At 38.3% G+C, this 124,386-nt stretch overlaps 4 protein-coding genes and 1 long non-coding RNA gene across 5 annotated transcripts; 2 read left to right on the top strand and 3 right to left on the bottom strand.

The window, feature by feature from the left end:
* Positions 1 to 11,294: 11,294 nt before the first annotated feature.
* On the bottom strand, positions 11,295 to 22,969 carry LOC134750695 (uncharacterized). Its single transcript, XR_010128577.1, has 2 exons — positions 22,935 to 22,969; positions 11,295 to 11,363 (listed from the first exon to the last, which is right to left on the bottom strand). It is a non-coding gene; the product is annotated as an uncharacterized LOC134750695 (long non-coding RNA).
* A 7,171-nt stretch (positions 22,970 to 30,140) lies between these two features.
* LOC134750791 (MICOS complex subunit Mic60-like) lies at positions 30,141 to 49,708 on the bottom strand. The gene is made up of 18 exons (XM_063686035.1): positions 49,618 to 49,708; positions 47,436 to 47,525; positions 46,513 to 46,634; positions 44,318 to 44,508; positions 43,362 to 43,424; positions 42,013 to 42,197; positions 41,287 to 41,413; positions 40,227 to 40,390; positions 39,793 to 39,918; positions 38,888 to 38,960; positions 37,720 to 37,820; positions 36,900 to 37,010; positions 35,621 to 35,738; positions 34,466 to 34,603; positions 33,142 to 33,245; positions 32,676 to 32,777; positions 31,176 to 31,270; positions 30,141 to 30,318 (listed from the first exon to the last, which is right to left on the bottom strand). The coding sequence occupies exons 1-18, from the start codon at positions 49,648 to 49,650 to the stop codon at positions 30,141 to 30,143; spliced, it is 2,121 nt and encodes a 706-aa protein (XP_063542105.1). The 5' UTR covers positions 49,651 to 49,708.
* A 369-nt stretch (positions 49,709 to 50,077) lies between these two features.
* Positions 50,078 to 86,048, bottom strand: LOC134750692 (MICOS complex subunit Mic60). Its single transcript, XM_063685928.1, has 19 exons — positions 85,923 to 86,048; positions 83,082 to 83,260; positions 82,825 to 82,981; positions 82,236 to 82,326; positions 81,042 to 81,113; positions 79,335 to 79,504; positions 77,851 to 77,977; positions 76,440 to 76,603; positions 75,569 to 75,694; positions 70,134 to 70,206; positions 69,436 to 69,524; positions 68,300 to 68,410; positions 67,976 to 68,093; positions 62,675 to 62,809; positions 59,600 to 59,703; positions 59,229 to 59,330; positions 56,806 to 56,891; positions 54,289 to 54,485; positions 50,078 to 52,044 (listed from the first exon to the last, which is right to left on the bottom strand). The coding sequence occupies exons 1-18, from the start codon at positions 85,965 to 85,967 to the stop codon at positions 54,308 to 54,310; spliced, it is 2,127 nt and encodes a 708-aa protein (XP_063541998.1). The 5' UTR covers positions 85,968 to 86,048; the 3' UTR covers positions 50,078 to 52,044; positions 54,289 to 54,307.
* Positions 86,049 to 86,272: 224 nt separating this feature from the next.
* On the top strand, positions 86,273 to 87,062 carry LOC134750688 (large ribosomal subunit protein bL35m). Its single transcript, XM_063685925.1, has 2 exons — positions 86,273 to 86,383; positions 86,520 to 87,062. Exons 1-2 carry the CDS (start codon positions 86,362 to 86,364, stop codon positions 87,014 to 87,016), a joined length of 519 nt encoding a protein of 172 aa, XP_063541995.1. The 5' UTR covers positions 86,273 to 86,361; the 3' UTR covers positions 87,017 to 87,062.
* Positions 87,063 to 87,775: 713 nt separating this feature from the next.
* LOC134750452 (fumarylacetoacetate hydrolase domain-containing protein 2-like) lies at positions 87,776 to 100,858 on the top strand. Its single transcript, XM_063685608.1, has 6 exons — positions 87,776 to 88,285; positions 89,847 to 89,935; positions 92,026 to 92,153; positions 96,198 to 96,362; positions 100,129 to 100,295; positions 100,585 to 100,858. Exons 1-6 carry the CDS (start codon positions 87,978 to 87,980, stop codon positions 100,739 to 100,741), a joined length of 1,014 nt encoding a protein of 337 aa, XP_063541678.1. The 5' UTR covers positions 87,776 to 87,977; the 3' UTR covers positions 100,742 to 100,858.
* Positions 100,859 to 124,386: the final 23,528 nt, after the last annotated feature.

Here is a 124,386-nt window from a genome sequence, read left to right as displayed (position 1 = left end):
TTTTTTGTCAAAATACTGATAATTAATACCATTGGCGTACGGATAATTGATTAAATTAACTTATTTTAATATCAGCAACGAGATCAGAATGCTATTATGTGAGTTTTAATCACATTTTGTTCTTCATACAGTTGGAAATTCTCTTGCGTTACGTCATCTAGATTTAATCATAACATAGGAATAAAAATCTGAAAGCCCATTGAAATCGATATAGATATTTTCCACAGTTAAGAAGCTCATTATATGAGAGGTTTTTTAAAGAAAAACCACATTATTACGGTAATAACTGGACTTTGCAAATCCCCTGCGTTATTATAGTATTTTAAGAAGTCGTATTTTTCGAATATTACTTCTTTCGTTAGGACTTGGCTTAAAAATTGTATATCTATAGCAGGGGAAAGTTAATAAGATTATAACTCACCGAATCATATTCATCAAAAACGATCCTGGTAATCAAAAAAATAAAAATATTGTGGAATTATTTGGGGACATCCAGTAACGCAAGAGAAAAATAATGAGTAACGCAAGAGAATAGGCCATACATTCTCTGGTGTTACTGACCCTTTTTGATACACTTATTAAATGAAACAAACTTCTTATTAATCAGTAAATATTTGTCGTCTGTTTTTATGCGTCGGTATACACGTTAGATTGCTATTCGCCTCGTCATTCATTCATAAATTAACATAACAATACACCACCTAATTAACATGAGATCAACTAAGTTGAATAATCTACGCTTGAGATCAGTGTTAAACTAAATACAAGATCAGTAATTCTCAGGAACATCACAAACACTTAAATATTAACTTTAAAGTTTGAATCAACTTCAGTTATATAAAGAAAAAACAGTTAACATAAAAAATCAACAAATTAAGATTAACCTACTAAGGCTTCAAAAAATGAGTAAAGTCATTTCTCTAAAACGTTAATCGAAGTCTCGAAGTCAACTAAAGTTCTTCTCGAATGTTTCTGAAAGCTTTCATAATTTTTCCATCCTTCTGAAATTTCTCTTCTTTTCTAGTCCATTCAGTCCATTTTATCATTCCATTTATTTTATCGAGGTTGTATATACTCTTTTTATTCTTACACTCGTTGCAGAGGCCATACATGCAGTCTTTCGAATCGAAATCACATACTGTTGCTTCTATTAGTAAACTGAGGTCGTCAGTTCCTGTAATACCTTTTTTCTCAAAGCTTTAGCTTTGTATTCAAAATTTGCATGAAGCTTGCACAAGCGAATTTCCCTTGCATCAATCGAAGGAGTCACAACAAAGAACGGCTTATTCCGTGTAAAATAATAATAAGAGCATTTAATCTCAGGGTTCTCTTTTAGAAAAACCTTGTGAACACTTTTCATTGTATCTAGCATATATCTTTTAGGAACTTTAATACCTTTCTTGGTTAGTACTTCCTTTTTTCCAGCTGAAGCTCGGGTAATGTCGTCTCTTAGAAAAAAATCTTTTATCTTTTTCTTTAGGAGCGTTTCTCGGTCAAAGCGAGACTTGTTCATTTCAATTTTGTTTGTGCCAAAAGTGTCCATCAAAAAAATTATCTTCATACGTGAATTTTGAATTGCTTGTGCCGCAAAAATAGTTTTTATTGTATTTCTTTCTTTTTTCGATTTTGTTTTTTTAAATGTTTCCTTTATGGCATTCGCCAACATTTGGTACTTTAAGTCATCTTTGGTCTGTTTAGATTTAGGTTTATTTTTTTCTCTTAAATTTTCATTTTTGTTAGCTAATATCCTATTCTCTCTGCAAACTTTAGCTCTCTCTTCTTGTTCTTTTTCGCCCTCGTTGTTTTGGCGATACGATTGGCTGGTTAATCTCCAAATCTACAAAGACTGATGACAAAGGCTGGATGTGCTTCGCTACTGGTTTTGTAAAAGCAACAGGATTAGCTGGTCGGGAAGATATAATCGGCGGCGAAGATGTCGCTGGCGGACGTGAAATTGATGAAAGTATTGCCGGAATTGGTGTGACTGGCGGAGGTGTCGCCGATGAAAGTGTCAGTGAAGAAGGCGTTGCCGACAAAGTTCTCTGAGGTGGAAGAGTGAGTGGAGATGTAGTTGGTGAAGGCGTCGCTGATTGAAGTGGAGCAGCCCGCAGAGACGTCACTTGAGGAAGCATTGCAATTTGGGGTTGGGGTGATGGTGGTAAATATGCTACTGGTTGCAGTGTACGTAGTGGGCTTAATCTTAAAGGAGACGTCGCTAGTGGAAGTGCGCATAACGAAGCCGTCACTGGCGGAGGTGTTGTTGGCGGAGGAGTAGGCGATTGAGGCTCATTATGTATCTATATTCAGATTGAGGTGAGCTTGGTGGTGTATTTCGTAACACTCTTTCTACGATCCGTTTTTTTCTCGCCTGTTCAAGAGAAGAAAGAAGAGAAAAAGATTCCGTAAACGCCAAATCGTGTTAGCGTTGTACTTTTCTTTTGGGGTTAAGTCTTTCACTAATCTTTTAGTTTTATTGTACCGTTCTCTTTGTTTCTTTGTAGCTTCTTCATAGCATTCTGGTTTGTTTTTCAATCGTTCTCGATACCGTTTTTGTTTTTTTGCGGCGCTTAGAGGCATTGTTTTTTTAGGTGTGCACAATTAAATGCTGAAATAAATAAAACAATGTCGCTAAGTTGCAACGTAAATAATAACTTTATACTAATAATCTAGCCATAAAATCATTTAATTTGTGACGAATTTTTATGAGACATTTATAAGCAATATTACTCTTATTACTCCACGTTAAATGTATTTACTAATAATAAATATTTAAAAGATAGGTCAAATAAGTTCGATGGCGAGTTAAATAGGATAAGTCGTACTTTCTCTTACGTTACCAGTAACGTAAGAGAAGTTTCTCCAGCGTTACCGGTAACGAAGGGGAAAATTTTAACTACAAAGTAAATTATCACGTTAGTTATTAATACAATTACATTTGCATATATATCGCGTTAATATTAGACACCAAACACACAACATTTCAATAGTTTTCAAACATAAGGATAAAAACTTACCGAAACACGTAACGTAACTTAGGGGAGCAGCAATTAAGTCACGCACACCCGACGGCTGCTCGTCGCTGACTGGCGTCTCCCCGCCAGGGATTTCACCTCGACAACGCGGGTTCTCAAGAAACGTAGGCATATTTCGCCGGCGCATGAGCCACGACCAACGCCATCTCTTTAAAAATTTTTGCAACCTTCTATAGTAACTCGGGAGAATTGAAATTGGACGCTAGCTTAGGGACAACAATTTGAAAAATTCTCGAAAATTTTATAAAACTTAAATCATGTTGGCATGGGATGGATTAAATGTACTATTTTATTCTGATTCTTTTATGATATTATAAAAATAGGTCACCTTATGTTTAAACTTAGAAATTACTATTGTGTGACTATAGCTATCGTTGGGGACACACAATTTTTGTATGGGAGTAAATTTTCTTCTGCTGCGTTACCATATAAATTTGCTAAAATTCTGATCAAATTGCTAATCTTTAATATTTTGATTAAATATTTATAGTTCTAAAAGTGTCATTACCCTAAAAAGGCGCAATAAAAATATTAGGTTTTTGAAAAAAGGTTTTTTTTTTATCGGGGACAAGGAAATTGGCCTCGTAAAAGTTGATTCGCCCATAGATGGCGTTGACGGTTTCGTTTGTTATTTAACAATTTTAACGCATATCAGTGAAAGAACATGGGTCAAAATCATCAAAATAATTAATGCAAATAAAAAAAATCATTTATCTATATTTAAATACATTTTATCGTATTTTTACAAATCTTAAATTTTAGTTTTAAAGTGTGTCGACAGATGGCAGTGAATTTACTGGGGTTACAAAATTTACTATGACAGTACCGCTCTAGTATAAGTTACTCTATGGTTTCCAGCAAATTAAAACGTCACGTATAACATGCAAGTTCACATTTTCGTGTATAAATTTTCTATGATATCGCTTTGTTACTACTACTTACTGATTTTAGGTAACCATTTCGTTATGATTGCAGATAAAAATGATAATAATTATCTGAAATAAAAGAGGGGTTGTATTTTTCCTATTCACTTATTTCTGCGTAATTTTTTGTAGGGTTTCTGTAAATATCTGTATATATTTAAAAGTTCAGGTTATTATTATTATTTTTATTTTAAACTGATCGGCGATTGGTCCTAGTCACACCTGATGGAAAGTGAAGACAGGGACTAAGAAGGAGCTCACCGGTTCAGTAACAGCCTATTCACTCTTGTTTTAAAGAGACCGAGGTCATATTGATCAGGGAATAACGATGGCGGGAGCGCATTCCATTCCTTAGCCGTCCGTACCAAAAAGGAGGAGGCAAAACGTTTCGTCCGAACGAATGGTATGTGGACCACGAACGGGTATTAAACGTAATGTTTTGCCTAAACGTATCTTTACTGGGCTATTATTCATTTGATTAGTTTATTACTTATGTAGGTCCTTAATCCTATAGCCACGGTTTGTGATAGGAATTATCCTTAAGGTGGTTCGACTAGGTTACCCAAAGCTTAAACCCCGCTAGATGGCGTCACTTTCGCAAATTTTCAGGTTTAATTTTTTTGTGGAATAGTGTCGGTATCTGTATACTTAAAAGTATGTTTAGCGCACTCTTTACATAAATATTGAACTATTATAATAAACATTGAATACTCCATTAGTGCAAAAAACACTTTTAAAGTCGACAGAGTGTTTCTGTCATGCTATTTCCTACTATTACTCACACATGCAAACAGTGTTTCCGTGATGCTTGTAGTAGACAATTTCATGCAGTGTAATTATGCTGCAATGGCGTTGCGGTATGTTCGTGGAAATACGTGCAAGAGGATTCGGGTTCGAGACTGGTACGTCAGGGGTACTTTTTTTGTCCTTTTTGTGTTATCTTATGTTTCTTATACCTTTTATTCTTCGAATTCTTGTCCGATTCCGATATAACCGAAATATATTTCAGTGATATCGTAAACGGCTCTAACGATTTCGATAAAATTTGCTGTAAGGGGTTCGATCTAGCTAGGTCTTATCTCTGGGAAAACGAGCGTTTTTGAGTTTTTACTTATGTTTCCTTTTTCTCCCAGATATTCAGTATTATTAATAAATTAGTTTATAACGTTTTATAAAAATATGTGACGTTTTGAACTAAAAGGTACCATTGTCGGTTGTCGATTAGGTTGATTTCATTTTGAAGCTTTATGGAAATATGACACCAATAAGTAGGTACCCGTTTGGTTGAAAACGCCACATATATTGAAAACCTGACTTTCACAAATCTCACCTTTTTGGGTTCTTCCAACTCAGAAAGGATGGAGAATACTGACGATTCTTAGTAGCACTAGCCCAAGGAAGTCCAGGTTTGTAAGTGTCAGGTATCAGTTTTTTTTTAAAGCGCTAAATATAGTTCTACAAGTAAAGCAATCCCTTACTGCCCAGCCTCTATAGTATTTTTCAAACTGGAAGGGTACGATGATAGATTTCGTCTCCATACAATTTATAACCTAATAATGCCAAATGTTGCAAAATTATATTGAATTGAGATCTATCATCGTATCCTTGCAGTTTGAAATATTTATTTACGATACAAGTGCGGAAAAGAGAAAATTCGAAACGAGTGGCGACAGATTAAAACACGACCGCAGAGTGTTTTAAATCGACACGAGTTGCGAATTACCTATTCGCACGTGTATCGTACAACGTTTTACAGTACATATGGCCCTTTAAACTTTCGACATATGCATGAAAAGTGCTCTTTACGCACTAGGGCGAGAAAGTTGCACCATATGTACTGTAAAATACTTTTAAGTACATATGGTGCTACATATACGTTACCGCCCTAGTGCGGTAATTAGTACAATACGTGCATATGTCGAAAATGTAAAGGGCCATAATTATGTACTGTAAAACGTTGTACAATACACGTGCGAAAAGGTAATTCGCAACTCGTGTCGATTAAAACACTTCCTTCGGTCGTGTTTCAATTTATCGCCACTCGTTGCCAATTTCCTTCTTTTCGCACTTGTATCGTAATGTACTAATAATAAAGTAGTAATTGTAAAATAAAATTAAAACTTTTTTTATACATTTTTTTTTGGATCCAAGTAGGTACAGTGAGTAACAACATTGCATGGCCTTCTAATTATAACTATTATAGAAAACGGGATATTTATCATGTTTATTTATATTATTTATTTCTCGATATTTTGGCCGGTCTTGCAAGACCAGTCGTGGAGATCCCCGGGGAGGCCTATGTCCAGCAGTGGATGTCTTGTTGGTGTAGATGGATTCACACAACAAATGAAATAACATTTTTTCATATTTGTTATCCGTAGTTGTCCCTGTACCTGAAGGAATAGTTATTTGTGCAACAAGAGAGGAAAGTTGGTTTTTCTTGCGAGTGTTTATTTTGAGTCCCGAGAAAGCGAAAGACTCTATAATTGAATCACGAGCGAAGCGAGTGATTCTAAGGTAGAATCTTGAGCGTAGCGAGGGACTCAAAAACACGAGATGTAAAATAACTTTGCTCTCGTGTTGCACACATAATTTTTCACCTCAGTAGTGAGAACATATTAAAGGTTAAAATGTATTTCGAATTACACAGAATAAACAGAAAATAAAAGTATTATAATATGTACGATACTATAAGATACGATACGATACGAGACCGGACCGGACCGGACCGGACCGGACCGGACCGGACCGTACCGGACCGTACCGTACCGGACCGTACCGTACCGGACCGTACCGTACCGTACCGTACCGGACCGTACCGTACCGTACCGTACCATAAAAAAATGTAATAAAAGTATGAAGTTCATGGCCTTCACTAAATTAAAAAGCTACATTGTTTCACTCCCTGGAGTGAGGAAAGTCGCACTTTCCTCACTCCAGGGAGTGACGAAAGTAGGCTTGTTCGAGCTGCTGAGGTGAAAAAATAATATCATGATAGCACAAAATTTTTAATGTTATAGGAAGAAAGATGATGCAACAATATGGATTCTAATAAAGTTATCATTTACTTACCTAGTAATAATTGTGTTTTTCATTCATAGACAAAATTCCATAATTTTCATCCCCAGGAAATGTTTTATTTTCCTTTATTGCAGTGAGGATGTACTGATTTTTTCTGGCTAATGAAGGAAAACATTTTATTTCCAAGAATGCCTCTTCATTTTGCACAATACCTAAAAAAACCTAGAGTTAGTGACACATTGACTATTCGGCAACCAAAACAGTAATAATTACATTATATAGGTATTGTTCACTGCTTATATCTACCATTACGGAAGAAGTGAGAATTATTTTCTAAAAAGATCGGCACGAGAAAATTACAATGTACAATGAAGGAATGAAACTGTACCTACCTTACGAAACTTCACCATCATGAATTCCGCTTCAATTGAGTGAATTTTTCTGGATTTTCGCGGACCAGAACACCGATGATTTTTGTAACTTGATTTAGACGTTGCTATCATTTTCAATTTATACAAACAAATTGATAAGCATAGATGTAGGTATCCATGTTGATAAGTCACAATAAACATGACCCTATGTGTCAGTGTCGACACTGTCAAATAAAAATGCACTAAACATGACGGCACTGCAAATCCTGCCAGGTCGGCCAGGCAACGTCGCCAACGTCATAGAGCGGCAACGCCGCACGCAACGTATTTGTACACGACATTTGTGACACACACATACGTAAAATTGATGAAAAAATTACGTTGATTTATGTATGATTTCTGTATAAAACAAAGTTTTTCTATTAATTTAGCGCAAACGAATATTCGAAAGTAGATAAATGAGCAAATATTTGTGTAGTAATAGTGTGTAGTGCCTTAATTAAAGCAGATTGAATTTTGTATGAAAATCGAACCACCTTAAAACGAATTGCCCTAATTCCGTACAATCCGCAATAATAGGCTATATAATTACTTAATGTAAAATGTAACGACCCAAGGGCTATAATTTGCCCATCAATATTAGATTATCTTAATTGCTTCCACTATCCTAAAAGTCAAAACCATTTCATTATTAATAGAAGAGATATGAAAACTGAGAAAAATTCCTCGATTCTCGCAGCTGAATATGACGCTATAATATTATTTTACCCTCACTAGCTCGGAAAGCCGTGTTTTATCCTTTAAAACAAGCGGGGAAAAACGCATTTTATCCACTAGTGGGGAAAGTAATGGAGCGTGTTTAAGTAGCTTGACAGATAACAAAACGTAAAACGCTCATGATAATGGTTCGTTGGATATTAATTATCATTAAATAAATGGTTTGAGAATCTAATAAAAAATACCAAATTTAGCTTTATTTAATAATTTTAAGTCATAAACCTTAAAATTCCATAAGAAACGTTAGATTTTTTATAGTGATGTTAAATATAATTCTGAACGCACAAGTTGAGTCGATGCAATTTCAAAACGCATCGTTGACATTTCATACTTCAGAACAGAAATGTCAACATTGTCAACAAATTTTTTACTTAAAAACACTTCTCACCGACTCACTGGCTCCCAGTCTGTCTATAGATAATATAAAGAAAGCATACTATGGATATTTTCATTCCATTCTAACCTACGGTATCGATTTGTGGTGTACCGCAGCCGATCGCGACAAGATCTTTAAAATTCAAAAACGTGCCATCCGGGTTATTGCTAGAAAACCTGCTGATTACCCGGCACAAGAATTATTTAAAAAACTCAAAATCTTAACTTTGCATAGCATTTACATCCTTGAGGCTTGCAAGTACGTCAGACTGAATCTAAGCTCATACATGAGCAGCGCGCAGCGTCTTGGCTGCGCCGCGCGCCGCCGCCCGCACCTGCTGCTCGCGCCGCGCGCGCGCCTGACCAAGACGCGCAAGTCGCTCGCCGTATTTGGCGTTAAAATCTATAATGCTCTTCCGGCAGATATAAAAAATTCACCAAGTGATGCAATCTTTCTTAGAAAACTTAAACAATATCTCCTAAGCATGGCCTTTTATAGCACTGATGATTTTTTCAAATCGTAAAGTAGATATCATCACTAATCCAAACGAATTACAAGTAATTAATTATAGATATAAATATATAATAATTAAATGAATGTAAATATATAATAATGAAATTAATGTAAATTTATAATATTAATATAAATATGTAACAATAATTAGTTAGTACCTACCCAAAATGTGTTATGTAAATTATTGACTTGTAAAATGACTGCCTTTTACCAATAAAACATCTGAATCTGAATCTGAATCTGACTCACGTAGAAACCAGAATTTCCAGTGTTTTCTGTTATAATATCGTACAAAAATTAGTGATTCCAGTGATGAAATTGATCTAACGCCTGTGGATGTTGCACTTTCCTCGCTATAGTGAGGGGAAAAGTTTTGTGTTACACACGGGTGCAAATGTATTTTACTTCTCGTGTGTTGAAACACTCGCGGGTAAAATACAACTTTGCACCCTTGTATAACAAATAACTATTGTTTACCTCAATACTAACACTTTATTATTATAGGAACCATCACTAGGCATATTTTTTTCATAATAATACAATTTTCCATTTTTCGTTTCATATTGCTTCCATGGTTTTCTATTTTCTTTATCAATACTATCATCTTTACTTAGTTGCCTTTCTTTTCCAGGCTGGATTATGCTTGCTTATTTACTTATGTTTTCTTTTATTTTAAAAATATTGTCTGTAGTTGCAGTTACTTCCTGATCTTTGTGATAAAAGTTATTAATATTGTTATTCGGTGATATAATTGATTTGACCACGTTGCTTTCATAAAGGATGTTGTTTGAGTAAGTTTTAAATATATTCGATTGCTGCAATGGTTTCATTTTGTACAAATTTATCAATACATTGAATCTGTCCTGGACTGCTCTTTTAATTCTTACTTCATTGTTTTTTACCTGAAATAGAATAATGTATTTTAATATAAATATTAAGGGAAAACAGTAGACAGTAGATACATTTTTTGATGAACATTTGATATACAATTCCAATAGGTACCAGTTTTACTTACAAAAAGTTATGTCTATATTTTTTATTTTCACTCCTCTACTCAAAGGCTAGCCGGAATTGATCTCTTACAGGGATAAGTAATTTTGTATCTCAGTTTCTATAAATTATACTTTAACTTATAGTGTCTACAATAAAGTGATTACTACTACTACCCAAAAACACCTACCTACCTACCTACGTCCTAAAAACGGGGTCCCTTTGTTTGACATAATTATTGAGTCATAATGTAATGATTTTCATATTATCATTAGTCATAATTCTGTAACCGTTAACTTTTCAGGATTTTACTCGGGTTATCCTATAGATAGGTTAGGTTACGTTAGGTTTGTTTTATGGCAATTCTGAAAAGTTACGCGTTTCTGAGAAAAACCAAATTATGACTAATAATAATATGACAATGATACATTATGACTTTCAATAATTATGTCAAACAATAGATACCCCCTAAAAATATTGTTTTGCGTTTAACTACCTTTATACTATCTGATCCTGAGTTCGAATCCCATTCAAGACATTACTAAACACAACTCTTACCCAAATTTGGCCAGCTGAATGTTTAGGTCATAGGGTTGGTCACATAATAAAAGTTGATTTATTATGTGACCAACCCCTAAATCACCAAAAAAAATTTGGCTCTGCCATAAAAGCAGCATTTTGTGTGATTTCGGGGTTGATGCTATAGTAAAAAATGCCCAGTGTGACCTATATTAATCTCCCAAAATATGGCTAAGGGTTGAAAAAAAAACCTTATCTCTGTCTGCATCTTCTCAAATTATTTTTACGTTTAAGACTAATCTGTTAAACAAAAGCCATTGATTCTTTTGTGCGAGCGGTGGCCACTGTGTGCCATTGTTAGACACAATGGCACGCGCCGTGGCACGCGCTCGGAGACAATGGCTGGCTGAGATACGCGTCATACTCGTGAACGGGTGCTGTTTGTGGAGACCGGGCTTCATTTTACCTATGTAACTTTACTTTTGAGTGGCATTAACGTGAGGCACTTCATTCGGTTCTTGTCTGTTTGTCTGATTTAATATCTTGTCTTTTTATTAATTATATAACAATTCAAGTCTTGGAGACCCTTTACATCTCTGGATAATTTGATGATCTTTTTTATTATTATATACATTTTATCTCTGACACCTAGAGACTTTTACATCTCTAAACAATTTTAGTACTTCTTTTGTTTGTATATTTTTTATTAGTTTTTTTGTGTAATTTGACATTTATATTTATGTAATTGTTTTTTTTGTAATTTTGGGTTAATTTTATTGTTTGTAAAAATGGACATGTAAAAGTGCCCCTGTGGCCTATTTGCTGATTAAATGTTTGATGTCTGATGTAATGGCACACAATGGCCGACCGGTCGCTTAAAAGAAGCAATGGCTTTTGTTTAACAGATAAGGGTCTTAGACGTAAAAATCATTGAGAAGATTTATACTATACACACAATGACTTTTACAGCGAAGGAAACGAGAAACGAGAGCCTGTTATTGACAGTTAAAATGTACTTGCTGAACAGAACTTTTAGCAATGTCTTGAATTATGCATTTTCGTTCAGAAACTCTCAAACTGCAGCAGCTGCTTCTTAGAACTCGGATCGTTTCAAGTTTTCTGCGAAACGTACGTAATTGTTGTTTTAAGAAACTGTTTTGGAAAATGGTTTCAAAACAAGCCATAGAAACCATAGACATAGTATATACAAGTAGTTATAGACGCGCTACCGAGCGAACAAGGGTTAAAAGAAAAAGTATTCATAAAAAATTTGGGCAGCATAGAAATTTTTCTCTTTCACTCTTATAAATTTCGGTATTTCGTCATCGCCTCCTACCTATGATGCCACCCGGTCGGTGATAAGGACAAAGCATGGCACTATTTTCTCTTTCCTCTTATAGGAATCGCAATACGACTATCTTTCTCTATCAAAAAGTGTCAGGCCCTTGATAGAAACTGATTTGGCAAGCAACAGAGTGAAGAAGTATCAAATTTTCACGGACATATGCCGTTTTAGTGGCATTTTTAAACTTTGTCTCTGGAAAGTTGGCAGAATGATAACTTAGACGGGCTCTAAGCCTAGATTAAGGATCTAGTTTTATTTTTTGAAATGCCTAAAAGTTTAAAACCACAAATTTAAGCAAAAGTTGTTACTCCTGTAGACAATAGTTATCAGCTTGTATACATATATGTAAGTACCTAATGATTTTTTGACACAGGTTAAGGCCGTTCCATCGGCTTGCCGCTGTCACTGTCACATTTCGCAAGAAAGAGCGGGAAAGATAATGCACGCCAAGTGTCAATTTTGATCGAATTTTGTCGATTTTTATTTATTTTAAAAACGTTACCTTACAATATCGAAATTCGAAAGCTATGAAATTACTATTTAAGTCAAGATTGTTTTTTCTTCTTTTTTTGTTTATAGTATCACATAATAAATAACCGAGTAAAGTAGGATTAAAAGTCCAAGTTAGAGGTTACTTTGGGAATAAATGATATCGAGCGAAGTGTCATAATTCGTGTATCGAAAGCTATGTTATTAAAGATAATATAGTCAAGAACTACATATATTTTTTCCACGTCTACTAATATCAACGCCTCTTAGAAAAACATGATCATATAAGGAGATTTTTCGCCTTCTGGCTCAGGGAACCGCCTTAATAGAAAAGTAAAATACGTTTATACAGATGAACATTCAATCAGAAAATTAGGCTCTATAGTCCTTAACATTTGATATTCCAACATGAGAAAAATCTGACCTAGATGCCTTGTGACCCACTGACCTAAGTATATATTTTTTTCTTTATAGGACCCATTTATGAAGAAAAAGAGAAGACTGTTACATAAATAAATTAAGGGTCTCTGGCAAGCTCGGTTCCCATACAAACGTAGTTCCGCTCTCATTTTAAAACGACTAGCTAGATTGCTCTGAAACTTTGTACTTACAAGGAAAAGGTATATCTATGTCTGTAATTAGTTTATGTAGCTTCAGATACCATAGTTAAAAAAATACAGCGAATTTAAATTTTTCATACGAAACTTGTTCTTGGTCTATTTCGTTTGTTTTATGAACTGGTACTATATAAACTAATTTCAGACCTAGATATACCTCATGTTATTGTATGTGCAAAGTTTCAGGGCTCGGAACCGGTATTTTTAAAAAACCCCGAAATAGCCCAATATTTTGAATTTTTTTATGCTCATTACGTTGGACTGAATCATGTATTTAGAAAACAATTATGCATTTTTAAAACGTCCCATTAAAAATGAAATTATAAACAAAAGAACGAAAAAGAACGTAATAATACCGGTATTTTTGTATGGAGCAAATACCGGTTTCCGACCCCTGCAAAGTTTCATTACAATCCAACACGTAGTTTTAAAATGAGAGCGGAACTACGTTTGTATGGGACGGTGTAAGAAAATTACGAACTAATTCTGGATTTCAATAGTTCTACTGGTGCTGGTAGAACCAAGAATTTTATGTTGCTAGTTCTTCAAGCAGAACTTTGTCTTTTGAGAATAAATTAACTAGTAAAACAGACACTAAAACATGCAGAATTCCGCTTCCAGCTCTAGATAATAAAATAAATGGCTTCGCAGTAAACACAACATTTACTCTCAGCATGTTTACGAGTAGTACAGTCAACAATATAAAATTAAAATTTTACGATTTGACTCCCGTATTTTAATTTATTTTTGTCATTTTATTGACTATACAATGTAGAAAAAAATTATGGGCCCTGGAGGGAAAGTGCTTTAAAACCTTAACCTCATTTTACTTAAAGGCATAGACATACTCGTAGTATAGTAGTTATAGACATGAAACCGAGCGACCAGGGGTAAGAGAAAGACATATTCATGTATTGACAGGTTAATGTATGGCAGCATAACCCTTTTTCTCTTTCACTCTTATAAATTTCGATATTTCGCCATCGCCTCCTACCTATGCTGCCATAACCCGACCATGAAAAAAAACCCAGTCGGTGATAAGGACAAAGCATGGCACTATTTTCTCTTTCCTCTTATAGGAATCGCAATTAAACTATCTTTCTCTATCAAAGAGTGTCAGGCCCTTGCTTAAAGGAAACATTGTTTTATTTTTAAAAAGAAACAAAACTGCATTCAAAGTTTTTTTTAATTCGCTTCTTGTCCGGGAATCGAACCGACTAAAAAATCCAAAAAACTAACACTCGCTCTGTTATTCTACTAGTCGATTAGAAACATAAGTCTTACACTCGTCTGTCGTACAAAATATCCATAAAATCGAATATGTACTCGAGAATATTTCAGACAATTTTGATGTATTTTCGCTAAACATGTCGCGCGAGTGAGGTTAAATATTATACGAGAGTCTATTATATTCATCACACTTGCGAAGAAAAAAATAGAGTTTCAGCGAAATCAAATCATCATACGGTGACATTTCAAACATTAAGATCTTTTCGAGCAAATGTGATAAAAAATATTTTTTAATACAGTTGCTCAAAAAGTGCTACTTTTCATGGCTGTTTAGCGTGCGGAAAGTTGGTTTTCGCGAACTAGTGCTTTTTACTTTTCCAATTTTTTTAAATTTTTACTTGTTCCAATTCACGACTACTTATTGATGAGTGTTAATATTAGTTTCCTTTAAACGTCGTAATCAACATAAAAACCTACTGTTAATGTAAGAATACGAAAAATATGCATATTTCATATTTTATTACTTACCTCTTCATCATTATAAGTATTATAACAAGTTTATTTTTTAATGTTGAAAAACCGTTCTTAATAAGTTGTCTGAATGGAACGCCTATCAAAGAAGAGGCGTATTTTCTTACTGCAAGAATATTTTAAGTTTCCAAAGGCAACATTCGATATTGTTTTTATAAATATACGATACACAAATAATCATAAATAACGATTTTTGGGTAATAATAGTACAATGTTTTAATATTTACAATTGTTTCTGTCTTATAGAACATGCATTTGAAAAAAAAACTTTCATTGAAGTGGGTTCAATAATAATAACAAAATCTATTCTAGTGGAATAAAAGCTAGAAAAACACTTCTTCATAATGTCAATGTCAATGATGTCATACATAATTAATAATATAAAAGTTTCGAATTCCGTTCCTTACTTGTTGCTTTTCTTATTTTTTCGCAACTGTATTAAAAAACGTCGTTCGATACACGTGCGGAAATGTCATTTCCGCACTAGCATCGAAATGTACTATTCTAACTTCAAATGTCTTTCTCATTACGACATTTTATCATTGTATTTTTTGTCGGTGCAAAGTTAGTGGTCAGACTTTAGATTCTTTTGACTAAACTTTTGTCTGTTAATGCTGACTGTATGAGTACACTCACCTGGCTGATTCCAGCGAGTAATAGCAAAACCCAGCTCTGCTGAAGCATGGTGGCAAAGAGAGCAAAAAGCGGTGTAATCTATGTTTACTGGTTCGTTTGCGAGAAAATAACAAACCACTTTTTAGGGTTCCATTTTACGTTTGTTGGTTAAAAAGTGTTTTTTTTTTGTTTTTCACTAGCGTCGATTTGATTAGAAATGTTTGTATTGTGTAAATATTATGCAGGATGATTCAGGAGACGTGATCAGGATTCATTCTACGCAATTTGTAAATGATAAGCTACTTTTTAGGGCTCCGTACCCAAAGGGTAAAAACGGGACCCTATTACTAAGACTCCGCTGTCCGTCTGTCCGTCTGTCTGTCACCAGATTGTATCTTATGAACCGTGATAGCTAGACAGTTGAAATTTTCACAGATGAAGTATTTCTGTTGCCACCATAACAACAAATGCTAAAAAGTACGGAACCCTCGGTGGGCGAGTTCGACTCTCACTTGGCCGGCTTTTTCGTAACATCATTAACTCGTTCATTTTTTTTGTGGAAAAGAATAAGTTTCAACAATTTACCACAAGCATGGCCACCCTACAAATATAATACTTCTGTCAAATTTTATACATATTCTTTGCTTTATCCATACTATATGGTCCATACTATCCATACTAATATTATAAATGCGAAAGTCTGTCTGTCTGTCTGTATGTTCCCTCTTCACACTTATACCGCTGAATCGATTTAGATGAAATTTGGCATAGAGATAGGTTGAGTCCCTGAGAAGGACATAGGATAGTAGTTATCCCGAAAATCATCCCTTAAGAAAGTAAAAATCGGGGTGGAATTGAGAAATTGAGATAATTAATGAAGTGTCTGCTAATTTGTGTGCATAATATGCTTAAATTAAATAATTGCTATAAGATTTTCTCCAGGCGCTATTCTTACTCTAGCTGGGGTTACTAAGTCCACGCAAACGAAGTCGCGGGCAAAAGCTAGTCTTTTATATATACAGTGTGGAAAGAATGAATGGGCCCTGGAGGGAAAGTACCTCAAAACCTTAAGTTAGCTCATTTTGCTTAAAGGAAACATTCTTTGATTATTGAAAAAAAACATAACTGCATTCAAAGATTTTTCTTTTTTTTTTCAATGTTGCTTGTCTAAAAATATTCTTGAATACTAAATATTCGATTTTATGGATATTTTGTACGACAGACGAGTGAAAGACCTAATGTTTCTTGGAGAAATGTTATCAGCTTTAATTATATTATCTGTTATTATTATCAACCTCATCAATTTTAATTTATTGGGTAAGTATCTATATTTTTGACATGTATAAAATTAATTACTTATATATATTCAAATTGGTTTGATACTGTGTATCCACTACTGCATGGATTCGTCCTTATTAGCAATAAAGATATTGAGTATTGAGTATAATTATAGATTTTAATTTATTAAAATTTAATAATTATCAAATAATAATTTGATTTATTTTTATTATAATACATTAACTGTATCGAATAGTAGAATAAAATAGCGAGTGTTTATTTTATTTTTATTTTTATTCGGTTCGATTCCCGGGTGAAACAAGCGAATTTCAAAGAATCTTTGAATGCAGTTTTGTTTCTTTTTAAAAATAAAAGAATGTTTCCTTTAAGCAAAATGAGCTAACTTAAGGTTTTAAGGCACTTTCCCCCCAGGGCCCATTCATTTTTTCCACACTGTATAAGATCGCCTTTGTACAGTCGCCATCAGATATATCGGAGCGGCCGAGGTGCTCAAAAATATCTGAACACGCACTTAACGCCTTGACAATAGAGGCGTGTTCAGATATTTGTGAGCGCCTCGGCCGCTCCGATACGATATATCTGATGGCGACTATACCTAAAATGTAAATTTCATGCGAATGTATTTTTGTACAAGCTGAACAGTTAGTTAGTTATCCGAGTCATGAAAACACACATGAACGATTTCAATTCAATTTCATTTTATTTAATTCGCTTGAACATACACAGTTGTTATGGCTACATGTCATTGGGATGTTATAGGTACATAGTGTAGCTATTAAGTGTTACATGCATGTATGGTCTACCACAATATGGCATGCAAAATCTTAGACTAACTTAAAATAATAATGTAAATAATCTAATTACAATGTTTTAGGTTAGTTTAATTTTTATACTCTATGTTTAGTTTAAGAACAGCACAGCAGACATTAAACTCCAATCTTCCGGACCAACGTTTCGGGTACAGCGAGGTGTCAAGCAAGGGGACCCGCTATCTCCAAAACTTTTTACGAGCACGCTCGAAGAAGTTTTCAGAAGCCTGGCGGTTTCTTGGGAGGAAAATGGAATAGTCGTCGGTAACAGGAGGTTGTCAAACCTTCGTTTTGCCGACGACATAGTTCTTTTTGCCTCCTCTGCCACAGAACTTCAGCAAATGCTCCAAGATCTGAGCAACGCAAGCCTTCAAGTTGGACTTCAAATGAATCGTGCAAAGACTCAGGTGATGACTAATAGCACGAAACGTACGGTCGAAGTTGACGGGCAGATTATACAATATGTCAACGAGTATATATATTTGGGCCAGTTAGTCTCTTTCAGCGACAGGCAAGACAAGGAAATTGAGCGCCGTGTTCAAAACGCCTGGAAGAGCTACTGGTCTATGAAGGAGCTAATGAAGGGGGACCTTCCAATGTCACTAAAGCGTTAACTCGTTGACATGTGTATTCTGCCTGTCCTAACCTACGGTGCCCAAACATGGTCGCTCACCGAGAGTCAGAAGTCCAAATTGAAGGTTTGCCAGAGAGCAATGGAGCGTAGCATTCTAGGTGTCACAAGGATGGATCGCATCCGAAACACTACACTGCGCTCCAGAACAGGCATAGCTGACGTAGGGGAGAAGACCGCTAGGCTGAAGTGGGACTGGGCAGGTCACGTCTGCCGCATGCATCCGGATAGGTGGGCTAGTATAGCCACCAAGTGGATGCCGCAAAAGAAGCGCGGACGTGGCAGGCCCAGGCGGAGATGGCGGGACGACTTAGACACCTTCACTAATAACTGGCCGGAAACAGCTCAACAACGGGAGTCATGGAAATCTAAGGGAGAGGCCTTTGCCCAGCAGTGGGATACTACAGGTTATTAAAAAAAAAATGTTTAGGTAGTTATATATTTAATTTTAAATTGTATTTCAATAAAAACTTTAAAACTTTAAATATTACAATTAAAATGTCAAGTTATCAAAATATTCATTCAGATTATAAAATGGTCTTATTAGTAGAAATGATTTTAATTTCATGGAAAAGTCAATAATATTATCACATTGCCTAATGTCCTCATTTAAAAAATTATAAATTTTAATTCCCATGTATTCCAGACTACTTTTGAAATGTGAATAATTTTTAGATTCTGGTAATTGTATGTCAAATTTCTTTTTTTTTTCTTTTTTTTAATAATCTAGGGTGTCTATTTTTGATTTTACATGCAAGATTGCAAACTGCTATTGTTACGTATGCAATTGCATACTTCGTAAACAAACAGAAATTCATTGGCGTAGCTGTTTATTCCTCTAATATTTGTAGTTTCGTTGTTTATTGAAATTTTGCCTGCATGGATAAAACTAGAGCGGAATTCGTAATCAAAAATTCTGCTGCCGTTATTGATATGGTCAAAGAGGATATAATAAGATATAGCGGTACTGTCATAGTAAATTTTGTAACCACTGTAAATTCACTGCCATCTATCAACATACTTTAAAACTAAAAATGAAGATTTATAAAAATACGTTAAAATGTATTTAAATATGGATAAATGATTTTTTTATTTGCATTTTATATTTTTATATGACTTTGACCCATGTTCCTTCACTGATATGCGTTAAAATTATAAATAACAAACGAAACCTTCAACGCCCTCTATACGAGAGTAAGCCAAAGCTAGTGGCGCCTACTGATCGAGAATCAAATTTTCGTGATTTTCGAGGCACGTTTTTTCCTTAGACTGTTTCCATCTATTACGGAGTTATATCTAGCTTTGGTAGCGCTATAAGATTCAGGTGCAACCTAACTCAATTAGTCGAGTGTGCTCAAGCGATAAAAATGGCGTTCTCTGAATATGGTTAATATATGGTTAATGGGGTTAGCCGGTCGAAGTGTAGCAGATGGCGCCAGCTTGCCCTGTCAATCCGTAGAATTGTCAAATTTCTGTTTTTTTAATGGAATTTTATGCCCTGGATGCCAGCCCTTTGAGCCGAATCTTATAGAAAAGGGGCAAGCTATGATGGCGCCATCTATGCAAATCTTTGACAGTTGCTAACCCCATTCATTAATTATTATTTTCAGTGCATCTTGGAAGTGGGATTCCGACAGAGCTGTCCAAGCTAAAAAAGCTCTAACCAACCTACTTAGTATCCTGTACCCCGAATGTTTTTGCGTAGTACATTATCATTCCTAGAAATGATCGCAACTGAAATATTCTGTAGACTACACATTTAATTGATGACTTATACTTTACTTGAGCATGCTGATACTCTTGAAATAATAAACCCTAAATAGGTGACCGACTTTGCGAAAAAACACTTCTCTTTCTTTATTTTCAGACTTTAGTAATCAGTCAAAAACCTGACAAAGTATTTTTAAATGTTCATCATCAATTTTCGCCGTGATCACATCATCTAAAGCCTGACCAGAATTATATGATCACGCGCCATGTTGCGGAATTTCACTATAACTATTTTTTTCATGCTATACTGAACTGTCACCCTATACACGAGAATAACAGCGCCCTCTTGACAATGATCATAATATTACTGGTCAGGCTTTACTTAGACAGACTCCGACCGTGAAAAGTCAGGACTTGACGCGAGCCGTTGACGAGGCAATTATACTGAAATAGCCCTTTACATAATATTAATTGTGGTAAATTTCTTGGTATATACATTCTCTTTTATGGAGAAAACATTAAAGTTAAATGGCGTCGGTTAATCCGTCTGAAATCTCTGCGCATTGTCTTTGCAAAGCAAATAACAGACATTTCAACTTTATGGCTAAGCTAAACACAGTAAAACTACAATGATCAGTGCTTTGACTTTAATATTATTATTATTACAAGCCTATTGTGGCAAAGGCCTCCCCCCTCTTTTTTTTGAGCTACATCTGACCAGTCACTCAAAAAGAGTCCAAGTTATCCCGCCATCGCCGACGAAGTCTGCCGGATCCCCGGTTTGACTCATGGGGCACCCACTCTGATCTTATTTTACAGATTTGGTGTAAAAAAATACCACTGATATGTGAGCACTTCTTTGACCGTACTTAAGTCAAAATACTAAAAATCTTTTACTGTTACTAAAACGTTTTCTGCGACAATTTCCATGTCCACAGATTACTTTACCAAACTCGTATGTCCCTTCACACGTTCTTTAAAAGTCGACCTTATTTTTTGTAGTTTAGGTGTAAATTCCATTAAAATATCCAAACGACATGAGTTTATTAGAATTATACCTTAATAACTTTTTATTCGCGAATTTAATCCAGTACCCACCAGTCACTGAAGGTTGCTTTAAAATGAAGTGATGAAATTGCTTGACGGAAGATTTGTCTAACGAACCGCAGTTGCTATACTGCCACCTAGGATATAACCAAACAAGGGGAACAATCGCCTGGGAATAAAAACCTTGCCTATCGCTACTCAAGTACTCATTTCTAAGACGCATTCACTGCCAGTGCGAGTTACGTGCTACGCGTCTTCTTCTTCTTCTTTGTCCTCGCCTTATCCCGTTACGCGGGGTCGGCTTTCCTAATCTTGAGGCGCCACTTTGTTCGCTGATATGCGTCGTCACTGGACAGGCCCAACTCCTTCATGTCTCTCCGGACATTCGTCAGCCAGGTAGTTACTGGCCTGCCCCTTCCTCCCTTTGCTGCAGCCATGGAAAGGCACTTTTTCACAACGTGGTTTTCGGGTCGACGCATCAGATGTCCGAACCACCTTAGTCTGGATTCCTTTATCTTCTCGGTAACTGGTGCCACCTTGAAGGTGCCCCGGATATATTCATTTCGGACTCTATCTTTAAGGGTAACTCCTCCTGCCCAACGAAGCATACGCATTTCAGTAGTGTGTAGTTTTTGCTCATGTATTTGCTTCGTAGCCCACGTTTCACTACCGTATAGTAGAACTGGCCTAACGGCGGTTTTATATATCTTGCCTTTTGTTATTATTATTACGTGCTACACGTCTAGCGAACATAAAGCCCGCCTAGCGAAAATAACCCTCGTCCATACATCAAAAACCTCGCTTATTGCACTTACTGCCCGCCACCGCTCGCAGTATTATTATAAGATAAGTTTTAATACACTTCCTGTCCCTTAATCCCATAGTTCATTGGTTACACGCGCCATAACGTGGAAAACGGAACTGATAAAAAATGTCCCCCGGACGTGAACACTGCGGGGACGAAACATTCCACTTGAAACCATTAAACTTATTACTAACGTATAGAACCGGTACACAGAACCAGTATTTTGCGCCATGAGTTAATGTCGTTTTAACAACAAACCTTAAGCGAGGTAGCGCTGACTACTAAGGTAAACTGCATTCAAAATGTTTATCAGATACCGCAATGTAATGAAAATTGCATGCAAGTTCTTGCTAGTCTAAACCTCGCCTTAGAAGCGAAGCGCGAGTTTCGCGACCTAAACGCGTAAGCGCCATGAATTTTACGGCGCTTACGTTTTGGTCGCGTGGTACAGGTTGCGATTGCGACAATTTCATTGTTTGGTATGGCTTCTCTATAGTAATAATATTTCAATGCATCAAATTGTAAAAATGATTTACTAATGTATTGCCAAAAATCGTTTCCCAAAGTATTACTGCCCAAACTATTTTCCGCAAATTATCATTTGGCAAAAAAACATTTCCCAAATTTTCATAATCCAACCTAACCTAACCCAACCTAGTACGTCATTTTCATTTCGCAAGTATGGGGTTGGGAAATGAAATGGTTGCGAAATAAAAACTTGGTAAAATTTAATTTGGGAAATGAAACTGATGCCATAAGTTTGTTGGGAAGTGAAATTTGGCGAAAAATATTTTGGCTAAACGGCGGTATCCCTGTAAAAATACCTACCTCTGCCAACTAATGCCAATGTACGTATCACGACTTTGACTCTGACATATTCGCTAGCTACTGGCAGGGGTGCGAAACTGCTCGCTGCGGGCAAACTCGGCTCCGTTCGGCTCAGCATGGCTCCGAGCAATTATTAGTGTTGGCACAACTTGACGTCTATGGATGGTATAGAAAGGATGCCAATCTCTTAAGGCAGAATTGTTGCAAAAGTGATCGCTTTTAGCTTTAAATAATAGTTCCTAATCTCTCCGGTGGCGCTAGTTAGGCTCTGGGACATAAGGCAATAAATGACCCGACCAAATTACGTAGGTTGTTTTTGGTAGTATTTCGGTGTATGGTGGCGCCGCCTAACTACTGTTTTTTGATGGACACTTTTCATACATAGAGATTTGGCTCCTTTATATAGTCTCCATGTTGACGTCCCTTTGCGTGCACGACCACAGATAAGATAATGACTTGAATTTTGACAACCCTAAATAGCCGAAGGGGATTGTGCCGTATATTAGAAAGGGATAGCATGATTTGACCCTGAACCGCTGTCAAACTTCGGTTTTGTAGGAAGTTTCTAGGAAGATGATATTTAATAAAAACAGTCAAAAAAATACTTATTAGCATACCTACCAACGACCTTTCCAATATCATTTCATTTGTTTGAACTGACAATACTTTGATATTTATATTTGACGGAATCCATTCATATCCGCAAAACACATCAAAGCTTGATCCGAAAAACAATCAGCCAAGTCAAACCACAAAGAGTAATAATACATTTATTAAACCTGTTTTGTTTTTCATAATAATAGTAACAATAAATTAAACAAATTCTTGACAAATAAAATTAAAACATCACAAATTACTCTTAGATTAAACTATACCACAGCCACCATAGATACTAAAATTACTACAAAGTGATATCAAATGTATATGTTACGGGTAATGTTAGAAGGTTAATTAAACTCAAGTTTACCCTGGTATAACTAGTATTATCCGACCCTTTTAGGTAAAGTCCGAAAATTAAATTTAAACAACATTAATCTGTATTCGGCGTTTACCCGTAGACATCTGGGTCTACACAACACTGGCTGCGAATGTTAGGTGTTGCATCATCACTCTGACATTACCCTCCCAATGTTGGTTAGACCTAGTAGGTACGGGTAAACGCCGAATACAAATTAAAGTGGATTTAATTTTCGGGCTATACCCAAAACGCCTGGGTAATACTAGGTTTACTTAAATCAAAGAGGATATAATATTATAGAGCAGTACTGTCATAGTAATTTTTGTAACCACAGTAAATTCACTGCCATCTATCGACACACTTTAAAACTAAAAATGAAGATTTATAAAAATACGATAAAATGTATTTAAATATGGATAAATGTTTTTTTTTATTTGCATTAATTATTTTTATTATTTTGACCCATGTTCTTTCACTGATATGCGTTAAAATTGTTAAGTAACAAACGAAACCGTCAACGCCCTCTATACGAGAGTAGGCCAAAGGTAGTAGCGACATCTGATCGAGAATCAAATTTTCGTGATTTTCGAGGGACGTTTTTTCCTTAGACTGTATCCATCTATTACGGAGTTATATCTATCTTTGCTTAAGGTGGTTCGATTTTCATACAAAATTCAATCTGCTTTAATTAAGGCACTACACACTATTACTACACAAATATTTGCTCATTTATCTACTTTCGAATATTCGTTTGCGCTAAATTATTAGAAAAACTTTGTTTCATACAGAAATCATACATAAATCAACGTAATTTTTTCATCAATTTTACGTATGTGTGTGTCACAAATGTCGTGTACAAATACGTTGCGTGCGGCGTTGCCACTCTATGACGTTGGCGACGTTGCCTGGCCGACCTGGCAGGATTTGCAGTGCCGTCATGTTTAATGCATTTTTATTTGACAGTGTTGACACTGACACATAGGGTCATGTTTATTGTGACATCAATTTGTTTCTATAAATTGAAAATGATAGCAACGCAAAGAGTATAATAATATATGTAGCAACGTCTAAATCAAGTTACAAAAATCATCGGTGTTCTGGTCCGCGAAAATCCAGAAAAATTCAGACTCAATTGAAGCGGAATTCATGATGGTGAAGTTTCGTAAGGTAGGTACAATTTCATTCCTTCATTGTACATTGTAATTTTCTCGTGCCGATCTTTTTAGAAAATAATTCTCACTTCTTCCGTAATGGTAGATATAAGCAGTGAACAATACCTATATAATGTAATTATTACTGTGTTGGTTGCCGAATAGTCAATGTGTCACTAACTCTAGGTTTTTTTAGGTATTGTGCAAAATGAAGAGGCATTCTTGGAAATAAAATGTTTTCCTTCATTAGCCAGAAAAAATCAGGACATCCTCACTGCAATAAAGTAAAATAAAACATTTCCTGGGGATGAAAATTATGGAATTTTGTCTATGAATGAAAAACACAATTATTACTAGGTAAGTAAATGATAACTTTATTAGAATCCAATATTGTTGCTTCATCTTTCTTCCTATAACATTAGAGATTTTGTGCTATCATGATATTATTTTTCTTTCAGGTACAGGGACAACTACGGATAACAAATATGAAAAAATGTTATTTCATTTGTTGTGTGAATCCATCTACACCAACAAGACATCCACTGCTGGACATAGGCCTCCCCAGGGATCTCCACAACGACTGGTCTTGCAAGACCGGCCAAAATATCGAGAAATAAATAATATAAATAAACATGATAAATATCCCGTTTTCTATAATAGTTATAATTAGAAGGCCATGCAATGTTGTTACTCACTGTACCTACTTGAATCAAAAAAAAAATATATAAAAAAAGTTTTAATTTTATTTTACAATTACTACTTTATTATTAGTACATTACGATACAAGTGCGAAAAGTAGGAAATTGGCAACGAGTGGCGATAAATCGAAACACGACCGAAGGAAGTGTTTTATTCGACACGAGTTGCGAATTACCTTTTCGCACGTGTATTGTACAACGTTTTACAGTACATAATTATGGCCCTTTACATTTTCGACATATGCACGTATTGTACTAATTACCGCACTAGGGCGGTAACGTATATGTAGCACCATATGTACTAAAAAGTATTTTACAGTACATATGGTGCTACATATACGTTACCGCCCTAGTGCGGTAATTAGTACAATACGTGCATATGTCGAAAGTTTAAAGGGCCATATGTACTGTAAAACGTTGTACGATACACGTGCGAATAGGTAATTCGCAACTCGTGTCGATTTAAAACACTCTCTGCGGTCGTGTTTTAATCTGTCGCCACTCGTTTCGAATTTTCTCTTTTCCGCATTTGTATCGTAAATAACTATTTCAAACTGCAAGGGTATGATGATAGATCTCAATTCAATATAATTTTGCAACATTTGGCATTATTAGGTTATAAATTGTATGGAGATGAAATCTATCATCGTACCCTTCCAGTTTGAAAAATACTATAGAGGCTGGGCAGTAAGGGATTGCTTTACTTGTAGAACTATATTTAGCGCTTTAAAAAAAAACTGATACCTGACACTTACAAACCTGGACTTCCTTGGGCTAGTGCTACTAAGAATCGTCAGTATTCTCCATCCTTTCTGAGTTGGAAGAACCCAAAAAGGTGAGATTTGTGAAAGTCAGGTTTTCAATATATGTGGCGTTTTCAACCAAACGGGTACCTACTTATTGTTGTCATATTTCCATAAAGCTTCAAAATGAAATCGACAACCGACGATTGTCGGCGAAAGTCAATGTTGCGTCAGTTATAATCGCAAACGTAATGTCAAGGACACTAGGATTTTCAACTTTAGCTATTAATACTTAAAGCTGCAAACTTCTTGACTCCTTCGGAGGAGATAAGAGGTTTGTGAATTTATCAGACGCGTTGTGTAGCTTAATGTATCTTATGTTTGAGGGATAAAGTTCAAAGTGGTATAGCCTCTTAAAGACGTTTTTTAGCAGGTAGTCATTTACGGAATCGAGATAGGGATTAGGCTGTTTTTACGTGTTTTACGTTTTACTGCGTATGGTTTACGTGCTCTCGAAATGTGGGGTCCATTAGCATGAAGATAAGATGTTTGTAAGAACTTCCTTTTAGCAATATTCTGATGCTTTCTTTTATGGGCATTTCTATTTAGTTGTACCCTTAAAACATGCATTTTAGATTTTGGAATTTCCACTCAGAATCACGGATAATTTCGATCCTAATTGTATAATTCAAAATTGATACAAAAGTAGGATGTAGGATGAATTAGGTAGTAAATAGGCAAATAAAGCTGTATTTTTATTGTACTGTAGAGTTAGACTAAGAAGTCTGCAACGTTTTCGATAGCACACGCAGTGCAAGTGTTATTTTAAACGTCAATTAGAGATTCACTAGATATGAAATAGTAAAGATATGTGACATTTCACGGCAAAAGGTACCCTATGGCGGCTGGCGCTTACGTCGCATAGCGTCGCAAATTATTGCAGCGCTATTCGACGTAAGCGCCATCCAATATTAATTGGAGCGGCGTTAATAATAGCGTAAACTCCAACCGCCATAAGGTACCTTTACCCGTCGGACGTCACATATATATATCTTGACTATTTAATATCTAGTGAATCTCTAATTCATTTCCCGAATCGCGCCGTTGGTCTAACTGTATATCTCAAGTAATTTGAGGTGTATCTAGCCTGCAAATGAGAAGCCTGACAAAGCACGTCCTAACTACCTAACCAACCACCGATAACGACACCATTTACAACGGGCCTGTATAATGGCCGGTTTACAACTGTGGCAGTTTTAATGGCACGATACGGCACCCTCGTAACTAACCCTTTCAACGCCGCGCCTCTCGTACGCGAGTCATATCGTCGCTATACTTACTCAACGTCATATCTGCAACAATCATTTGATGGAAATGTCGCTTTTCTTTCATTCGGAATACGGGTGTTTTTGTCATCAAACGAGGTTGAGTAATTATAGCGGTGATATAGGAATCGAAGACCACGTTAGAATGCACGAAGGTATATAGGCTAGATGATAATAGGTTCATTTTAGGATCAAATGTCTATATGAGACCCATTGCATTAAAGCAATTCAATCGTCAGAAATGATAGCCAAAGTCCGACAGCTGAACGCTCGTACTTCACTCGCGAAACGCTCCTAAAACGATAAGTGAACGTGACGTCAAGGTCACTGAGAGCCCATTTTGAATGTATGGACAAAACAAGAAAATTGCGTTTTTGTCGGTGAATGTACAAATCGTTTATGTACAAACTTTTTTTTGGATAAAGTTGATTTTTGGAAAATTTGGATAAAACTTTAAATAAAACCAACATTTTGTAAGAATTCTATATTTTTTTTATATTTCAAAATTATTACAAAAAATAAAAAAATTATCAAACGATTAACTACCAATGTGTATGTAATAACCCTAAGATTATTTATTTAGTTGTGATAATATATATATATATATGTATATATATATGTATTTATGGGTATATATTTGTGTTTATATGGATATGTATTGTATATATATGTTTATTTTATATTCTAGATTACAGGTTTTAATTATTTACGTTTGTAATAATTGAACCATAATTTACTTTCTGTTCATAGTGTTCGTTTGTCTATCTTGATCTGTTTATTGTTTCATTCTCAATTGCTCAAAGGTTGACTGGAAGAGATCCCTTATAGGGATAAGTCCGCCTTTGTACATTGTATATATTTATGTTCTTTTATTGTGTTTGTAATCTGTCTTATGTACAATAAAGTGTTTACATACATACATACATAACCACGTCTTCTTTAAATTTTCGTTACATTAGGATTTAAAACTTCACAAAGACTAACAATTTTCTTATATCCTTTAGTCAAACTGCCAAACCACGCGTTGATAACTCGATACTGAAAGAATAAAACTTGTTATATTTGAAAAAAAAAAAACATGTGAAGTTATTATCAAAAATGTAAGTTAAAGTACCGACAGAACAGTCCATTCGGATATTCGGGCACAATGGAGCCTAAAAGATTACTGGTTACGAAATGTTATTACTCCTTAGATGAATATTTGGAAGACACTGATGTATTAAGTGAAGATGTATTAAGTGAAAATTAGATGTATTTTATTATTGTATTGTAATCATATAAGTAAGTGCCTCTCTCCTTATTTTTTGCTGCGCCCAATCGTCTTGGTGATTGGCACAAATCTCACGCACGACCTTTACTTCATTTCGAATGCACTTATCAGCGTGAGCGATCATCAAGCTCGTATCAAAACAAGTTTTCAGCTTCAATGTAGGTCGGGAAGTGGGTCAAATTTAACTTGCAAGATTTGACCCGTACAAACATACATATAGACAGCATGTTATTAAAAGCTTGTAAAAACAAGAATAAGTTCTCCTAATTATATAACGTTTCAATCTCTTCTTCGTCGAATCTCAACCTTGTCGAAACAATATGGCATTAAGTTAAAAATCAGACTTAAGTACCTCAAAATCCTTCAATATACTGCAGTGCTAAGAGCCTTAGCCTAATGCATGAGCTATCAATCAATCAATTAATCAATCAATATATTTATTTCAGACCATGTCCATAGTGTTAGTGTAAATTCCCTTAAGCCTATGTTAGTTAAACCTATACTAACTTATAATAACTTATAAACTAAGCCTCTGGATCCCATATGTACATTGTCCCCATGTTTCCAGAAGGCTATGATGGCCTCAGCAGCTTTTCTGATTTCGAGATGGCTTTTAGCGTCCTTGTACCAAGGAGCGGCGGCATCGCGAAAGGCGCCCTCTAGCGACTCGACGAAGAGTAAAGAGACTCTTGGAATACATCAGTAAAGAGGTTAATAATGACAATAACTAACCTCAAATATACTGCAAGGCCAAAGCGGTGGCGTGTGCTATGACGGCCTCAGCGGCTTGCTTGATTTCGAGATGGCTTTTAGCGTCCTTGTACCAAGGAGCGGCGGCATCGCGAAAGGCGCCCTCTAGCGATTCGACGTAGAGTAAAGAGACTCTTGGAATACATCAGTAAAGAGGTTAATAATGACAATAACTAACCTCAAATATACTGCAAGGCCAAAGCGGTGGCATGTGCTATGACGGCCGCAGCGGCTTGCTTGATTTCGAGATGGCTTTTAGCGTCCTTGTACCAAGGAGCGGCGGCATCGAGAAAGGCGCCCTCTAGCGATTCGACGTAGAGTAAAGAGACTCTTGGAATACATCAGTAAAGAGGTTAATAATGACAATAACTAACCTCAAATATACTGCAAGGCCAAAGCGGTGGCATGTGCTATGACGGCCTCAGCGGCTTGCTTGATTTCGAGATGGCTTTTAGCGTCCTTGTACCAAGGAGCGGCGGCATCGCGAAAGGCGCCCTCTAGCGATTCGACGTAGAGTAAAGAGACTCTTGGAATACATCAGTAAAGAGATTAATAATTACAATAACTAACCTCAAATATACTGCAAGGCCAAAGCCGTGGCGTGTGCTATGACGGCCTCAGCGGCTTGCTTGATCTCGAGATGGCTTTTAGCGTCCTTGTACCAAGGAGCGGCGGCATCGCGAAAGGCGCCCTCTAGCGATTCGATGTAGAGTAAAGAGACTCTTGGAATACATCAGTAAAGAGGTTAATAATGACAATAACTAACCTCAAATATACTGCAAGGCCAAAGCGGTGGCGTGCGCTATGACGGCCTCAGCGGCTTGCTTGATCTCGAGATGGCTTTTAGCGTCCTTGTACCAAGGATCGGCGGCGACGCGAGAGGCGCCCTCTAGCGACTCGACGTAGCGGAGCGCGGGGGCTAGGTTTCCTTGCTCTATCCAATACCTGTGTAAGAAGAAAAGTTTAATTTCACGTTTCATGATGCACTGCAAGTTTTTAGATCTTTCACCAGGTGCCTTAAAGTGCGAGCGAGATGTCTAATGGCACGGCTTTATTGGCATCGCGTACTCCAATCAAAGCAAGCAATCGCAGAATAATAGCAACGTGAGATGAGAATTGTAAAGGTTTAAACGCATTCCAAGCGGTCATGCAAATACCTAATAATAAAAACACGGGTTGAAGTTCTCAAAATGTACGTATTAACTATGTAGGGTAGGGTAGGAGACAGTGGCTCAGTTCGAACAGTGGCTCAGTCGCCCCAATATCGCCTCTATCATGTTGGAATTAGGTTGAGTGAGCCACTGTACCCGGCTGTTTTTTCCGAGCCACTGTTTCCTACCCTATCCTAAGCGCCACAAGCCTTCAAAGCAGCAATGATCGTATGGTTATATATAACCTAATATTGGACCCGGGTATGTCCTTAAACTACGTCCGGACCCGGGGGTAGGTCCTTAAACTACGTCCAAAAGAGAGGTATGGGCACTGTGAATGACATCTCGCTTTGTGTGGGAGGGCACAGGACAGCGGATGTCATTCCAGATCTAGAGCAGAGCCCAACTGGGGAGGTACCTCCACCTTACAGAAAACCGCAGCCAAATAACACTAGACCCTACTCATAGTGTTGTGTTCCTGCCGGTGATTAAGGTTGCCAGAGCTCGAGGGAGAGGAGTGTTAGGGTCGGCAACGCGCATGTAACTCCTCTGGAGTTACAGGCGTACATAGGCTACGGAGACTGCTTAACATCAGGCGGGCCGTATGCTTGTTTGCCACCGACGTAGTATAAAAAAAAAAAAACCTAATACCTGGCATAATTTAATCGGTCGAATGTGTCCAAATCCTCTAGTTCTTTCTTGCATTTAATCGGATTGTCAATGTCCTTTTGTGGAATGCCAGATAGCTGGAAAAAATACATCATAAGTAAGTACAATACATCAGATTTCAACTAATATGTCAAATATCTATTATACAAGGTCGGCAACGCGCATGTAACACCTCTAGAGTTGCAGGCGTCAATCCATAGGCTACGGTGACTGCTTACCATCAGGCACACCGTATGCTTGTTTGCCACCGATGTGATATGAAATAATTTGCGTTTGAAAAGATACAAAGCGAAGAAGGACAGAGCTCCAAATTGCAAGTTTTTTCAAACTTTCTTCCGGTTACATCAGTGCCACATACACTTATGACACTTGTGTGGCCAAAATGGTCGTCTTCTCCTCTTCCGAGGAAACCGAATAATTTTAACAACATATTCCTAATCATATTTAAACACTAAAATTTAATGTCCTATAAACTTTTCTGTAATTCTCCTAGTTTCAGAGTTAATACCAATTTAAAAAAAAAAACAAGGTTTTATTGTTACATAGTCCAAAACGCATTTTTGATGGCGATGTTGCCACTAAGGGACGTAGTCAAAGTATCCTTATTGATAGATGTCAAAAAGTGACAAGTCGTAACACTGTAAAAACTAGGTTTTACGAAAAAAAAAAGTCCATTTTAAGTGAAAAGTTTACCAATAACATTTACTTGTACAAATACATTTAAAAAATCTAAAAAAAAACCAAAAAAAAAAACATTTTTTCACAAACATTTGACCTAAACTCTTATTACATTTTTTCCTTCTTTTGGCCTCAGAAAGGCGTGGTTTAAATATTTCGGTTTCCTCGTGAACACCTGTATATATGTGTCGTTTTCAAGCAAAAGGTACCACATTGTCGCTTGCCATTAAGACGCTCTGACAGGTTATTCGTATAAAAGTACAAGCACATTTCGTCCTTATGGTAAGCGACAAAGTGGTACCTTTTGCTTTAAAAATGGCACATATTATGATGAAGTTACCAACATAAATGAACACAAAAAGTTTTCATCGAACACAGAAAATTCCCTCCACTAGACTAGAGAGTGTGGAAAGAGAACAGTTATAGAATGCATTGGTTGAACCCAGGCGGCGCGGAAGCATGGATTGAACCCAGGCGGCGATGTAGTCCGGCACCGGTCTTTTGTTCTTAGCTTGTACGTATGTAAACACTTTATTGTACATAAGACAGGTTAAGATATACAATTAAACAGAAAGTATACAATGTACAAAAGCGAACTTATCCCTGTATAGGGATCTCTTCCAGTCAACCTTTGAGCAACTGAGAGTAGACAATTTAAAATGACAGACAAACGAACACTATGTACAGAAAAGTGAAATTATGGTTCAATTCCCAATTATGGTTGGTTGGTTGGTTTGGTTGGTTGGTTATTGTGATTGGCTTGTCATCTTTGCTTGCTTTGAGTGTTAATGATATAGCGGTTACCCTCATAAAGAGAAGCATGGATTGAACCCAGGAGGCGATGTAGACCGGCATCGGGCTGCCTTCTAACTCCACCAGGGCCACATGTTTGGCCGTTTTCTCCATCTGGACAAACGTAAAACTTGGCTGGCGTTAGCTAGCCTTAAACCTGCCCGCTTATAACGAGGAGTTGCGTGTAAACCATCAGGGACAGAACAAGAAAATATGTTGACTTAAATAAGTAGCGAAAACACGCTTTACAATTGTGGACCATAATAGCGATACCACTAAAATGTACATAGTTTTCTGTGTTTGTTTCGTGGTATTTCTTAGTTTTCTACCAAAACATGAGAACATGACATGACTAACCACTTTGCAAGGTTATTACGGACTAAGGTTTGCATGTATCAATTCTCCTCGCTCTATCTTTGTATGCGCGTTTTCTTGTCACTCTTGTTTTCAATCTTGATGAAAACAAACAGATCCTTACCAGATGGTATCGCTCGCGCAGTACGCTCTCCGGCACCAGTCCTTCCTTGCGCACTTGTTCTGGTATAGATTTTAGAACAGTCATCACGAGTTTATCACCATCACCTGCAGGTATTATCATCATCATATCAGCCAGAGGACGTCCATTGCTGGACATAGGCCTCCCCCAAAGAGTGCCAGAAAGACCGGTCTTGCGCCATCCGCATCCAGCGGACTCCCGCGACCATTACCAGGTCATCAATGCACCTTGTGGGGGGCCTACCCACGCTGCGCCTACCACACAGGTATTATAACATACAGATAAATAAGCTTTTAAGTCAAAGCCGAAGATAAGGCTGAAATAAATACGAGCTGTAGGGTAACGTACAAAATCTCGTTGATATTTGACTAGCCCAAATCGGGTAGGAAATTGATGGGGAAAAGTAGCGTTACCACGCAGGTTTTTGACCATGACCTCCAGAGTAAAAATAAAAAAAATCTCAATGAACATCACAATTTTCTATCAGATTTCCGAACGAACGTCCACGCCTCGCACTGCGCGCGTTGTCAACTTCATTTAGTTTAGAGTAACTTAGCCAAGACATAACACTTTCATTGCCAGTGGCCCGCTAGGCGGGGTCTCAATTCTTAGGCGCTTGTAAATGGCACCTCTATTAGGGTTGAAAGTTCAGCGGATTAACTCTAATTGCTCTGGCCACACAGGCACATACATAGCCATGCATGTCTAGTTTCTTAATCACTAATCACTCTATGTACCTAAAACGAATAGGCAATGCGTATATTACACCTCGTAACGGCCTATAACATGTCACACCGATACAATATTGATCTGTCATTGTCAAAAGTGATACTTCTTGAACCACAAAGGTTACTTTTGACACTGAAAGATCGATCGAATTATTGTTTGAATTGGGCCGTAAGTCGCAAACCACACAAAAGGAATGATGACAGATGTTGAATTTTATAACAAAACCTAGTAAAATAGATAGCAAATGAGCAACTTATCACAATAATGTGGATATTAAAATAATATATGTAAATAATACAAAATACAGGACCTGAGTTTCAGTTTTTTTTTTTTTTTACTTCTAAGAAGGAAAAGTGCACCATTCGATTCCTTACATTTTATCCAAAAAAAGATAGTACAGCAACTATATACATAAACGCAATATTTAATGCAATGGGTCCCATAGTCTCCTTCCTTACAGGCAGCGAGTAAGGAAGCGCCGACCGACCGAAGCTGTTGAGAGCGCTTCGCTTCTCGCTTGGCTTTCAAACTCAATGAGGATTTAATAAATAATGACGGTTATAGGCTGTTTACATACCAACAGCAGCCTCAATAGCTCTAATTTCTCTTGCCACGCACACATGCGGGTCTCCTTTCTTAGTGGCAGCGAGTAAGGAAGCTCCGGCAGACCACAGCTGTTGAGAGCGCTTCGCTTCTCGCTCGGCCTTCAAACGCACTGTAGAATTAATAAAGATCGTTAGGTTATTGACTCTAAGATACAAAACTGCGTCATGCTGAAAATCTACCTAATATTTGACGCTAAGAGATACCCTCCTTTGACGTTTATTCTTATGTAAGGCCTGACTCTGGCCTCATTGAGCGCTCCTCTTCGAGCGTTCACTCAGGCCGCCTGAGTGAACGCTCGAGAGGAGCGTTCGGCGGGGCGTGCAGCGTGGCGTCGGGCTCACAAGTGATTTGAGCAGCGTGCACTAAGGCCGCTCCTATACGTGTGCATTTGTTTATAGTATCATCATCATCATCATCATCATGTCAGCCGATAGACGTCCACTGCTGGATATAGGCCTCCCCCAAGGCTCGCCACTCCGACTGATCCTGTGCCGCTCGCATCCACCGAATTCCCGCGACCTTCACCAGGTCGTCGCTCCATCTCGTTGGAGGCCTACCGGCGGTTCGTCTTCCGGTACGCGGCCGCCACTCCAGAACCTTCCGGCCCCACCGGCCATCAGTTCCGCGAGCAATGTGTCCCGCCCACTGCCACTTAAGGTTTGCAATTCTGCGAGATATGTCGGTGACCCTAGTTCTACTGCGGATATCATCATTTCTGACTCTATCACGCAGAGAAACCCCGAGCATAGCTCTCTCCATTGCCCTTTGCGTGACCTATAGTATCACAGTAGTAGTATTATATAGTATCACATAATAAATAATCGAGTAAAGTTGGATTAAAAGTCCGAGTTAGAGGTTACTTTGGGAATTAATTGTATCGAGCGAAGTGTCATAATTCGTGTATCGGTAGCTATGTTGTTAAAGATAATATAGTCAAGAACTACTTATATTTTTTCCACGTCTACGAATATCAACGCCTCTTAGAAAAACATGATCATATAAGGAGATTTTTCGCCTTCTGGCTCAGGGAACCGCCTTAATATGCACGCCGCACGTCCCGCCCCGGTGCACGCTGAACTCGAGCGTCCACTCGGGCCTTATAAAGAACACTTCAATCGTTTCGTACCTTCTAGTTTAGCCTCTACAGCCTTGACTTTCAGCGACACGTCGGTAAGCTCTCGAGCGAATTTAGTCTTCTGAGCGTCCACCGCGTCTTTCACCATTTTGTTTAACTTTTTAGTAGCCTGGAATACAATGGTACTTTATTGTATTCCACTGTCAATTAACAATTGTTTTTTTTTTATTCGCTTGTCTCGCCTAGGAATCGAACCGACTAAAAATTCCAAACCTATTTTATTCTACTGTAGTCGATAGTGTCGATACAGTTAATGATAACATTTCTCCTAGAAACATTAGGTCTTACACTCGTCGTTACTCAATACTCATGAATATTTTTAGACAAGCAAAATTGAAAAAAAAAATGAAAAATCTTTGAATGCAGTTTTGTTTCTTTTTAAAAATATAAGAATGTTTCCTTTAAGTAAAATGGGCTAACTGGAGATTTTCAGGCATTTTTCCTCCAAGACCCATTATTTTTTTCCATCCATAGCGGTACTGATAAATCCACTACACGAAATAACTTCCATGACACGAAATAACTCGCGTTTTGGTAAGAAAACTGATGTATGGAATTAACACTATTTCCTTATGAACAGCCAGACAAAGAATGAAGGACTTTGGAACAGGCTATCTGGAACCAAAGGAATTCAAAACGCTACCCATAAGGTCCATCATCCGGCATATGGAGATGGTGGGGAAAGCTCTTGAGTAGCGGACGGATCTTTCCTAGGGGGTAACTGCACAAGGGCCCCCGAAATTATAAGATAAGATAAGATCTCTGAAAACTTGTCAAAAACCTGTTACAGGTGTAGTATACATGTATAAGTTACTCTATGGTTTACTAAAAAGGCTAGTTTTGCACTCTGGTGGCAGAACATTGCAGTAATATAATATCCCCTATTTCCAATTTATATTGGAATTTCAGATGAAAACGTCCTTATAGCACTTGAAGCATAATGAGGACCCTTCTTTTATGGAAAGCCAATTCGAGGCTACTAGGTGGCAAAATACGACTCAATACGAGTAGGTTAAATACACTAGGGTAATAAAATAAGGATATATTTATGAAATAAAACTATGAAAACGGATTATATCGCGTATATTGAATTTATAATACATGGCAGTCACCAGTTGACCACGAACGCTGTAAAGGGTTCGAAACGTCGGGATGTATTATAAATTCAATATACGCGATATAATCCGTTTTCATAGTTTTATTTCATGAGTAACTATCGCGGTAACCGAAGACACTATTTCCTTACTTATTTCTCTATGATTATAAATACCTCCTCTTCCTTTTGTTTAAGATAAATAACCATTTGGCGCTCGTGGCGTTCTTTTAGTTCAGCCTGCGCCTCTTTCAAAGCTCTGTCCACTTCACCTTTCTGCCAGTCCAGCTACAATTTTTAAAAGATTAACGCTATTGTATTTATCTTTTTACACATATTCAATCGCAAATATTTCTTCTACTTTACCGTTAAATAATAAATAAATAAAATTATTTATTAAAGACTTCAAGCGGTCCATAAAGTTGTTAAGCGCGCTCCACACTGACATCCATTTTTTTCTGATCAAATCAGTAAATTTAATCATCCCGTCTGGATTCCACTTATTATTAGAGTACAGTCAAGGGCATAAATATATATACATTCCCAAAGTTTCAAAAATATGTGTAAGTACGCTCTTACACCTTAGACAATAAAGTCGTGTTCACATATTTTCGAACCATTTGTCTGGATTGATATTTTTGCCTTCGACTGTAGAGTAGAGTGTCTAAGTACCTACTTTTCATTTGTTTTCAATTATATATCGTTACCCTGCACACGATAGAAGTATAATTTTAGTATGTAATAGCTAATTACGTAGACGAGGGATTTGACCGGCAAAATTTTAAATACAAGTACTAATACTTTCAGAGATACGAATATTGAGAAAAAACGTTAAAATCCACGCGATCGCAAAATCATCTGTCGCGTCGCGATTTTCGAATTTTATTACGTAATGATGTTTGAATGCCACGTTTGATGCTTGAGTGACGCTATAGTGAAGTATCGTTATAGCGTCACTCACTTTCGAGGTAACTGTTTTCTATTGTATTATAAATACCTTCTTCTTATACCATTGATCCAATTCTGACTGTTTCTTCCTATATGCATTTAGTATGAGCGTGTCGCGAGCTTTTACAGCATTAGCATCTTGAGACAATGCTGAAAATTGTAAACTTTATTTAAATCACGGTCCCGTCTTTCCCTATCCATATTGCTTATCCCTTTTCCAGGCATAGTACCTACGATTTATCGTCTACATACGCGCCAATAGAATTTCAAATTTAATTTGATTGGACTTTCGGGAAATATGACGTTTTGCTGATTCAAAGCTGGATTAACTGGAATATATGTAGATTTTTTGGGAAAACCTTATAGATTGGTGCGGCCTGGAAAATGCCCATGGACCCGGGTATGTCCTTAAACTACGTCCAAAAGAGAGGTATGGGCACTGTGAATGACATCACGCTTTGTGTGGTAGGGCACAGGACAGCGGATGTCATTCCAGATCTAGAGCAGAGCCCAACTGGGGAGGTACCTCCACCTTACAGAAAACCGCAGCCAAATAACACTAGACCCTACTCATAGTGTTGTGTTCCTGCCGGTGAGTAAGGTTGCCAGAGCTCGAGGGAGAGGAGTGTTAGGGTCGGCAACGCGCATGTAACTCCTCTGGAGTTGCAGGCGTACATAGGCTATGGAGACTGCTTAACATCAGGCGGGCCGTATGCTTATTTGCCACCGACGTAGTATAAAAAAAATGCTTAAATGTAACTACGCTGTAAGTTACCCAACTATTAAAACAGTAGGGCAGTATAATCACTATCTGATTTAGCTTTTCACGCTTAAACCGCTAATACGTTTAGTTGATTTTAGTACGGACAAATTGACTAATTTCTATCAAGCAAATATGAGTGATCGATACTACAAATTTTCATATTAAAGGAACCGCTTAACCTTTTCGACGCCGTGTCAAACACGAAAGCTGTTACTCAGACGCCACGTCACCGAAGTGTCAAAACTGAAGTTGAACTGTATGCATATTGCACGTAGGTTTATGTTGCTCTATGGTCTGTGACCTGTGACGGATAATTCCTTCGCTGGCGTTGAACATGCGGTGCGGATATTACCGTCGTTGGCGTGGAAAAGGTTAAGATGTGTTTTTAATTACGAAAATCATCATGCTACGCAGACGAGGTTGCGGGTAAACACTAGTCAAATATTTAACTCACTTGCTACGCCACGCTCCGCTCTTTCGGAGGCAGCTTGGCTATCAGCTTTCAACACAGTTTCTAGCATATTTTTCTGAAATGCACTCCAATGAGGTTAAAATTAAGTACGATGTACAAAAAACAAATAAAAATTCAACCATATTACCAAGCAAGACTAGATATAGCGGTCCTAATGAGAACATGTACCTCAACCCTAGATTGGTTCATTGATTTACCCACGAACTGTGTTACCAAATTAAACAAACTGTGGGGGACACCAAAGAAGTTTTTTTGTATATTCATCGAGGAAGTGTCAATTTCAAATGTAAGTTTTTGATTTACACCACAAGATAAGACTCGAACGCGCAAGGAAGCGTGCTTGGGGCAAAGAAGTTCCGTGCTTAACAACGTGAAGACTAGTGTCAATGTCAAAAAGTTTCCGATTCAGACTACACGGTGGCAGGCGTTCCTATTGTCATATATTAGCATGTGGAGGGTTGTTGAAGAAAATAATAAACCAGTCTTAAAGCAGTGTTCATCTTTGACTCTCGTTCTCTGTGCACTTACATACTAAACATGGCGCAGTCGGTAGGATTTCATGGGGTTCCCGCCTGTCTCTCAGACATTAAGTTTCACCAAAGAAGAAGATGCGCTTTGGTCTCACCAAAGCCTTGGCCACCTGGAAAGGATGGGTGAAGACCGGGCAGCCAAAAGGGCCTACTTGGGTCGACCAACTGGACGCCGTCCTGTTGGTCGTCCTAGATATCGTTGGGCGGATGGAGTGGAGGCGGATCTCCGTGAGCTCGGCGTTGGCGAAAGCTGGCGTGATATCGTTCTGGAGCGGGCCACTTTGCTCTTGTTTTGGAGGCCACTCATTTTGGGTCATCGCGCCAGCCAAGTAAGTAGTAAAACAGAAGATAACATACATATTTGAGTGTATGCATCAGCAAGAGGTCAGTGCCGCCAATTATGTTGGGTTTTTCGCTGTCGTAGACTGTCCCTGGAAACATTACTTCGTTCTCTTTGATGTATTGATCCAACAGTTTTTCGATCTGTAACAGGTAAAACGTTTTAAAAATTTTACCTCACTACAGATTTATTTGTGTAGGTACCATCCTTCCTGTAGGAAATCAGTTAAAAATGTAGTCTATTTTATTAGATGAATAGAATCAACGATCGCCTTATCAAGAACTGAGACGCACCGGAGTCAAGTCAAGTTACAAGTTACAATCTTCTAACGGTGACAGATGGTTTGGTGAAACTTACCCCTAAGTAAGGGACATTTTAACAACTTATTTGCGGACCAACTTAAACCTTATTGCGACAAAATAAGGTCCACCAAAGGTTAGCTAGTACATACATATTGCCACTTGCTGTCGGCAGCGAGCGCGCGGTCCTGCTCCCACACGTACTCAGACTGCATCACCTTGACCTTCGCCATGAACTGTCTCAGCATGGCGTTGGTGTTATCTATGGCGTCCTTCGGCGCGCTGACGCCACACTCCATTATGCGGCCCAGTTCCTCTGAAAAATTGTTAAGTAAATGAGAAATGTGCTTTCAAATTCGCATGTAGAGGACGTGCCATGTATGCGACTATTTGGTAGAAGCGAAGCCATTTTTCGTTCGAAACATTTGAATTTTACAGGAAGCAAAATCAATTGTCATCTACCTAAAAAGACATGCATGTGAATAGGGACGTTCGTAGCTAATATCGCTGCGAACTGTGGCAGTGGCTTCCACGCCTTAAGGCTTAACGGAGATGAGAGAAGACATGCAGGAGTCAACCAATAGCACTGGTTGTAATCCAGCCGAGCAGAGAAGATGCTAGAGATTAATGCTATTGGTTGATTCCCGCACGAGTCCATCGTCAGTTAACAGCATAAACGGTGGTTCATGCATTAATTCATCAAGCTGGACTTTACCTGCGATAGCGTTAACCAAGGGTGGAAAGTGAACCATATCACCCGAGATATTTTGGCGCACGAACGAAGTGAGCTTACTTTTACCCGAGAGGTTACTTTTACCCGAGTTAAATACTCTACTTTTCATTTCGACTATGAGATAAGTCAAACACAAGAAAATATTTGGACCGTTAAGAGAATCGGGGCCTGGAATAGGCGATATTTACATTTTGATGGGAAAATAAAATGAATCGTTCCACCATGGCCGAAGAGCATCAGCATGTTCGTCAAGTGGTCTTCTACGCTTCTACCAACTAGAGATTAAGTCTAACTTGTTGAATAATATAGTTCTAATCTAAAGTATTAAGATGTCTCGCAGCAGCACACGCGTGCTCATTCAGCAACCTGAATCGTTAGACCATCGCCGGCCGGAGGCCCTTAAACCTGTCTAACGTGAAGTTCGCCAGGTGGTATTATATCACCTACAAGTCTAACCTAAAGATTAATGTAATTCTAACCTAAAGTATTAAGATTCCTCCCAGCAGCACAAGCATGTTCATTCAGCAATCTGAAGCGTTCCAACATCGCCGGTCGGAGGACCTTCAGTCGGTCCAACGTGAAATTCGTCAGGTGGTCTTCTACCAACTAGAAAACAGGCAAAAAGCCAAAAGGCATTTTTAAGGTAACATGTCATTTACGCTTCAAAACGATAACGAAATATCGATAACCTCACAATAAATATAAATAACGCGTGAGTACCTAAGCGTATGTACTCAGACGAATAAAGTTTGTCAGAACTTGCGTACGAATATCATTGGATATTTAATATAGACTTGCCATTCGGTTAAGGCTAGTCTAATGCCGGCTGTACAGTGTACACCCTCGTCGGGAGAACCCCGAGACAGGCGCCAGGCTGAGAACGAGTGTGTACCTACATACTGCTTGTTCCCTTTTCGTCTCGCTCTTACGTAAGAAAGTCCAATGCAATGGAAAGGTGCACACGTCTCCAATCTGGGGTGTTTGGTAGAAAACCCTCTTGTACAACGAGGTGTAAAGACATTATCTATATAAAAAATTAAAGGCACGCGGCGCGACGAGCGGCAAATCAAGGCCATTCATATATTGCGCTCGGCCAAATGTATGAATGAACAGCTTGGCTGTGCCGCGTGCCGCTTGCGTCCTCCGCGGCCGAACAGTGTTAAAGTTTAAAAAGTCTTCAACTGAGGCTAATCAAGTAAACTGACTTCATTATACACTCTGCAAGCCTCTTTGGCCGTCCAGTAGTTATTGAGGCACTCCTCTCCAGTACTGAGAAGGCACTTCTCAATGTCGCATATGGTCTTTAGAGAGGCAGGCTTCGTTGCTTCGGGACATTTTTTTGAATCCAGTGGCCCTGGAAATTGATATTTTACATAGAGAACCGTAAGTTAAAATGGACAGCCTTAACAGTTAGAGGTAGGATTCTGTAACCTTTAAATCTATAACAATAGGGTATTCCACAAATTCGTGACGTCAGCATGTAACGTCGTTACGTCGCTATTGCTTAGAAGCCGTGGAAAACAAGGAAATTGCGAATTTGTCGGTGAAATTTTGCATTTATGTATATTGTTGCCGTACAATATATTTTTAATAAAATGTAAGGAAACGAATGGTACCATTATTGTTTTCCTATTTAGTATTGTTTTTTACTGAATGTTTGTATTTATTTATTATTCCCATATAAATAAATAAATATAAAATTCAACATGTAGAAACAACCCTATTATTTTTTAAATCGTCAAGTGACAAATATTATAACTCACTGATTACTACAAGTACTACTAGTTCAGAGCCATAATATTCCGTATGCTAGTAATAAAACCAGGTTGATTTTCGTTTAGTATATTTTTTGCAAAATTTACATAGGTAAGTAGTTATTGTTGTGACCTGACGAAATTTTTGTTTTAATTAACCCCTGAGGTAACACAAAAGGGTTTAAAAATTAACGACTTACTTATATACCCAAAATGAATATTTGTGTTTAAATTATTTTATTAAAATTTGAATATTTTAAACTTTCGCGTGTTGAGTCTATCGCGAAATATATTTCCCTGGCTTCAATGCAGGTTACACTGAAATATAGTTTGTCAAAGGACTGCCTTATTTGAAACATAGACAGACAGAATCATACTATCTTTGTCTTACACCTAGTACTAGCACCCAAAAGAAAAGGATGAGGAAAATTTTTTTTTGTTCTTATTTACTGACAATTTGGTTTGACCAACTATAGAAACGCATAGTACGTCGTCGTCGTGTCATCATCGTAGCACAGTGGTCGGTAATAAAAGTAAAAAAACCGGACAAGTGCGAGTCGGACTCGCCCACCTTGGGTTCCGTACTTTTTAGTATTTGTTGTTATAGCGGCAACAGAAATTCTGTAAAAATTTCAACTGTCTAGCTATCACGGTTCATGAGATACAAGCTTGGTGACTGACAGATGGACAGACGGACAGCGGAGTCTTAGTAATAGGGTCCCGTTTTTACTCTTTGGGTACGGACGGGACCCTAAAAAGAATATTTGCGATAGACCCGTTACAATGTCATATTAATTTACCTTCATCCTCTAACTTTCTAGGGCACACTATCTCTATGGCTTCTTTCTTCTTTTCTTTTGGCGCTGTAATAAAAATCAATTTAAATAATGTTATAAGATGCCATTATCAAAAGTATCTGTTATTTCAAAATATAGTCCTTGAGATCGAATTAATTTAAAAAAAAATCTTATTGTTTTGAACTGGTTTTGATACGCCGTTGACGATCGTGGTTGGCGTGCATCTCACGCATGACTTTCACTTTATTTCGCACGTACCAATAGCGTGAACGATTTTCAAGGTCGTATCAAAATAATATCAAAACCGCAACAAATTAATTTAAGATAAATTGGACATCTGTTATAAAAAATAAGAGGCAAGTGGACTGTCGCTTCTCCATACAAACGTACTCCCCATTTTCCTCTCTGGATATTGACATTATGGAAAATATTTTTAAATTATTTGAAGTATGTATATTAACCATAGCTATGTCCCTACGTTTGACTTTTTTAGATTTTTTGATGATTGTAAAAATTAGGAGCGAAAAACAGATTTCATACAAAGTTGTAGATGCCTTAAAAACTCTTATAGGTAATATAATAATTAAAAATTCGAAAAAATTCAAACCCCCTACGTTATAGCTGTGGTTAATATACCTACATCAAATTGTGTCAAAAAAAATCAATAATTTTAATATCCAGAGAAGAAAATGAGGACTACACGTTTGTATGAAAAGGCGATTTCGGCATTCCCTTCGAATCACATAGCTGAGGAGGTTCTGACTTATTTTTTGGCATGGTCCTCGTATATACCTAGCCCCTAATAAAGCCTTGTATTCTAAGTTCTCGCGTCACTTTGTTTGATAGGTTTCCCCGCCGAATCACATAGTTGATGTTCATGCATGTTCCGGGTATGTCTTCTCCTGGTACGCTATGACTATCCTTACCCTCTAAAAAGCTATGTGTTCTAAGTTACTCACGTTGTTTGATAGGTCTCCCCGCCGAATCGCAGAGTCGAGGAGGTTCCGGCCTATTCATATACTCCTGGATAGCCTTCACGAAGTCTTTGGCATGTTCTCCGTAAGTCTTGTTCTCCTGGTATGCGATGGCGATGAGGTCGTCGAACCAGGCCGCGTTTATGGTGAGCCAGTCGCGAACTTCTGGCGTGTGTCTATGAAAAAGAAAAACCGGACAAGTGCGAGTCGGACTCGCCCACCGAGGGTTTTGCACTTTTTGGTATTTGTTGTTATAGCGGCAACAGAAATACCTTATCTGTGAAAATTTCAACAGTCTAGCTATCACGGTTCATGAGACGCCTGGTGATAGTGGTGACACACAGACGGACGACGGAGGCGGGTGACGGATAGTGGAGTCTTAGTAATAGGGTCCCGTTTTTACCCTTTGGGTAGGGAACCCTAAAAAGAAGAAGAAATATTTCTATAACAAAATACACAAACCATTTGTATGTCGGAAGTACCAGATTCTTAATAGTATACCTAAGGCAGTAAAGTAAGAAACGATTCACATAGTCTCGGCTTCGCCTCGGCCGACAATTCCATGTGGTCTGAAGCTTTCTAGTTTCTTATTTGCTGGCCGAGGAGTGTAGGTATACTATTTTTCTGTTCGACGAAGCCGGAAAGCGGCAACTTCGTATAGCGCAGTGTGCCGAAAGTTGACGCTTGCCGCACGGAGAACAGAAAAATATTTGTCTGCCCGCACGGAATCTACCTTTTAGAAAATGCTTTTGATCTACGATAGAATAGAAATTGACTTTAATATTTACTTGTAATTTTTCGTAAAAAAACAATTAGGTACCTACTTCCAGCGACAATATTTTGCACTAGTTACGCGTCTATACCTTTGTAATTCTAGATTAGACGAACTTGTAAAAATTAGTCTCACATGACCTACAAAGACATGACACATGACCTTCTGTAAACACATGATTATAAATGCAATAAATGAATTATGAATTATGAAAAGCCTAAAATGTTTGGTCTAAAAACTTAGTAGGAGGCCTTTTTTATGAGTACCTACTCAGAAGAGGCAACGACGGAGAGATGTACAATACGAATATATTGTCAATTTCGTTTTATATCCTAGCATTGTTGGAAAAAAACACTATGAACATAACATGTATTTCGGAGGAAATAGAACTTGCTTTTTCCCCGTACAAAAAAACCTTACAAGCTTTGAAATAGAGTCGAAAATTGACAAACCCTTCGTAATAACAGCTAGTGCTAATAAAGACTGATAGCACACTCAAGTAGAACTCATAATAATAACCATAGGTCGGAGTTTTCGGAGTAAGTATATGTCGTGACAAGGCCACGTTATTTTTACTCCCATATTGTGACCGAGTGTACCTACGGCCTTTTGAGATATACTTCGCCGTAAATAAGCGGACAATTTATTAACATGAAGACATTTGTAGCCTTCAATTTTTTGAAAAGAGCTGTAACAATCGATACCTACTTAGTGACTTCTGATATTTTGTAATTTTTCCTCAGTCACCCGTTACAGGGGCTACAGTATGGGGTTCTTCAAAAAAGGAGTGTACAGGTTTTTAAAGGGTCGGCAACGCGCATGTAATATCTCTGGTGTTGCAGGCGTCCATAGGCTACGGTGACTGCTTACCATCAGGCGGGCCGTATGCTTGTTTGCCACCGTCGTGGTATAAAAAAAAAGTCACCCGTTAACCACGAACGCTGTAAAGAGTTCAAAACGTCGGGATGTGTTATAAATTCAATATACGCGATATAATGCGTTTTCATAGTTTTATTGACTGTTTTCATGACTTCTGATATTTTTCAGAAAGGGCACAAATACTAGGTACTATTTAAACTGGGCCTTTTCGAGCTGAGAGAGCGCGGGGGTGTACAGGGTCGGTCTGGGTCAGAACTGCCCAAATGAATGGCTTAGTGGCTCCCCACAAGCCCGGGCCCGAAACTGGATAATAGTAGACCAAAGCCCCGCAAGCAAGGCCCGTGGGGGCCGTGGGGCGTCCGCGCAGGCTGGGACCTGGCTGGCTAACGCCACCTGGAACTATGTCGGGCGTAGTTACACCGCACCGTAAACTGAACTCAGGGCGGTTAGAGGCATGCGCATGCGGAGCTATCCCACTATTCCACGGAACTCGTATGCAAAGTTATGCTATATGCATTCAAAAACTTACTTGGCATAGACACCGAAGCAACCCATGGTAAATAGGATGGCCATAGCGCCCCAGAACGCCCGGTCGTCCTTTGGCGGTGGCGGGCAGGGGTCAGGTTGCTTGCAGGGGTCCCTTTCTTGCACCTACGTGTTAGAATAATGGGTTACAAATGTATCAACTACGTATGACAGCAACACCGAGGTCGACTTAGGGCCACCCCAAACTAGCGTTTTGGCGAAAATGAATGAATAGAAAATGGCGCCGCTGCGCAGTTGCACCAACGTTGCGTCGAGCAGAGGCCTATTTCTCGTACGGTATTAGTCTAATATTATTAATGTGTTTCCATGGTAACCCATACGACTTGACAGTTCGTGGACTAATAATATTAGTCTAATGCGATACCGTTCGAGAAATGGGCCCCACAGGGCCGGATCTAGGGTAGAGCGAGTGGAGCGGCCGCTCTAGGCGCCGGATGGTAAGGGGGGCGCCAAAATGGCAAATGAGAAAAAAAAGGGTAAAAAGCTTTAACGAAGGGCGCCAAAACCCCATTTCGCTCTACCCTGATCAAGGACTTGGGCCGGCACTGAGGCCCCAGCAGCAGCTATAGAGTTTACTAGATGTCGACACTCGCAAGATCTAACAAAAGTTGACAAAAAGGGACTTCCACTTGTATTATATTACAAGCTACAAGCTTTTGATAAACGGGCCCATAGGGCCCATCTCTCGAACGGTATTGTATTACTCTAAGTGGTCTAACTCTACCTGTCATTTAGTAAAGACGGTTTAAGTTAGCAGGAATATTAAAGTATACGGTGATGTACTAAAATGCTAGTTGGATTGGCCAGTTTAGACAGTAAATAGGCACGAACTGTCATTCTATTATCTAGGATAATATATACGAGGATAAACAGAGCTTAGGGATGGATCTTCGAAAAAGGCCTCACCTGCGAATAAGTAGTTTTCTGTGGCCGAGTGTTGTTCTGGTGAAAGTAGGCCACGCGGTTGACGCGCGGGTCTACATGCTTACACATATGCTGGAAGATATTTAGACTTTAATAGACTTTTTCATTTCTCATTCTCATGCCCTGAAAGATGGTTTTTCCTAAATTGTTAATTGAAAGTAACCTCAGGAAATACTATAATAATGTATATTAGTCATGTCAGTGGGGCGACACTGATCCTTTCGGGCATTCTCGGCTCCGTTCGGCTCAGCATTGATTTAGATTTAGATTTATTTATTTCAGGATAAAAATTACACTATAAATTTGCATCAATGTCAAAATTATGCTTATCTTCTTATCATGATCGTCAAACATTACATAATAAAAAATACAAAATAAATTAAAATAATTTTCTCTCCCAATAAGGATCGTCATATATATAAGTATGTATAATCAAAAACAAAAACTTGCTACGAGCAATTATTAGGGTTGGCACAATTGACGTCCCTTTGCGTGTACAACCACAGATAAGATAATTCATGTTGACAACCCTAAATACCTAGCCTATAGGGATAATGCCATACATTAGAAAGGGATAAAATAATTCGTCCCTGAATCGCTTTCAAACTTCGGTTTTATAGGAAGTGTCATTTCTGTGCGGTAGTAGTATGGATGGTATAGAAAGGATCGCAATCTCTTATGGCAGAATTGTTGTAAAAGTGACCGCGTTAAGCTTTAAATAATAGTTCCTAATCTCTCCGGTGGCGCTAGTTAGGCTCTGGGACATGAGTATAACATGAACCATATAAGGCAACAAATAACCCGACCAAATTACGTAGGTTGTTTTTGGTAGTATTTCGGTGTATGGTGGCGCCGCCTAATTACTGTTTTTTGATGGACACTTTTCATACATAGAGATTTGGCTCCTTTATACAGTCTCCATGGGTAGTAGTCATAGATGGTAAGATCCTATAGATGTGCTATACGCGTGCACCCATGAGGGACAGAACTTACACAATGCGACAAAATGTGGTATTTTCTATAAAAAGGGACCTTATTGTTGATGGCGCTTACGCCATTATAAACGATGCTCCGATATTAATACAATGCCGCGCGACGCTGTGCGGCGTAAGCTACATCGACAATAAGGTCTCTTTTTATAGAAAATGCCCCAAATGATTAGTCGAGTTTATTTGTTGCCCACCATAAACAATACTAAATTTACGGTGGGAATTAAAAAAAAAGTGAGATTGTGACAAGAACAAACAATAATACACTCCTACTGAAAGATACATAAAACTATCCCGTTCGGTCATTTCCCCCCCACCCCTCATGCCTGATCCAGTTATACTAGATTCATGGTACTACTATAGTTTGTCAAAGGACTGTCTCATTTCAAACATAGACAGAGATAAACATACTATCTTTGTCTCACACTAGTATATACTAACACCCAAAAAAAAGGATGAGTATAGTGTTTTTGGTTCTTATTTACTGCCAATTTGGTTTGACCAACTATATTATTTATTCTGTGGTCATGTTTAAAAACAACATGCATTTTACTTTCCTCGTAGTCTGTTCGGAAAGATAAGGGCCCCATACATTCCACGACTCTTCTTTCCGCGCAGATATCTATTCGAAATGAAGAGTAGTGTTTAACTCGGGTGAAAGGCATCGTTTCAGCGTCGGACTATTAGCGCAAAACTTCAGAAATGAGTGCCTTTTATCCCCTGGTTAACAATCTACTATATTATAAGTAAACCTTACATTATAATTTAAAGTTAAAAGGGTCCCTACACATTTCAGCGTGGGAATCAAGGCGCGAAGCCACTAACATGGCTTCCTCATACAAGTGTAGGTATTTAATATGTGATTTATGCACTGAGTTTGAAACGGGTTTCAACGGGTTCAAGCTTTAATTATCTTAATGCAACTATTACCTTGGATTGGATACGATCGGTCTCAAAACTTATAGCCTCCCCTAATATCAAAAGAAAATAGTGCAAATAGACCCACTCGATATTAACTATAACTCGTAAACCAGTGCCTACTAATTTTCGAGATAGTAGCAGATGTGAAGAAGGCGTACATAGCTCCTCTTCAGAGCTGTTTGGCAGGATGTAGGTACGTCCTGGTAAGACCTTATTTTACGCTAAATCAGAATAAACTTATTCAATCTACTTACCAATTTAACTATATACGGTATGGCCTTAAACATGTCGGTCTGAAATGTTGTTATAATTATTTTTGTATTACAGAAACATTAATATAAAGACGTGACACATATTTGAAATATTCTTTGACACAAGTGACGTACTGTCAAACGGCCAGCCGTAAAAGTAACATGCCAGATACCTACATAACTGAAACAGAGGAACTTTGGAGGAACTCCAACTCCAAACATGAAACTTGGAGGATATAACATAACATATACTAATCTATGGATATAACCAAACCATTAGGGAATATTACGCATAACTCTGCATAGAGGGCGTCACTAGCACAATCACAGGGTCTACCGCGAAACACGAATATCTGAAGTTCGGTTTCTGCCTCTATCACTTGCATATTCGATCGATAGAGAGGATTTTACATGTCAGGAACTATGGAAGTATGAAACATTAGCTAATAAATAAAACAACTGCTTGAAATAAAAATCATTGTTTAATTTAAATTTAACAATATCTTCATATTTACATAAATTACTAAATTTAACTCCGTTCTACGTGCGGTGCGATATTTATTAAGTGCCATTTGACTAAAGAGTCCATTGCTCCAGACATAAGCATCTGTCTCTTTCTAACACACAACGTTTGAACGGCAGATGCTTGGCAGTCGCTATAAATGCAAATTATACTATTGAAAAAAAATGTCAGTTTACCATAAATTCTCAAAATGTAATGTCAACCAAGAAAAATAGCTTTAAAGTGAAATTCTTTAAAACTATCTGTATGAACCTTATTTTCTAAACAATAGTCGGTTTCAGATTATTATGAGAAATTTTTGCTGCCGACTGTATCACCTTTATTTGTGACGTTTTCAATCAAAAGGTACCACATTGTCGCTTACCATGAGGACGAAAATTGCTTGTATCTGTATACGAAAAACCTGTCAGCGTCCTTACGGCAAGCGACAATGTGGTACCTTTTGCTTGAAAACGACACATTTTGTTTGCAGAGTTATGAAATGAAATGTATTAAACATACAATTTTCTCGTTGTTTGCCCAACATTTAGTAGTCATAATTTAATCTTACTACAGAACATTTTTGGACTCTGGAACTAATTTATTCGTTTTATTACAATATTAAATAAATAAATTCATACTGTTCGATCTTTATTTGAACCAAGATTAAACTTAATTTCTTAGATTTTTATTGTTCACTTGTAGGTACATTTGCCATATTTACCAAATATATGACTAAAGATTGCATATTTAGATATTTTTGAGCACCCTCATTGTAAAGATATTTTTGACGGCGACAGTACATAAAAAATAACAGACCCAACAGACTGTGACCTACAATATTGTTCACAAAGCTTGGTTATGATGACAGCTGTCATTTCTTTATATATTGCCGATTTTGCGTTTTAAGGTTATAAATAAGGTTATGAGCTGTGACTGTACCCAAGCTGAGTGAAAAATATTATTATAATGAATAATGATATTTATTTTTTGTCCATGGCATCATTTAATATTTACCAGTCTCTTTTCGGTGAAGGAAAATATCGTGAGGAAACCGGACTAATCCCAACAAGGGTTAGTTTCGCCTCTGGGTTGGAAGGTCAGATGGCACTTGGCAGTCGCTTTCGTAAAAACTTGTGCCTACGCCAATTGTTGAGATTAGTTGCCAAGCGGACCCAGGCGCCCATGAGCCGTGGTAAAATGCCGGGACAACGCGAGGAAGATGATGATGATTTTTTGTCCATCGCTTAGAAGTAATTTTTAAGACTTTTTAATACATTTTGTGTCAAAAACCATCACATTCATGAAATGACAGGTTTCAATTTACTTCTAAGCGAAAAGCAGCAAAATGATCAAAAAACAATACATAGGTACAGTCGCCATCAGATATATCTGAGCGATCAAGGCTCTCACAAATATCTGAACACTCCTCTATTGTCAAGGCGTTAGAGTGTGTGTTCAGATATTGTGAACACCTCGGGCGCTCTGATATATCTGATGGCGACTGTACACGTTTAACAAATAGAAACATCATGAAAGTACAATGTTTTATAAGTAAAAAACCATTTGAATTTACAGAACATAAACATATTACTGTTTTTTTTTGTACTACTCTCGTCATCGCCTGTATTGATTTTTAGATGCATTTTATAGAAATAAAGTTTACAACAATAAAATAATTCATACATCGGTCTTAGACAATATATCCTAAGTGCGCATGTAGTATTTATTCATTTCATATATAATTCGATCATAATTGGTAACAATGCAAATTGATATTTATTACTATTACATTAGAGTCGATAACGGTATGCGTATTAAAAAAGAAATTTACTATGGTTTGATGTTACCAAGTTGGCCATTTTTCTCTTTTTATGGGACGTCCGTTTTATGTCAATCCTGCTAGATTGGGCTCCAAGTCATTTAGTCTGTAATAAACAAACATTTGCTATTAACTTGATTATATCAAACATGTGACTTATTTAGGTTAAAGGACCATGTGTAACTTTGTATGAAGCCTAGTCCAAAAACCAACAGAAATGAGAGTTGGATTATTAGATAGGTATTTATATGTACTTCATTTCGTTCTATGGGCGTGAAGCGGAATTCCATTGCAGAACTGAGATATTGGTATTTAAGTCAAAATGTCGCCACCCTTATTACCAAGGCAATAGAGTCCAAGTAGGGAATGCAAAACCGATTTTAATTGTATGGAAAAATCGGTTAATAACCGAATATTAACCGAATTTTCATACAAATAAAAACCGGTTTTGCATTCCCTAAGTCCAAGTAAGTGAAATAATTGCTGCAGTGCGAATGGTTTGCCGCGCTCGCCCGGCGTGGACTCTATTGCCTAGGCGATAAGGGTGACGACATTTTGAATAAAATACCAACATATCAGTTCTGCAATGGAATTCCGCTTGGTGCCCATAGAACCATATAAAGTTCATAGAAATAGCTAACTGATGACGTAATTCTCAAATCTGTTGGTTTTTGGACCATTAAGACGCAAAGTTCTTTAAATCTATAGATATACAGTGTGGAAAAGATGTGACGTTTTCAATCAAAAGGTACCACATTGTCGCTTACCATAAGGACGAAAATTGTTTGTATCTTTATACTAAAAATCTGTCAGAGCGTTCTTATGGCAAGCGACAATGTGGTACCTTTTGCTTGAAAATGGCACAAATTATGGGCCCTGGAGAGAAAGTGCCTTAAAACCTAAGGTAGCTCATTTTATACTTAAAGAAAACATTATTTTATTTTTAAAAAGAAAAAAACTGCATTCAAAGATTTTTATAAATTCGCTTGTCTCGCCCGGCAATCGTACCGACAAAAAATTCCAAATAATAAACACTCGCTATTTTATACAGTTAATGTTAATGATAACATTTCTCCAAGAAACATTAGGTCTTACACTAGTCTGTCGTATAAAATATCCATAAAATCGAATATTTGGTACAAGAATATTTTTAGACAAGGGAAATTGAAAAAAATATATTTAAAAATCTTTGAATGCAATTTTGTTTCTTTAAAAGAAATATAAGTAAAGATAAAGATTCTTTATTTGCAAGAATACTTAATTCTAAAATACAGGTGTTGTTTTGTTAAAATATGGTGTACAGTATTCAGTCGCATAACGACATGCAAATTTTCAAAAAAAAAATAATGTAAAAATGAAGGTAAAATGAGATAACTTTAGGTTTTAAGGCACTTTCCCTACAGGGCGCATTTTTTTTTTCAACCTGTATAATGTTAACCAAATCTTACTGAATTTTATACTGGCTGTTTATTTCATTAAGTAGTAGTAGTAGTAGCAATGAGGATATAATAAGATAGAGCGGTACTGTCATAGTAAATTTTGTAACCACTGTAAATTCACTGCCATCTATCGACATACTTTAAAACTAAAAATGAAGATTTAAAAAAATACGTTAAAATGTATTTAAATATGGATAAATTATTTTTTTATTTGCATTAATTATTTTTATATGATTTTGAACCATGTTCTTTCACTGGTATGCGTTAAAATTATAAATAATAAACGAAACAGTCAACGCCCTCTATACGAGTGTAGGCCAAAACTAGTGGCGCCATCTGATCGAGAGTCAAATTTTCGTGATTTTCGAGGCACGTTTTTTTCCTTAGACTGTATCCATCTATTACGGAGTTATATCTATCTTTGGTAGTAGTAAAACTCTTTATTGTACAAAAAGAAACATAAAACAAGAGAAAAACGCATCATTTGTACAAAGGCGAACTTATCCCTTTCAGGGATCTCTAAGATAAGATAAGAAAAAAATTTATTTCATAAAATAAATTAAAAATTATTTTAAAATTTATTTTTATTATTTTACTTAGTTTCCGATTTTTTATACGATGTTGAAAATGTAATGTATAAATATTAAAAAAAATATTATAGGACATTTTCTTACACAGATTGACTAAGTCCCACGGTAAGCCCAAGGAGGCTTGTGTTATGGGTACTCAGACAACGATATACATAATATATAAATACTTAAATAGATAGAAAACAGCCATGACTCAGGAACAAATATCTGTGCTCATCACACAAATAAATGCCCTTACCGGGATTCGAACCCAGGACCATCGGCTTCACAGGCAGGGTCACTACCCACTAGGCCAGACCGGTCGTCAAAATATGTATATACCTATTCAAGCTGTAATAGTCTACAAGTACAGCAGGCCGGAGACGGAAGCGTGCGCCATGACGGCCTCAGCGGCCTGCTTGATCTCGAGGTGCGCGCGCGCAGACTCCAGCCACGGGACAGCCGCGGCGCGGGGGCCGCCTTGCAGCAGGTTGATGTAACGCAGGGCGGCCGGCAGGTTGCCGTGATCCATGTAGTATCTGAGAACATGTCAATGAGTATAAACTATTAACTATCAATTTAAAAGTGGAAAAATTACTGCCTTGGGTGAGACTTGAACTCACGGCCTCTGGATCGATACTCCAGCGCTCTGCCAACTGAGCCACCAAGACCTCATCCATAGTCAGCAAATCTTCCCACTATATGGGTCTAAGGGACCCTAGCGTCATCTAAAATTAATTTAGAATGGGTAGCACATCGTAACTGGTGAATTTCCAATATGACTTGGAACTCCGGTGGCCGTTTAAGAAGTGTAACACTCTTACGGTAGATGTCGCTAGGGTCCCCTAGACCCATATAGTGGGAAGATTTGCTGACTATGGATGAGGTCTTGGTGGCTCAGTTGGCAGAGCGCTGGAGTATCGATCCAGAGGCCGTGAGTTCAAGTCTCACCCAAGGCAGTAATTTTTCCACTTTTAAATTTATTCTAAGCTTAATAGCATCGATCGCAGACGTTTCTGCTTGTTAAAAATTATTAACTATCAACTTGTTTGGAAAAAATGGGTATATAATGAATAAGTTCGTCGAGCACAGTTTGATATAATGTTTCTCTACAAAATCATTAACAGCTTTATTGACTCCCCCTCACTTCTTTGTACGTTGTTATTTAAGATACCTCAACGCACTGCACGCCATAAGAAATTATTTTCTATTCCTTTCTCTCGTACAAGATTGCTCAAATTCTTATTTCAACCGTTGTCTCAATTATTATAATATAAATGTATCCCACATTGATCTTTTTTCGTATAAAACCTGTGAAAGTTTTAAAAAACAAATTATTACTCACTTCAAATCGAAATTGTAAACAATAACAAACTGTTTATTTAAGTAGGTATAATTAAACTTTTGTAACAACTTCTATAATTTAACATTGTAATAGGTAACTTATGCACAAATAATTTATAACTTTCTTTGGTGGATGGTGGAAAGGTGGATGGACTGTGTGAAAGATGATATGAAACTAACGCAAGTGAATGATGAGATGACGGGTGACAGAGATGTATGGAAGAAAAAGACATGCTGTGCCGACCCCAAGTGAATGGGACAAGGGCAAGCGAATGATGAATTTATAACTTTCTTTGTATACCCCGTGTGGATGTATGTACGAGTAAGCAACCTGCCCGTGCATACATATACATGGATTAATGAATATAGATACACTTCAAGTTACTGATAAGTTTGTTAATTAATGATAACTTTGTTTTCCGCTTACTGCTCCTACACTAGCTACTTTAGATTAGAAATTATTTAATTAAGTTAGGGCACTCAAGGTCTATTAACACATTGCTTATTATTACATCATTTTTGTATATGACTGTTTGTTGCCTAAATAAAAATAAAAAAAGTTTTTGGCAAAAATTTAATTTTTGGTACAAGCTTTTATCGCTGACTGTACTTTTTTTTTTTTATTACAAAAAGGCAAGCACTTGACCACAATCTCACCTGATGGTAAGTGCCGATGCAGCTTACCTAAAAGATGTCTATTCACTCTTGATTTAAAAAGATCCAAGTTATAGTTATAGTTATAGTGGACTTTTCTTTCCACAGGCAACGAATACTCGTCTAGACAATCCTAAAAACCCCAAACACAATCAATTTGCGTTGTTTCATCACAGAGTTCCTATGGCCACCTCCTGTCTCCATCGTCAGATCAGCTCGATGGTACCATAATATTGCATTGTCATCCGACTTACATATGTATAAAAATTTTCAGCTTCATCGGAAACCGGGAGGTGGGTCAAATTTAACTTGCAAGATGCCCTTACAAACATGTTACATACATAGGTACATTGCAAGTTAAATAAAAGCTTGTAATAAAAATTTACATCATTTTAGAAAAGAACTGATACTGTTCAAACTGCTGGATTTTTATCAAACATAGCTTAGAACCACCGCAAAGAAACAAGCTTTCACGTAAAAAAAATCTAAATCGGTACATCCGTTAGCGAGCTACAATACAATGCCTCAGACAGATATTGGCGTCAAACATATAACACCCGCTCTTTTTATGTAGGGAGTTTAAAAACCGGGCAAGTGCGAGTCGGACTCGCGCACGAAGGGTTCCGTAGCATTACGTAAAAAACAGCAAAAAAATCACGTTTGTTATATGGGAGCCCCACTTAAATATTTATTTTAGTTTTTAGTATTTGTTGTTATAGCGGCAACAGAAATACATTCATGAGATATAGTCTGGTGACAGACGGACAGACAGACGGACGGACAGTGGAGTCTTAGTAATAGGGTCCCGTTTTTACCCTTTAGGTACGGAACCCTAAAAAAGAGCATTATTGATAAACTTACCTTGCCCTCTGGATGATATCGAAGGTGTCTAACTGCGAGAAGTCTGTAGGTAGGTTGTCTAATTCGTCTTGCGGTATTTCAGCTAGCTGCAATAATAAATAATAAAATGTGACGTTTTCAACCAAAAGGTACCACATTGTCGCTTGTCGATAAGGTTGATTTCTAATTGAAGCTATATGGAAATAGCGCCTTACTGCCAAGCGACAATAAGTACCCTTTTGGTTGACCATGGCACAAATATTATAGATAGTTGGGGACAATTTTACATAGATCGACCTAGGCCCAGACTAAGCAAAGCTTGTACTATAGACACTAGGCGACGATATACATTCATAACATGACATTCGGGACATGATGGGCTCAGCATTGAGCACCTCCAGAACGCAGGTCCTCACATTTCCAGGGTTTTGGCTATGTTCTTTACCTTGTGTATTAGACATTCCTATTTGATCCTTGATATGATGCGGACAATTGTAGTACCCGTGGTTAAGAATAAAACTGGGGACTTGGCCGACCGTAATAACTACAGGCCGATATCATTAGCAACAATTATGGCCAAAATATTTGATAGTGTGCTTAATTCACAGCTAAATGAATGTGTTAAACTGCATGACAACCAATTTGGTTTCCGACCCCGTCTGTCTACAGAATCCGCAATACTGTGTCTGAAGCACACTATCAAATATTACACTAGGAGTAAGACCCCAGTTATTGCCTGTTTCCTGGATCTATCTAGGGCTTTTGACCTGGTTTCCTACAATATACTATGGAAAAAACTGATGAAAACCGGTATACCACCGGAAACGGTACGTATGTTCAGGTACTGGTATGGAAATCAGGTCAACGGCGTTAGATGGGCAAATGTACTGTCTGATGAATACAGGTTGGAGTGTGGGGTGAGACAGGGAGGTTTGAGTTCACCAACGCTCTTCAAGTTGTATATTAACGAACTGATTGAGACGCTCAGCAGCATCCATGTCGGGTGTCATATAGACGGAGTGTGTGTTAACAACATAAGTTACGCGGACGACATGGTGCTTCTGAGCGCCTCAGTCTGTGGTATACGAAGGCTGCTCAATGTGTGCGAGGCTTATGCTGCCAGTCACGGTCTGAAATATAATGTAAAAAAAAGCCAGTATGTCGTCTTTGAGTGCGACCGCAACAAATATTCAGAGTTCCCCGCAATTGCGCTAAACGACAGTACTATGGACCGGGTAACCCAATTTAAATATTTAGGCCATGTGGTTGCGGCCGACCTCAAAGACGACATGGACATCGAACGGGAGCGGAGGGCCTTATCGGTGCGTGCAAATATGATAGCTCGAAGGTTTGCGGGGTGTTCCAGGGGGGTTCGGGTGACTCTGTTTAGAGCGTTCTGTGCTTCCCTGTATACCTGCAACCTTTGGGTTCAGCATTCGCAGCGGGCCTATGGGGCTCTCCGTGTCCAATATAATAACGCGTTCCGGGTGATTGTGGGACTGCCTCGCTTCTGTAGCGCATCAGGAATGTTTGCGGAGGCGCGCGTTGATTGTTTTCAGACGACCTTGCGCAGGCGCGCCGCATCCCTGGTGCGCCGGGTGCGGGACAGTCCCAACATCATCTTAAGGATGATAGCGGATAAGCCGGATTGTCCGCTAATGTTACACTGTGCGGGGCTACATTCCCCAATGGGCTCCATACAGTGGTAACTTGTAGGTTAAGTGTGTAGGTTTAGGTATAGGTATAATTGTTATTAGGCTTAGGTATACTAACCCTCTTGAAACAGCTTTTTTACTAACAGAATGTATGTGTCACGGTTACACGAAATAAATGATTTCATTCATTCATTCATAACTCAGGAACAAATGTTCGTGATGAACACACAAAAAATGCCCTTACCGGGATTCGAACCCGGGACCTCCTGCTCCGTAGGGTACACTACCGACTGGGCTAGAAGAAGCCGTTAAAACAATTTTACATACAACGACGATCACAGAATAAATAATATATTGAAGTAAGACAAAGGTAAATGAGACCTTATCGTTTGCAACACTCCTTATATCTTTGCAACACATATATTGGCGCTAATGTTGTAAGCAAGGCTCGGAAACCGGTTAAATTTCCAAACCGTTATCATGTACTCGGCGCAAAACCTTTCAATTTCGGTTTCGCTCGTAAAACCGTTATCTTTAAACTGGTTTTTAGGGGAACGTTTCCATAAAGTTCTTTCAGATTAACCGGTTAAGAACAATAAAAACCGGTTTCTGCCCATGTCGGTAGCGTATTTACGCGGCACACCACCGCCGGCCGGGCGTTAAATCGCTCGTCAATTAAACCGGTTTATCTAGGTTACAATAAAGTTCTTAAAACGTTCGCTTTCTTGCGAAAACAGAAATAAACCGGTATTTTTAAACCGGTTCCAAACCTTGGTTGTAAGTAATTACCTTAGGGAAGAGTAGTTTGGACTGCAGCCACGAGAGAAAGTAGATAGGTAGAGAAGCACCATTTCTTCCGACGAGAGCCACTTTCACTGCGTTCTGCTCCATCTAATAAACACATGATTTTTTTCTACGTAAAATGATGTAATCTAGGAAAACAATCAACTAAACAAACTAAATATAACAAAACCCTCAAATTATTTTTCAAAAAACAAAAAAAAAATTAAAAGCGCGAAGTACGAACGAAGCGTCTCTCCACGGCTGTTCTCTTCTACAGATCGCATTTCTATACTGATTCTCGTGAAATTTGGTGAGCAGGTTCAATATATTTATGTGGATATTTAGTTTTTGGAAGTTTTTCAAAATGGTTGCCTCACCAGGTCAAACCTATCCCGCAATGTCTTTTCCGTGATAATGCCCTTGTTGCGCGCGTCCTTCGGTATGCCTTTCAGCACGGTCTCGACCAGCTTATCGTTTTTACCTGTAACGAAATTATATCGTAGAAAGCGGTGTTGGGCTGAAATTCGCCAAAAGGTTAATCTTTTGACCGCCAACGACCAATCTTCGTGTATTCGAACAAATTTCGCGATGATGGGCACATGATAGGCGTAGCGTTCAAAGGGATAACTGAATTAGCATAATATACAGTCTGGAAAAAAAAATTGGGCCCTGGAGGGAAAGTACCTTAAAACCTTAAAGTTAGCTCATTTTACTTCAAAAGACAACATTCTTAAATTGAAAAAAAAAAAACTGCATTCAAAGATTTTTTTAATTCGCTTGTCTCGCCCGGGAATCGAAGATTAGGGCCCGAGCCCGAAAAAATCATCTGAGAAAATTCATACTATACATATGCAGTTATGGTCGAGATCTCGAGAGAGAGAGAGAAAGAGAAGAACATATATTGTAGCTTACCAGCCTTCTCCAGCGCTTGCAGCTCCTTGTCCACCGACACCTGCGCGGCGGGGCGGCGCGTGGCGGCCAGCAGCGCCTCGGCGGCCGCCCAGAGAGACTGGGAACACTATAGTATACTGTAGCTTACCAGCCTTCTCCAGCGCTTGCAGCTCCTTGTCCACCGACACCTGCGCGGCGGGGCGGCGCGTGGCGGCCAGCAGCGCCTCGGCGGCCGCCCAGAGAGACTGGGAACACTATAGTATACTGTAGCTTACCAGCCTTCTCCAGCGCTTGCAGCTCCTTGTCCACCGACACCTGCGCGGCGGGGCGGCGCGTGGCGGCCAGCAGCGCCTCGGCGGCCGCCCAGAGAGACTGGGAACACTATAGTATACTGTAGCTTACCAGCCTTCTCCAGCGCTTGCAGCTCCTTGTCCACCGACACCTGCGCGGCGGGGCGGCGCGTGGCGGCCAGCAGCGCCTCGGCGGCCGCCCAGAGAGACTGGGAACATTATAGTATACTGTAGCTTACCAGCCTTCTCCAGCGCTTGCAGCTCCTTGTCCACCGACACCTGCGCGGCGGGGCGGCGCGTGGCGGCCAGCAGCGCCTCGGCGGCCGCCCAGAGAGACTGGGAACATTATAGTATACTGTAGCTTACCAGCCTTCTCCAGCGCTTGCAGCTCCTTGTCCACCGACACCTGCGCGGCGGGCCGGCGCGTGGCGGCCAGCAGCGCCTCGGCGGCCGCCCAGAGAGACTGGGAACACTATAGTATACTGTAGCTTACCAGCCTTCTCCAGCGCTTGCAGCTCCTTGTCCACCGACACCTGCGCGGCGGGGCGGCGCGTGGCGGCCAGCAGCGCCTCGGCGGCCGCCCAGAGAGACTGGGAACACTATAGTATACTGTAGCTTACCAGCCTTCTCCAGCGCTTGCAGCTCCTTGTCCACCGACACCTGCGCGGCGGGGCGGCGCGTGGCGGCCAGCAGCGCCTCGGCGGCCGCCCAGAGAGACTGGGAACACTATAGTATACTGTAGCTTACCAGCCTTCTCCAGCGCTTGCAGCTCCTTGTCCACCGACACCTGCGCGGCGGGGCGGCGCGTGGCGGCCAGCAGCGCCTCGGCGGCCGCCCAGAGAGACTGGGAACACTATAGTATACTGTAGCTTACCAGCCTTCTCCAGCGCTTGCAGCTCCTTGTCCACCGACACCTGCGCGGCGGGGCGGCGCGTGGCGGCCAGCAGCGCCTCGGCGGCCGCCCAGAGAGACTGGGAACACTATAGTATACTGTAGCTTACCAGCCTTCTCCAGCGCTTGCAGCTCCTTGTCCACCGACACCTGCGCGGCGGGGCGGCGCGTGGCGGCCAGCAGCGCCTCGGCGGCCGCCCAGAGAGACTGGGAACACTATAGTATACTGTAGCTTACCAGCCTTCTCCAGCGCTTGCAGCTCCTTGTCCACCGACACCTGCGCGGCGGGGCGGCGCGTGGCGGCCAGCAGCGCCTCGGCGGCCGCCCAGAGAGACTGGGAACACTATAGTATACTGTAGCTTACCAGCCTTCTCCAGCGCTTGCAGCTCCTTGTCCACCGACACCTGCGCGGCGGGGCGGCGCGTGGCGGCCAGCAGCGCCTCGGCGGCCGCCCAGAGAGACTGGGAACACTATAGTATACTGTAGCTTACCAGCCTTCTCCAGCGCTTGCAGCTCCTTGTCCACCGACACCTGCGCGGCGGGGCGGCGCGTGGCGGCCAGCAGCGCCTCGGCGGCCGCCCAGAGAGACTGGGAACACTATAGTATACTGTAGCTTACCAGCCTTCTCCAGCGCTTGCAGCTCCTTGTCCACCGACACCTGCGCGGCGGGGCGGCGCGTGGCGGCCAGCAGCGCCTCGGCGGCCGCCCAGAGAGACTGGGAACACTATAGTATACTGTAGCTTACCAGCCTTCTCCAGCGCTTGCAGCTCCTTGTCCACCGACACCTGCGCGGCGGGGCGGCGCGTGGCGGCCAGCAGCGCCTCGGCGGCCGCCCAGAGAGACTGGGAACACTATAGTATACTGTAGCTTACCAGCCTTCTCCAGCGCTTGCAGCTCCTTGTCCACCGACACCTGCGCGGCGGGGCGGCGCGTGGCGGCCAGCAGCGCCTCGGCGGCCGCCCAGAGAGACTGGGAACACTATAGTATACTGTAGCTTACCAGCCTTCTCCAGCGCTTGCAGCTCCTTGTCCACCGACACCTGCGCGGCGGGGCGGCGCGTGGCGGCCAGCAGCGCCTCGGCGGCCGCCCAGAGAGACTGGGAACACTATAGTATACTGTAGCTTACCAGCCTTCTCCAGCGCTTGCAGCTCCTTGTCCACCGACACCTGCGCGGCGGGGCGGCGCGTGGCGGCCAGCAGCGCCTCGGCGGCCGCCCAGAGAGACTGGGAACACTATAGTATACTGTAGCTTACCAGCCTTCTCCAGCGCTTGCAGCTCCTTGTCCACCGACACCTGCGCGGCGGGGCGGCGCGTGGCGGCCAGCAGCGCCTCGGCGGCCGCCCAGAGAGACTGGGAACACTATAGTATACTGTAGCTTACCAGCCTTCTCCAGCGCTTGCAGCTCCTTGTCCACCGACACCTGCGCGGCGGGGCGGCGCGTGGCGGCCAGCAGCGCCTCGGCGGCCGCCCAGAGAGACTGGGAGCGACGCGCTTCCGCTTCGGCTTTCGCGCGCTCTATGAAACGAAAACACTTTATTTAAATTATATTCTTTCCGAGTCCTACAATGTGTGTTTTTTTTTTTTCATTATTGTTGTTATTGTTTTTGTTCTTGTTTGCACAAATAGCTCTGTTTTACTCTGAAGAAACTTTATTAAACATGATGTTAAAATATTTTCATTAAGGAAACTGTAAGTCTAGCTTTAAGAAAATTTCCAGTGTTATGTATAACTATAGAAAACTGTTTGTTTCTTAAATAAATAAATAAAAAATAAATAAATGTGCCCCGCCTGCCACTTAACCCTTTCCAACTCCTAGTATATTATTTAAAATTTAAAACATTTCTCGGCTCGCCGACTGCTGCATATTTTACCGTTTAACTGGTATCTATTTGATGCCAACTGTACCGAGGCTCGGAACCGGTTTTTTTCAATTCCCGATATAGCCCAATATTTTTAATTATTTATGCTCTTTACGTAGGACTGAATCCTGATCTTAGGTAATAACTTGGTATTATTAGATTGTCCCAATAAAAATGAAATAATAAACCAGAGAATGAAATGGAACGTAATAATACCGGTATTTTTTGTATGAAGAAAAAACCGGTTCCGAGCCTTGAACTGAACATAGTAATAACAGCTGTTTATTAATGACAGCAAAGATAGATATAACTCCGTAATAGATGGATACAGTCTAAGGAAAAAACGTGCCTCGAAAATCAAGAAAATTTGATTCTCGTTCAGAGGGCGCTACTAGTTTTGGCCTACAGTCGTACAGAAGGCGTTGACGGTTTCGTTTGTTATTTAACAATTTTAACGCATATCAGTGAAAGATCATGGGTCAAAATCATGAAAGGACAAGCTGCTGGCAGCCGCGCGCGCTCGCCGTGGCCTCACCACCGCGGACATCGGCCTGGACGGACCGGCTCGAGCCATTTTTATTAGTGACCACCTCACACCGGAAAACAAGTTGCTTTTAAAGAACGCCAGACAAAAGAAAGCCGAGCTCAATTATGCGTTTCTATGGACCCGTGATTGCAAGATTCTTATGCGAAAAAGCGACACATCCAAGATAATAGGAATAAACAATGATGCGGACCTTACTAAATTAAAGTGACTACTTATATATTTTTTAGGATCATGTATACTACACGTTAAGTGCCTCTGTTATCTTTTGTCACTTTCACTATCACCTGTCTGTATGCATTACGTAACTTTTGTTTGTATTTACCGAACCGATCTAAATACAATCGCAACCTACTATGGCTACATGTTTACGTATATATCTATCACTAATCGATGTGCATGCGCGTTTAAATGTCTAAATGATATCAGTGTTTTTTTGCTGCTAGTGCATTTTTTGTTCTATTATAAAACTGCAGACTTTTTCTGTATCACACACATAATACGTTCAAATAAAAACCATTGTTGTTATTACACTTATCTTATACTTTTAGCTTATTCCCAAGTTAATTCCAAAAGCAACTACTTCACAATATTGCCTCAAAACATAAAATATACGCTTATACCATTGCAAATAAATACATTACTCCATGATAATGGCTAGTAAGTTATTCAGAGGTTACTATCAAAACGTAAGGGGTCTTCGAACTAAATCACAAAGTTTTTTCTCGCAAGTGGCCCTTGCAGATTACGATTTCATATGTATAACCGAAAGTTGGTTGACTTGTAATTTTTACGACAGGGAATATTTTGATGATCGATACATAGTATACAGGTGCGACCGGTCAGAGGAGGACAGCGGCGCGGCGCGCGGCGGTGGAGTGGCCATGGCGGTGAAACGAGAGTTAATGCCGGTGCAGCGGAACTGGCCCTGCCCCTCCCCCGCGCACTCCGAATGCCTATGGATATCGCTTCCCATTCTTTGTCATAACAAATCGCACAGTAAATATTTAAATATAGGTTGCGTGTATATCCCGCCCGGTGCAAATCACAAAGACACTGTTTTATCATTTTTCGACCTAACTTCTCAAGTCATATTTGATCATCCGATTTATTTTTTATCACTGGGGACTTTAATATTTCTCAGGCTGAGTGGACTAATCTAGACTTATGTCAATTATCACTGAATCCTTCTAGCAATGTTTTAGTACAATCATTATGCGATTTTATGGCGCTTAGTAGCCTTAATCAATTTAACAATATTGCTAACACAAATAACCGAATACTTGACCTGGTATTTAGTAGCACCACCTGTGAAGTGAGTAGATGTGAGTTTCCTTTAACCCCGGAAGATATACATCACAGAGCATTGTATTTAAATTTAAAGCTTAATTACACACGACCAATGAAGCCTGCCGAATCCCTTGTTTACAAGTTTCACTTAGCGAATTTTGATGATATGAATAATGATTTGTCAAATACAGATTGGAATGCATTCTTTAAGGGTTTAAATGTGGACGCTTGTGTAACAAAATTTTACAGCTTATTATATAATTTAATGGATAAACATGTACCCCGTCTTCCTTCAAACACTTCGCGCGCAACTCCGGTATGGCATAGTAGACCCCTAAAGAAAATATTAAAAGAAAAAAGAAAATTTCATAAACTATGGAAATGTTTTAGAAATCCTTTAGATTACGAAACGTTTAAAATATTAAGAAAAAGAGCTGATGCAGTTGAAAAAGATTGTTATAAAAAGTACATCGAATTTAGCGAAAATAGAATCGAATATTCTTCCAAGTTTTTCTGGAATTTTGTGAAGTCTACTATTTCAAATAAAGGTATACCACAGACTATGTATTACAAAGGTGTCTCAGTTTCGGACGGGGAAAGTATTTGTAACTTGTTCAGCGATCATTTTCAATCTGTATTTGAAATATCTTCCTTACCGTCTCTGGATGTCGATTGTCTAGAACCCCCATTAAAACCGGTTTTTAACATTAATACAATTAATTTAACATACGAGTTAGTTCTTAAATATTTAAAGTTAGTAAATGTAAACAAGGGCGCTGGTCCTAATAGAATACACCCACTATTAATAAGCAAATGCGCGGACACATTAGTATTTCCTATCACTTGGATTTTCAGGCAATCTATTAATAAAGGACACTTGCCACAAATCTGGAAAACAGCTTGGATAACACCGATACCCAAGGGTAATATCAGTCAGAATATCGAAAATTATAGACCTATTTCTAAATTGTGTCAATTTGGCAAAATCTTAGAAAAAATTGTAACCGATCAGCTTTCTTATGCCGTTCGTCGGCATATCAATCCAAACCAGCATGGGTTCTACAAAGGTCGAAGCGTCGAAAGTAATCTTTTGTCTTTTAGCGAGTTTATACGTCATGCCATGGACAATAAATATCAGGTCGATGCAGTGTATACAGATTTCGCAAAGGCGTTTGATAAAATTTCTTATAATACGCTCTTGTTAAAACTATGGAACCTTGGTATGCATGGTGACCTTTTCCGGTGGGTTAAATCATACGTGGAGAATAGATTACAAGCTGTAGTACTGGGAGGTTTTTCATCTGTCTTCAAACAGACCACGTCTGGCGTCCCACAGGGATCGCATTTGGGACCGTTGTTATTCATCCTGTACATAAATGATATTACGGAGTGTTTGTCCAACTCTAGAACCCTTCTTTATGCAGATGATACCAAAATATACCGAGTTATTAAAACGCACACTGACTGTTTTGATTTGCAAGACGATCTGAAAAGGTTTGAGGATTACTGCGCTCAAAATAATCTCTTTTTAAATAATGACAATGTTCCGTAATCACATTTACACGAAAAAAACAGCCCATATTACACAATTATACGTTATGCGGAGGCACTTTAACTCGGAGGGATAGTATACGCGATCTGGGTGTAATAATGGATACAAAATTAACCTTTAATCTTCATATCGATAATATCCTAAATAAAGCATATAAACAGTTAGGCTTTATTCTTCGCGTTGCAAAACCCTTTCGAAGACCCCTGACGTATAAATTACTTTATAATAGCTATGTCAGAAGTCGCTTAGAATTTGCTTCTGTAGTATGGAACCCCTGTCATGATGTACACAGAAACAGAATAGAAAGATTACAAAAAATATTCATAAAGGCTCTTGAATTCCGAACAGGTAGAAATTACAAAAGTTACGCCACCTCCTTAGCCAGATACAATCTTGAATCTCTTTCCTTAAGACGCTCCTGTACCGATTTAATTTTCTTATTCAAAATTTTCAATAATTTAGTAGATGCCCCTGAACTTTTGCAAAATATAGATTTACGCGTACCCCGCAGAACAGAACGTAGTTGTCGCAATAAAATGTTATTTAGCATCAAAAGCAGCAGAACTAAACATGCGCAGCACTCATACATTAAACGCACATGTAGGTTGTACAATGAAAAGTGCCAAAACGTGGACATATTTAGCAGCTCATTGAGATTGTTTAAGAAATTAGCTTATTCGTCTTTGAAATAAAAATACCCGATTGTAAAATTAAGATTTCATCATATATCTCGTCACACATGTGGTGCGGCATGAAGTGGTAGAAATTAAATAAAATTAAACAAAAAAAAAAAAAACTCCGTACTAAATTATTGCCATCTTATTAATTTTCTGCAATTTCTTGTCGGACTATATGTACAATATGCATGTATTGTTTGTCATTTGTACTTAGTAATAAGTTTTTATTAATAGTCGTTTACATATAGGAAACTATAGGTCTATTGCCAGAAAAATGTTACTTTAAATACTCATCTGTTTTATAAGACTGTTTGTTTCTTAATAAATAATAAAAAAAAAAAAAAAATTAATGCAAATAAAAAAAATCATTTATCTATATTTAAATACATTCTATCGTATTTTTATAAATCTTCATTTTTAGTTTTAAAGTGTGTCGACAGATGGCAGTGAATTTACTGGGGTTACAAAATTTACTATGACAGTACCGCTCTAGTATAAGTTACTCTATGATGACAGTAATCACGTTTCAATGTCTGCTCGATGACCTGCAGTTTACCAGCCATGGCGGCCAGCTCACGTTTGAAAATAACTCGTTCCTTTTCCACTTGTTCGGACACTTGACGACTGAATTTACGATTATCATCAGTTAACTTACTCACTTCTAGATAAGGTTAGCTCGGGACATCCTCAAATGGCGTACTAAAAGAGGCCTATGCTTTGGGCGATAAAAGGCCGATATGATGATGATATTGTACTCACGTTTCAATGTCTGCTCGATAGCCTGAAGTTTACCAGCCATGGCGGCCAGCTCACGCTTGAAAATTACTCGTTCCTTTTCCACTTGTTCGGATACTTGGCGGCCGAATTTGGATATGACCTGAAAAAAAAAAAACAATTCAACCATATTGATCGCAAAAGAGATGTAGTCTATGAAAAAATAAATCGGATCGCTTACTGAAATAGGCCAAAGGTATGGCGCCATCTTTTCGAACATAAATTCTTGATTTTCGGAGGCACGTTTTTTTCTTTGACTTTATTTATCTTATACGGAGTTATATATCAAAGGATAATAATGAACTGTACCTCTTGTTCCTTCCTGGCGAGGGCAGCTTGCATGACGTCCTGTTGAACCTCGTATTGTTTCTTGAGCTGTTCCTTCATCTGCCGCGCCGCCTCCGCGTGCACCTCTAGGATCTAACGTACACAAGTTAAATTATAGTTTGTCACAGGATTGTCTCATTTCAAACATAGACACAGAGAGTCATACTATCTTTGTGTTACACTAGTACTAGCACCCAAAAGAAAAGAATGAATATAGTTTTTTGAAGTAAAATTTCTTTAGGCGCGACTAGAGGGAGTAGAGGGTAACTCAGATTTTTTTTCTGACGGAAGTAACGCTCGGTAGTGACACTAGTGACACACGCACAATAGGACACACGTCAAAGTGCCAACATAGCAATAAACGTCATCGTCAAACAAGTTTTACTTCAATCGCGCGTAAAGATACTTTTTTGCTCTTATTTTCATGAAACCTTTATTTTAAACCGGTTTTTAAGAGAACTTTTCCATAAAGTTCTCGTCAGGTTAACCGGTTTAGAACAATATAAACCGGTTTCTTCCTATGTCGGTGTGTATATATGTTCACGCGGGACACAGCCAGGCCGGCCGGCCGTCTCGTCGCTCGTCAAATAAACCGGTTTATTTAAGTTACAATAACGATCTTAAAACGTTCGCGTTCTTATGAAAGTTCGGAGTAAAACCGAAATAAACCGGTATTTCCCGCTATTTTTTAAACCGGTTCCGAGCCTTGTTGTCCTTGTTGTCCGAGCCGAGCCGAGGTTTCTAAGTAATTATTGTAACACCTATGTACCTCTATGTTTAATAAATAAAAACATTGATTGATTGATTGATTGTTTAGAATTTTGCGTCAGGTTAAGTCCATCTGATAAAAGGACAAGCGACACTGCGAAACCATTGTATTGAATGGTGTGAAAATATTAGTAGAATGGTAATATTTTCTCTTTTTAAGATATTATTCAAAATTCAAATGTGCCTCCAACCAAACCTCCGACCAAAAACTAGGGATATGGATTCCCAGGTAGCAAAGTGACGCCAGCGACGTCATAAGGACGTAATAATGATGGCATTATTACGTCATAATGACGTCGCTGACGTCGTAATGACGCATAAATGCTACCTTGATTAATATTATCATATACCTTTTTATTGAATTCCTTGTCCTTCTCTAATTGTTCCTTCTTAATCATGTCCTCCACTTTAGCCTCGATCAGCTTTTTCTCGTCGTGACCTGTTCAAAAGTAAAAGTCATTAATAATAAGAAATTTGCCAACCGGTCTGGCCTAGTGGGTAGTGACCATGCCTGTGAAGCTGATGGTCCTGGGTTAGAATCCCGAAAATTAAGGGCATTTATTTGTGTGACGAACCAGGCGTGTCTTCGCGGCGTGATTTCGTCGCATCGCTACAAGTACCTGCGGCCGCCTCAATTTTGAGGTTTCGCCATAGTAATTGCCGCACACCGCTATGGAACGGACGCCTGCACGCGCTTGCGCCGCCTTGCGCGTAGTAGTCGAGTTTTGTTAGGGAGTGAATCTTCTGTACCTAGTACTATTATATATTCTGTGGATGAACACAAATATTTGTTCCTGAGTCATGGGTGTTTTCTATGTATATAAGTATGTATTTATTTGATCTATAAACGTATGTATATCGTCGCCTAGCGCCCATAGTAAAAGCTTTGCTTAGTTTGGGGCTAAGTTAATCTGTGTAAGATGACCCCTAATATTAATTATTCTAAATCTTTGTAAAATAAATTGTGGTAATATTGCCACATTATTAAACGATTTTTAGCGTTAAGTTTTTGAGAACCGTTATTATAATAATACTCTAGTATACTTACATTCAATAGCTCGGTTCATTTTGAGCTCTCTGACTGTGTGCAATTCGGCGATTTCATTTTGAAGATACGCCACCTGAAAAGAAGCTTTGATTTTGAACTCAAATTCAATACAGATAAAGTTTAAAAATGTCATAAACAGTCCATTAGTTGTCTCTTGCGTTTTTAGCCAATATGTGGTGTTTTCTATAAAAAGGGACCTTATTTTCGACGGCGCTTACGCCATTGTTAACGATGCTCCGATATAAATACAATGCCGCGAGACGCTGTGCGGCGTAAGCGCCATCGACAATAAGGTCCCTAGATTCAACCGTCACCCGTGAACATGATGCATGTAACTGCGTCGAAATATCGGGAGCTCACAAATAATACAAAAGGTAATCACGGTCTATATGCCGGTCAATATAAATCTAGTGAAACTAACCGTGAATCATTCAAAACTCTAATAAGGTCCCTTTTCATAGAAAATGCCCCATATTTTGAAAGCGAAACATGCATTTTCACTTTGTTTCTTTATTTAAATTATTTATGTTGTCATTGTAATTGTTTATGTTATTAGTCCCGAAAAGTAAAAATTGACAAGACAAATGCAATTTTAATTTATTAAAATGACGATGTAAAATACAACGGAATGGGAAAGCTTTTATAAACCTTTCAAGCCGCTATAGTTTAAGATAATAGAACGCGAACCTACTCAGATTTCAGATGATTTATTGATAAATGTACATCTCATTTGCATGTCAAACAAAAATACTATCAATAGAATCCCTGTAGAAAAAGGCTGCAATTCCAACGTGGCTATCTAAAATTATATTTCACGCCTCATGGCTCAGTTTCATTGGTCGATAACTCGGTCGCGTGATAATAATTAGTTAAACTCATAAGTCGATAGTTCGGACGATATACAGCAAGCTGGTGACTCCCCCCCCCCCCCCCCCCCCCGCGGTATAACGACTAGTGAAACTCATAATGGCATGCGTTTAACCAGCGCGTGGGGTCCTATTTTAGCGTCCAATGTTTTTTGTCTGTATGTTTCCTTTTTTCATATATGTAATCTGTTGTGGCGTTAAATAAATGTATTTTCTTTCTTTCTTTCTTTCTTTTAGAAATCACCCGCACCCCGCATGCGGGCCATATCGACCAATGAAAACAGTTCCCCGAATGCGGGCCCTATGCCAAGCGTGTTGGAACTCTTCCGCACCCCGCACGCGGGCCCCTATCGACCAATGAAACTGAGCCATCAACGAAGTTGCATAGACGGAACATCCAGTTTGCATGTGTCTTGTTTGTTGTTGTGTAGTTGTTGGCGCAACATTAAGTACCAGCGAAGACCGGTTGACGACACATGACGTCACACACATACGTCACACGGCTCCCCGTTCCGCGTACCTACATTTAGACTGCACCGTACAGCCGAAGCGGCTACACATATCAATTATTTTATATAGATTTATCGAGTACCTAAACGTTACTTATGGCCGTTCCATCGGTTTGCCGCTGTCTTTGTCAAATTTCGCAAGAAAGAACGGGAAAGAACATACGCGCCAAGTGTCAATTTTGATCGAATTTTGTCGGTTTTTATTTATTTTGAAAACGTTACCTTACAATATCGAAATTCTAAAGCTATGAAATTACTATTTATGTTAAGGTGGTTCGATTTTCATACAAAATTCAATCTGCTTTAATTAAGGCACTACACACTATTACTACACAAATATTTGCTCATTTATCTACTTTCGAATATTCGTTTGCGCTAAATTAATAGAAAAACTTTGTTTCATACAGAAATCATACATAAATCAACGTATTTTTTTCATCAATTTTACGTATGTGTGTGTCACAAATGTCGTGTACAAATACGTTGCGTGCGGCGTTGCCACTCTATGACGTTGGCGACGTTGCCTGGCCGACCTGGCAGGATTTGCAGTGCCGTCATCATGGAGACTATATAAAGGAGCCAAATCTCTATGTATGAAAAGTGTCCATCAAAAAACAGTAATTAGGCGGCGCCACCATACACCGAAATACTACCAAAAATAACCTACGTAATTTGGTCGGGTTATTTGTTGCCTTATATGGTTCATGTTATACTCATGTCCCAGAGCCTAACTAGCGCCACCGGAGAGATTAGGAACTATTATTTAAAGCTGAAAGCGGTCACTTTTGCAACAATTCTGCCATAAGAGATTGGCATCCTTTCTATACCATCCATAGCCGTCATGTTTAGTGCATTTTTATTTGACAGTGTTGACACTGACACATAGGGTCATGTTTATTGTGTCAATTTGTTTGTATAAATTGAAAATTATAGCAACGTCTAAATCAAGTTACAAAAATCATCGGTGTTCTGGTCCGCGAAAATCCAGAAAAATTCAGACTCAATTGAAGCGGAATTCATGATGGTGAAGTTTCGTAAGGTAGGTACAGTCATAGATTAGTATATGTTATTACTGTAATAGATAAGAAACTCTCGGACATTTCACGTTCACGTCTCTACTAGTGCTGCCCCTAGCGGTCCTGCTCTCAACTAATGAGACTGTATATGCAGTAAACACGCACACATGTACACACACACACACACACACACACGTACTTATGGGTTCTTTACCTACATGTAACAACTTTAATATTGGAAACTGATTTATGTAGTAATCTTTGTCGTACCAATTTCCATTTGCTTAGAAAACTACATAAATCAGTTTTTCAGAATAAATAAATGAAAACTTATGTTGAATCAAGTACAATATATTATTTATAAGTACCTACTTATTTACATACGTTCCATTCCAAGTAACTAAGACGACGACGCGAAATACAGCGACGCTTTAAGCGCACTTCCGTGAAAATAACTTAACAGCAAGTATGTAACAATTTATTTCCTGACTATGTTTTAAACAATAATTAGAGGCAACCTAATTCATTTCTTCTTCTTGATCCCAAAATAACTTGGAAAGCTTCAATAGTTTGATCCAACTTTTTTTGATTTAATTTAGATCCATTTTTGTCGCATATTTCATAGTTTTGAGAACATTCAAGCTTTTTATCCACAATTTGTGGTGCGGTGATCTGGGTGTTACAGCGCATTAGATTAGGTAGATTTTCCTTTTTTAGGTTCACTGAAATTGCCATTGACAACATCGAAAAACTTATCGAAGAAAAGCACGATACCTGCCGTGTCGCAATTTTATTCTGAAAGCTTTTTAATACCTGAAAATATATTAACAGTTAAGATGTTATCAAAAGTATAAAAAGGTTATTTTACAGCGAAACAGGACAAGTGTTGAGCATGCATTTTAAGGGTGTGCTATTGTCACATTTAATGTTAGGTAACAAGAAATCAGTGAATCGGGATATTATTCATGTAAAATGTCGACAAAGGTAACGTATTGTGGTTGGATTTTATCAGTAGATGTATGTCTTTCTAATTTTGGCAGGTTGTAGTTGATTTATCAGATTAAGACCTAGGCACGGAAAATAGTATCTTAATTATGATAATCAGAGCAACGTGTATGACGGGCCTTACGGGCACTAAGAATGGTGCTAATTCAACGGCTGTTATTTGAAATGTTACAATGTTCCATGTTCCATCGCCAACATTTCATAAATATGCTTTACCCGAAGCCTCTATCAAAGCTTTTGATAAAGATGAAATAATAAATAAATGTTCAGGAGGTATATATATATTATAAACTCGAATATTTACTTACCTTGCCCTTATACCGATGTACATACAAGAAGGTACACAGATTCGGCGCGGCCCGGCCGGCATTGCTTTTCATCTTGCCTGCGTTGGTTTGGTTGAATGAGTAAGAGCACAACTCAACACAACTTACAAGGTTGGTTGTGATATAAAGAAACGCTGTTTGTTAATATCTTAACATAAATCTGACCAAAAATATGTTTAAACGGAATTTATATTAAAAAACAACTTAGAAATAATTTCAAAATTTCCCGTCAAACCAAACGTCATTTGGTTTTTTTATTCGTCTAAATACGTCAGTCTGGCATTGTACGGTGTTTGCACTACATATTAAAAAAACTACTTTTACGTTTCAAATTTATTTTGTTTCCTAGTTCATTTGCAACGTAAGGTTAGTAACACTATCGAAACATTTTTTATTAAAATATATTCTTCTAGATTTAATTAAATACGATTAAGTTACCTGCTTAAATATTTGTTTTGGTATATTTTGTTTTCTACTATCTACACACAAGAATGATATCTAGCCACACTCAGCCCTCCTTATGCTAAAGGCGGTATCTCAAAAACGAATGAACTGGAAATGGAACGTTATGATTCAAATTTAAGGTACTTATTTGCATGCAATCTTCAATTGAGATACCGCTTTTTAGCTCAGCAGGGCACCACGGCTGAGGAATATATGTCCAGCATAACCCAGAGATGGCATTATTATCAGCAGTACATTACTCCTCTTCAGAGATACTATACCATGGGTACAGTTTCATTCCTTCATTGTACATTGTAATTTTCTCGTGCCGATCTTTTTAGAAAATAATTCTCACTTCTTCCGTAATGGTAGATATAAGCAGTGAACAATACCTATATAATGTAATTATTACTGTTTTGGTTGCCGAATAGTCAATGTGTCACTAACTCTAGGTTTTTTTAGGTATTGTGCAAAATGAAGAGGCATTCTTGGAAATAAAATGTTTTCCTTCATTAGCCAGAAAAAATCAGGACATCCTCACTGCAATAAAGTAAAATAAAACATTTCCTGGGGATGAAAATTATGGAATTTTGTCTATGAATGAAAAACACAATTATTACTAGGTAAGTAAATGATAACTTTATTAGAATCCATATTGTTGCATCATCTTTCTTCCTATAACATTAGAGATTTTGTGCTATCATGATATTATTTTTCTTTCAGGTACAGGGACAACTATGGATAACAAATATGAAAAAATGTTATTTCATTTGTTGTGTGAATCCATCTACACCTGAAAATTTGCGAAAGTGACGCCATCTAGCGGGGTTTAAGCTTTGGGTAACCTAGTCGAACCACCTTAAGATTGTTTTTTCTTCTTTTTTTGTTTATAATATCACATAATAAATAACCGAGTAAAGTAGGATTAAAAGTCCGAGTTAGAGGTGACTTTGGGAATTAATTGTATCGAGCGAAGTGTCATGATTCGTGAATCGGAAGCTATGTTGTTAAAGATAATATAGTCAAGAACTACATATATTTTTTCCACGTCTACGAATATCAACGCCTCTTAGAAAAACATGATCATATAAGGAGATTTTTCGCCTTCTGGCTCAGGGAACCGCCTTAAGTTACTATTAGTTATTAAGTTAATTAAAAGAAGATTAGTACTATCCTGGAGTTCCTTCATTCTTCACCGGTAGAGCTTAATTGAGGAGTACATCGAACAGTAGTTAAGTTTGCGTTCTGGCTGTATACGTGTATACTGACCTGTCGCAGCGTGTACAAGAGAAGCAGATCGGTGTCTCCGCGTACGTCCAACTTCCGCGCGCTCAGATCCAAGCCGGGGAACAACGCCTGCAGCTCGCGCTTGTACGTCTGCCGGGCGTGCTCCACCTGCATGCAACGGGGATACGGTCATTTACACTTTCTTTTCTGCGTGTGTGTGTTAGACGTAACAATCATTTGAGAAAATTCATACTATAATCATAATTTTATATCGTTTGAACACCGGAAAAAAAATACTTTTGTAAACCTTCACATTATTTTATTAAAAAATATTTAAAATGTTGAAAATTTTTGAGCGATTGAAACGCTCATAATTTTCGGCGCGAATTCGACAGAGCGTGATGACGTCACACGTTGGACGGTCCAACTGACGTTTGTTACTAAAGACACTTATGTGAACTAATCTGTCGAACGCGTGACGTCACGTGACGTTTCGCGCGTTTCTCTCACTTGCTTTACGCGGGCAAATTTTTGTACTTTATTTATTATTTAAGCAATTAAATGATAATTTAATAACGGAAATGCATTTGTAACATGATAATTATAACGGTAACACACGAATAAAAAATATTTCGTTCAAATATAAACTTAATGCATGAGGTTAATTCTTATGATCTGTTTTATAAAAACCAATACCCTTACGCTTTAAATACCTTACTCTATAAAGTGACTTTCAATACTAATATAATGGATATTCTATTCTTGATTTTAATCTATATTAAGTTGGTATTCTATCCAATATCTTGGCCCAATGTGCATTGCGTCTCATTCTCTCACTAAGCAAAATTCGAAACGCAAGGACAAAGAAATTGTAGAGAATACCACCCTTAGCCATTACGATGTATGGTGGTACCTTTTCCCAGTATTTGTCGCTAAGTAAGGCCTTCTCCTTCTCCTGGTTGAAGGCAGTCTCTACGCGGGACAGGTCTTCGCGGAACTGCTTGAGGTATCGCTTGGTGGACGCGATGCTTTCTGGGGGCGCCTTCACGCCGGCTTTGAGCATGCGGTCTATGGTCTCTGTAAATTTGTATGTGTAAACACTTGCACATGAGACAGGTTAAGATATGCAATTAAACAGAAAGTATACAATGTACAAAGGCGAACTTATCCCTGTAAGGGATCTCTTCCAGTCAACCTTTGGGCAATTGAGAGTAGACAATTAAATATGACAGACAAACGAACACTATTTACAGAAAAGTGAAATTATGGTTCAATTATAACACAAGTAATAGTACATTGGTTGGGAGACGCTTGCCGAGGACAGAGATAAGTGGCGCAAACTGGTGTCCGACGGTAGTAAAATCCACGATGACGCTTGGTTTAAGACACTCGCCAGTAAGCGTGCCAAGCGTCATCAGCGCGACAACTGTTCGCCACGGGCACACTACACCTGCCTGTCTTGCGGTCGTGGTTGCCGCTCCCGTATTGGCTTACACAGCCATGTGAAACGTTGTCACCCTACCTGACACTGTCTGTATAGTCTGCAATAGACTGAAAGGCCTATGATGATGATGATGAATAGTACATTGTGCAATGTTGCAATATTGTAAACGAGAGTATAGTTAAATCGCGACGGCTTGCCGGCTTGTGAACTCGACGTACACCAGTTCCGAAAAACTCATTGGTACGAGTCGGGGTTTGAACCCGCGACCTCCGGATTAAAAGTCGCACGCTCTTACCGCTAGGCCACCAGTGCTTTTTTAGATGTGAAAATTCAAAGACAAAATCGTGCTAAGAATTTGACAGCTAATGTAGATGGTATGGTTCAGTGCAGACTGCAGAGACTTCAGCTCGTACCAAGGGCCCGACACTCTTTGATAGAGAAAGCTAGTCTTATTGCGATTCCTATAAGAGGAAAGAGAAAATAGTGCCATGCTTTGTCTTTATCACCGACCGGGCATTTTTTCATAGTCGAGTTATGGCATCATAGCAAGGAGGCGATGGCGAAATACCGAAATTTATAAGAGTGAAAGAGAAAAAGGAATATCCTGCCATACATGAAACTGTCAATACATGAATATTTTTCTCTTACCCCTGGTCGCTCGGTTTCATGTCTATAACTACTTGTATATATTATGTCTATGGTGACCACGAAACCTCAAGGCTCAAAATTTTTTTAAGCACCGCGAGCCTCGTAAAAATAAGTCTGTACCTAAGTGCGAATGATGCATAACACAATAGACGATTTAAACAACCGTCATATCTACACTGAGAAGTAAGGCTAACATGATCAATTCTATTATTTGTTAAAAACATACACTAACCAATGGCACAACGGGCCTTTGCGCAAGCGTTCTTAGCCGTAGTTTCAGTTGTCTTGAGATCGTTCTGGGCTGATTGCAGATTCTTGAACAGCGTGTTGTCCAAGTTCTCGATGGGGCTCTCAACAATCTGTAATAAAAACATTTTTTTTTTTTTATGATGGATAGGCAGGCGTTTGACCACGATCCCACCTGATGGTAAGTGATGATGTGGTCTACGATGGAGCACGCTTACCTATGAGATACCTATTAACTCTTGCCTTGAAGAGCCCCAAATTGTACTCATGCGGAAACACAGACTCGGGCAGGGCGTTCCACTCCTTGGCAGTTCGCATAAGAAATGTGGAAGCAAAATGCTTTTTAAACTTTTAGTATATACCAAAGAATACCTTGTTATATCCCTCCTTGGTGATCTCAATCTCTATTGGTGGCTGTGGGTCGCTCTTTCCCGTTTGGATGAGGGTTTGGACGAAGTTAATAATTTGCGACCTTATATTATGGCAATAAAGTTCACTTTTTTTTTTATATACCACGTCGGTGGCAATCAAGCATACGGCCCGCCTGATGGTAAGCAGTTACCGTAGCCTATGGACGCCTGCAACACCGGAGATATTACACGCGCGTTGCCGACCCTTTAAAAACCTGTACACTCCTTTTTTGAAGCACCCTATACTGTAGCCCCTCGGGAAAACCTCGGCATTCTCATTCCACAGCCGAAGCGTACGCGGGAGGAAATTCCTCTTAAACCGCACAGTACGCGACCATTTAGGTGCTAGGGTGTGAGGATGAACACCCTGCCGATGGCGAGCGGTGCGGTGATAGAAAGCGGCCGTTGGCGTCACTTACCCTGTACAACGCCTTGTTGTATCTCTCAGAGTGTTTAACTGCTTCTTTATAGTTGTCGACGGCGATACAAGTGTTATCGTGCATGTCTTGTTCAAGTTCTACAAGGTCTTTGGTGATATCGATCTTCATTGGTGGCTGTTGGTCACTGAGGGTTTGGACGAAGTTGATGATTTGCGACCTTATTCTATGCAACAAGATTTAAACTCACCTTATAGAGAGCCTTGTTGTATCTCTCAGCGTGTTTAACTGCATCTTAATAGTTGTCGACGGCGATACGGGTGTTATCGTGCATGTCTTATTCAAGTTCTATGAGGTCTTTGGTGATCTCAATCTTTATTGGTGGCTGTTGGTCACTGAGGGTTTGGACGAAGTTGATGATTTGCGACCTTATATTCTATGCAACAAGATTTAAACTCACCTTATAGAGAGCCTTGTTGTATCTCTCAGCGTGTTTAACTGCTTCTTTATAGTTGTCGACGGCGATACGAGTGTTATCGTGCATGTCTTGTTCAAGTTCTACAAGGTCTTTGGTGATCTCGATCTTCATTGGTGACTGTGAGTCGCTCTTGCCCGTTTGGATGAGGGTTTGGACGGAGTTGATGATTTGCGACCTTATATTTTTGCAATAAAGTATAACTTACCTTATACAACGCCTTGTTATATCTCTCGGCGTGTTTAACTGCTTCTTTATAGTTGTCTACAGCAATACGGGTGTTATCGTGCATGTCTTGTTCAAGTTCTACAAGGTCTTTGGTGATCTCGATCTTCATTGGTGCCTGTGGGTCACTTTTGTCCGTTTGGATGAGGGTTGCTGGAGGAAAAAAATATATATCGTTATCGCATTTGAAAAAAACCGGACAAGTGCGAGTCGGACTCGCCCACCGAGGGTTCCGTACTTTTTAGTATTTGTTGAAACGGGCAACAGAAATACATCATCTGTGAAAGTTTTAACTGCTATTACGGTTCATGTGATACAGCCTGGTGACAGACAGACGAACAGCGGAGTCTTAGTAACAGGGTCCCGTTTTTACCCTTTGGGTACGGAAATCTAAAAACGACAATTGGGTCGGAGTTAAAAAGAAAAGTGTCTACCAACTACATCGTAACACACCTTTGAGAAATAAAGATGTCTTCCGATATATTTGGCCACTTTGGCGGTCATTATTTGATCCTCACCGTAATTAGCTTTATTATGACAAATAAGGTATGAGTGTGACACTCGTAAAGTGAAACGTTTATACCTACAACTTCGTTTTTAGGGTTCCGTACCCAAAGGGTAAAACCGGGACCCTATTACTAAGACTCCGCTGTCCGTCTGTCTGTCTGTCACCAGGCTGTATCTCATGAACCGTGATAGCTAGACAGTTGAAATTTTCACAGATGATGTATTTCTGTTGCCGCTATAACAACAAATACTAAAAACAGAATAATATAAATATTTAAATGGTTCTCCAATACAACAAACTTGATTTTTTTGCTGTTTTTTTCCGTAATGGTACGGTACCCTTCGTGCGCGAGTCCGACTCGCACTTGGCCGGGTTTTTTTCATACTTTAACTACAATGGAATATAAGCGTGTGCACTTACTTTTCTATTACGTTTCATTATGTTAATTTTTTTTTCTTCCTCTTAAGTAGTTATATACTCAAAAGATAATTTGTGACGTTTTCAAGTAAAAGGTACCACATTGTCGCTTACCATAAGGTCGAAATTTGCTAGTATGTTTATACGAATAACTTGTCAGAGCGTCCTTATGGCAAGCGACAAACTGGTACCTTTTGCTTGAAGACACATTTAAGCACACAGAACATTGACCGCCGAATATTGGGGAATTCTAATTTTTTTTTTACCAAACAGCTTTTTTTAAAATTATATACATCGTCTAGAATACATATTTTCACTTCAAATTTTGCTTTTTACATTGACTTATTTTATGAAGGATTATACACAGTTAATCTGATCATGAACCCATTTTTTTAGTGAAATAAAGGTATGAAAACGGATTTTATCGCGTATATTGGATTTATAATACATCCCCCGTCACGGCCCGTTCCGTCACCCGTTGACCACGAACGCTGTAAAGGGTTCGAAACGTCGGGATATAGTCGTTTTCATAGTTTTATTTCATGAGTAACTATCGCGGTAACCGAAGACCATTATTAGGTTTAGTTAGTGCCAGTTTCACCATCCGCACTTAACAGACTGATCAACGTCAACCGGCGCGCCGCGGCGGTTTACTATAAAACTTTCCATACAATGAAATTTAGCGAACTCTTTAACGATCACAAACAGTTGGTGCAACCGACCCTTAATGTCATTAAAATGAATGCAGTTTTAGTAAACACTTACCTGGCTGGTGTACCTCAGGGGGGACTATTTTCGGTTCCTCGATGTACAGCGGTTCGAACGCCGGCGGAGGCACTGTTAAGTTAGTAATGAACGAAGTGATATTTTACTAAGTTGATGTAAATTAATAAGAGTAAAACCACACAACCACGCTATGATCTCATGCATACATATTAATTTTCGATTAAATATAATTACAGTTTATGATAAAACAGTGTTGAATATAAACTGAAATAGATAACATTAAAGAAAAAAGTGACCAAGTCCGGCCAATCGGCTGGTTGGTCTAGTGGTCAGGACGTTAGTCGTGTAAGCTGAAGACGCGCGTTCGATTCCCGCCTCGGCCACTGGTGGACTTTGTCACTTTTTTCTTTTGTGACTACTTAAAAAACACAAATCAAAAAATATTTCATAAAATAATTTGATTTGTTCCCTAGTTGAATAATACTTTAGTTTAATGGACACAAATTGGGCCATATGGGCCATCTATTAGCAAAGAAAAATTTAAAACGAATAGATACACACAACCCCCCTCTTTTTGTGTCAGATTAAAACAGATGAAATTATTAAAACATAAAAAGCGTCAGCATTTCAGGTATTTTATATGTAAAAGCTTTGAAATTAAAGGGCGCAAGTTTTAGCTAAACACATTGTTACTTTGCTGAATGTTTCTATATCTCCGTAAAGGTTTGCAATAATCGAATTTAAACTGTTGTGAGACATACTAACATTAAATCATTTTACGGTTTAGACTCACTTGTTTCAATCGGGATAGCGGCTGGGCTGTGCCGCCAGCATGGAAGCCTGTGATTCCTCAGCAGAATGCCGGTGAGTGTTGTGACAGTGTAGTGGACATAGTGAGTTCGTGCTGTGTGGCGCTACAAGTGTTAGGTGACCCAAACCCAAACACACCACTGTGCCCGCCTACAACGATAGCGCAAGACCTCCCCCAACCGGTTTTCTCGGCGCGCGCGCAGCGAGCGACGCGGCGCGCGGCAGCGGCAGTACGCAATACACAGTCGTCGTGAACGCTGCTCGCACTATTAGTGCTTGAGAAAGGAGACCTAGGCTCTCCGAAACATGTCGCGCGAGTGACTAAAACAAGTGAGTCTAAACCGTAAAATGATTTAATGTTTCTATATCTCTTAAGATTATCATCATATTCATCATTGTTGAAGATAAGTTAGATATACACACATTGATAATTTTTGGGTCCGAGATTTATCTTCGCTTCAGCCTCAAACTCCTCCTTGGTCTTCTTTCTGACCTCTACCGGGACCACGCCCTCCTGTGAAAAGGAAATTAAATAAGGAAATAAGCTTTGGTTCTAACATACTATACTAATAATAGTAATAGTATTAGTATAGTATGTTAGAACCAAAGCTACTATACTAACTATACCTAAATACCCTGGCTCAGCAAACCAAAGAGCATGTTCGTCTCTGATGCGGCCGTACACACTGGATCGCTTTTGTATTTTTTTTATTTTATTTTTTTCGATTTTCAAAATGGCGGGCATCGGAAATGGCGCTTATTGAGCAAGTGCAAGCTTTTTTAAACACCTTGGTGTTAGTTGGCTCCTCTCCAATCCGTTAAAATCAGCCTCAAATAAGTAATGCCCTACTATCTGGAGTCATTGAGGAAGCTTAAGAATGGTCGTAATAGGACTATTTTAACATGGAAACCTCTCTCTCTTTAGCCTTTTTCTACCCTTTGGGTGTAGGCCTCCTTCATTTTGCGCCATTCGTCGCAGTTCTTAAGTGAAATGTGTTTTCAGGTACATTACCTTTCCGAACATCAAGTGGCCGAGTGAAGTGCTGGCACTGTTGAATTTATTGACAGCGGTCTTCCAATAGGTTGTGTTCTCCTGATACACAAGTGCGATGAAGTCGTTTGCTATAGGCATGTTGCTTTCCAGCCAGTTGCGGGCTTCGGGGCTGTTCCTGAAAAGAAAACAACCTTTAAATACAGCGCCCTGCAAAAATTATTTGCATCGCATTATGAATTTTATTTATAGTGTCCATGTCTTTAAGAATAACCTACTTGGCATAGACAACGGCGCCCCCAGTGAGCAGCACAGCCCCAAGCGTGCCATACAGCAGCTTCCGACTCTTGGGCGGAGTCGTCGGCTTTGGGCAGTTCTCCGGGGGGTTGGTGCCCAGTGGCCGCCGCTGGCGCGTGAGCACCAGGGCGGCACAGGTGCCGTCCAGCTGCTTGCGTACCTGATATTAGTCAATAAGTAAATAACCTCCTAAGGCCCGGCCATACAAAGGAAAAATCCAAAATTTGCCATTGCAATTTGAACGTATAGTGTAGGAAATAGAGTTGATTTTGCGTTGTTGAAATATTTAACGAATCAAAACAAAAGCAACTCTGTTCCAATTGAATAGGATTTAAATTTCATCGATATTTGCTATGAGCAATCATTTTTAGGATCAAGATCATTTTTAGGATTCCATAACCAAAGGGTAAAAACGGGACCCTATTACTAAGACTCTGCTGTCCGTCTGTCTGTCACCAAGCTGTATCTCATGAACGGTGATAGCTAGACAGTTGAAATCCAAACGCATCCGACTCGCACTTGGCCGGTTTTTTGTACTACTGTGTGTTGTTTGTATGTGTGTGTGTGTGTTTTGTTTGTTTATGTTGTTTAATAGTTTTTGTGATATATCACAGTTAACCATACCGCCATTGAAACTGTCGATAAATACGTGTATTTGGGACAAGAGATAGTGACTGGAAAAAAGAACCAAACCAATGAGATCAACAGCCGTGTACGACTAGCCTGGGCAGCCTACTCCAATCTCGAGTTTGCCTTCAAAATGAACCTTAAGGCTGAACAAAAAGCACGCATATTTGACCAATGTATTCTGCCTGTTCTCACTTATGGAGCTAAAACCTGGGTTTTCACCAAAGACATACTACGTAAATTGAGCGTTGCCCAGCGGGCGTTAGAGAGAAAATTGGTGGGGATCACATTGAGAGACCGTAAAACAGATGAATGGCTGAGACAACAGAGCAAAGTCAATGATGTTATAAAACGCGTAGCCAATTTGAAGTGGGAATGGGCTGGTCATATAGCACGAAAGACCGATTCGTGGAGCAAACGACTACTCGAGTGGCGACCATGGGGGGAAGAGCGTCCTCAAAGTAGACCCCAGGTGCGTTGGGACGACGACATTAAGAAGACTGCGGGGAAACAGTGGCTCCAAGTCGCACAGAACCGCGACGAATGGCGCAAAATGAAGGAGACCTACACCCAAAGGGTAGAAAAAGGCTAAAGAGAGAGAGAGAGAGAGAGAGAGAGAGAGAATAGTTTTTGATTTGCTTGACCAACTATAAAGAACAATTACCTAACTGGGGAAATGTGCCAAATTGGAGCACTTCAAACACAATCAAGGTTTCCAAAGGTGGCAACAGTATTTTTTTAAATAAGTTAATATGTGGGTCTACTAGGCAATTTCCTCGCGAAATGGCTTGTTCTGTGTAATTGTGCCTAATCCTGAAGCTTATTTTATCTAATTTACCAAATATGTATTTGAGAGAGAGAGAGAAAGAGAGAGATCTTTATTTGCATTCCAGTATGTTACATAGGTACATAATGGACCCTGGAAGGGTATAGCAAAAACATGTTATTCACTATAATATATACTACTTATTTGTATTAAGTACTAATTTGCTAAATTACAATTCCAACCAAGTAACAAAAATTGTTTTAAGTTAATAACAACATATTTTCTAATTTTGTGTCCTGACCAGCATTTTTCTTAATAGCCGGGTCCACACATAGCGAGCATACGCGCGAGGCAAGTTCCTCGCGCACAAAACGGCCAGAGTAGACGTGCCTCAGCCGAGGCGGCGCGCGCGAGGCCAGTGTTGCCAGATCGTTCCAAATAGAACGATTTTCCGTCCTTTAATGCCACACCGTCCCTTTGTCGTCCCTTCCAAACTACCGTCCCTTTTGGGTATTGAGCGTCCAGTATAAAGGATTTTGAAAATCTTTACCGAAATACCGTCTATTGACGGTACATATCGAGTACCTAAGTAGCATGTGCCTATGTATTTGTCTATACATCGATAATTTGCCTGTTTTGAAGAAGCCTGATGTACTAACAATGCACTAACATTGATAGTTTTGATCATTTGCATTAATCGCAGGTACACATATTATGATAAAAATGTTCCAACTTTGTTTTCGTCCCATTGTGATTAAAACCGTCCCTTTTTAGATTACACATCGTCCGAAATTGGGGATACGGGCTGGTAACACTGCGCGAGGCACGTCTAAAATGTCGATACATCACGCGCGCCTCGGCCGGGGCACGTCTACTCTGGCCTCTGGCCGTTTTGTGCGCGAGGAAATTGACTCGCGCGTATGCTCGCTATGTGTGGACCCGGCCAATAAGTTACGTCACTATTTTCTTCTCATGGCCAAAAATTATAGTGTAATTTATCAAAATAATTTTCTGAAAACTATTGCAACATAAATGAATAGTATAGTCGACATAAACCGCGCCAGTAATAAAATTTACCAACTTATTGGGTTATAAAAATTTGTTAGTAACCCGGTCAGGTCACCTGGGTAAGTGACATCACAAAGTTAGTGCTATCAATTGCAGTGTTTAGGTTAATTACGAAAATGACGTTTACGGTTGTTATGTAAGCCACAACAATATCCAAATTGGGCTCTCCAAATATATCCTCAATAAGGAAGCTCAAGTTCTGGATAACGATGTCGAAATCAATGAAAATCGTCAACGCGAACGCCAAAACATAGGCAAAACAAGGTTCCGTAAATCAATAAAATATACCAATTTTATGAACTATAAAGAAGAGTTTAGGATTTCCTACGTGATAAACAATAAAATACAAATAATTACATACCAATACCAACTTTGCGTTGGCTAAATGGTTCGTAAATTTGTACATTTTCGGCTTGAATCTCTTCCACTGCAGCTGTCAAAAATCAGAGACTAGAGAAAAGAAACCATAGACGAAATAGTAAATACTTTAGCTTTGAGGTGCATGGTGCATGGCCAAATTTTTTTAGCCTTGAATTTAATCCTTTGTAATTGACTGATTAGTTTCTGAAAACAGTAAAAAATAGGTCATTATTGTATATTATCGCAAGTCGAATCTTACATCAAATACGTGCCTTTACGATTGAAATGAACAATACGAAATCACAAGTACTAGGCTAAAAACCTCGTATTCTAAAATGACAGTTTGCATTACCTAGTACAAATACTACAAATGTCAATTGTCAACTCGTTTCGATATCAAGAATAATATTGGATGGACTAGTTAAATTTCGCAGAAAATCATGCTTCGTTCTCTAATATCAGGTATTATTTAACTTACGTTTGTTGCAATTTTGGTTAAAGACTGTAATGAGCTTTAAATCTTGTAAATAAGCCCTGTAAAAACCAATATTTTGTGTTACGTTTGACGGCTGTTTGAGGTTAATTTTTGTCTTTTCAGCTGCTCGGTGTATACGGCCTCTTGCGTTGCAACAATGCAAAGCTGCCAGGATTACGAGAGATGTGCGAAGTTTCACAACTCTTCACAGACAAGTGTACAATGTTTCAGCCTGCAAGTCTTTGGTCAATAACAGCCAAATTCTCGAAATCGCCAACAATATATCCCCAATGCCCGTACGTACTGTAACAAAGTTCAGTCTTAAAAAGGGTAAGAGGAAAACTGTAAAGGCAGCTGTAAGGAGGTTCTTCAGACTGCACTGGGGTATTTGGATCAGGCCTATGATTGGTAGACATAAGAAGTTGTGGAAGAAATCACCACCGCAGCGGAGACGTCTGCGCCAGCATGTCTTTACAAATGGTACACAAACTAAACTGCTGGACAAGATGGTTACCAAGTATTGGAAAAAACCAAAGTACTATGTTGAGGATCCTTATATGCCATACCATACAAGGGATGAATTTTATGCCACTAGAAGGAAGCCAGTAATAAGATCATGAATACTAAGTACTGATATGCAAAATTATAAAGAAAATGAAATTTACTAGAAAACAATTTTTCTTTAAAATAGCTTTGTATTAAAGTAGTAATGAAATGTTCAATTAAATGAATGTTTTAAATATACAGTTTCTTTATGGCTACTGCTTTTGTCCACCTATCTCAGGCACCAACGCCATCTGGTCTCTAGAATCGAACCTAAATAATATGCTAAGAAAATCTAAGTAAATAAATCTGGATTCTAAAGGGATTTTATGAAATTTGATGAAATTATGAGGTTTAAACAGGGGCGGCTCACTTCACACTACTAAATTTCATAGACGCCAGCGCCTTCTGGTGAAGGAAGCTGCCAATAATTTAAAAAAAAACTTTTTGACGTTTGTATTTATTTTTAAAATAACACCCCCACACTGCTATCAAAAATTTGATAGACATTTAAAATATTCACGTAGAACGGAACGTTCTGCAACAGCTGTCACGAGTCACGAGAGGATCATTCAAATACTAACTTTATATACCACAACTTACACTAGATTATTTATTATGACTTAAATAAAGTTACATTACATTTGTTAGCTATATATAATTTCGAGATAAAGGAAGAAGCTTTATTTGATTAATATTTTTTATTTTAGTTTATTGCAAAAAACATGACTGAAATATAAATGAGTAACTGGTAACAAGCATGTAAGCGCGTTCGAAAACCATAAATGAAGAAACGGGCGCTGTAAAAATTTAAAAAATAAAAACAACTCTGATAGTAGCTCAATATTTTTAAGTTTTTATCTTATTACTTTTATCTAAAGTAATCATAACTGTATTCAGCATCCAATTGAACAATTCTTGCACTCTGCACCAAACGGCTGGCGTCAACCGGCTGTTACGTAACAATTAAAACCTTGGTCCTAGTTAAAAACATAACCATACTATTTACGTAATTCCGTGAATAAATTGACCTTGGCCATGGCTGGAAATGCGTTGCTAGGCCGTAGTGCTACGTTGTTGCCGCGGACTGCGTTATCATCAATAAAAAGTCACTTTTTACCCAGAGAAACAGTCAATAGTGCTTCTGCAGCAACCGGCATCAGACATCTCTCAATAACTAGCGCCACAAACATGAAACTCGTTCAGTTCTCGCAGAATTCCAATTCCGAAATAAGGGTGGGGTTTTTGGAAAGAGACAATGTTGTGGATATAAATAAATTGAACTCCGGTTTACCCTCTACCCTCTTGGGTATTTTGCAGAGTGGTGGTATTGAAAAAGTGAAAAAGTAAGTACTTATTGTATATTTATTATAAATATAAGTACAGTGTACAGACGAAAGTAAACCTTGTGTAGTTGCTACATAGAAACACAAAGGTACACATCTGGGGTTCCATGGTTTCATCCCGGTTTTAGGCCTGCTCGGGATGAATGTAAATGGCTTTTACATGTACAAATTTCTATATAGATAATTTCTAAATATTTTTTTCGGAAATAAACGATTTTTATTTTTATTATCATTGCAATAAGGTAGGAAATCAAATAGATAACAAGTTATGCACAAACTAAAACTAATAGCATTAAGTATATCAATATTTTTTTAGTATTCTTGTTATCTCTATTCTCTATGTCACTTTTATCATGAAATATTTTATCTACTCTATTAGTGTTGATTTTATCAACGTTTCTTTAATATTCAGGCATGTATTTTACTTTTTATATTACATACATTTAATACGTCTTTGTTACCTTGAAAAGGAGTTTAGTCCTGCAATACTTAAGGGTTCATCCATTAATTACATCACACGTTTAGGGGGTGGAGGGGGTCATGAAAATGTGCCCTGTTGTGACAAGGGGGAGGGGGGAGTCACAAACTTTGTAACATCACTATAACTTATTTAAATTATTTTATTCGCTGTACAGTTAAATAACAAGTTTTGGAACAATAAACGTTTTAAATCGTTTAATTTTCTTTCCTAATCAGTTTTGGATTAAATCTTTTCTTTTGTCAAAAATATTTGATAAAATATTAATAATACTTAATTCGATTTGACGATTTCATAGAAAAAATGTGACATCACCTAATATAATGTGTTTTGTAGTTTTTAGATTTAAAATATATGGGGCAGTTTCTATGAAAAGGGACCTTATTGTCGATGGCGCTTACGCCGCACAGCGTCGCACGGCATTGTATTTATATCGGAGCATCGTTTATAATGGCGTAAGCGCCATCGACAATAAGGTCCCTTTTTATAGAAAATACCACATATTTTCTATAATATGTATGCTAGTTTTAAGGTATTTATCTATGGGCCACTTAAATAAATAAATAAATAAAATAAAATAAAAATAAAAAAGCCTTTTATTTCCAATTTACAATTGTTTTACATTAGAAGTTTTAGCGTATTGGTTAGTAAGTTTCTTATAGTTAGTAGTTAGTGTTAGGTTTATGTATTCTATTTACTATCTATTTATTTAATTTGGACCCCTCTTTGGGTGTAGGCCTCCTCCAATTCTCTCCATTTCTGCCTGTCTTCCGCTTTGTTTAGCCAGTCTTTCCCTGCAATTTCTTGCATGGGCCACTTAGTTGCCTAAAATAAAGATTTTAATTTCATTTAACTTCTCATACCTTCCGCATAAGTTGGGTGGCAAATCTGGCAATGCAATATTATGGTACCATCAAGGTACCACCATAGGACTCTGTGATAAAACAATGCAACCTCATTGTGTTTTGGTTTGTTAGAATTGTCTCAATAAGTATTTGTTGACTTTTAAAAGAAAAGTACAGTCAGCGATAGTAGTTTGCATCAAAAATATTTTTTTGAAAAAAAAAACTTTTTTAATTTCAGGCTAAAGTCAACAAAGGAAGCATCGATTCCGTTGTCATCAGTTAACTTAGAGGCACCCATTACTGGCATGGACAAAGTTCTTTGCATAGGTATGTCCATTTTATCTCAACTGTAAAAAATATGGCCAGAAAACTATTTTGAATTCATTGACATATATCTAAAGATAGGCACTAAGAATGGTGCTATTTCAGCGGTGTCACTCACGAATTCGAGCCAATCGTGAACCTTATAGCTTACTCTCTGGGTTGGAAGGTCAGATGGCAGTCGCTTTCGTAAAAACTAGTGCTTACGCCAATTCTTGAGATTAGTTGCCAATGAGTCGTCGCATAATGCCGGGACAACGCGAGGAAAATGATGATTTGACGACCGGTCGTGCCTAGCGGGTAGTGACCCTGCCTGTGAAGCCGATGGTCCTGGGTTCGAATCCCGGTAAGGGCATTTATTTGTGTGATGAGCACAGATATGTGTTCCTAAGTTATGGATGTTTTCTATATAAGTATTATATATATCGTTGTCTGAGTAACCACAACACAAGCCTTCTTGAGCTTACCGTGGGACTTAGTCAATCTGTGTAAGAATGTCCCTATAATATTTATAAATTCTTTAGATCTAAAGTACCTAATGATGAGGCATACGGAGCACCCGATGTTGTCTTTCTTTTTCTTTTATGGAAATTGTAGATCTTCCATATAATCCATATTTATGATACTTAAAAAATAATAACTATAATAATTCTGTGATTTATACAATTGGTTTGCACTAGGGCTTAATTATAAGGACCACTGCGAACAGCACAAGCTTACCCCCCCTCCCGTTCCCATGATGTTCTGCAAATTTGCTAGCTGCGTCATCGGCCCTAAAGATGCTTTGAAGAAAAGATGTATTACTGAGGTCATTATCTTTGCGTTGATTATAACATTACGGCACCATTCCAACTGACATTTTGTAAACCTGGCTTAGAAATAAGGTCCTAAATCCTAACCAGTTAAGGCTACCTTTCCACTAAGGAGAGATAAGAGGAGACGTGCGGGAATCAACCAGTAGCATAGGTCCCCAGCTGGATTACATTTACAACCAATTAACAAATCAATTTATTCAGGTAAGCAATATAAAACAGTAAATAAAAAGACCATGCAGCGTTGCCGTTGGTTGGACCAGGTACGATCCGGAGCGAGGATCGCAACCAATTCCATTGGTTGATTCTTGCATGTCTCATCTAGCGCCCCAGTCTTGCTGACAGTAGTAAATAGACAGCCATTTTAGTTATGTTAGTTATACTTTGACAGTAGAGTATTTTCGGTAGTAGTACCTATAATACCCACACACACACACACATTTACCCCCTTGCTATCCACCGACGCAATTCGTGTCAGCAAAGAGAATCAAAATTAAATTCCAACGTTATGTTCGTTTTTGTCTGGCAAATTTAGACCCATGGGAGTTGAGAGGTTAGATAACTTGAAGATGTAGTCTAGATGACAGACAGTACTTTATCACCTATCAGTATGATAAATAATATTTCTCAGTACCTAGATCTTTGTATTCGTACGTTTTGTCGCTGCGGCATCATTCCTCCACCGCGACTCTAAACCCAGATGCAAGAATAATTGGTTTCGTCAGCAGCTTATAGGTAATCGCCGTTACTGATCACGGCTATCTATAGCAGGGATATTGGATGCCGATGTTTTGACATCCGCGGATGCGGATTTTTAAAGGCTCACATCCGCGGATGCGGGTGCGGATGTCGAGTACCTAAGCACATAAAAAACGACAAATATTACACTTTAGTAATTTTTATTAAAAAAAAAACGAAACCATTAGTATTTGAACAAGAATATAGGTGCCCCACAATCGCATTACTATACTAAAGTCCAAATAAAACAAACTTTTCACTTCTTGTCGCTGTCCGTCATAGGCTAAAGTGCTCGATCGACGAATCACAAAAACGAAACGAGATTCCTATTGGCTAATGACGAAATTACCTAGCACTTACGGCGCCGCTAAGACGTTCCTGTACCTACCTGTTCCACATCCGCATCCGCATTAAGCTCCGCATCGATTTTATGCGGATGCGGATGTTGAAAATAATGCGGAAGTTCCGCGGTTGCGGATGCGGATGCGAATATTAGCAACATCCCTGATGGTAATGGTAGTATATTTGGCTCATATCTCTCCGAAGGCCTTAACTACATGGACCACTGCAAGGAGCAGAACCTGACGCCGCCAGCGGTGCCGATGATCTTCGGAAAGTTTCCCAGCTGCGTCGTTGGGCCTAAGGATGCGGTGCGACTGCGGAAGTCTACATCGGTTGGTATTACTAATTGTGACATTTTCAACTAAAAGGTTGTCAATAAGGTTGATTTCAAATTGAAGCTGTATGAAAATAGCGCCTTATTGACAACCAACAATAAGTACCCTTTTGATTGAAATTGGCACAATTTTAGATGTTAGAATACAATCACTGTCGTATATATGGGAGCGGCCAATGTGCTCAAAAATATCTGAATATAGTGAACATGTTCTTTAAGGCGCCGTTCGGATGTACGTGATATTAATCCGACACAAGACCAGATGATTGAACGGAGCCAGGCCGTTTTGTCGCCTAAATATTGTTTATTTTTTTTAATTCCAAGATTCATCTTCACTAGTTTTAGACATGTTTCAGTTTCAGTACCCTTAGTGTAAATTTCACAGTCAACAGCGCGCCAAGCGGGACTTTTGGAAACTTAAAATCCCTTACAAAACGTTCGTCACGTCACGCTATCAAATTAAATTTATACTAGGGGTACAGAAAATGATCGGCACAAAACGGAGAGGGTAACTAAATTAGGTATATGAAAGGAACTCGGTGATCAAATATTAAATTATCAAATGGTGTCGATTTTAGTCGCAAAAATGTAAAATTGATAGATTTAGTCCGTGAAATTTTACACCTTTTGTTACCTAATTGAAATAACAAGTACTGGTTTCTATTAGCACGTCTTCTTATCTTACCTTTTATCAGATCAGTTTTTTGAAAACAGACTCACTAAATTAGTAATGTTTGCTTTTCTGATGGACGTTTAGGTAAACGCGCGTAAAGCACTGATTTTGTCGCTCTTATTTGTAAATTTCGTAAAGTTTGGACTGCTAAACATGGTAATTTTGTATTACACATATCCTGTACTTGACGTTTATCAGACTACATTTTTATTATTATGACCTTGAAGTAGTGTAAATGAAAGTTAGACGAAATCAATTTTCTCCAGAAATTACTTCAAAACAAGTGACAATTTCTCTGAAAATCGACTTAATTTCAACGTAATTTTCATACTTAAACAATCTACAACATTTGCTGAAACTATACTTATACATCAATTTGTATAATTTACCACCATGATTTTTTGATGAATTTTTAAAAACTGCCCCTTCTCTTCATGCATTACCGGTGACGCACGCTCGCGACCTCATTATTAAAAGGCAAGATGAGAAGATGTGCTAATAGAAATCAATACTTGTTATTTAGATATTACGTAACAAAACGTGTATAATTTCAACGACTAAATCTATCAATTTTACATTTTTGCTCTAAAATCGACTACGGCCTCTTAAAATCACTAATTAATCTCTTTAAACAAGATATATACAGTGGTACTACGTAAACGAAATTAATAACTAGCTTAAATCTAAAATAGGCACTTGAGGCATTGTACCAAGGATGCTGGCGGCATTTCCTCGCTGTATCGTAATGCTGATTTCTTTAGGCAACCCTATTTATTTATGTTCAGGAACATATTTTCTTTCATAAAATATAAGTTTCATCCGTCAGACGTATGGGTGAAGGTCGACCATATATAACGTATCTCCTACTATGATACGTTGTGCGAGGAAGCCGCCAGCTCTTCGGTCACCAGTTACGTCAACCAGACGCTTCGCGATTTCTGCAAACTTGTGCGCGCTGGGACCCCATGGACCTAGAGTTTCAACTTCAAATGGAACGAAATGATACCCTCTATCGAGGCTCTTATATTTATTACCTACGTTTTAAAATTTCGGCGCTTTCCGCCGCTCCGCCCGCTTTTACATTAGTCCGTTGGAGGTGGGACGGTGCCAGTGTGTCTACGCAGGTAGCATCCCACACAGCCTGTCTACGCAAGTAGCATCCCACAAATATCAAATTAAATTAGAATTAATGTTATATAACTACTTATAATGTTAGTTATACAAGTAAATAAGATAAGCAACTAGCAGACGCAGCGATCAATATTATCTGAACACAACTTTCAGCAACGAAATCTTTTGTAGAGATGATTTTTTATCGGTAGGTATCTCAGTTGCAAAACCTGGAGTACCTACCGTGTATGTATGTAGTTGTAGTTGTACCTACATAGATATGTAGATATGTTTAGTAGTAAAATGTATGTAGTCTCAGTACTTCGTTACCTAGTGTTTGTCTGTAAAAGGACAAGAACGAACAAAAAAGTAATAAATAATACGACCTAGGTACCTTACTCTTCCTCAACATGCCGTCTTTTCGTTCGATCAAAAAATCCTGGAAAATTGAGTTCTTACACTAAATTAAGTATTTCCTGTTCCTGTCATACGAGGAATGACACATACCAACTAACAGGAAATAAACTGACAACTGTGACAAACACCTACATCCTACACTAATGTTGTCGACAATTTAATAAAAATAAAACAATTTCATTTCATTTCATTAAACCCTCAATGCAAGGGACTCAAAGAGGGCGCTGTTATTCTCATGTATAGGGTAACAGTTCAGTATAGTATGAAAAAAATAGTTACAGTGAAATTCCGCAACATGGCGCGTGATCATATATTCCTAGTCAGGCTTTATACAGAAACTCGATTGCTTTTGATAGTCTTTTTAGTTTCTATCGTGAAAAACGAAAAGTCTTTATCTGCTTCTCCATATATGCATATTCGAGGGATAGAGAGGAAGATAAGGACATTTCTATTTTAGTTGTTCGCGTTAGGCCCTCGGATATTTGCGAGAGCGGTGTCCACATTTCTATTTTAGTTGTTCGCGTTAGGCCCTCGGATATTTGCGAGAGCGGTGTCCACTCCTATACCCACATATGTACTTATTAATGATCTTTCTACGTCGCACAAAATATCTGCTCTGCTGCTCAGGTGTAATAGGAACCTGTAAAAAATTAAGAAACACTGTTAATTATAAGCACACTTATTAGTGGTACGGGTATTTTTTATAACAACTTATACATTTTTACTCTCGGAAAGCGTCAGTACATACTTACTTACTGTTGAGAATTATAAACTTATGGCATTTTTAACTAATTTGAGTGTTAGAATGTGTCTTCGTAAACTGAAAGAATCTTGTTTTATAGGTAACTGCGTAAACGCGCGTGGAACAAGTTTGAATAATATACAGCTTTTGTTCGCGTGTGTGATGCCGTCACATTCTTTTCGACTTTGCTGCTGAATAGTCTAAATTTGTATCAGTGCTTATTCTCTTGACAATATATCTTCACATGGACTTCTCATAGTTTCCTTTTACGCCCGAATCTAACAGGTTATGGGCCTAGGTTAATGTAAGAACCAACTTCTCAAATTATTGTGAAAATGTCATAAATCTATAATTTTGTCAAAAGTTTTTTTTAAGTTTAGGTAAGGAGGTACCTACTCGTCGTGTCAGATGCCTGTTTATGAATCACAGGTCCTCTCTCGTCAAATTGGGGTCAATTATTGAAGCAAATTGAGCATGTAACTCATACCGCGTAGGTGGCAAGTAGGTAGGGACTTGACACGAGACATAATGGTCCAGTTAAAATAGATATAATGGGTGGGGACAAACAACCCACGAGGGGAGTATTCGAGACAGACCCCTTTGCGTTGAGGTCACTTCTAACAGTCATATCGATATGATATTTTACAAGTACATACCTATTATGTAATCTAGATTACAATACAACAATTTAGATGCCAACAAGCTGATCTGATGGAACCTGGGGTGGGGGTGGAAAGTGGTTTAATGTTGCTTCTTGTGAAATCCTTGCTTGTGTTGCTGCTTACCATCAGGCTGGCCGTATGCTTGTTTGCCACCGACATAGTATAAAAAATCCTTAATTTTGGGCTTATATGACTCGTCGCGACGACTCCAATACTTTTATGGATGCAAAAAAATCCGATAGATATTCTAGAGGAGGAGGAGGAGTTGGATATTTAGTAACAAAGTATTCTTCAGAGTTCTCGTCTAGTTTTACATTTATTTTTATATATAAAATTTTACGCAAAATGCACTCTACAATTTACATTGTTCTTATTACTTATGACGACTTATTCTATTTGCTTTAAAATCCTTAACCTATTATTTTACAATCTTTACAGAAAGTGGACTGGGAAGTTGAACTAACCTTAGTCATCGGCAAGAAAGCGAGCGACGTAAAGGCGAAAGACGCTTTCGACTACATTGCCGGTTACACCGTGGCTCAAGATATCAGTGCCAGGGATTGGCAGAAGGAGAGGAATGCTGGACAATTCTTACTTGGCAAGGTAAGAAAGATGCTTTCGACAATGGCCACGCCACGCTCTAGATATCATTGCCAGAGATTGGCAGAAGGAGAGGAATAATGCTGGACAATTCTTGCTTGCCAAGGTAAGAAAGACGTTTTCGACTACATTTTCGGTTACACCGTGGCTCAAGATATAAGTGCCAGGGACTGGCAGAAGGAGAAGAATGCTGGACAATTTTTGCTTGGCAAGGTAAGAAAGACACTTTCGACTACATTGCTGGTTACACCGTGACTCAAGATATAAGTGCCAGGGACTGGCAGAAGGAGAGGAATGCTGGACAATTCCTGCTGGACAATTCCTGCTTGGCAAGGTAAGAAGCTTTCGACCCCCGAGTTAATAGATAGAGGAATCAAGACTATCGTCACAGAAAACTGTGACTGTGACTCCATGGCAACGTAACTTCGCACGCACATACAACTAATTGGTACTTACAAGGGTTTGTCTTAACGACCCTACCGTCTTGCTATCTTCCTACTCTGCCTGATGCTCTATCTCTGTCTGATGATGATCTCTATTCATAAAATGCCAAACGTAGCTCAAGATATCATTGCCAGGGATTGTCAGAAGGAGAAGAATGCTGGACAGCTGGTGCAGGAGCTTGGCAAGGATAATGTCAAGTATCTTTCATCATATAACTGCTAACGGGTTCTTGAAAAGTGATTAGATATCAGTGCCAGGGATTAGCTAAAGGGAAAAGAATGCTGAGCAATTCCTGCTTGGCTACTACGTAGTCTTGAAAACCTTTAAGTGGGAAACTTTGTAAAAATTAGGTTTAAATAGGGCACTGAGCCAGACTAGGAAAGCTCTTCTTCTTCAGTCGGTTCCTCAATACTGAGGATCGTGACATCATGTCCTTCTGCTGAAGACCAGGTTCCTCCATACGGTTCTGTTCCTCGCCAAGCGCATGGCCTCGTGCAGTTTTAGTTGCATAGGCGCCGTAATTTGAGCACACCATCTAGTGGGAGGAGGGCCCTGAGGCCTCGTGCCTTCAACTAGGAAAGCACATGTTTAATGCATGCTAACAGTTCATGAAAGTGCACACACAGCGTATATTGTATGAATTTTCTCAAATGATTTTTACGCCTAATCTATTATTTAAACAAAAGCCATTGTTTCTTTTGTGCGATAGGTTAGCTCCCGTATTAGCCACGTGGCAAAGCAACAATGTCTTAAAAAGCAACTGTATCGTGATAGTGAAAATCTATGTAATAATATCAGCGTTCGCTTACATATATGGAGGTGATCGATCGTCCTACATTACCAAAACATGTGACATGTACATACAGTGAAGGGCATAAATATATAAACATTCCCAAAGTTTCAGAAATATGTGTACGCTCTTACACATTAGACAATAAAGTCGTGTTCACATATTTTTGAGCCATTTGTCTGGATCGATATTTATGCCTTCGACTGTACATTTGAAACTTAAAACCACTACGATACAGCCGCTTTTTAAACGACGTTGTTGCTTTGCAACACTCCCAACACGGGAGCTGACCGATCGCACAAAAGAAACAATGGCTTTTGTTTAACAGATTAGGCGTAAAAATCATTTGAGAAAATTCATTGTATACCATGGATTCATCATGAAGCCTTCTACATTGTAAGTCACAATTTGTGATGACAAGGACTGTGTCTCTCGTGACTGTAGAAACCAGTGCATTTGGAACGGCATTTGTGGCAGCTGAAGTAGGGGGTCTAAACAGACAACAATCAATACTGTTACAAAAGCACTTAAGTGGTAGGTATTACGTAAGAATGTCATCCAAAGCAATGCACAGCAAGAGAAAAAAATAACGAGCAAAAACTATCCTATAAAATTATAAAAATCTCCTAACTACACTAAATTACAAATTACAACATAAATAGTTATTACATGTCAAATTGCTTGTGGTCGATGCTTGTGTGATGGTGGTCGAGAACCCTAACAACCTGCCTCCTAAATACTGCCTGCCGTGAGTCGAAAATGTCAATTTCTCTGTGTTTGAATTCCAAATCTGGCGACACATTCTGACGATTGGATTGTAAAAAGAGGTATTATTTCTGTAGACCCGAAGAGCGAAAGTCTTAAGCCCTCTCCAGACTACGCGGCGCGAAGCCGCGAACGCGAGTGTGGAGTCGATTTCGCTGATTAGCGAACTAGACTTCACACTCGCGTTCGCCGCTTCGCGTCGCGATTCGTGCACTAGTGTGGAGGGCGCTTTAGGAGCACGGGATCTAAATCTAGGAGTATTACATGTAACTAGGGATAATAAGCTTGGCGAGTTAATTCTCTATGATGTAGAGAAGAAGTTTGTGAAGGAAATAAGTCATATAAGAGACGGCGAGATTCAAGAGAGGAGATGTCTCGAGAACTGTGCGTTTTCGCGATAGATCTTGAAAATAGGCGTTGTCGTGTGTTTCGCGACCCTTTCCGATGGCATCCCTCCACCCATGATTATCCAGTACAACCCTGTCTCAATTTAAGTCAAATGTAGTGAGAGGTAAATGTGCGAAAGTACCTTGTCGCTGGCCGTACTATATCGACCTCGTTACCTTAATTTGTCCAATAGAAAGTAATAAATCCGTGAGGTCAGCCATTAGAGGGGTTAATTCAATTTTGCTTCGTGTTCTTTGTAATTGCTTCTAGTGTCACTTGATACCACAATTTGATATTTTCTAAATACCCTCTCGGTTTCTGTCTCTCCCCTTCTGTCTCTGATTCTATCTGTTTATTCTGCTGTGTGAGTCGGACACGACTTTTACTATAGTCCGTTTTTTTTTTCAGATTAGAAGTTTTATAACCTTAAAAGTAGTACTAATTATTTCCTCCAAAATTAAATCTGAGCAAAGATAGATATCTGAGTAACTAAGCGCTGAAATATAGTGTCGTTCACTTACATATTATTGTACCGCAACATTAGATATCACAGGAACCCTATCATTTCGGAGATCATTTCGGAGTTAATTCCCACTACTTTTGAGGATAGAAAAATTCTAATCTTAAAAAAACGGAGTTTATAAGGTTGATACCTTAAAAATCGTCTTTTAATACACTATCACGGCATGCGTTGTTAATTTTCAAGTTTGAACCGATCTTATCCGATGTCTCTTGTCCGTCAGACTGTCAAAGAGTTGCATTTGTTTGTGATTGTACCAAAATCAGAGCACGAGTTCGATTTACTCTTGGTCTGTTCCTAAAAATTATTATATTATATTGAACTTACCGGCTTTGTTAGTACTTAGTCTGTACGCGTCGATTCACAAGAGCTGAGGGCCTACCGCAAAAACCGAAGTTGGCAAATTGCGGGCATCTCTCTCTGTCATTCTAATCTTCGGTGCCAACTTCGGTGTTCGCGGTAGACCTTATGAAACGATACTCGTTCCATAAACGTCTTTCGAACGGGCGCTCGATGACGAACGAGTTTTAGCTGTCAGAAATCCCCGCACTTGACGAACTTCGATTTTCGCGGTAACAGCCCTAGCACGAATGGAATGAATGAGTTAATGAAAATACCTATGTGTGTATCAGATTAAGCAATGAAATGGTGCCTCTGACTGTAAGTATACCGATACAGCTGTCACTCATACAATGAAAGTTCATTCAATCCATGTATTTTTTTGTGGTTCAAATCTTGGAAGCTAAATTAGTAATAAATCTGATGTTAGGTAGAGACCAATGCCCCCATAAGAACATTAGGAAGTAGGTATCAAAATAAAGCAACCACATTGATTTGGAGTTTTTTATTCTCTTACTTTTCAGGCAATGGACACGTTCTGCCCCATCGGGCCGTGTATGACCACCAGCGACGAAATCGGCAACCCTCAGAAGCTGAAGATCCAGTGCTCTGTGAACGATGTGGTGAAACAGACCAGCAATACTGATCAGCTGGTCCATAAAATACAAGATGTGATTGAGAGACTGACCTCGTAAGTACTCTCTCTGTCACACACATTCTCTCTTTCTCTCTCTCCCTCTCTCTGAAGATCCAGTGCTCAGTCAACGGTGTGGTGAAACAGACCAGCAATAAGAACCAGCTGGTGTATAAAATACAGGACGTCATTGAGAGGCTGACCTCGTAAGTACTCTATCTGTCACACACTTTCTCTCTCCCTCTCTCTGAAGATCCAGTGCTCAGTTAACGGTATGGTGAAACAGACCAGCAATGCTGACCTCTAACCCTTTAAGAATGAATATTTTCAATGTTTTTTTTTGCAGAGTGATGACCTTATTGCCAGGGGATATTATCCTAACCGGGACCCCAGGAGGAGTAGGCATGTACCGTTCCCCCCCTGAATACCTCAAACCCGGTGACGTCATTAAAAGCGAGATAGAGAATATCGGCGAACTCGTCACACGAGTTGAAGCCTTCTAACATTGCAATAAAAACAAGCCAGTTTGTATGAAACAGTTACATAGTGTTCCGTTTTCATTGTATGAGCAATATTGTACATAAAATAGTTTATAATGTATAAAGGTTTTATAATATTACAATACAATTGTTCAATAATATATTTGTTTGATTACTTAAAAACCTCAAATGCTACCAGGCTACCATGGCTACACTCTACACCCAATATTTTAGGCATCCTAAGTAACTATAAGTAATAGATGGATACAGTCTAAGGAAAAAACGTGCCTCGAAAATCACGAAAATTTGATTCTCGATCAGATGGCGCCACTACCTTTGGCCTACTCTCGTATAGAGGGCGTTGACGGTTTCGTTTGTTATTTAACAATTTTAACGCATATCAGTGAAAGGACATGAGTCAAATCATATAAAAATAATTAATGCAAATAAAAAAATCATTTATCCATATTTAAATACGTTTTATCGTATTTTTATAAATCTTCATTTTGAGTTTTAAAGTGTATCGATAGATGGCAATGAATTTTCTGTGGTTACAAAATTTACTATGACAGCACCGCTCTATCTTATTATATCCCTCTTTGCTATAACTAAGCGGTGGTGACCGAGTGGAAGACGTCCCAAATTTCAATCCAGAGATCGCGGGTTCAAATCCTGACTCGTATTGAGTTTTTCGAAGCATTTTTACAGAATATCATTTGATATTAACCACTAGAATTTTTCCTCTGCATACTCGTACATCTGCGAAAAAAATCAAAGGTGTATGTAGTATGTGTAGTCCCAAACCCGCATTGGGCCAGCGTGGGGACTAGCCTAAGTCCTCTCGCGCATGAGAGGTGGCCTGTGCCCAGAGGGTCTACCGCGAACCACGTTCGACGTGTTGCCTCTCTGTCGCACTTGTAACAGTGACAGAGAGGCAGCACGCCGAACGTGGTTCGCGGTAGGCCAACTGCAGTGGAACGCACGTATATAGGCTAAAATAATAGTAACTATAGTTGAACAAACCAAATTGGCAGTAAATAAGAACACAAAAAACTATACTCATCCTTTTTATTTGGGTACTATTAGTACTAGTGTAAGACAAAGATAGTATGATTATCTCTGTTTGAAATGAGACAGTCCTTTGACAAACTATAATAATATACCCACAGACAACTTTCAAGAAACTGCCACCTGACTCCATCAAAAAATTATATCACCCAACATCTTCAAATTACGAACGTAAAACGCCGCTGATTGGCGAACTGTCCAGCCAATTGAACCAATGGCCGTCTTCCGTTCACCACAGGAAGAACCATTTGCCGTGCTCCCTTTCATAGTCTATTAAATATAATGCCAAGGGGACTTATGGACTTATTGAGTTAAGTGGCATACGGGCTTGTGCGTGATCTGCGAGGCCGTTTATTGAGCGAGGCAGACGAGTCCGTATAAAATGGGGTCTAAAACTAGCGAAGCGGGAAGTGAATAGATTTAGAGCAATTTTGTCATTGAGATATATTGGTGTATTATGTTGTTATAGATTATTGAGGGTGACAATACGTGAGAGAGGTTTATGCATTTTTAATGTGTGCACAAAAGGACAATCTGTTTTATTTATCTTTGTATAAAATAATAATTTTAAATACCTAGTTAAGTTTAACAAACGATATTGAGTTAGTAAATTATTGAACCAAATAACCTATAAGTACTATAATTTAATATTCCAAATAAGCAAACTAGTCTTATATTTTACCGTACCTATTAGTACATTGTGCAACGTGGGGGGTAAGTGAAATATTGTACGAGAGTCTATGTAATCACGACAGCCGCAGGTGAATTAAGGACTCGAGTAACAATATTCTTATCCCCGGTTACACACAATGTTTTTAATCACCAATTACGAAGAAAAAACTAAATTTTAAACGAAATCATTCTTAGGTGACATTTCCAACATTCGTCCGCCATTTTGAAATTTTTTGGCAGTTGCAAAATTGGCAAAATTGTGTAAAAAATCCAAAAAAAATCACAGACCTAAAATTTATGCTTACGTGTATAAAATTCTTGAAACGGTTATTAAATTAATCAAATTAAATATTTTAAAGCGTAACTCCCGCGTTAACAATATAGGCCTTTGTCCTTCAGTACAGTCGCCATCAGATATATCAGAGCGGCCGAGGTGCTCAAAAATATCTGAACACGCACTTAACGCCTTGACAATAGAGGCGTGTTCAGATATTTGTGAGCACCTCGGCCGCTCCGATATATCTGATGGCGACTATACATCTGCATGAAATAAGATATTTTTCGAGCAAGTGTGATAATATGAAATAGTACATTACGATACAAGTGCTAAAAATAGGAAATGAAATCTTGAGTTGCAGATCTTCAAATCTTTTCAATCTTACTGGCTCTTTCCTCTTGCATGTTCTACATCTTATTTCTTAGTTCTTCTCAGTCCTGCTGTCTCTTTCCTCTTGCTTGTGGCAAATCTACCATCCCTGTCGAGCACTAAACACTCATTGATAAGCACTTAAGCAGCAGGAGATATCCAAACAACTCCTGCGGCACTAGTACTTAGGAACAAGATTTAGTTATTCTCTTCTGTTCTTCTTCTAGGTTTCTTGTTTCTGTATAAAAAGTAGAAGTAACCAATAAAAAAACTAGTATTCTACTGTGAAATAAGTGGTAAATTGTCAAGTATTCCAACGAACCGCCAACATAACGCAGTCATAAAGCTCAATTAAACTCGTCTGCAAACGTAATCAATGAATCAAGTATTACCGACGACCACCATAACTGAACACCTGGAACACATGCCCAGCCTGCAAGATAGCGCTCAACGTGGTATGGGCAGCGACCAGCGCCAAAGAAGGGGGATTATTTTTATTATTCCAGGAATTTTAATGTTGCTGATCTGATCAAAAGTATGATTAGGAGGGGTAAAATGGATCGTTCATTTCACTTTCACTGCTTTTATTTAAAAATTAGCTTTTGCCCGCGACTTGGTCTGCGTAGAGTTAGTAATTTGGGTAGCTTATTTTTTATCCAATCTGCTTTTTATAGATCCCATACAAACTTCCACCCCCCTTTTCACCCCCATAAATTCTGGGATAAAAACTACCCTATGTCATTCCCCTGGACTTAAACTATCTCTATACCAAATTTCAACTAAATCGGTTCAGCGGTTTAAGCGTGAAGAGGTAACAGACAGACACACTTTCGCATTTATAATATTAAGTATGGATTGGCTACTGCCCCTGAGGGCCTAGAGGGACAGTTATATCCTATTTGAAGGGCCAGTTTTCAGCAGATTTTAATTAATAGTTTGGCCCAAGATTGTCTCATTTCAAACATAAACAGATATAATCAAACTGTCCTTGTCTTACTAGTACTAGCAGTCAAGAGAAAGGGATGACGTTATAGTTGTTCTTACTTACCGACTTTGGGTTTGCGGGTTTGCCAGACTCTTCTGCACAATGTAATGAGCGAACGTAAAAACGCTTAGCTCCTTAAATTATCACCAATGTACATTGACCCCCGCTTTTGTAAACTTATAGCAGTCACAGGATTCAAAATATACTGGACAATTTAATTGCTCAATTGTACACGTCCGCCATAGAGCGAAGAATGGACAGAAGTGGCGGTGGGCGGAAAATTTCAATCAGAACAATTGGGTGACACTTTTATAATTCGATTGCAAGATCTGGTTTAAATGGTGACGATCGATGAGCAAGGCTCAATTAGAGCGCAGCTATAAAAGTGGCTTTAGGCTCCTAGAGTCAGACCAAGCTAAGTTAGCAACGATTTTGATAGCCCAAACGGTGCAAGTATTTTTTTAAACAAACTTCTATGAAATTATGACGTTTAATTAAAGCTCGCTCCAGACTACGAGGCGCGAAGCCGCGAACGCGAGTGTGGAGTCGCTGATCCACACTCGCGTTCGCGGCTTCGCGCCGCAATTCGCGCACGAGTGTGGAGGAGGCTTAACACTTGCACCGTCTGGGGTATCAAAATCGCTGCCAACTTAGCTTGGTCTGACTAATTACTCACAACGCAAAAATCGCATGCAATTTTTGATACATTGCGGCATTTGACCTAATAATTGAAATAGTTTAACATGGTGGAATCTATATAGGTACTTAGCCGGCAATGTGTCTAAAATGCGATTGGTGCATGGTCTGGGGCCCTAGTCACCTTACCAATCGTTTGCGATCAATTTGACCATCTAGCTCGCTTAAAGTGTAATATTAATTTATTTTTTTTAATTTAAATAATATGTAATTCTAATGTAAATGTCCGAAATAAAAGCTTTTTTTTAAGGCCTCTAACCTCTAATACAGAGGGCCTAGACAAGATGCCAATCGTTTGCGCAGTAGCGAACGAAACGCTAACGTCTCTCTGTCGCACTCATATGGAAGAGTGATAGAGACATTACCGTTTCGATCGCTACGACACAAACGATTGGCATCTTGTCTAGGCGCTCTGTAGAGGTCTTAAAACCGTAACACACCATCGTACCGCACCAAGGTCATTGTGCGACGTAAGTAAGAGCGAGTAAGAGATATCGCTTTCTTGGTGCGGTGCGATGGTGTGTTACGGAATTTAAGCGAGCTGGATGGCCAAATTGATCTTCACACAGTTCACAGGCTCTTAAACACAAAATAAAGTTTTTAGGACTTCGTCGTCCGTTAAGTTGAATATTTCTTCAATCAAGCTATAATAAATTTTACTGTAAAATACAATTAACTAAATAAGTAAGCACATATAAATAATTTAACTTAGGTATATATTATATTGTATGTATGGATATGAGAATAAATATAACAGTTGGTGTAAAAAAAAATTAAAGTAGCTTTGTAGAAAAAAATCTCGGGGCACGGCAGTGCCCCCGCCAATACGAGCAATCTTAATTACAATATTTGATAGCATTTATGTAAATAAAATACGGACTATTTTGTGTTTGTGTGTAAAATGGATATCTTGTGGGTAAATTCCTCTCGTTATCTGTTTGGTTTTAAAAACAAAACATATTTACTAAACCCTACTAAACGTGTTTTGCTAAAAGTCAGGCAGTTAAAGATGATGTAAAATTTGACAAAAATAAATTGATTAGGTATAGGTATGAGGTTATGACACATTTTTAAATGGTGTTTCCCCAATACGAGACCACAGGGCGGACACGCTATACATCAAAAATCACTTGCGTTTCTATGTGTGAACGGCACGTCCGTACACGCGTCAGTGTGAGTAAGTTGCTTAAAAATAGTACTGATCGGCCGGCAAACGGCCGTCAATCTGGTGTCGCGAGGCGAGGTAATTTGAGTTGGGGCGGGGCGGTGCGTGGCCGTTCTGTATGATAATACTACTTATTCTGTGACGAGACTCTGTCTTGTGGTAATGGAACTCCAAACCCATGACGTTGCTGTTATTATCTGTCTGTTTTCCTCGTCTTACGTCGGCTCGGTCTCAGTGAGATATGAACGCGTGTTTGCGTGCTTTTGGACGCCAATGACCTATATATACGCACCGTCACCCAACGCCAAAGACCAATTAATCGGTCATAGACCACAGAGCAACATAGACCTACGTGCATGTGCATAAAGTTCAATTTCAGTTTTGACACTTCGGTGGCACGTGGCGTCTGGATGACAGCTTTTGTGTTTGACGGCGTCGAAAAGTTTAATTAACGCTCCCGATTTCTAATTTTACACTTTAATTTCAAATATTTTTGTAACGAGTATTACTTTCTGATAGAGAGTTTAGTTAGACTCACATACACGCGCAAAAGACCCTAACCCAAAAACTGCATTTATGATGCGGGTATACTTATCTGCTCCTGGCGGAAATCAATACTTAAAGCTGACCCCTATTTCACTAAGTACATCACACAATAATAATTAATTGATGTTAACAAAATCGCTATACTTTTTATAATCATCGCAAGTCGACAAAAGAGGAAAGAAACCAAGCTTAGATCGTATCGCTGTATTAATAAATGTAATACATGTGTAAATTAGAACCTATCGAAAAATAAACTTTTTTTATCCTCGGGTTTTTGTTATTTGAAAGTAGAAACTAAATAAAACTATAACTATCTAATGTATATTTTTAGATTTTATTAAAAAATGAAAACAGAAAAAATTATAATATACCTTTAGTGGCCAAAGCTACAGTCTGGCAAAAAAGAGTAGAAATTAAAAAGTGACAACACTGTAGTGCCATCCCGTTTTTCTTAGATTGATTTGAAAGGGACGACACTACAGTGTTGTCACTTTTGCCAGACTGTAGGATAGACGTAGACATAGAGAGAATGTCATTGTATTTTTTTAATGTATTTTAGGTATTTTTTTGCTTCTTAATTTATTATTATTTATTTATTTATTTAAAACTTGATTACACAAAAACAAGGAGGTAAAAAGTACCAAAATCGGACTTCATGCCTTGAAGCATTCTCTACCAGTCAACCATTGGGCCAAACAAATCTATTAAGAATAAGAATAAGAATAAATTTATTATCAATGAAATAATAACAGAGAATGTCAGGGGTCTCCGCACTAGGCTACGCCTGTATCGCTGTATATATTGTATAGTCTAGTGTAAAAAAATGGCTAAATTACAACTTACTTAAAAAATGTCTCATAGTTTTTAACGCACCGACCTAAGAGGTATATATGGGATATATTTGTGAGTACGATGTGTGTATATTTTTACACTTATTTCATGTGCAAACTCATGCTCCTTAGAAAGTTTAGGTAGTTGTGGGAACACACTACATAAATGAAATACATATATATACATCGATTGACACCGTGTGCGGAGGCTGAGAAACAGTGGGGGAACACTCCTCCTTTCGGGCAAACTCGGCTGCGTTCGGCTCACCACAGATAAGATAATGACTTGAATTTTGACAACCCTAAATAGCCGAATGGGATAGTGCCATACATTAGAAAGCGACAGCATGATTCGACCCTGAATCGCTGTCAAACTTCGGTTTTGTAGGAAGTGTCCTTTCTGTAAGGTAGTACTATTATTTGGGGCATTTCCTATGAAAAGGGACCTTATTGTCGATGGCGCTTACGCCGCACAGCTTCGCACGGCATTGTATTTATATCGGAGCATCGTTAATAATGGCGTAAGCGCCATCGACAATAAGGTCCCTTTTTGTAGAAAATACCACATTTGTTCTGTGGTTTAGTCAACAAAACCAGAGACTATCTTTATCCAACGTGCTTGTTATTATTTTCACAGCACAAAATATATTATATTTTCATTTCTCATGCTCTGAAAGGGGGTCATTGTTGTTCTAAAAGGTGTGCAGAAAATGATACGTGTCTGCACTGGAGCATTTTACGTTTGAAGTACGATTGTTTTTTTTTTTACGATAAGCAATTGAAATTTGAGTTTAAAGGATTTGTTATAATATTTCCATTCTGATATTTGACTCTCCATTCCATAAATAACGATACTTTTGCCTAAATTGTTAACTGAAAGTAACCTTAAAAATTAAAATTTATACTTGGTCATGTTTAAAAAAAAACCGGCCAAGTGCGAGTCGGACTCGCGCACCGAGGGTTCCGTACTTTTTAGTATGTGTTGTTATAGCGGCAACAGAAATACATCATCTGTGAAAATTTCAACTGTCTAGCTATCACGGTTCATGAGATACAGCCTGGTGACAGACAGACGGCCAGACGGACAGCGGAGTCTTAGTAATACCCCATGGGTACGGAACCTTAAAAACACCTGCATTTTACTTTCCTCGTATTCGAAATGAAAAGTAGTGTTTTACTCGGGTGAACAATCTACTATTCCTATTCTATTTTCGACTTAGTTTTGTCGATGGTATACCTAGAGTCCGCTAACTTTGCGCTGACTTGGCGAGCAATACAGATTGTGGGAAAGCCATCATAAATGTCAAATTCCTACCAAAATATGACATTTCCACTTTTTCAGTGCAAAGTCGGTACACATTTCGATGAGACGAACTCTGGTCTAGTACATAACTGAGTCAATCGGTATATTAAAGCATATTGACGTGTAGAAATGAGTGTAAACAACCGATAAAGACTAATGTTGTCGGTATTAATTATAGCCATTAAGTAATTATTTATTTACACGGTTGTTTGGGTTAGCCTGAGTGCAATGTATTTAATATTTAAACAATGCAATGTATTTTTAGGTACTTACTGAACTATTCTAGGAATCCCCAAACCGTAGGTACCTATTGGTTGAAAAGTGCGCAGTATGGCTAAAATGTAGGTAGGTGGGTATAGAGGTACCTCTTAAGTACGTATCTACTTACTTTTTAATAGGGAGTATTACAGAATTATTTTGCCACCAGAATGCAGCTCTAGCGCACATCCTAAACCATAATAACTTGTACATACTACGTATTATGGATGGTATAGAAAGGATGCCAATCTCTTAAGGCAGAATTGTTGCAAAAGTGATCGCTTTTAGCTTTAAATAATAGTTCCTAATCTCTCCGGTGGCGCTAGTTAGGCTCTGGGACATAGATTCAGATTCAGATTCAGATGTTTTATTGGTAAAAGGCAGTCATTTTACAAGTCAATAATTTACATAACACATTTTGGGTAGGTACTAACTAATTATTGTTACATATTTATATTAATATTATAAATTTACATTAATTTCATTATTATATATTTACATTCATTTAATTATTATACATTTATATCTATAATTAATTACTTGTAATTCGTTTGGATTAGTGATGATATCTACTTTACGATTTGAAAAAATCATCAGTGCTATAAAAGGCCATGCTTAGGAGATATTGTTTAAGTTTTCTAAGAAAGATTGCATCACTTGGTGAATTTTTTATATCTGCCGGAAGAGCATTATAGATAAGGCAATAAATAACCCGACCAAATTACGTAGGTTGTTTTTGGTAGTATTTCGGTGTATGGTGGCGCCGCCTAATTACTGTTTTTTGATGGACACTTTTCATACATAGAGATTTCGCTCTTTTATATAGTCTCCATGCTACGTATACTACGCCTTAAACAGTTTTTGACAAGTTTTCACAAATAATTTATTACGAATAAATATGACATTGATGCATCAAGGAGGTTTGTTTACAGCCTACCGCGAAACGCAAAATTTTTAAGAGTGATAGAGAGGCAGATAACGAAATTTCGATTTTCGTATTTCGCAATACACTTTCTGAATGTGCTAGTGACTCCCCTACCATTTTACGTACACATAAAGCACTCGTAAGTTTGTCATAAATGTGCCATTTTCAATCAAAAGGGTAGGTACTTATTGTCGGTTGTCAATAAGGCGCTATTTCCTTTTCCTTCAATTGAAATCAACCTTATCGACAACCGACAATGTCTCTTTTAGTTAAAAACGTCACAAATACTTAAAAAAATATTAAATAGCATTGTTCAAATTTCAGTCTGCCAAAAATTATGAGTTTACTTACTTGAGAAGTTATTCTTACTGACTCTATACTTGTCTTAAGTTTCTCATAAGAGTTGAGATCAAAACGTCTGGGCTACCACGACAAAATTAAAAACAATTATGCAAATAATGCACGTGTCACTTCTATTTTATTACAAGCCATAGATTCATCGTACTAATACAATTAAAATTGGACTCTACTGTCGTTATGACTAGATTCAAAGTCGCTTACATGACACGAATGAAATACGTGGTTACACATGTGCACGCGGGATAATCGTTCGGGAGCGTTCGTTGTTCGAAATTTAAAAACATTCGTTTTTTAATTGCTGTAAGTGGCCAGTATTTTTAACTGTAAACAAACATCGCCTTTTCTCAAAATTAAACTTTATATCAATTTGAAAGGAGTAATTTTTGAATGTTGTGTTTAATTGAGATGGGAAGTTGCGAAAGTTATGAAATTTTATTGCAATGTGGAAACTTTTATGGGTTGTATGCTAGCTACTTCGTAAAATCGTTCAAAGCTAATTTGCGGAGTGTTACACGTGTATATTACTGCTTTAGGTACACACATGTATAAATAAAGTATAAACTATAAAGTTCTGATCATTGAGTTTTGCACTTATCCATAGCTTCTGCCTTCTACAGCTTAGGCTGTGCGTAAAGGGGCCCACTGACTATCAGTCCGCCAGACGATATCGGCCTGTCAGTTGTTGGGAACTGTCAAATTTATATTCTAACTGACAGGCCGATATCGTCCGGCGGACTGATAGTCAGTGGGCATCTTTAGTCAGTATCTAAAGGTCAAGAAACGGTTATAAACTGAAATAGATGTCATATATTAAAGAAAAAGTGATAAAGCCCTCCAGTGGTGAAGGCTGGATTTGAACCGGCGTCTTTAACTTTCACGTCACTTTTTCTTAATATATGACATGTATTTCAGTTAAAAAAATAAGTGCATTCCCGTTGCCAGGGAGGTTTTGAATAATTAAAAAACTTAATTAGTAAAAAAAATGTTTACCCTTCCATAGAAAACGTACCAGCCAAAATGTATGAAACAGCCATATTTTTTTTGCGATTTCGGGGTTGGTCCCATAGTAAAAGTACGTATTGGCTACCGAGAATGGCCAACCCTGCATATCTTAACAGTCAACACTTTCAAAGCGGCTTCGGGTCATAATGACCCAGTAAAAATCACTCGCGGCTCGCGGTGTCTATTGAAAGTACTAAGTATGGACTAGATATTAATAAATTTGTGGTATTATATTTGAGCGGGCTATAAGTACTATGCAAATATATGTAATCGTGGGGTCTCTATTGTTTGACATAATTATTGAAAGTCATGATGTAATGATTGTCATATTATCATTAGTCATAATTTGGTTTTTCTCAGAAACGCGTAACTTTTCAGGATTGCCATAGAACAAACCTAACCTAACCTAACCTATCTATAGGGATAACCTGAGAAAAATCCTGAAAGTTAACGGTTTCAGAATTATGACTAATAATAATATGACAATCAATACATTATGACTGAATAATTATGTCAAACAAAGGGACCCCGTAATATACAGTCAGCAGCAGATATACCTAAGAGAATGTGGTATTCAAAATTATCTGGAAAAAAGTTTATGGGAACAAAAAATCCACAACATGCAGCTGACAGTAATGCCGATATTCGACAAGATACATAATTTAAAACTTTATTTTTATATTTTTTTCATAAAGCGTTTTGTTTGCTCCATCAGGCGCAAACCTATTAGGCTTGAACTCACAATTTTTTTTTTCAAACTTATCCGGCCTTCACCACCGTAGGCTTTGCTCACTTCTTTAGGGTTCCGTACCCAAAGGGTAAAAACAGGACCTTACTAAGACTCCACTGTCTGTCTGTCTCATGAACTGTGAGACAACAGTGTGTGTAACAGTTGAAATTTTCACAGATGATGTATTTCTGTTGCTGCTATAACAACAAATACTAAAAACAGAATAAAGTAAGTATTTAAGTAGGGCTCCCATACAACAAACGTGATTTTTTTGCGTAATGGTACGGAACCCTTCGTGCGCGAGTCCGACTCGCACTTCACCGGTTTTTTAGTATCACATCGATTTCAGTTTACTTAGCACTTTGTTACTGTATACTTTATCTAGGAATAACTTTTACCGATAGCAATTAATAAACTGGTGGCACTGTACTCCTTAATGGCTATCAATATCACCTTATCCTGGCATTCCACATTCAAAAATAACCGGGCTATTGTTAACGGACAAACAACTGAATGTGATAATGTCTGACCTGAGATAGGCGGATCAATGGGGTGGTAACGAGACACTTATGACCAATAATGGATCTTATCTCGTCGCAATAAAGTCTAAGAATGGTAATTTATCTCTATTGATATTTCGCGCTACCGCTTTAAGTATATTTGCTGCAAACTCATTCAATTCTCTACCTTGTCTTATTAGAACAAGGTATAAAATAAAATTAATTTAAACATGACTGCAGATAGTGTGGTGAACTTGTAAGTAAACAGTGGGTGTATCTGTCATTTGTGTAGAGATAAAAAGACGTATGTGTTATGAGGCGTCTGTTGCGAAATGGGTCTTTGTTATTTTGAGGAAGTATCGGTCAAGTGACACTTTATCATTAGTGGTGTCTAATAAGTCTCGTGGATTAAACAGACTTGGGGACGATCGGACGGAATAATTCAAAACGTGTTAAATTTATATGATACATACTAGAGCGGTACTGTCATAGTAAATTTTGTAACCCCAGTAAATTCACTGCCATCTGTCGACACACTTTAAAACTAAAAATGAAGATTTATAAAAATACGATAGAATGTATTTAAATATAGATAAATGATTTTTTTTTATTTGCATTAATTATTTTTATGATTTTGACCCATGTTCTTTCACTGATATGCGTTAAAATTGTTAAATAACAAACGAAACCGTCAACGCCATCTATACGCCTGTAGGCCAAAACTAGTAGCGCCCTCTGAACGAGAATCAAATTTTCTTGATTTTCGAGGCACGTTTTTTCCTTAGACTGTATCCATATATTACGGAGTTATATCTATCTTTGATGATACTTATGATTAGTAAATTAAATGTAATTAGTTACTCAAGTACCTATATTGGATTGGATTCGAACCAGCATCTTTAGCATTTGGGTGAATCAACTATTTCTTGTTGTTATTGTATGAAATTTGTATCCCGTCAGCCAGGGGACAACATTAGCACAGTTTGTTAGACGGAATGTTGTATAACGATCCACAAACGTGCTTATTAGTGGTAGCTCAGTGGAAAGGCCTTATATCTACCACAAAAATGCATGTTTGGTTATTTTAATATAAAATCGGGGTTTTAAGAGTGACCCAGGAGAGCGTAACCATGGCAACGAGTGACAAGAAAAAGTTGATTCACCCATTTACGACTGACGTTATAACCATAGACTTTAGCTACTGAGGGCACTCAGCTATCTACAGTGTCACCACTTGTCCTAATTCCTTCCTATACAATTTTTAAACGTTTATTGCCTTGGTCAGGGCTCGGAACCGGTTTTTTTAAAAAACCCTGAAATAAGCCAATATTTTGAATTATTTTATGCTCATTACGTAGGACTGAATTACGTATTTAGAAAACAATTTTGCATTATTAAAATGTCCCATTAAAAATGAAATTATGAACAAAAGAACGAAAAAGAACGTAATAATAACGGTATTTTTGTATGGAGCAAATACCGGTTTCCGACCCCTGGCCTTGGTTATGCTCAAAAAACCCTAAAAACATCAAAATTATTCAAAACATGTCTAAAATTATCGTCAATGTCGATTTTATTATATACTCGTATGAAATAGAATTGACTGTGTAGTGTAGGTATTTTAAAATAGATCATTTTTTACTGATTAACCAACCTGGAAACGACAATTATGTTGAGGGAAACATAACACTAACAACAACAACAACATCAACAACAACTAACAATTTTAAAAGCATATATTACCTACCATATATTTTCCACGCAGAAACAAGAGTATGTACAATTAAGTATAGAGTTGTTTCCATAGTTAAATTATTTCACAGCAGTCAAGAAATCAAATCTACGGAAATCGGAAAAACAAATTAGATAATGATTTCATTTTTTTTTTCTTTCAATGCTTTCAATTATTTTCAAGTCAACAAACCCCTTTAAAAGGAGTTTCCATTAAAGTCCCAAAATGCGTTAAGTAACAAATCTATCAACGTTTCGTAAAGAGTACCTGATTTAACTGGTTAGTTAACTACTTACTTACTGGCTAGTGTAACTGGTGGTGGTTTAGGATATGAGTGCACATATTTAACCCTTAAATGCATGATTTTTTGTATAACTTTTTAATAAATTGAAATAGATGTGTCATGCTGTATAAAAGTAATAAATGTGATTTTGGATAGCTGCATATTGAGCCACGGACCATCAAATATACGATGCATATATACATCATTATGCATTTAAGGGTTAAGCAAGGATAAATACTGGCCGGGCTTACCGAAGCAATCATTTGAACTCTGACCTCTCGCAGCTGGTTTAATTTCATCTGCTTGATTGTCAAATACGACCAGCAATTGACCCCCAATTAGCAGGAGTTGCTATGTGCTTGGCAACTAAATTAATCGCAAAGATACCGGAATCCGTCTAGTGGGCAAACTTTCTCCATGAAGGGCGGGGGGGCAAGAAGTTAAAGAAATTTAAGAGGAGGGCCAGAATTGCAGCAAAAATGTATTTTGATTTGCGATTATCGTGGACCAATGCCATATTGTAATTATTTCATAGGAACGGCGACGGGCCGGATAAAATCCTTTCGCGGGCCGGAAATGTCCCGCGGGGTGTACTTTGCCCATCACTGGTCTAACAGTTTGCACCAACTTGAAAATAAACTATTTAAGGAGTTTCATTAAAAACGTCATATTTTCATAAATTATGACATGGCACATTTTTTTTCGCAAATGCCATGTAGAGTTAGTATGGTCCGACTCTACTGTATCTTTACCTAAATTTTGTTATACTTTATGCATTTAGAATAATAATAATTTGGGACTTTTCATCCCTCTTCATTCAATTTACTTCCTGCCTTTTTACCTGACTGAAATGCACATGTACCCTTATGTATGTCAAATTTTTTGGCACGGGTTGTAGACCAATAAACAGAAAATCCTTCATTGTAGCCTGAAATTTGACTCGTTAATCTGGCGGTGGATTTCCATCGTTCTTTTTATAAAATAAAAGTAATGCTTTCGCTGCAGGGCTGCAGCTAAGTATTAATTGTATACACTTGTACTGGGTAATATTGACCCCACGCCGCTTTGATTGGTTGATACATATTTTATCCTGTCTAAAATCTGATTTATAATTAAATTCCAATAATCTTACCTCACTATTTCTATTTTCCGTATGTTTTAAGAAACTAAACAAAGCTAAAAGGATACATCTATATTTATTTTAAATGCTAGAGTATGCAAAACGGAAATTTCAGTTTACTTCTTTACATATTTTCCAATATTACGAAAGAAAAAGGATCTGAGTGAGGTTAGTTTTTTGGAATGTAAATCAGAGTATATTTAGCGAAATGACAAAGGCCACTATTAGTTGCCTTAAAATTGTAAGTTCCCAAACATGGGATTCGGGTCTATACAACCATCGGGACAAAGCTTATACCACGATGGTGGTAAACAAGCTAACAACCCCCTTGATAAAGTGATGAGTAAGCATGAACCTTATTAGCTAATGAACGCTTAAAACTCCATCACTGTCATGTACACTGCCAACCCTTTTATAAGTGGACAAATAGTTGTAATAGAGTCAGACCAAGCTAACTTGGCAGCGATTTCGATAGTGCAAGTGTTATTTTAAACATCATAATTTATTAGAAGTTTAAAATTACACTTGCACAGTCTGTGCTATCAAAATCGCTGCCGAGATAGCTTGGTTTGACAGGCTAACTATAAAAATCACCTTGCAATGATATTATGTATTTACATAAATAAAATAAACATAAAGCCCTACATTTTTGGTCCTTCGAGCCGGATAATACAAAATACTAGTCACATGAATGGCCTCTTTGTTCACTTATGACAATTAATCTATGATTCACGGCGCGTCACCCTACATTAATGCGCTAAGAGTCAGCGACCAATTTGTTGATAATTATTTCAGACGTCTAATTTTAGATCATCTCGTCTCCTCTTAGGGGACGGGGTCAAAGGTCACCTTGAATGAGGAGTATTTTGTGTATTATACTGATTTCTGTAAGTTTTATGATGTTTCTTGACAGTTTTCATTGTAACAATGTCACAGAATAAGTAATAGTGTACAATGTGAGCGAGATCACTAAGGTAGCATTGTTTAGCTTTTTAATCCGATTGTGCTATAAGCGCTTAAGAATTATTTAGAGTTTATAGTATAAAAATGTTATTGAAATTAAATTTACATACCTATTTCCAGTTTTGTTTTTGTATTATTGTTTAAAGAAGGTAAGTCTTAATATTAATTTACGGAAGGAAAATTTTAATTCGTATTATTTGTAAGTATTTCTAAGTATTTAAGACATATTATTTTCCTTAAATAGGTAATTTATTTGTGCACTAATATAATAAGCTTAAATATTTTTGAAAATGATTAGTTTCAAGAATCCATTCATAGATGCCTATACTTGCCAATGATGACTTTTTTATAATTGTATTTATTTTGTACGGAATACATAACTGAAAACAGGAATTTGTATTTAGTAAGTATTTATTTTACTTGTAGACACTCGTCCTTCTAAATTCCTCCCTCACTTACCGCCAAAATATAATCCGTTCAACTGTCACTGCTCAACGTCAAACAACACTTGAACGTCCGTCGCGTTCTTATTTCAAATTTGAACTGAAAAACAATATGGCGGCGTGTAGCGTCTCCCGCGCATGATCCCGGACTGCGCGTTAACGAATCTTGATTAGGTTTAAATAGTGCCCACATTATCGTCGTTGAATGGATGCTGGCGGGGCGGGGTTTTTTAAGGGAATATGGCACATTACCGGGATTTTAATTTAATTTATAATTTTAGAATTAAATTTCATTGCGTGAAGCAACTTGACTTCCTAAACCTAAACTATCTAGACGAAAGAAAATAACACAAGTAATTAATAGATTACACAGTCATTCATTTCTATTATTTTCTCTATTTTCTGGTTTTCACAACACAAGCATGGATTTAAAAAGCAGTAGCATTAATTATTAGCTACGCACTTTAGGCAGTAATTTTCCATGTTCACTTTCTAGATCATTAATAATCACACTACTAGTACTACTACTACTACTACTACTAGTACTAGTAGTAGTAGTAGTATGACTGGAAATTCTTACGTAAGTAAGCTCAAGAAGGATTGTGAAGTATAAACTACATATTTTACAACTGAAATTGTCGTAGAAAAATAACTTGAAAACCAAATATCTACCACCGGGTTCTTTTGACCCTATGATGCTTTTTTCATTATATTTTTAGCAACTGTACCCGACCGACCGACCGCGACCCAAAGTAGGTATGGCATTATTTGAAATAATATATAGGTATACAATAAATATTAATTTGATACGACAAGTAAAATAAATACATATCTCAAAATATAGCGTTACAAATAAAATTTCGATAGTCCATGTTTGTTTTGTTAGTGCCCACATATTAAAGGCGTAAATATCATTAAGATATCAACTAATAAGTGGTTTTTGTTATTATATTAAGCTTCTTTACAATACGTTCTAACTGCATCACATTAAACTCACTATCGGTAGACCTTATGTGGAGGCAGTAAGGTGTACAAATATACGGATTACTATGTCATCTTAGTCCCTAAGTAGTCTAATTAGACCACTACTTAGGTACGGTACTTAGGAAGCGAGGGGTTAATATTTCTAGAGCATGTAATTACATTAACCCTTCGCTTCTCACAAACTCGATATCGGGTCAGCAAACAGAATCTAACATCAATTCTTTTAAAACTTTAAAGTTTTTGGCTGGCAAATTTACGTTCCTTTGAATTGAGGGCTTTGAATATCTTGTTTAGGTAGAAACACATTAAGTATATAGTTAAACATTATTTGCAACAAAATTATAAACACATTAAATGTTACAATGTGATAGAAGTTGAAATGAATATTGCCACGTTTGCGACAGCATCGATAGTAGCGTTTTTGTAAGTAGATGCGGGGTTCATAATGTGAAAATACCCTAAACGTATTTTAAAGCTCTTTATTAAGTTTGTATTATACAGAGACTATTAAATGCAATTAGTAAGCAGCCGATGATGATGATTTTAGGCTTTTTGCATGGAGCATTAGGCACTGAAAATGTGCTAAGAAAGCCTGGAAATCTGCCATCCGGAATCATGTGGTCTACTTAGGAGGTCACGACCCTCAGCACTGAGCAACAAACAAAGAGGAGGATTAGGTATTCTTCTTCTCCTTGTCCTTTTCCCATTATTTGGGGTCGGCTCTCCTTGTTATATTTCGCCAGGCTTCTCGGTCCTGGGTCATCTCAGGTGGGATTTGGAAGCCCAAATCCCGGAGGGATATGGAAGAAGCCTTCCATATCCCTCTTCACCTTTTCTCTCGGCGCATGACGTGCCCAAACCATCGAAGTCTCCCTTCGGTTATTTTTTCGCGTAAAGGTCTCACTTTAAAACTACCACGGATGTAGGTGTTACGGATGCGGTCTAGTAAGGTGACACCACCGCCACCACCGGCCCAGCGCAGCATTTTCATTTCGGCGGCGTGAAGTTTATCCTCTAGCTGTTTTTTGAGGGGCCAGCACTCGGCGCCGAACGCCATGGCCGGACAGACTGCCGCTTTGTAAACTTTTCCCTTAATGGTTACCGGCATTCTCTATCGGCTATTGCAGGGATATAATTACATGCTTATGTGTATTATGTGTACTTACAACCCTTATGGGCTGAACGCATTATTTCAAGGACGTAATACTTACTGGTGTTGACTGGCAACAAAAAGTCTCTACCAATCGATTTTGGTAGCCTCATATTTATAAATACGTCATCTGTAAATTTCCTGACTCAAATAGGGCCTCTCGCTACATAATATATAGGTACACATCAATTTCAGTAGGTACGAGTATGACAGTATTCTTTTGAATCGCCGCAGTGTCAATTCACTGGCTAATTCAATTAAATTCAATTTCTAAGAATAACGGGGGCCGTTTCCGCCGGAAGTAGTGTACCACTACCAACCTAATGAGGAAGTTCCGTTTTAATAAATCCTTAAATTTAATTTATTAAGGCCCACTTGCGCCATTTCACTAACCCGGGTTAACCGGTTAGTCCTGGAGTTACCATGGTTACCAGTACAATTTGACACTGGGTTAACGCTTTTACCGCTTAACCCCGGGTTAGTGGGATGACTGGGATGGTGCAAGTGGGCCTTAAACTGATTGTGACTATTATTCACAACGGCGGGACTTAATCGCGTAAAATAAGTTTTAAATTTACCTCCGACGTTTCGAGGACGGCGTCGTCCCCGTGGTCTCGGAGAAGACTCGAACAAATACATAACATTTATAGTTATACATACATTATAACTTATAAGTATATTTGCTATCATATCAAACATTTTATTGACATTGGGTCAAAATAACCCAGTATAATTTTTATACAAATAACAACATAAAACCGATATTAGATATGACAACACAAAATACAATAAAATGAAATAGGCAAGTACCTAGGTTCAAAAAATAACAAATACAATGTAGAAAGGCGTAAAGAGAAGGAAAAGGGATACAGAAAGTTTATCATAGTGAATCCATATCATAGTGCTTACCTACGGTAACTTTTATTTACCACTATTTATAATCCTGAAGACCTAGTTTACAGCTATAGATATAAGATAATTGTGGGGTAAGACTAACATAGTTTATTTTGCTCGGGGAAGACAAACAGTATGAGGATTCTATACAAGTGATAGTCTTACCCCACCTTACCTTAATTAATCGAGACTTAATGTTGATAAAGTGACTTTTCATCGCGTCTGTCATCCCAATGCATCATCATCTTCCTCGCGTTGTCCCGGCATTTTTGCCACGGCTCATGGGAGCCTGGGGTCCGCTTGGCAACTAATCCCAAGAATTGGCATAGGCACTGTAAATGTTGGAGGATGGAGAGACTTGATATGGATGAGATAAAAACTTTAACTTCACTTTCTTACTGCATTTATTATTTATAATTGAAAATTCTTACATTTTTGATGCTGTGAGCGCTAAGAATGGCGGCTAGGAAGAGAGAGAACAGTGTTGCCACACGCAGGAGGCGATTCAAGCTATAAAGTAGGTTCTACACCACTGGACACTTACTTAGGTGTGTTTCACACAGGCACTAGTTTTTACGAAAGCGACTGCCATCTGACCTTCCAACCCACAGGGGAAACTAGGCCTTGTTGGGATTAGTCCGGTTTCCTCACGATGTTTTCATTCACTGAAAAGCGACTGGTATAAATATCAAATGATATTTCGTACATGTTCCGAAAAACTCATTGGTACGAGCCGGGGTTTGAACCCGCGACCTCCGGATTGCAAGTCGCACGCTCTTACCGCTAGGCCACCAGCGCTTCTCTCTGTCATCCCAATGCATTCTTACTTTTCCATTTGCGTTTGTCAGTGTTGGTGATCGTTACGGCTCCTATCCATAATCGAACCTTTAAAATCGTATCATTGCCGAACACACAAGTTGGCGAGAACGAGGGTTTGTCAAGCTGATTCACTATGCGATCACCGCGTTAAGTGATCATTTCCTCGTTCCTTTGTGATTTCATCGCGGCGTTCTGGAAGTCTGGCTCATTCCGGCCATTTAATTTACCTAACGCTGTCTACAGAACTTCTTCAATTACTTGTATACCTAAATACTACTCGTATTTTTTTAACCTCCATGTTTTGAAGTCTAGAGTACCTAAAATTTTGTGAAATATTTTTCATCAATTCAATTATCAAAACGCATTATAAAATCTGTTAGCTAATTAAAAAAGGCAAAAATCTTTATTAAAAAATAAATATTGTTAGTACTTATAATAACATGGGTGACTGAGATCTTATTTACCAGGGTTGTAAAAACTATGACCCTCGGGTCGGATACGTTCCATACAATTCGGCCCGCTAAAACAGGAACGGGAGCTAGGCCAAAAATTTGGAGACCCCTGCCTTTAACGGACAATATTAAAATTAGTAATACTACTTTATTATGATTTACAATAACAAATACATTAGAATATCACTTCAAATCCCTTAAATCAACAATATCATTATGGTCCATGCGAAATTAACGTAAACAAAAACATTAGGACCACAAACATCCTTAGAGATCTAAAATTGTAAACAATAATTAACTAATGACTTAAAATCTAGAGAATGGTTGTATAAAATCTTTGGATGCTTGGACTGGACATCATTCAGTGATAACCAGTGTGGTGATACAGTCTAACTTCGCTTTTAAAGAAGTCTGTTATACCTACGGGTTGTTTTGACCCAACGCCGTATCTACCGGGAAGTGTGAAAGTTCAGATTTGTCGCAAATATAAGTAGATACGTATGGCTTTGTTTTCTTTCAAAAGCCACACTTTCTCTACTTTAATTTGAGTCAAAAATATAATATCCAGTTCAAGCATCCGAAGAAACACGTTTTGTAGTAGATTTAAGTAGATCTTGTCTGGCTTTTTCAGTATTAAAGCCTTTCAATTTCTACCATGATTTTCTACAAATTTTATCGCCGTTATATCGCTACATTACTTCTTCAGTCGTCATGGCAAGTTTGATATGAGTTTAAGTAGGTTTTGTCAGGTTTATGTTTTAGTTAAACCGATCAATCCCTACTTATATTTATGTCAAAGCTTCGTCATCGATAATTTACATACAACTCTCTATGAAACTCTATTTTCAATTACTTTTACTTGTTTTTATAACCCGTGCGTATTTTTTCCAGATTACTTGGAAAGTAGAGAACATTGTTATCAATTTTAAGTACGTTTTGATCGGCTGTTTCAATAATCAGCCCCTCATGACTTGCTTGGATTGATTTTGAGTTGAATTTGCATTTCTACGATATTTTTGCAAATATTCATTGTTTTTGTGAACTTTTATGTGTTTGTGACTTACAGGCCAATTCAAAAGTACATTATCATCAGAATAACATTTGAATCATGTTATTTAGTTATCACTCGTACTTGTCAGTTTACCTTCGAATTAGCCTGTTATTTGATCGGTAGTAGGTTGAAAGAGCTATCAAAATCGCTGCTTATCTTGGTCTGACTCTAGTTTGGTATCTTTGAAACTATTATAGCATAAACTACAGTTTTAAAGTAGTAATTCTTTACTTTCTTGAACTTCAACAGTTAACGTCTTCTGGTCATCGTCATCTTGAATTTTCTCTCTCGTAGAATATAGTCAAGCGAGTTCATTTTGCGATCGTCAAAACGAGCAAATACGTCATCACTGCCCGTTAGTGACGGTCACAAACCAACTTCGCTTAACAGTACCGACGGGAAGTCTCTTCTGCACTTCTTCTTGTCTTGTTTAATCTTTCTAAAATTTTAATCTAAAAATAAGTAAAACTAATCTTAAAATTAGTAAATAAAAATGTATGTATGCTCTGGTTATTATGTGTCACTGAAAGATTTCATTGGCCATAATCAAGGAGGTTAAGAGTCCCTGGCAAGCGCGGTTCTCCATACAAACGTAAAGCGCGGTTCTCCATACAAACGTAAAGCGCGGTTCTCCATTAAAACGACTAGCTAGATTGCTCTGAACCTTTGTACTTACCATAGGATATGGTATATCTAGGTCAGTAATTAGTTTAAATATATAGCTTCAGATACCATAGTAAAAAAATACAGTGAATTTAAGTTTTTCATACAAAACTTGTTTTTGCTCTATTTCGTTTGTTTTATAAATTGGAGCTATATGTATAAACTAATTACAGCCCTATGGCTGTAATTAGTTTATACATATAGCTAACAACATATATATTACAATAACATAAGGTATATAGGTATATAGGTAGGTAGGTAGGTAGGTATAAGGTATATCTATATATACCTTATGTTATTGTATATGCAAGGTTTCATTACAATCCAACACGTAGTTTCAAAATAAGAACAAAACTCCGTTTGTATGGGAAGGAGAAATTCGGCCGAGCTTGCCGGGGACTCTTAAAAACTCACAAATTATAATGGTTCCAAATTGAACCAAAACTCTGTAGTAGGTATATGGTTTGTTTCTTTAGATATGTTATTCTTAACGATTGCTATGCCATCTGCGTTGCATTAGAAATTATATTTAAATATTTTATTTTTCCCATGTCCTTAACCAACAGGAACAGTAATTTAGAACTTATGTTTTTGACCCTGAAATAAGTTCCTTGTGGCTTCTTCTCTCCTTCAATCTTGATCCAATTTCCATTTCGAATAAGTAGGTATCTTGTGTTGTTAAACGCCGCTCCGGCCCTGAAATGGCAGCAAACATAATATTAATGTGGATATTCAGTTCTTACAGTTTATATTTGTTTTATACAATGCACCTATTGGGGAAATTTCTAAAGCGGGATAGTTAACTCACGTGAGTCGCGTGACATGTTTCGGAGAGCCTAGGTCTCCTATTCAAGCACTAAAAGTGCGAGCACAACAGACATTTTAAAGTTTTCGCGGTTGTTCCTCAGTGCTTCTAAAGTCAGACCAACCTAACTCGGCAGCGATTTTGATAACACAGATTTTATACTTCATAATTTCATAGAAGTTTGACGTTTAAAATAATACTCTGTGCTACCAAAATCGCCGCCGAGTTAGCTTGGTCTAACTATATTAAGAGATGCAAAATATGATATTAATTTGATATTAAAATTAAAAAAGACAAAATATAGGGGTCTCGGCCCCGAATACGATTTCGTACCTTTTGGGGTCGAGACCCTTGGCCCGTGGGGTCCGAATGCGTCTTCATTATTTAAGCAATTGGCTAAAAAAATTATAGACGTCACTGGTGATCGTAGAGCTGGCAGCTTCCTCGCACAAAGAGTAAGCATTGCAATACAGCGAGGAAATGCTGCCAGCATCTACGGCACCATGCCGCGTGCCGCAGGGGATTAGTTTTTAGGTATTTATTTTAAGATTAGTTTTATATATTTTTAGTTTTAGTTTTTTAAGTTTAACATGACTTGGTCGTTTTCAATAAGTACTTAAAGCT

This window comes from Cydia strobilella, chromosome 20 (assembly GCF_947568885.1).
Source record: "Cydia strobilella chromosome 20, ilCydStro3.1, whole genome shotgun sequence".
Lineage (NCBI taxonomy): Eukaryota > Metazoa > Arthropoda > Insecta > Lepidoptera > Tortricidae > Cydia > Cydia strobilella.
The sequence above is the reverse complement of the archived record's forward strand: the minus strand, read 5'-3'. Positions and strand labels throughout refer to the sequence as shown.

What these genes read in the sequence shown, in the direction of transcription:
- LOC134750791 (XM_063686035.1), bottom strand. Translation starts at nt 49,650, where the DNA reads ATGTTTAAGGCCATACCGTATATAGTTAAATTG. An exon ending in CTTGCAGAGTGTATAATGAA is followed by an intron (nt 41,414 to 42,012) that starts GTCAGTTTACTT and finishes CCTGTTTTCTAG; the next exon opens with TTGGTAGAAGACCACCTGAC. An exon ending in CCGACAGCAAGTGGCAATAT is followed by an intron (nt 39,919 to 40,226) that starts GTATGTACTAGC and finishes TACCTGTTACAG; the next exon opens with ATCGAAAAACTGTTGGATCA.
- LOC134750692 (XM_063685928.1), bottom strand. Translation starts at nt 85,967, where the DNA reads ATGTACAAATTTACGAACCATTTAGCCAACGCAAAGTTGGTATTG. An exon ending in CCCTGAGGTACACCAGCCAG is followed by an intron (nt 79,505 to 81,041) that starts GTAAGTGTTTAC and finishes TTTTTCCTCCAG; the next exon opens with CAACCCTCATCCAAACGGAC. An exon ending in TATCGAGCAGACATTGAAAC is followed by an intron (nt 62,810 to 67,975) that starts GTGAGTACAATA and finishes TTCGTTTCATAG; the next exon opens with AGCGCGCGAAAGCCGAAGCG.
- LOC134750688 (XM_063685925.1), top strand. Translation starts at nt 86,362, where the DNA reads ATGCTTCGTTCTCTAATATCAG. An exon ending in GCTTCGTTCTCTAATATCAG is followed by an intron (nt 86,384 to 86,519) that starts GTATTATTTAAC and finishes TTGTCTTTTCAG; the next exon opens with CTGCTCGGTGTATACGGCCT.
- LOC134750452 (XM_063685608.1), top strand. Translation starts at nt 87,978, where the DNA reads ATGGCTGGAAATGCGTTGCTAGGCCGTAGTGCTACGTTGTTGCCGCGG. An exon ending in GGTATTGAAAAAGTGAAAAA is followed by an intron (nt 88,286 to 89,846) that starts GTAAGTACTTAT and finishes TTTTAATTTCAG; the next exon opens with GCTAAAGTCAACAAAGGAAG. An exon ending in GACAATTCTTACTTGGCAAG is followed by an intron (nt 96,363 to 100,128) that starts GTAAGAAAGATG and finishes CTTACTTTTCAG; the next exon opens with GCAATGGACACGTTCTGCCC.